At 44.2% G+C, this 144,179-nt stretch overlaps 1 protein-coding gene and 1 pseudogene across 5 annotated transcripts; one reads left to right on the top strand and one right to left on the bottom strand.

Annotated features, from left to right (window-relative positions):
* Positions 1-37,497: 37,497 nt before the first annotated feature.
* Positions 37,498-116,449, bottom strand: LOC147434619 (pentatricopeptide repeat-containing protein At3g03580-like). Of its 5 annotated transcripts, none has more exons than XM_086491073.1 (5): positions 116,340-116,449; positions 115,650-115,714; positions 115,017-115,286; positions 98,785-98,864; positions 37,498-41,108 (listed from the first exon to the last, which is right to left on the bottom strand). In XM_086491073.1, exons 1-5 carry the CDS (start codon positions 116,362-116,364, stop codon positions 38,060-38,062), a joined length of 3,489 nt encoding a protein of 1,162 aa, XP_086347199.1. In that variant the 5' UTR covers positions 116,365-116,449; the 3' UTR covers positions 37,498-38,059. The 5 variants fall into 5 exon arrangements, with proteins under 5 accessions (XP_086347199.1, XP_086347201.1, XP_086347204.1 ...); XM_086491075.1 differs by lacking the exon at positions 116,340-116,449 and adding an exon at positions 116,148-116,295; XM_086491078.1 differs by lacking the exons at positions 115,650-115,714; positions 116,340-116,449 and having other exon boundaries at positions 98,780-98,864; positions 115,017-115,071.
* Positions 116,450-116,655: 206 nt separating this feature from the next.
* On the top strand, positions 116,656-117,560 carry LOC147434618 (uncharacterized; annotated as a pseudogene).
* The last annotated feature ends 26,619 nt before the right edge of the window (positions 117,561-144,179 follow it).

Here is a 144,179-nt window from a genome sequence, read left to right as displayed (position 1 = left end):
CCAGAAAGTTGGGTCAATTTCGCACAGCTTTGAGTAATTATGCACCTCCAGATGGTTTGACCATAGCAGGTGTAGAAGGCAGTCTGCTTACTGAAGAAACCAACAGAAAGACAATGGACAAAGGCAAAGGAACAACCTTAGTTGTCAGCGGAAGGACCAAAGAAAAGTACAAAGGTGGAAAGAGGGATCAGTCTCGTAGCAAGTCCCGCAGTGCTAAAGGCAAGAGTGACATAGAATGCTACCATTGTGGCAAGAAGGGTCACATGAAAAGAGACTACAGAGAATGGAAAGCAGAAAAAGGCAAAGAGAAAGCAGAAGACCATGGTGAGAAGAACAAGTCCTCAGTGAAGATTCAAGAAATAAATGTGACAAACACTGTTGCAGAGGATGACAGTCTAGTGTTAGGAGATATCTACTTCTTGAAAAATACAATGGACTCAGCTCTTCTTACAGCATCTGATGGAAATGCACTGATTGACTGGATTATACACTCAGGGGCATCACTTCATGTGTCTCCAAACAAGGAGTGGTTTACCTCTTATGTGACCATTAAAGATCATGTTCGGGCAGACATGTGAGATCTTAGGTGTTGAAGATGTTCAATTGAAGTTTCAGAATGGCTCTTCTTTCACGCTAAAGTATGTGAGCCATGTTCCCGCAATTACAAAGAGCTTGATCAGCACAGGTTTACTTGATGATGCTGGCTACGTCCCCACTTTTGGACAGAACATGTGGAAGATATCCAAGGGTTCTATGACAGTAGCACATGGAGTAAAGTTTGGAGGACTTTACATGATTTATGTATCAAATGTCTCTAAAAATGTAATCAATGTAACCGAGCAGTCGAACGTTTCTTTGTGGCATACCCGGTTAGGACATATGTCCAAGAAGGGAATGGAAATCTTGTCTCGTTCTGGTTATTTGCCTCGCTTGTCATTTAATGATTTTGAATTCTGTGAACATTGTCTGTATGGTAAGCAAACACAGCAGCCACATAAGCATAGAAGCAGTAGAAGAGATACACAGTTGGCACTTGTTCATAGTGATTTGTGTGGACCTATGCCTAACCTATCTCTAGGGGGAGCTTCTTACTTTATGACATTTATAGATGATTACTCGAGGAAAGTATGGGTTTACTTTCTCAAGCACAAGGATGAAGCGTTTAGTGTTTTCAAAACGTTTGTGACACTTGTGGAGAATCAGAGTGGCAAGAAGCTTAAATGCTTACACACTGACAATGGTGGAGAGTATGTTTCAAAGGCCTTTCAGGACTTTTGTGAGTCAAAAGGTATAAAACGTGAACTTACTGCTCCTTACAATTCTCCTCAAAATGGTGTTGTTGAGAGGATGAATAGGACCATACAAGAGAAGGTCAGAAGTATGTTGTCTAATGCACAACTGCCAAATGGGTTTTGAACTGAAGCTGTATCAACAACTGTTCATCTTATAAATAGATCTCCTAGCAAGGTTTTGCAAAAGGATTCAGTGGCAGAGATGGTATGGTCAGGCAAAATGCCCTCATACAAGCATCTCAGAGTCTTTGGTTGTGAGGCATATACTCATGTTCCAAAGGAATTTAGGAACAAACTTGAGCCAAAGAGTAGAAAGTGCATCTTTCTAGGCTATGGTAATTCTGGTGAGATGGGGTACAAACTTTGGGATCCCAAATCCAGAAAGGTTATCCGCAGCAATGATGTTCACTTTAATGAATCCAAATATCATTCTAAACCAGAGAGGGTTGAGGAGATTAGAAGAGTTGTCTTCCAAGAAGATGGACGTGCATGTGCAAGACAAAATGTCAGGGCTCAAGAGGAGCAAGGACAGGATAGAGTGGAACCATAGGTTGTGGCTGAGCCTGAGCCACCTATTGTGCGTAGATCTGGACGTATCACGCGACCTCCTTATAGGTTTGTTCCATCTATGAACTATGTCATGTTGATTGATTGCAATGAGCCTTCATGTTACAAGGAAGCAGTGCAAATGAAGGACTCCGGGAATTGGCAATTGGCCATGCAGTCAGAGATGACAGCTCTGCATAAAAACCAGACATGGAAGCTAGTTAAATTACCACAGGGCAAAAAGGCTCTACCTTGTAAATGGGTTTATAGGTATAAGATCACCGCTCATGATAGTCAGCCAAAGTACAAAGCAAGGCTTGTTGCCAAGGGCTTTAAGCAAGAACAAGGCATTGACTTTGATGAAGTCTTCTCTCCGGTGGTCAAGATGACTACATTGAGATGCTTTCTTGCATTGGTTTCCATATTAGATTTGGTGTTGCACCAAATGGATGTCAAGACAGCGTTCTTGCATGGTGATTTACATGTGGAAATTTACATGCAGCAGCCAAAAGGGTTTGTTGTTAAAGGCAAGGAAGATTTGGTATGCCATTTGTTAAAGAGTCTTTATGGCTTAAAACAATCACCGAGGGCATGGTATCATAAATTCCACAAGTTTATGCTTTCTCAAGGCTACAAACATAGTGAGTTCGATCACTGTCTATATACAAAGAGGACTAAGGATGGCAATTGGCTGATCCTTATTTTGTATGTGGATGACATGTTGATTGCTGGCAAGCACTTGGAAGAAATTTCAGCTTTGAAGTCAAAGATGGCAAAATTGTTTGACATGAAAGACATGGGTGAGGCAAGTCATATACTTGGTATGTGCATTGAGAGAGACAGATCAAAGAAGTTGATTTGGTGATCTCAAACAGAGTATATTGACAAGGTTTTGCAATGTTTCAATATGGAGAAGGGAAAGGCATTGAGTGTTCCATTGCCACCATATGTGAAACTTAGCAAACAAGATTGTCCTGTGTCTGAGGAAGAACAGGCTGAATGGATAAGATTCCATATGCGTCTGCAGTGGGTAGTTTGGTGTATGCAATGATTGCTACTCGCCCATATATTGCATTTGCAGTGGGAGTAGTAAGTCGATACATGTCAAACCCAGGCAAGAAACATAGGGAGGCAGTGCAAGGAATATTGAGATACCTGAAAGCTACAAAGAGTATGCGCATATGATATGGGAGTCAGGAGCTAAGTGTAAAGGGTTTTACAGACTCAAATTATGCAAGTGACTTAGACAACCGAAGGTCTACGTTAGGGTATGTCTTTACATTGGCTGGTGGATTAGTATCATGGCGTTCTAGATTACAAGATTGTGTTACTCAGTCTACTACAGAGGCTGAATATGTTGCATCATCAGAGGCATGCAAAGAATCAATTTGGCTTAATCGACTAGTAACAGATTTGGGAATCAAAGAAGAGATGCGTGTGTTATATTGTGATAGTCAAAGTGCTATACAATTGGCTCGCAATCCAGTTTATCACTCAAAGACAAAGCATGTGGATGTGAAGTATCATTTCATCAGGGAAATGCTCGAGGATAAGCAACTTCAGCTTGTCAAAGTTCACACCACAGAAAATCCTGTTGATCTACTTACAAAAGGACTTCCCTCAGAGAGCTTTGCGCATTTTCGCAAGTAGTTAGGTGTAGGGTAGTACATCACTTCTCTACATCTTTTGTATATTAGCTTGTATAGTAGCTTCTCTCACACTTAAAGTACCACATTGGACTTTAAGTGGGAGGTTGTTGGGGTATAAAGCCCAATGTGGTCGCCCAGGTAAGTGGGCGGGCCGCCAGGTATGTACACATATTCTTTTGTAAAAACCTAATAAGAACTCACTATGCTCTACACATTACAGTAGAGCGAGTTCACCATATCGTCGTGCTCTTCTTCTCGCACTCTCTCTGGCGTCGCACTTCCACTCGTACTCGTTCAGCTGCATAGTTCTGTAAACAGAAAACTAAGTAAATGGACTATTTCCAAGTTTTCAAATGCTACACATATCCAATATACCTAAAAATTGTAGACATTTGATTTGACAGGTGAAGACAATTGATTCAAACACCAGATATACCTAAAAATTGCAGAATAACCTTTGTTGGATATTCCGGATTCATCCAGAATTGACTGAACATCACATGTTTGGAGTTGATTCTGTTTCAAAAGAGTGTCAAGTTGCTTAGCAACAATATTACAGTAGCACTGATCGTCCAAAAGTCCGGCGACGTCTTTGCGTTTTAGTATGAGACCATAAGGAATTGAAGAAGTTGGTGTGTTGCTGTCAATATTTGACTGAGGATGTAGCAATGATCTAAGCATAAATATGAAAAGTAAGATATAAAACTACAAATGTAAAGATGAATTAAAGCTGCTTGAATGATAATCTTACTTGATTGCTTTAACCCTCTTCTTCAAACCCCTAGAATCAACCTTTAGCTGTTCAATGTCTCGTAAGCGTCGTTCTCTTAACCGAGGACCCAAGACAATATTTTTTTCTCTAAGATCCTACGTGAGCTGCGTGATGCTTTCGTCCTTGCCTTTCAGTTGTTGAGCGCACTCTGTCATAGTTTGCTTCAAGCAAAAGTTTTCTTTGTGTGCAAGGTCTCTCTCAAGCTTAAGAATATCACTTCTGGCTGCCAAATTCTTGGTGTAGCCATATAAACCAGAATAACCGTCTCCTACGTAGTTCAACAATGACGTTATATTTCTGAACGGTGGAGTTGAGTTGGTGATAGGATGCTCAGGATATATCCTGCCATCCACCCAAAGATCGACGCTTTTTTTACCTTGAAATCTGAAGTTCTCTTTTGAAGCTTCGGAAAGGATGCCTCGCTTATTCTTCTTATGGAGGGGCTCGTATTCTCTGGACAGTTCGATATGCATATGATACACATCGTTTTGACTCCTCGTCTAAGTTCTATGTGAAGATGATAATGACATTGAGACGACTTGGTGAATTGGAAAGCTCAAAACAGAGGAGAGCGCAAGAGTGGAGAAAATGGAAGAGAGCTCAAGGGAAGAGACTGCGCGCGGGCGGAAAGCAAGAGAGACGCGAAACTGAGGAGAAGAATAACATTCAATGCACCTCGTTGAGCGCAAAATCTTAGTTTTGAAAAATCCAAAAGATTGAGATAATCAGCGTTCAATTCGGAGCCGTCGTATGTTATCATTGTCTGAACACTTTTTGAGAGTTTTAATAAACGTACCCCCCAAATTTGATATCCGAGTTTTTTTGAAAGTGAATATCAAAAATGAAATTAGGGACTTTTTATTATCTCTCTCTAAGCTGACCTGGCATTTCTTACAAGGCCCATTTTTGAGTCCAAACTTTTCCTAATGCAAGACTAAGAAAAAATTGATGCTAAAGAGATTAAAATGGAAGATTGAGTTCGTAATGAGAATTTGGTAGTAGGCAATGTAGATAGCTCAATGCATGCAACTAAAGTCGATGCACCAAGTAATGGGCCTTGTGAAGGATGCCTACTCATTGTGTTGGGAAGTGATTTGGTTTGGTGGGCCAAAATAATTGTGATAATGAGCTCAAAGTTTGTGCAATAAGTTTAGTTGCACCAAGCTTTGGTCTGAAAGGACCTACACAGACAAAACCATCATGCAGTGGTGATGGGTTATGGTTTTACAACATTGATGTGGAGCATACAAAGGCAATAAACAAGTAGGTGCAAGAGGTGCCTATTATTCCTATGTTATGGCTAGTTGCAAGGGGAAAAAATGTTTCTAGAGAAGATTTATTGAGTCTTACAATGGCAAGATTTTATATTGTCATTGTTGCAACACCAAATCGCATGGAAAATCCACTTCTGGCACAATGTGGAAAATTTGGTTCAAGGAGTAAGCAAAAAAGCGGAGGCATGGTATTTCAAAAGATCCACAAAAACTACTCAAGGCAATTGGTGAGGTGTCCACAAACTTCTTAGAGGAAGTGACTATGAATCCTAAAAAGCATGTTGGGTTTTGTATACTTACCAAAAGTTAAAATAAATTCTATATCAAAGAAGAGCCATATTGTTCATGTCCTGATTTCCAAAAAAGGGTGTCATCACATAAGTCCTTCATTTCTTGAAAACACATGTATTATGCGTATGTGTAAACTTTGGGATTGCAACCCAAGGAACACATGGTGATGATCCATCAACCTTTCTTGCCCCTTATGGATATTACCTTCTTGCTCAATAAAGATGCCCCTCTCTTAGGGATGCACCTCAAAAAATGTTAGTGCGCTATGTACGTTCAAAAGGAGCGGTAATTTAACGCAGAACTTTTGTTTTTCCTAAAACTTATAGAAGTGGTCTCTTAATTCAAACTTAGGGAAAACCCATCAATTTAACAAGAAAAAAGGGTCAATATATTTCCTCACAATCTGTAAGTAGAAGGGACTTTTCTGCTACCATTTGAATTCACATGTTATAGATGGTTTCTAATAAGTGTACCTCCAACGGCTCCTCTCATGACCACCAAAGAAGATGTTAGCCACCTTACTCAAGGACTAGACCTACTAACACATCTCTCAAAGTCAATGAGATGCTCAACTCTATATTATGCATTCTGTATAGATAAACCACTGGAAGAAAAACTAAGGGTTCAGTCAAATGCAAGAAGATGACCTCTTGATTTTCCAAAAAACAACCTCAAAGATCTTTAAGGGAGCCAATTACATGCCCACAATAGCAATAGCCAACTTTGCTGCCTACCCCAGCTAAGAAATATGAACCAAGGCTTGATGTAGTAGAGTAGATTCTGCTAGAACTATTTTCAAGAAAAAGTCAAGAAGAGTCTAGAACCAATGAGACAATCCTTTATAAAAAAATTTAAAAAAAGAAAAACTCACAATTGTGAGTGAATTATATTGATCATCCCAAAAAATCACAAGATCTTTCCATGCTCGTGTCAAGCCATGACATCATTGAGAGACCATACTTACATTGGCTATCTAGGGAGCCACCCCTAACAGCCCGTCCCCTTATCCTTGATACAAGGCATAATTCTAGACCAATCATCCGAGTTTTGCTTGTACCCGAGCGTCCATAATAGCACTTTGTTTTCTTTGTATAATTTCTGTGAAGCTTGCCACCTCAGGATCTCCTTCAAACACATGACGGTTCCTTGTTTGCCATACATTATGTAAGAAGAAGTACCTGACAACTTGAGTGTTAATGAGGAGGGCAGGACTTCCCAAATTCTTACCTCCAAGGACAATCCTATAATCTAGACATCGAGGACTTGGAGAGACCATCTCTCATCTTGTTCAAGGTCCTCTAAGAAGCAAGATTAGGCTTTAATAAAAGTTGTGTCCATAGCTTACTTAAACGCACATACGTGTTAATGTGGGAGGCCTTTTGAGTAAAGGGATACTTTGTTGAACGCAAACATTGCTAATTGCCCAAGCCTTGTAAACACACTTGATTGTATTATTTTGATGTCAATGAGACTTAAGGGAGCTAGAAAATTGCTACCACAATTAGCTCCATCTCCATCTCTCTACACTCTCCTTGATGCTACTCATGTGCACAGCTTTATACGAGCTCCATCATGGATTCCCAAAGTTAGAAAAAACAAATTTGATTTTGTTTTTCCTTCTCAAAATGAAGCTCTCCCATTGCCATTGGCTCGTTTGAAGATCATCTTTTGAGATGCCTTTTGCCTTAGGATTAATTGATGTCTTCAATTTGGGGGGAAAAAGAGTGAGTACTTCTAGCATCGACAAGCAATTTGAAATATATGCCCATGTAACTACTTAGAGCTTTGATCATAGGTCTACCACTTTCCTCTTTGGTGCTCAATTGTACATGCATCTCAGCTCTTTTCTCCTCTTCGTTTTTTATAATGGATTCCTTTTTATAAATCTCAGCCCACATTCTAGCCATTTGTGGCTCGCGCACAGTGTTCGACAAGTCCCCAGCCTCCGACACGTGCGGTAGAAGCGCACAAGGGTACTGCTGAGAAATGCAAAATTTGACTTTAAAAAAAGTTTTCTGACCATGTATTTGGTTAGGAGAGTTTTTGGGGAGTGAAAATTGAGATTTAGATATTTTCAAGGAAAATAAAAATTTTAGGGTTACTTTATGGACGCCCATGAAAATGGAGGAAAAGCCCGCCTACGCCCCCCCCCCCCCCCCCCCCCCCCCCCTTCCCTTTTCCCCCTTCTCTCTCTTTCTAGGGGACAAAGCTATAATGAGGGGAACAAATAGGTCCCCCTACTACCCTATCTTTTAGAGGGTATAGTTGTGGCCACCACCCTCTTCCTATTGGTTCATACTTGCTCAGCCCTTAAGCTAAAGGGCCCTTTTGGAGTTCATATTTTTCCTAATGAATGGGATAGTAGTGGCGTCCGTTTCTTCTTCAAGTTGTGAAAACTAGAGTGCTTGGTCTATGACTGCACTGACTCGGGAAAATCTTCTTCGGTTACCTATTGCTTGCCCTTTAATTGTGTCTGAGCTACTACTAGGGTTTCTTGCAATTTAACAATTTGCTTCTGATATGCTTCCTCCTTAGTCATGAAAGAGAGTGAAAGCTCCCTTCTTTGCATCTGCTCCAATTTAAGCTTTGTCTTTAAGCCCAGAGGCCGGTAGGGTCGGCCTTTAATTTCTCAAGCAGCTTAGTTTGATCTTTAAATTTGTCTTCAGCTTGTGCTTCCTGGAGATTTTCTACCTTCAGCTGAGTATGTAGCCACCATGCATGACCATTGGTATCCAGGAGAGTGGCATTGACTTATTTCAGCTTTCTTTCATGTCCTTCACTAGCAATGGTTAACTACTCCATCAAGGTGGTCATTTGTTGTAGTTTGGACAATTGCTTATTGCTAACTTCTTTCATACTAGCACTCTTTGCTTGGGACTACTTGTACAAGTTTCTATACTCTTCCTCAAATGCATCTATTATGTCTATTCGGGCAATCAAATGTACGTTTGCAACCTCAACTTGCTTGATCTTTTCTTCCTTGGCATTGACAATAGTCTTCATCTTTTCTACAATGTGGTGTGCAAACTATGTATACTCTTGTATTTCTTGTATGTTGGCAATTTTGGAGGTATTAGCTTCCTCCTGGTGATCCTCTTGTTGTGTATCATATTATGCTTCCTCCTGGTGATCCTCTTGTTGTGTATCATATTATGCTTCCTCTTGCTCTATATTACCCGGTGCGGTGTCTTTTGGGATTGACACCTTGTGTCTTCTTGAAGCTCCATTTTCTAGGTAAAATCATGCTAGTCTTCAATTTGTTCAACATCTTTACCTTGGTCGGCATCTTTACCTTGGTGAGCATATTTCCCACTCTCTTTTTGGTCTTCTTCTGGTGTTTCTTTAACAGTGTTTGGCTCTGTGGGCACTGGTCCTTCTGTCTTTTCTAGTTGCTGGATTTTTTCACGTTTTTCGACTCTATTTCCTTTGGAGATGGTACATTTTCAATAATAGAAGAATAGGGTGGGTCGATCGTCTGTGTTTCTGGCATTTCAAACGTACCCGCTTCCTTATCTTTCTTCCTTTCTTGCTCTTCTTCTTTGTAGATTTGTTCAAGCTCTGCCCGGCGGTCCATCCCATAAAGAGGAATCTTCATCCTGAGCTTTCAAGGGTTGGGTTTCCAGAACTCCTCACGATCTCCTTGTAGCCCCCTTTCTATTTGAAAGGGTTCCTTTTCCCTCTAGAGTCTCTTTCACTCCCACTCTCTCCCTTCGTGGGTTGGGTTGCTGAAACTCCTTGAAATCTCCTTGTAGCCCCCTTTCTATGTCAAAGTCTTCCTTTTCCCAAGGGTTGGGTTTCCAGAACTCCTCACAATCTCCTTGTAGCCCCCTTTCTATATGAAAGGGTTCCTTTTCCCTCTAGAGTCTCTTTCGCTCCCACTCTCTCCCTTCGTGGGTTGGGTTGCTGAAACTCCTTGAAATCTCCTTGTAGCCCCCTTTCTATGTCAAAGGCTTCCTTTTCCCTCTAGAGTCTCTCTCTCTCTCTCTCTCTCTCTCTCTCTCTCTCTCTCTCTCTCTCTCTCTCTCTCTCTCTCTCTCTCTCTCTCTCTCTCTCTCTCTCTAACTCTCCCTCTCTCTCTCTTGCTCTCTCTCCCTCCCATTCTCTACCCTCTCTCTCTCTCTCTCTCTCTCTCTCTCTCTCTCTCTCTCTCTCTCTCTCTCTTTGCCCCTTTCTCTCTCCCCCTCCCTATCTCCCACTAGTTCTATTGGGAGAGATAGATAGATTTTATTATCGCCCTCGGAGGTCAAATATGACTCACCGGACCAAAGTTACATGTGCTAGTATATCTTGGACTGATAAGTGATTTTGAATGCTTCGTTCTTCAAACCGGCTTCCAACCAAGCATTTTGACATGGGGCAGGTGGTAAATTATATGACATTCACACAGCATGGTAGACTGGTGGGTTCCTCTCTGGGCTTGTGGATCATGTCTTGGAAAGTGGCCGCAACGATGTTGCAGGTAAACACCCCCGTTCTTTTCTTTTCCGTTGATTTCATTGACTCTCCTTATTTGGATAGCTTGAGGGCTTCACAAACAATCTCAGAATAATCTTCTTTGATACATTTACTTCAGTTGGCTGGCTGGTAGAGTCAGAGATTTGGGTTGTCCCGTCTTCTTGAATAGTGTCAGCAACTCATAAGCTCTCCAAAGGTCAAGTCCAAATGGCTCCATCTAATAGACTGGTAGAAATTTGATCTTTCTATGGGACTCTGTGAGCTCTAAATTTTGTGCTACATTGTATATTTCTTTGGGTATCATTTGGAGCTCTATCGTGCCTAGTTGTTCATAGTTGTGAATCGTCATGAAAGATGGCCGATTGATTTCTTTCCAGTAGATCCCTTGCAAAATTCTCTTAGCTTCTTTGATAGAATCCTCTTCCAATTATTGTTACTATGGAAGCTCTAGAATCCTTTGCTTGTGGGTCTTCTTATGTGGGGTAGAGGGTTGGTTTTGCAATGATCCTAGAGTCATTTCACCATAAACTTGCATTAGGTGCATTTCAAAGTGGAAAATCTCTTACCAAGGCCCAATAGAGCTATAGCAGATCAAATTCAAGATTAAAGTTAAATTGTTACTACTTTGAACCATAAAAACGAAATGCAATCATCAAAAAGTTAAACTGGTAAAAAATTCACATCAGAGATAGTAGGCACTGATGAGCACAAAGCGTGACACGGACCCCGACGGCCTCAAAACGCCAGGAGCCGATGCACATTGAGTTGGCCACGGTGAAATGAACAAGGGGCACTAGCTAGCTTTGAGCGGCTAGGATGCGGACAACGGTGATTTGAAATAACACAAACTCTGCACACACACACACACAGAGAAGGAGGTGATGAAAACTCCTTGGGGTGTGAGGGGAAACTGATTCAATGCAATATTTACAACAACCTTATCTTCGGCCAGGTGGTAACCATGGTGACAGAGAGAGATAGAGAGAGATAGTGAGCCTAATAGTGAGTTCTCTAGAGGTGATTCATAGACACGGAGATTTCTACTACCATGAGTGTGTGGCTACCATTGGAGTCAAGGTGTAGACATGGCTTCTTCACATAGTGCTAATTCCCAAAATGCTACACTAAATCCCTCTCTCTTGATGCAAGTGTTGCCAATCCCTCCCACCAAAATGCTACCAAGTACTGACTCGATAGTGACCTTTCAGTGCCTTTTTATAGGTGTAAGCTGCTTTAGGTTATGGTAGTCTGACTAGGTTAGGGCCCTAATCATGGGAGACAAAGCAAGGGGTTGGGTCCCAGATGGTTGACCCTTGCTTTGTCTTTGGAGAAATTTAAAAATGAAAACTCCTAGGTGGGCCTTTGTGACCATCACCTAGAGAGAGGTGGAAATTTAAAAATCGCGTCTTTTACAAAATTTTGGTTTGAAACTCAAAAATAATGATAACCTATGGATATTACTGCATAGATGCATCGTGGTCGAGATGCCGGTGAACGACGGGTCTTGCGGGTGCATCGGTGTAGCGCGTTCGCCAGTTTTGGGGCCGGTCGGGGCATGCCTTTGACGTCTTTCCTTGATTGGGTGTCGCCATCGCGAGAGTTGGTCGTCTTTATTCTTTTGTCGATGCGTCGAACTTTGTTGTTTTTTATTTTGTTCCTTGTGTGCGTATGTGCGTGCGTGTACTGTGTGTATATGGAGTGCGTGTATGCGTGCTTGTGTATGTATCGACATGAATGGTGGTAGGGGTGTGGCGTGGGAACGAGAGTGAGAGAGAGATTATTGTAGTTTTTATTATAGTTTTTAATGTTTTTGTGCTGGCGGCTTATGTGCAGGGCGTGAGTGAGATGGAGAGAGCGTGAGAGTGAGAGAGAGAGAGAGAGAGAGAGAGAGAGAGAGAGAGAGAGAGAGAGAGAGAGAGAGAGAGAGCGATGGCGTGCATTGGACAGAGAGGGAGGGAAGGGGTGAGAGGGGTTGGGGAGTGTGTGTGTGTGTGTGTGTGTGTGTGTGTGTGTGTGTGTGTGTGTGTGTGTGTGTGTGTGTGTGTGTGTGTGTGTGTGTGTGTGTGTGTGTGTGTGTGTGTGTGAGTTGAATCCGGGCACGCCTGCAGGCTAACGAGGGAGAGAGAGTTCAAGGAGTACGAGCGGAAGTGCGACGCGAGAGAGAGTGCGAGAAGAAGAGCACGACGATATGGTGAACTCGCTCTACTGTAATGTGTAGAGCATAGTGAGTTCTTATTAGGTTTTTACAAACCTAATAAGAACTTATTAGGTTTGTACATACCTGGCGGCCCGCCCACTTACCTGGGCGACCACATTGGGCTTTATACCCCAACAACCTCCCACTTAAAGTCCAATGTGGTACTTTAAGTGTGAGAGAAGCTACTATACAAGCTAATATACAAGAGATGTAGAGAAGTGATGTACTACCCTACACCTAACTACTTGCGAAAATGTGCAAAGCTCTCTGAGGGAAGTCCTTTTGTAAGTAGATCAGCAGGATTTTCTGTGGTGTGAACTTTGACAAGCTGAAGTTGCTTATCCTCGAGCATTTACCTGATGAAATGATACTTCACATCCACATGCTTTGTCTTTGAGTGATAAACTGGATTGCGAGCCAATTGTATAGCACTTTGACTATCACAATATAACACAGGCATCTCTTCTTTGATTCACAAGTCTGTTACTAGTCGATTAAGCCAAATTGATTCTTTGCATGCCTCTGATGCTGCAACATATTCAGCCTTTGTAGTAGACTGAGTAACACAATCTTGTAATCTAGAACGCCATGATACTGCTCCACCAGCCAATGTAAAGACATACCCTGACGTAGACCTTCGGTTGTCTAAGTCACCTGCATAATTTGAGTCTGTAAAACCCTTTACACTTAGCTCCTGACTCCCATAGCATATACCCATACTCTTTGTAGCTTTCAGGTATCTCAATATTCCTTTCACTGCATCCCAATGTTTCTTGCCTGGGTTTGACATGTATCGACTTACTACTCCCACTGCAAATGCAATGTCTGGGCGAGTAGCAATCATTGCATACATCAAACTACCCACTGCAGACGCATATGGAATCTTATCCATTTCAGCCTGTTCTTCCTCAGACACAGGACAATCTTGTTTGCTAAGTTTCACATATGGTGGCAATGGAACACTCAGTGCCTTTCCCTTCTCCATATTGAAACGTTGCAAAACCTTGTCAATATACGCTGTTTGAGATAACCAAATCAACTTCTTCGATCTGTCTCTCTCAATGCGCATACCAAGTATATGACTTGCCTCACCCATGTCTTTCCTGTCAAACAATTTTGCCATCTTTGACTTCAAAGCTGAAATTTCTTCCAAGTGCTTGCCAACAATCAACATGTCATCCACATACAAAATAAGGATCAGCCAACTACCATCCTTAGCCTTCTTTGTATATAGACAGTGATCGAACTCACTACGTTTGTAGCCTTGAGAAAGCATAAACTTGTGGAATTTATGGTACCATGCCCTCGGTGATTGTTTTAAGCCATAAAGACTCTTTAACAAGTGGCATACCCAATCTTCCTTGCCTTTCTCAACAAACCCTTCTGGCTGCTGCATGTAAATTTCCACATCTAAATCACCATGCAAGAACGCTGTCTTGACATCCATTTGGTGCAACACCAAATCTAATATGGAAACCAATGCAAGAAAGCATCTCAATGTAGTCATCTTGACCACCGGAGAGAAGACTTCATCAAATTCAGTGCCTTGTTCTTGCTTAAAGCCCTTGGCAACAAGCCTTGCTTTGTACTTTGGCTGACTATCATGAGCGGTGATCTTATACCTGTAAACCCATTTACAAGGTAGAGCCTTTTTGTCCTGTGGTAATTTAACTAGCTTCGATGTCTTGTTTTTATACAGAGCTCTCATCTCTGACTGCATGGCCAATTGCCAATTCCCGGAGTCCTTCATTTGCACTGCTTCCTTGTAACATGAAGGCTCATTGCAATCAGTCAACATGACATAGTTCATACATGGAACAAACCTATCAGGAGGTCGCGTGACACGTCCAGATCTACGCACAATAGGTGGCTCAGGGTCAGCCACAACCTGTGGTTCCCCTCTATCCTGTCCTTGCTCTTCTTGAGCCCTGACATTTTGTCTTGCACGTGCAGGTCCATCTTCTTGGAAGACAACTCTTATAATCTCCTCAACCCTCTCTGGTTTAGAATGATATTTAGATTCATTAAAGTGAACATCATTGTTGCGGACAACCTTTCTGGATTCGGGATCCCAAAGTCTGTACCCCATCTCACCAGAATTACCATAGCCTAGAAAGATGCACTTTCTACTCTTTGGCTCAAGTTTGTTCCTAAATTTCTTGGGAACGTGAGTATATGCCTCACAGCCAAAGACTCTGAGATGATTGTATGAGGGAATTTTGCCTGACCATACCATCTCTGGCATTGAATCCTTCTGCAAAACCTTGCTAGGAGATCTATTTACAAGATGAACAGTTGTTGATACAGCTTCAGCCCAAAACCCATTTGGCAGCTGTGCATTAGACAACATACTTCTGACCTTCTCTTGTATGTTCCTATTCATCCTCTCAGCAACACCATTTTGAGGAGGATTGTAAGGAGCAGTAAGTTCACGTTTTATACCTTTTGACTCACAAAAGTCCTGAAAGGCCTTTGAAACATACTCTCCACCATTGTAAGTGCGTAAGCATTTAAGCTTCTTGCCACTCTGATTCTCCACAAGTGTCACAAACGTTTTGAAAACACTAAACGCTTCATCCTTGTGCTTGAGAAAGTAAACCCATACTTTCCTCGAGTAATCATCTATAAATTTCATAAAGTAAGAAGCTCCCCCTAGAGATAGGTTAGGCATAGGTCCACACAAATCACTATGAACAAGTGCCAACTGTGTATCTCTTCTACTACTTCTATGCTTATGTGGCAGCTGTGTTTGCTTACCATACAGAAAATGTTCACAGAATTCAAAATCATTAAATGAAATGCCAGGCAAATAACCAGAACGAGACAAGATTTCCATTCCCTTCTTGGACATATGTCCTAACCGGCTATGCCACAAAGAAACGTTCGGCTGCTCGGTTACATTGATTACATTTTTAGAGACATTTGATACATAAATCATGTAAAGTCTTCTAGACTTTACTCCATGTGCTACTATCATAGAACCCTTGGATATCTTCCACATGTTATGTCCAAAAGTGGTGACGTAGCCAGCATCATCAAGTAAACCTGTGCTGATCAAGCTCTTTGTAATTGTGGGAACATGTCTCACATTCTTTAGCGTGAAAGAAGAGCCATTCTGAAACTTCAATTGTACATCTCCAACACCTAAGATCTCACATGTCTGCCCATTGCCTAGCCGAACATGATCTTTAGTGGTCACATAAGAGGTAAACCACTCCTTGTTTGGAGACACATGAAGTGATGCCCCTGAGTCCATAATCCAGCCACTCAGTGCATTTCCATCAGATGTTGTAAGAAGAGTTGAGTCCATTGTATTCTCAAGAAGTAGATGTCTCCTGACACTAGACTGTCATCCTCTGCAACAGTGTTTGTCACATTTATTTCTTGAATCTTCACTGAGGACTTGTTCTTCTCACCATGGTCTTCAGCTTTCTCTTTGCCTTTTTCTGCTTTCCATTCTCTGCAGTCTCTTTTCATGTGACCCTTCTTGCCACAATGGTAGCATTCTATGTCACTCTTGCCTTTAGCACTGTGGGACTTGCTACGAGACTGATTCCTCTTTCCACCTTTGTACTTTTCTTTGGTCCTTCCCCTGACAACTAAGGTTGTTCCTTTGCCTTTGTCCATTGTCTTTCTATTGGTTAATCAGTAAGCAGACTTCCTTCTACACCTGCTATGTTCAAACCATCTGGAGGTGCAGAATTACTCAAAGCTGTGCGAAAAGTGTCCCAACTTTCCGGCAATGTGATCAACAAGAACATAGCTCTAACAGGTTCATCAAACTTGACACGTTGAGCTGACAACTGACTATAGATTGTGTTGAATTCATTCAGATGATTGGACATAGGTGTCCCTTCTTTCATCTTCAAGTCAACAAGCTTCTTAAGCCAGTATACCTGTGAAGCTGCACTCTGCTTCTCATAAAGATCACTTAGCTTTAACCATGCTTGATAAGCCGAAATCTTGTCTGCTACATTGAAGTAAACACTTTCTGTCAAAGTCAGCATAATGGTAGAAAGTGCCAATTCATCCATTTCGCTCCATTCATCTTCGTCCATATCTTCTGGTTTTATCCCCTTGAGCTTTATAGGTTTTATCTGCTTCTTTTGTACCAACACGTGCCAAATCTGCTTCTTCCACAATGGGAAATTGGTTCCATCCAGCTTCTTGATATTGTAAAGAGCAGTGTCCTGTGATCCATCCATAGCTACGCTTCACAGTAGTTTAATTTCCTGGGGAAAATTCGGCAGAGTTTCCACTGGTCTCTGAACCAATATCAACCTGTCAAATGAACCAAGAAAGCTTCAGATTCTGCAGAAATTTTGGCAGAGTCTCCTTTCTAAAATTGCTCTGGTGTACTAAAAACAGACCAAAAAACAGCTCAAAAAACCACTGTCTCTCTAACACTGTAAGCTATGGGTAAACCAGTCCTGCACCTGTACCGTCTCTGACTGTCCTGTCACTGTCCTGTAAGCATAGACTTTGACAATGCCTCAACGGCAGTAAAGCAAAGATCCAATCCCAACTGTCTAACTCACAGTCAATACATCCTAGCTGCCTATCTAAGGGTGCTCGAGGGATCGCTCCAAGACCTGTATCACCGAAAGGATCTCAACATTCGAGAATCCCCCAGCTCAATAAAACCTCACTCCACCCTCAACAAAGGCTGCAGTAAATCTGAAAGTACATAGACTTCCCACAAAGTTATACATCCACAAATTTCCCACTGTATGTTGTAACCGCTGCGGCGGTTGTTTGCTGCGTGACTCACAGCCAGCAAACCCTCAACAGACATACATCATCTCTGACAATACCTCCTATGTGGAAGTACCTGCAATGTCAGGATGAAATCTAGAATATCAAGCAGCAAATACAAGCTACCTGATGAATTAGTGGATGTCGCCTACAGTATGTGTGTAGATGCGCCCATGTCGTATGTGACATGCCTCCAAGAACTGTGAGCCGTCCTTCGATGTGTAGACAACCACAAATCAACACTCTGGGAGTGTCGATATCCTCAGCACCTGCAGTCGTAGGCCAAAAACCCCAAATTTGCAGAGTCGGATCTGCACCCGCTGAGACCACGTAGTCGAAAATGGCCTGCGCAGAACTTTGTCGAAGCCGAACGGTGGCTGAGATGACCACGAGATTTGGGGCCGTGTCTTTGCGTGTCGAATTTCACTCCAATCTGAGCTGGTGACTCTAGCCTCCTGCAGTGCTGCCCCGAGCCTCGATCTGAGCTCTGATACCAGTTGAAGGAGTACGAGCGGAAGTGCGACGCGAGAGAGAGTGCGAGAAGAAGAGCACAATGATATGGTGAACTCGCTCTACTGTAATGTGTAGAGCATAGTGAGTTCTTATTAGGTTTTTACAAAAGAATATGTGTACATACCTGGCGGCCCGCCCACTTACCTAGGCGACCACATTGGGCTTTATACCCCAACAAGAGCGCGGGAGAGAGAGAGAGAGAGAGAGAGAGAGAGAGAGAGAGAGAGAGAGAGAGAGAGGCCTTGGGCCTACTGACGACAGAAACGAGGGGGGGTGAGGTCAACGGGGTGGGGAGAGTAGTGGGCCAAGGGGGGGTGTGCTGCTTGGTGAGGGGTGGAGTAGTGGGCCAAGGGGGGGTGTGCTGTCTAGTGAGGGGTGGTGTGTGTGTGTGTGTCTGTTATGTGAGAGAGAGAGAGAGAGAGAGAGGAGATGTTGCGCCCGCATGGGCTGCCGGGATGGTGAGAACGAGAGATAGAAAGAGGGAGGGAGAGACAGAGTGAATAATGAGAGATGGGGAGAGCAAGGGGCTGAGGGAAGGGATGAGGGAGAGAGAGAGTGTGTGAGGGATAGGGTGAGTGGGTGAGGAATGAGTGAGAGAGTGAGAGGGGAGAGAGGGTGGCATGGCGGCCCGCCAGAGGTATATGGACGAGTGAGAGGGGTGAGAGAGAGAGAGAGAGAGAGAGAGAGAGAGAGAGTGGAGAATAATGAAAGAGAGAGAGGGAGACTTTTGTTCAAGCATGGTGGCCTGCCAGTGGAAGATAAAGGGTGGCAGCTTGTTTTATGCGGCCATTGGGCTAGGTGACACAGAAGCAAGGTAAGAGAGAGAGATAAGGGGTTGGCGGAGCCGAGCAAGAGAGAGAGAGGCTGTCCTCTGGTGATAATGGAGGGGTGTGGCCAAACTAAGGGGCGGCCCGCCATAGGCACGCATAGAAGGGGGGTGATGAATGTAAAAAAATAACGTTTTTTTAATAGTTTCTTGGTATTGTGCTCCTCCCCAATTGGGGTTTGTTCTTGTTGCCACTGCTCCAAAAGCCGGGGGCTAATGATGGACAGTGACGGGTCATGACCAGGGGTGCCGCCAAAGTTGGGTCGTGTGGGCCGTGGCAGGGGGGGAAAGAGAGAGAATTCGTGGCTCACCGATTGACCGGGGAATTGTTGAGCCCTCTGGTGGTGTTTGCGTGCTTTCGTAGAGGAAAGATAAACCTTCTTTTTTTTTTCTTAATTTCCGAAAATCGGCTATCAGCGCTTTTATTACCTAGGGCATGAGTTTGGCCCCAAAATTAAGTTTTGGCTATGCACATGGATTGTAGGCATTGAAATATTGAAAATATATAGGATCTACATTTTGGAGAAATTTGAATTCAAAAATGCCTAGTTGGATATTCCTTGGCTAGAAGGCTTCTGAAAATGACCGTGTTGGTGAAAATTTTTAGAGTGTCCAAATTATCCCAAAATGGATGTCCAGGCTTGTGATGGCATGATGAAACTCTTAGTAACAAGAATCCTCAAAATTGGCCTCATTTGGCATCAATCAATAATAAGCACGCTTAGTATCTACTATGCTATTTTTCTATCTTTTTTGCATTTTCTTGGCATTGGTTGGTTGTACATGATGTGCCACTGAATGTCATTTGTCAGAAAATTGGATTTTGAGTGGTTTTCTTGGGCTAAATTTCGGAAGCTGGAAGCTTTTGTGCAATTTTTTATGATGTGAGCATGATATGGATGATTTTTTATGTGTGAGGGGCTTTAGGGCCTCGAGACAACATGGGGACAAGATGCATGATGAAAAAATGCCAAGTGGGGTGGATTTTGGGCCTGGAGATAATAAGCACACTTATTATCTCCTCTTGCAAAAAATTTTCCAAGTCATCATTCAATGATTCACACTTGTCCTATAGGCCTAGTAAGTAGCTTTTAGCCCTAATTTGAATTGATTTTGGTCTCCTGAGGTTGTTCTGTATACTTGGTTCTCTGACATTGACGGTTTTCTCTTAACACTTGATGATGTCCACTTTACTTGCATCCAGGCTTGTGTTAGTGTCCCATATATATATGTCATGTTCAATTTGGTTCCCTTCTGGTTTTGATCTCCTGAGGTTTTTCTCTATACTTGGTCCTCTGACTTTGACAGTTTTTCTCTTGACACTTGATGATGGCCACTTTACTTGCATCCAAGCTTGTGGTAGTGTTCCCATATATCATGGAGAGGTGCCATGTCCAATTTGGTTCCCTTCTGATTAGTATTGAGGCCGTACCTCAGATATGATGCTTTGTAGTTGTTTGAGATGGTTTATTGTGTTTGGGACTCCAATCAAGCTTTTTCTTTGGTCCTACCCACGTACATTGCTTTTGACACCTTCGGAGAAGCCTCATGTGAAGTCAGAACTTGATTCCAACTCTGAGACAAATTTCAACTTACTATCTATAGACCCAGTCAAATGGTAATTTGGGTCTTTGGGAATGTTTTGTAGGTCGGACTAGGTCCTTGATATGCCCCCTATTAAGTTTGGTTGGGTCTGGTACACTAATCTAGTGGCTACAATCACTTTTCCTCGCGCGCTCTCTTGGAAGGTTTTGGTAGTCTAGGGTTTTTTTGAACTACCCCAACCCCAAAAGTACATTCAAACAAGCTTGTTGATCATTCAAAAGTACATTCAAAAGACTCCTGGATATCGATCAATAGCACTGTCTATAATTTTATCAATCAATAATGCTATTGATTGATACTTTCATCAATGGACATTGTTATTGATTTGTAAAAACATTATTTAATTATTTATCACATATTATTTGGAAATTCACATATTTTGTTGATCAAAAACGATTTGTTGTGTATTCAATCATATAAATATAGGCCAGGTAAGGAAACATTTGACTCTACTACATTTCTACTTAAAGCGGATTGGCCCATTACATGGATAGAGAGGTAACTTTCAATAGACATAAAACACATGGCATGCATACACAATAAAAGGTGATCTCCATAGACATGAGCAAACAAAAACACATTCCATAGCAATAGAGAATAGGTAGATTAAATAGAGTGTACACAATGGGATAGAAACTTGCTTGATTTATTAGAGAATTGAGACAGAGATACAAGCTTTGCATAGTGGCCTTATGTAGGTGGAAATAAAGGTCAGAGGGATACACACCACATATGGTAAGAGTGAGAGTAGCATGTGGGCTACAACAAGGAGCATGTGGGTTGCAATGAGTAGCATGTTTAAGGAGCTCTATCCAGGAGATTGTATCCATGCACATAGGGGTACATGCATGTATGCTTCGCTTTAGGGATTGGTCACATTTCAAGTGTAAGCTAAAGGCTTAATCAAACAAAGGCTATAATGTTGGCATGATGAAAAGGCTACCTTGTTGACAAGATGATAGGTCATGATTGCGTTTAGCTTCAATGTAAGCTCTCGTTATCCAAAATGCCCTATGGGGTAGGTCAACCATTTTGACGTGCAATACACTCTCTCTCTCTCTCTCTCTCTCTCTCTCTCTCCCCCCCCCCCCCCCCCCTTATGGTTATGTGATTGCTTCCATATTTGGGTTTCATTATATTTTAGACTTATTATTCAATTTATGTGAGTGATGACGATGGTTATTTCTTCCAAATTTTGTTACATATTCATGTAGTTCTGAGTGTCATTTTTTTATTGAAGTGAGAAGAGAGTGAACATGGCAAAGAAAGGCAAAATAACCTCTTTTGGATCATTTGAGATATTGATCTAATTGATATGATTTAATTTCACCCCTTGAAAATATACTATGTGTGGGGTGGACTCTTATGATTGGCTACATAGGGGGTTTTGATCTACTAGTTGGTGTATTTATAGGCTTGAAGGATAGTCGATATGTGAATTCTTAGTCCATATTGATTTTGCTATACTTGCATGTTCAATAAACCTCAAGTTAAAATAGTTTGAGTATAGTTGGGTTTTTTTACCACTTTAAGCATTTGAATTAGGAACTCCATGGAAAGTAGTATATTTAGTCCATAGAGTGGGAACAAACAAACAAGCGCCTCTTGAATTAGAGCGAAACTACATAAGGTAAGAAAAGACTCAAACAAAGAGAGAAGAGAATGCTTCCTTGCACACACATGATGGGGTGTTATTTTTTTAAAGTGTTGTCTGTTGGGGTAAAGGCGTTGTGCCTTTGCCTTGGGCCGACGTCCGGTGTTCGGCCACCTGCTCACTGTGTGTATGTATCCTTGTTTATTATATACATATGAATATGGAGCTCCTCACTCATAACACTTCCCAAAGGTTGCTCCACCCACACTTTTGTTCTTCTCCCCTTCTCTCCACGTATCACACCGCATCGTGCATGCACGCATCCGCGCACACGTGCACTCACAAGTGGTATTAGAGCTACGGCTTGGCACACACAATCGCTTCCCAACGACGAGTTCGAAAGCGATGGAGCTCGTCGGTTATGGCGGAGCTCGGAGCTCAAACGTGAGCTCAACGGTGTCAAATCTGGTGCAGATCAAAGCTGCATCGGAGCGGATTGCGGAACTCAACATCTCAGCTAAAAACAAGGCTTTTGAAGTCGCGCGTAGTGTTACCATATACATGTGGTAGTGATGTGTGTGAATACACTAGGACCATCGGGGCATTTTTCCTCTCTTTAGGATGTTTTTTCCCCCGTGCATTGTATATATGCCCATCACTCTAGGGCTATCTATCTTTCCATTGCACACTAAGTAAGATACTCTCAGTTGTGTGCCTTGATTTTCCTTTGTCTTCTCCAAGGTGTGTGTATTTCTCTGCAACCCTAATTCCAACAATTGGTATCAAAGCAGGTTGCATCCTCCTGGGCTTAGTCGCCAGCAGCTCCAGCATATGCCTGCTCACTTTCTCCGATTTCTATGAACTTTGGCGAGCGTTCGCAAGTCGACAAAAATTTCTGATTTGGACTCATTTCGACCTCCGTCTCCACCCAGGTCCGCGCAAACAATTTCGTCATTTTGTGCAGAATTTCTGTCATCGCAAATTACTGCATAAGAGGTCCTATATAGTCTATTACAGGTTGTGCTACATAGCACATGCTAGTCTCGCTCAGTTTCTCCTCATTTTGGGCAGTTTTCCCATCAGGTGCAGACAATTTCCATGGCTGACAACAACACAGATGTGTTCAAGATGTTTGTTGTTGAGGACAAGTTGGATGGGGATAATTACCCTATGTGGGCTTACATGATGCAACATGTTCTTGTGTCAAAGGACGTCTGGAATATTGTGCAAGGCATTGATGTACGTCCTGGTTTTGAGGATGTAGGGGATGTTGAGGATGTTGCAGGTCTTGCTGCAAGAATTGCTGCCATTAGAGCTGTTTTACCTACAATAGAACAAGCTCGTTGGGATGTAAAGGATGCGCAAGCTCATGCATTGATTGCGTTGTCTGTGAAGCGCACCATTACTCCTCACATTCGTTCAGCGAAATCTACAAAACAGGCTTGGGATATTCTAGAAGGTCTTTATGCAAGCTGCAATGAGACTAAAATTGCTTTGCTACGTAAAGTGCTAGAATCGAAGATTATGCATGAGGAAGATGATATGGACACTTTCCTTGCTGGTGTGAAGGATACGAATGAGCAGCTTATTTCTGCAGGTGAAGTCATTTTAGACAACTCCCTTGTGCAGACTGTTCTTGATGTCTTACCAGATTCTTACCAAACTTTCGCTAGTACTTGGAGACTTATGACCCAAGGAAATCCTGAAGTTGTGCACATTATTGTTGCAAGAGTCACTTTCCAGAAAAAACATGACTAGGCACTGTGCAGTTGAGCAGGCTTTTATTGCTTCTCAAAGAAAGGGTGGTAACAAAAATGCAGCCACTTCTTATGGTTCTTCTGTGAGTGGAAAAACTTATGTTCCTGATGCTTCTGTTGGCAAAAATTTGTCTGGAAATTCTGGTGAAAGAGAAAAAAGAAGATGCCTTGCCATTATTGTAAAGCTAATGATCACTTGATCAAGAAGTTTCCTAAGTTGAAGGCCAAAGAGGCTAAGAAGAAAGAGGGTGGTTCCACTACAAATGCAGCCATTGTTGAGTCTTCTGTGAAAGGAGACTATGATACTGATGTTGATGTAGAATGGGCTTTTAGTGCAGAGTGCACCTACAATCCTGTTGTCCATGATGCATGCATGTCAATTGCTGCATATTCACATGTGTGGTATCTCGATAGTGGTGCTACAAAGCACATTACCTCACATTGTGAATTGTTCACCTCTCTCGAGGTTGTCACTCATGGGAATTCAGTCACTTGTGCCAACAATGCCTCTTATCCGGTTCAGGGAGTTGGAAAGATTGTGCTTACTATTGCAAATGGCAGTTCTTTCACACTTGTTGATGCACTTTATGTACTTGGGATCAAGAAGAATCTTTTGTGTGTATTTGCACTTGCTAGACTTGGACTTGTAGTTAAATTTGTGGATGATAGATGTGCAGTTCACGATCTCAGTTTTGGTGATGAAATTGTTGCATCTAGCCTTTTGTGTCGTGGGCTGTATAAGCTCACTTTGTATGACTAGTGTGAACAAAATTTTTCAAATGTAGTTGCAGATTCAAGGGCTATCTCAAATGCAAAACTGTGGCATGCACGTTTTGGGCATCTGAATTTTTCCAGTTTGTTGCATTTGCAAAAATCTGATATGGTTGCTTCTTTGCCACCTCTTGAAGCACCTGTCAAGCATGTTTGTGAAGGCTGTATTTTGGGTAAAATGCGGTGTTCTAAGTTTTCAAAGTCCACATGCAGGTTGCAGCTTGTGCATATTGATGTTTGTGGACCCATGCAAACTCCTTCCTTGGGCAATTACTTGTACTTCATGACATTGATGATTACTCTAGGCATGCATGGGTATTTCCACTTAAAGAGAAGTCCGAAGTGCCTCAAACAATTTTTGGCTATGGATGCAGATGTATCGAAATGTACTATGGGCACCCTTCGTTCCGATCGGGGGGGGGGGGAGTATATGTCTCATGAATTTAATGCATTTATGGCTAGTCGTGGAATAAAACACCAATGTACATTGCCTTATACAACTCAGCAAAATGGTGTTTCTCAGAGGAAAAACAGGTCACTTACGGAAATGGCACGATGTATGGTCAAAAGTCAATCTTTGTCGCAATCTTTTTGCCTTGAGGCCATCATGTGTGCCACTTATGTACTTAACAGGTGTCCTACGACATCTTTGCAGTCTATTACTCCATATGAAGCATGGCATGATAGAAAGCCTTCTATTGAGCACATGCATGTTTTTGGTTGTTTGGCATATGCTTTGGTGCCACAAACACAACGCTGAAAATTGGATGATAAGGCTGTCAAATGTATTTTTGTTGGTTATAGTGCTGAAAGCAAAGGTTACATGTTGTATCATCCGCGGACAAAGTGTATTTTGGTTTCACAAGATAAAGTGTTTGTGGAAGATTCTGTTCAGCCCTTGTTGTCATGTACTAGAGATAGTAATGTAAGCTCACAGGACATTTATGACACTTTGTTGCCTCTTTTCAATGGTGGAAGTTCAAATGTAAATTCCAATGAGGCCCTAGCCTATGAGGGTTTCCAAAAATGTTACAGATCAGCCTATTACTGATGCAGATGTACATGATGTCCTTGATGAGGAAAGGGTTGAAAATGAGCAGGCTAGAGGTATGCCAAAATGGCTGGTGCATACATTGCGTAACAGTAAATTGGATGCACCTTTGTCTAGTCGTACTCGTTCAGCCTTTGGCCATGCATCAGATTGTTATGCTTTAGCTGTGTCTAGCTTACATGATGTTGAGGAACCTCTGTCTTTTGATGAAGCACAAAATTTAGAAAGTTGGATGGTTGCAATGCAATCAGAATATGATCCACTTATAGAAAATGACACATGGACTTTATGTGATTTGCCTCCTGGCAAAAAGGCCATTGGTACAAGTGGGTTTACAAGTTGAAACGTAAGCCGGATGGTGAGATCGATCGCCATAAGGCTCGACTTGTTGCAAAGGGTTATGAACAGAAAAAAGACATAGATTATGAAGAGACTTTTGCTCCCACTTGTCGTATGACTATTGTGCGTTTTCTATGTGCATTGGCAGTTCATTTTGGTTGGGATGTACATCAATGAGACATTTTTACTGCTTTCTTGAATGGTGACATATTTGAGGAAGTTTATGTAACGCAACCTCGCGGTTTTGTCAAGAAAGGACAAGAGGACAAAGTGTGCAGATGTAAAAGGCTTTGTATGGATTCAAGCAATCTCCTCGTGCTAGGTATGAGAAAGTTGACATTCATTTGGTCAAACGGGGCTTTCGTAACAGTCCAACAGAAAGCACATTGTATGTAAAGCATGAGGGTGATGTACTTCTCATTGTTGTTCTTTATGTGGATGATTTGTTGATGATATCACTAGTCCCAATGAGGCACATATTGCTAAATTTTAGGCTTATTAGAATGCTACTTTCAAGATGAAAGATTTGGGACTGTTGTATCGTTACTTGGGCATACAATATAAGCAGTGTGATGGTGGTATTGCCTTGTGTCAGAAAAGTTACATAGAGACATTGCTATATGTAAGTTTGGACTTGAGGATTGCAAACCTATTGCCACTCCCATGGAAACATGTTTGAAGTTGAGTTTACATGATGCTGGCGATGCTGCTAATGTCACTCTTTACCAAACTGTTGTTGACTGCCTCATTTATGTATGCAACACGAGGCCGGATATAAGTTTTTAGTCTCATAGGTCAGTAGATTTATGCATAGCCCAGGGTCTAAGCATTGGCAAGATGTCAAGAGGATTTTCCGCTACCTTAGTGGCACTTTACATCTTGGCTTGTTTTATCCCAAGGGGGGATCATTGCCACCAGACTTACATGCTTTTTCGGACTCAGATTGGGCGGGTTTTTTTGACACGTGAGTGTCCACAAGAGGTTTTTGTTTCATGCTTGGCAGTTCATGTATATCATGGTTGAGCAAGAAGCAACCTACTGTGGCCACTTCTAGTTGTGAGACTGAGTACAGAGCAATCTTCACAGCTACGATTGAGTGTGTATGGCTCAAACGCCTTATGGTTGATTTGGGTGTTGGATAGGACACTGCCAACATTATCTACGCTAACAGTCAGAGTGCATTGGCAGTTGCGAGGAACCCAATTTTTCATGCTCGCACAAAGCACATTGAGGTGCATTACCACTATGTCAGGGAGAGGCTCTCAGCAGGAGAGATCAGCTTGGCTTATGTGCCAACACAGGACAACCTTGCAGATATATTTACAAAGGCATTGTCTCGTGAGAAGCTCGAAGCTTTCCGCAAAGCTTTGGGCTTACTCCCCTTTGTGGACTGATCATGTCCGCAGAGCATGGCACTTCCCTTTACTCATGTGCCAGCTCTTGTTCACCACATCACTCCAGGGGAGGTTTTTTACCATATACATGTTGTAGTGATGTGTGTGAACACACTAAGACCGTCATGGCATTTTTTCCCTCTTTCGGAGGGTTTTTTCCCGTGCATTATATATACGCCCATCACTCTAGGGCTATCTATCTTTCCATTGCAGCACTAAGTAATATACTCCAAGTTGTGTGCCTTGAGCTTCCTTCGTCTTCTCCAGGCTGTGTGTGTTTCTCTCCAAACCTTATTCCAGCAGGTAGCACCGGGCATAGTCGGGCAGGAAGTCAGGAGAGCAAGCCTTGAAGGCTTGAATCAAAGCTCGTAGACGGTTGAGAACTCTCCAATCATTGGAAGCAAAGGCTTGAGGGCTTTGTAATCGGACAAGACAGAGTCGACAAGCCAAGGCAATTGAAAGCATACAGTTGAGCAGTAGAAGCATCTCACGGGCTATCGTAGTGCGAGCAGAGCAATAGAAGCAAGGCAAGCGAGGAGCAGGCAAATCGGGTGCAAATAGAAGGATAGCGAGAAAAGCGAGCGGGGCCAAGCATACCGCTCGTCAGTCAGACAGTTTTTGCATTTCGACAGTTTTATAGTGAGAGTTAATTTTTCTTAACTTGACTTACACACTTAATGTGTGTGCAAGCCTTTTGTTCCCACCAGCCCTCGACACATCCTCCACTCACACAAGCAATTGTAGCATCAATCAGTCAAGTTGCAAATTAACGAGCTTGACGGAGAGAGAGAGAGAGAGAGAGAGAGAGAGAGAGTATGCTCTCAAGTGCATATACACAGAAGGGGGAGTTTTTGCATTGGGTCTCATCCCTTGACATCAACGGCATCCTCTCTCGGGATTACAGTCGCGCCTTCTTTTTCGGCATCGGCTCCGCTTCGCAATGGCTCGATATCGGCTCTTTACACTAGCTCACCATCGGTTTCGACACCAATCACGCAGCTATTTGGCTGGCATGCTTTCGCCCGACAGCGAATGGTGATATCGAGCATTTTCTCGGTTCCGAGCACAAGTGCTCATAGCATCAGCGCTTCTGCCCAAGGCAGAAGACGGCATCGACAACATTTTCCTTGGCTTCTACATAGCGAGAGTGAGAGAGCATTTCGGCTCTCCTCCGATGTAGCTTCGGCATCGGCTTCCCTCCTACGCCCATTTCGGAGCGGATTTGGCTCAGACGGACATCCTTGGCTTCCCGACCTCGACACAGCAAGAGACGATAGAGCGAGAGCGGCATCGGCTCTCCTCTAGCCCCCATCCGGAGGGGCCCCACAGGGTTTCCGCTTCGACAATTCTCCAGTTTTTGGCTTCAATGGCACACATCGACACATACGACTCCGACGGCCCATTTGGAGCGGGTTTTTCCTTGAGCGTGCTCTCTTGGTAGGTGTTTCCGATCGACGAGTTTATCGACCAATGAGGTAGTGTGTGCCAATTTCCCAACAGTTTTGCTCACAAGTTGCACAGTCTTTGCAGCACAGCTAATGTGGCACATGTAGTGCTCATGTATGATTGTGTGGAGCATTGCAGAGAGCTTTTGGCACAGTCTTGTGCAGTTTCATGCTGATGTACGTGTTTGTGGATACAGCTTGAGCTCGGCAGAGCTTGCACGAAGGGCTCAGTGTGCTCAGAATTTCATTCTGAGGTCATCTCGATCACCGTTCGGCTTCGACAAAGGTCTGCGTAGGCCATTTTCGACTACGTGGTCTCGGCGGGTGCAGATCCGACTCTGCAAATTTGGGGTTTTCGGCCTACGACTGCAGGTGCTGAGGATATCGACACTCTCAGAGTGTTGATTTGTGGCTATCTACACATCGAAGGACGGCTCACAGTTTTTGGAGGCGTGTCACATACGACACTGGCGCATCTACACACAGACTGTAGGCGACATCCACTAGTTCATCAGGTAGCTTGTGTTTGCTGCTTGATATACCAGATTTCATCCTGACATTGCAGGTACTTCCACATGGGATGTATTGTCAGAGATGATGTATGTCTGTTGAGGGTTTGCTGGCTGTGAGTCACGCAGCAAACAACCGCCGCAGCGGTTACAACATACAGTGGGAAATTTGTGGATGTATGACTTTGTGGGAAGTCTATGTACTGTCAGATTTACTGCAGCCTTTGTTGAGGGTTGAGTGAGGTTTTATTGAGCTGGGGGATTCTCGAATGTTGAGATCCTTTCGGTGATACAGGTCTTGGAGCGATCCCTCGAGCACCCTTAGATAGGCAGCTAGGATGTATTGACTATGAGTTAGACAGTTGGGATTGCATCTTTGCTTTACTGCCGTTGAGGCATTGTCGCAGTCTATGCTTATAGGACAATGACAGGACAGTGAGATGTCCAGGTGCAGGACAGGTTTACCCGCATCATACATTGTCAGAGAGACAGTGTTTTTTAAGCTGTTTTTTGGTCTGTTTTTGAGTACACCAAAGCCATTTTACAAAGGAGACTCTGCCGAAATTTATGTTGAATCTGAAGCTTTCTTGGTTCATTTGACAGGTTGATATTGGTTCAGAGGTCAGTTTACAGGGGAAACTCTCCCGAATTTTTCCCAGGAAAGTGTAGCTATGGCTGGATCACAGGACACTGCTCTTTACAATATCAAGAAGCTGGATGGAACCAATTTCCCATTGTGGAAGAAGCAGATTTGGCACGTGTTGCTACAAAAGAAGCAGATAAAACCTATAAAGCTCAAGGGGATAAAACCAGAAGATATGGACGAAGATGAATGGAGCGAAATGGATGAATTGGCACTTTCTACCATTATGCTGACTTTGGCAGAAAGCGTTTACTTCAATGTAGCAGACGAGATGTCGGCTTATCAAGCATGGTTAGCGCTGAGTAATCTTTATGAGAAGCAGAGTGCAGCTTCACAGGTATACTGGCTTAAGAAGCTTGTTGACTTGAAGATGAAAGAAGGGACACCTATGTCCAATCATTTGAATGAATTCAACACAATCTATAGTCAGTTGTCAGCTCAAGGTGTCAAGTTGACTGATTGCAATGAGCCTTCATGTTACAAGGAAGCAATGCAAATAAAGGACTCCGGGAATTGGCAATTGGCCATGCAGTCAGAGATGACAGCTCTGCATAAAAACCAGACATGGAAGCTAGTTAAATTACCACAGGGCAAAAAGGCTCTACCCTGTAAATGGGTTTACAGGTATAAGATCACCGCTCATGATAGTCAGCCAAAGTACAAAGCAAGGCTTGTTGCCAAGGGCTTTAAGCAAGAACAAGGCATTGACTTTGATGGAGTCTTCTCTCCGGTGGTCAAGATGACTACATTGAGATGCTTTCTTGCATTGGTTTCCATATTAGATTTGGTGTTGCACCAAATGGATGTCAAGACAGCGTTCTTGCATGGTGATTTAGATGTGGAAATTTACATGCAGCAGCCAGAAGGGTTTGTTGAGAAAGGCAAGGAAGATTGGGTATGCCAGTTGTTAAAGAGTCTTTATGGCTTAAAACAATCACCGAGGGCATGGTACCATAAATTCCATAAGTTTATGCTTTCTCAAGGCTACAAATGTAGTGAGTTCGATCACTGTCTATATACAAAGAGGACTAAGGATGGCAGTTGGTTGATCCTTATTTTGTATGTGGATGACATGTTGATTGCTGGCAAGGACTTGGAAGAAATTTCAGCTTTGAAGTCAAAGATGGCAAAATCGTTTGACATGAAAGACATGGGTGAGGCAAGTCATATACTTGGTATGCGCATTGAGAGAGACAGATCAAAGAAGTTGATTTGGTTATCTCAAACAGAGTATATTGACAAGGTTTTGCAACGTTTCAATATGGAGAAGGGAAAGGCATTGAGTGTTCCATTGCCACCATATGTGAAACTTAGCAAACAAGATTGTCCTGTGTCTGAGGAAGAACAGGCTGAAATGGATAAGATTCCATATGCGTCTGCAGTGGGTAGTTTGATGTATGCAATGATTGCTAGTCGCCTAGACATTGCATTTGCAGTGGGAGTAGTAAGTCGATACATGTCAAACCCAGGCAAGAAACATTGGGAGGCAGTGAAAGGAATATTGAGATACCTGAAAGCTACAAAGAGTATGAGTATATGCTATGGGAGTCAGGAGCTAAGTGTAAAGGGTTTTACAGACTCAGATTATGCAGGTGACTTAGACAACCGAAGGTCTACGTCAGGGTATGTCTTTACATTGGCTGGTGGAGCAGTACATGGCGTTCTAGATTACAAGATTGTGTTACTCAGTCTACTACAGAGGCTGAATATGTTGCAGCATCAGAGGCATGCAAAGAATCAATTTGGCTTAATCGACTAGTAACAGATTTGGGAATCAAAGAAGAGATGCCTGTGTTATATTGTGATAGTCAAAGTGCTATACAATTGGCTCGCAATCCAGTTTATCACTCAAAGACAAAGCATGTGGATGTGAAGTATCATTTCATCAGGGAAATGCTCGAGGATAAGCAACTTCAGCTTGTCAAAGTTCACACCACAGAAAATCCTGTTGATCTACTTACAAAAGGACTTCCCTCAGAGAGCTTTGCGCATTTTTGCAAGCAGTTAGGTGTAGGGTAGTACATCACTTCTCTACATCTCTTGTATATTAGCTTGTATAGTAGCTTCTCTCACACTTAAAGTACCACATTGGACTTTAAGTGGGAGGTTGTTGGGGTATAAAGCCCAATGTGGTCGCCCAGGTAAGTGGGCGGGCCGCCAGGTATGTACACATATTCTTTTGTAAAAACCTAATAAGAACTCACTATGCTCTACACATTACAGTAGAGCGAGTTCACCATATCTTCGTGCTCTTCTTCTTGCACTCTCTCTCGCGTCGCACTTCCGCTCGTACTCCTTCATTTTTGGATAGGTATACGTCCATAGAGCCACTCGATCAAGAGTGAGCTGTTTTGCCAAGCTTTTGGCATTGCATCTAGACCATTTGTGGATTTGTTTACTAAGACATTGAGTGTATTTCTTTATTCAATTTGGTGAGATTTTTTGAGTTTTTGCTTAGTTTTCAGGGGGAAACTCTGTCGAATTTTTTCCATATTTAGCCATGGTTTATGTGTATCCATAGTTTGCTCTCTGATGGTTTAGTGGTCGAGTTTACTCCCACTCTGGCAGTTATCTGCAGTTTTATGGCTTGGCTCATTTTGCAAAGAAAACTCTGTTTGTTTTTCCCTCTCTTCTCGCCATAAAATTTTACAGTGTTATGCCATCTTATACAAGTCGATATATTTCCACTTTGACAGTGATCGAGTGTTTACTCTCACTTTGACGCTTGGACCCAATTGGGTGTTCTTGTACCCACTCTCGCAGGAGTGAGGCTAGTGTATGCTTGTGCGACTACAGATAGACAGTCACGTTTTAGAAGTTTTTGTAATTTTTGCAAGCAATTTCTTTTGTGGGATGCGTTTTAAGCTAGTTTGCTCTCTACTTGCGTATATGATTATGCGCTTTACGCTCAATTGAGCTGTTTGTCCCAGTTTATGCTTGCAGATAGCAAATTGTGGAGCTGTTTTATGCATATGCGAGCGTCAGTTTTCATGCTTTTGATCATTGTGTAGTGGTCGAGTTGTTGCCATTTTGACATGGTACATGGTAGAGATTGTACTTGAGGTTTTACTCAGTTCATAAGAGAGACTGTCGCATTTCTCCCAGGTTTTCTCGCCATAGTTTCTTGAAATTGACTTATCGTTGTAGATATGTGTGACAGTTTAGAGTCTACAGCGATGAACAATCTTGCATGCAACCATCTTCAAATGCCATTCAAAACTTGCATGGCTGAAGTGCTGTCTACATGAAAAAGTTTAGTAACAATGAGCTTTGTACATGACTACATAAAGCCCTTTCATAAGTAACGTGTTGATGTTCCAGGACTAAAATATGCAAAATACTCACAGTTACCTTAACATGAGATTGGATGTCTCATGTAGCTGAAGATGTCTCTGGTCAGGAGGAGAGAGAGTCTTCTAACAATGTCTCAACCAAGCCTCTCCAGCCCTCCGAGCAAGCAAGAAGCTAACATACCAACGACGAATGAAACAGGAAAGCCGACCTCCATACCGTAAACAGGGCTCTACTACCTTTTGACAATGTTCTACACATACTGTCACAAGCCTCTTGTAAAATCCCCTGTACAAATAAAAAATACAATTTGCAATGTTTTTGCTCTCAGGTTTCTTCACAGAGAGAGAGAGAGAGAAAGAGAGAGAGAGATATTTTATCATAATATCGCAAGCAAAGAGGAGTAAAGATTACCTTCCATTGGAAACATCCAATGGCACAACAGAGGCCAATGTTTGCGATGCAATGAGGAATGAAGCGGGCAGCAGCATAATAATAGGCACCACCTCAAGAGATACCAAGCAGAAAAACCTTGGGACCCAATTGCAGCTTGAGAGACGAAGGTCTTGTTCTTGCTGATACTTGCGCTGTTGGTATTGTGGTCACACATAGCACATTAGGCGCCATTGTTTCAGACGTATGAGACAGTAGCAAAGATGTATGTGTGATGCAGATACGGCTTTGACATGTTAGAGAAGCAGTTACAATGGCAGTTTATGTCAATGACCATGATGTCACGCTTACCTCCAGTATACCTCTTGCCAATATGTCTATGGATAACACACTTTCTTCACAGTGGTTACTAGATAGCGATACTACTTTCCACGTCACACCATGTCATGAGTGGTTTATCACATTTTCTAGTGGGAGACTTGATTGTGTGCACTTGGTCGATGGTTCGATATTTGTGACATTGTAGGTGCAGGAGATGTTTGTCTCTCATTGCCCAATGGTGCATTATACACACTACGAAATGTGCGCTACATTTCTCAGTTGAGATAGAGCTTGATCTCAGTGAGACAGTTAGCAAATTTTGGTTGAGCATACACTTTTTATAGAGTAGTCTTTCCAGATGCATTGCGGTTTATTAGTAATTGGTAGAGAAGCTTGTACTGGCTTGGTATATCTTATGCATATGTTTGAGGTTCAAGAAGACATAGTCTCGGTTTTATTGCTAGCATGCTTTGAGCGAAAGACGAGACGTATCTCCTTCACGAGTGAGCTCCACTCTGCTCACGAGAAATAGCATTTAGCTTTGCATGACGTACCAGTAGACTCTGTAGAGACAGAGGTAGAGCGGCACTGCTCTAGTAAGACATAACAAGTGTTGTCAGAGTTTGTGCAGGAAGAGGTAGAGCAGGTCTGCTCCCTAGAGACACAGACAAAGATGACATACATGGAGTTCCTTGATATGCTCATGTTAGAGGCTGATGAGTTGGTGCCAAAATACACAGTTCCGCATATGGGCGAAAGAGACGTATCCATCCCAATGTCGGCATTGACATATCCATAGGCGATGAGTAGTCCTGATGATGCAGTACATGCCAATAGCGCAGGGAAGGCAAGTACAATCATGTTTGCATAGATCTTGTTAGTGTTCAGGTGTCTCATGTACAACCTACTAGTGTCGAGGTTCGACCTAGTAGCAGTAGTAAGAGCATTTGCAGCAGAGATTGTCAGTCGTACGATGATTGACACTAGCATGACACTTCGTGGAGCTTTGCAGACCATACAAAGTTGTCTACAGGATCTATATGGAGGCTCTAGCGTGGATACGCACGATCGTCTACCACTAGAGCCGATACGGCTGCATGTAGATCGACAGAGTGAGCCAGTGCGCACACGTTGAGAGATTCTTTCACTTAGTTTCTTGTACATACTAGTAGTTTAGCGAGTAGCACTCACTTATCGGCGCATCGATTTTATGTGAGAGTTTGTCAAGGTAAAGACATTGCGCCTTTGTCCACGGCCGGACATCCGGTGTCCGATTGTCTGTCCACCGTGTGTACATACCCTTATTCATTATATACATATGAAGAACGAGCTCCTCACTCATAACACTTCCTAGAGGTTGTTCGCCCACTCTCGTGCTTCTCCCCTTCTCCGCACACACCGTGCAGACACGCATCCGCACACACGCGCACTCACATTGTCATGTGTATTCAGTAATCTAAATCGATGACCCAAAGAGCCCTTTGCATGCAAGCATGCCTTGACCCCTCTGTTTAGAGATTTTAGCGTGTGTAGACAATAATCTAAATCGATGATCCAAAGAGCCCTTTGCATGCAAGCATGCCTTGACCCCTCTGTTTAGCAGGGTTCTCACAAAAAAATGTGGCCCTAGAACTGTCTCTTAGCTAGGGTTCCCAACATGTATTGTGGAGGCACTAGGCCCTAGGTTGCGGATCCTATTACCCACCATGCAGGAGATTGCTAACCAGATGGGTTACAAAAAGGTGGGATGGGCTGGCATGCACCAGGGTAGCGGTGACTGATTCTTGACAGTATGATCTTTTCTAAACCATTGTAATAGACTTTGGTCACTAGAAGTGGTGTGGCATGATTCTCCATAGTGGCAAATGATTCTCCATAGTCTTAAGCTTTTCAAAACCATTGTGATAAAATTTGGTCACTAGATGTTTGATATTTTTGCAGTTGGATGAGGTCTCAGTGACAAGAAAAATATTGGTTTGAGTTGTGAAAATGTGACCATCGAGATGGCCTGTTGCTATTTATTGTGGATATATTGGATCAGCAACCAGGAGGACGCGTGATGAAGGTCCAAACGTATCTCCAACATCGAATCAGAAATGGAGAAAAGAGATGGAGACGCTGCACTCACCGAGAGTAGCACTATCATCCAGCACGTATGCGGGAAGGAGGACGCACATGCGGCAACCATGAGTGACGCCCTCCTTCTCTTCCTCTTCACATCCTCAATCGTCTCGGAGCTTTTAGGCGGAAGACGGCTGAATAGCAGGTTGCATTGGAGGCTACCACGCTGAATAGCAGAGTAGCATTGGAGGCTACCAGGCTCTCACTCGATTCGCCTCCTACTTTCTAGATTTTCTTTTAAAAATTCATTTCCCTACAACTCTCTCCATCTCCACACGTCCCATCTCCTCTGCTCCTATTGGCTCCAGCTATGGCAACGGTTAGTTATCACAAGCAACCAGAGAGAGAGAGAGAGAGAGAGAGAGAGAGAGAGAGAGAGAGAGAGAGTTCTATTATCGTCCTCGAAAGTCAAATATGACCTCTGGGACCAAATGAACATGTCACGTGGTGTGAGTGAACGAAGTAGGAGGTGGTGATGTATGTGGGAGGAGGCAGACCAAGGTGCAAGAGTGTGGGAGGAGGTGGACGAGGGGGGGAGCAAGCAGCGAGAAGTGTTTTGTTTAAAGCTTAAGTGCCTTGAGAGAGCAACTTATTCACGAGGCTCACTAACCTCTAAAGGGAGTGGGTTCCGATCTCAAGTAGGGCACCATATGGCGAACATAGGAGGGAGCTTTCATTGAGTTTGGAGGAATCCAAGAAGTAAATGAATAAATAAGCCACTATGTATGTAATCTTTATGGGCTGTATGCATGAGGCAGTAGGAGGTGGTGGTGACTCGAAGCATGTAACTATAACAAATAACTATGCTCGACTCATCGTCACACGAAGCATAGTAGCTGACATAGGAGAACTATGCAATCTTTTGCACATGCTCAATACACAAGCATCAAAGGGCATAGTTTCTATGCATTGCAAATTTCTCCTAAGTTATACATTACAGATAACTATAGCACATGTGGCCGCATCCTGAGTAAAGCATGGAATTGTTGGAGTCAATTTTGGACCATTCTATTTTTATTTTTATTTTGCTAAACTCACAATTGTGAGTGGATGTATTAAATTACTCCAAAAGAAATGTACAAAGCAACCTCAAGCTTGTGTCGAGCCTTGAGGGATCTCGTGATACACCGAAAAGTTACATGGCCCGAGACAGAGATGAACCACAACCCATGAACTCATTAACGCTTTTCGGTCATTACAATGCCAATTGCCCTATTCCTCTTGTTAGAGTTTTTCCTTTTACCAATGGCAACAATCACTTAGCCATTGGATAAAGCTCATCAAATAGTGCCATCTAACAAACAAGTTAATAATGGCAAACTTTCTTTCTTTCTATTTCTTGTAAAAGGGCTATTAATTATTATCTTATGTAGAATATTGGGCCATATACTTGACACTTGTTTCAATAAAGAAACGTGGCTGCATGCATCAATAATGCTCACTAAGAACAATTATTGTGCAGTTTTTTTTGTACTTGGGACAATTTGGCATACCCACCTTTGCTGGGAAAAAGTGCTCCTCAATGGACAATTGTGTCCCTTAGAAACTCAATATTGTCAGATCACAGCAAGGGAAGGAAGAGTTTTCCCTAAATTAAAGGTAAGGCTAAAAGTAGCTGGAGTATAACATCACCGCGTCATGGAGATTAGCAACCATCTTTACAAATAAATGCATGTACATGAATATCTTCATGTATGGGGTTCTTCCCTTAAAATGACATGCTGACCTTTATATTAAGTTACATTCCTGGGATGAGTTTAATGTAAAGTTACAATTTGTAAGAAGAATATCTTACACTGTTGACCTTGTCTTGAAGAGGTCTTGGAAGGAAGTGTAATGTTGTAATGAGGAGCTTGGAGATGGACAGCTCTTACATTTATGCCAATTGCCCCAATGTGTCTCTTTTGCTTGCTATTTGCTTCCACTTTGCCAGTCATGTACCTGCATATTTTGGGTTCGATTCCTGTAAGCTATATGCTTTCCCTCAAATGTCCTTCAGAAACGAGCAATTACATGTGTACTTTGATTTTCCAATTGCCCGAGACAATAACATTCATTTGTGAACCAGTCTGTGCTTCTATCTCATCATATGTAACTAACTGCCTTGATACACCAATGATGATAGCTACAGGAAGCCACATTAATTGTCATCTATCTTTTAGCTGTCTACTCTATAGACAGCTCTCCTGCAGGACAGCATACTGCAACAACACCTCTCGAGTGTAAAATGGAACATTAGGACAACCACCACAAAATCAGTCATACTCAAACTTGCAAGAGCACGCACCATCTTTAAAGACATGAACACAGAGCTCATCTACCACAATTATTTCTCGTCTTTCTATCTTACAAATTGTTAATGAAGCACTATGACAATCAGCACACATCCGCAAATTCTTGGAGACTCGAATAGTTGCACCCGGTGCGGTATTCAACAAACCAAAAGCTATTGCCTGTTTCTCACAATGCCCGCACAAGACTCTTTCTTTTTCCTCATTTGGTGTATTCTGCAACACAAGATCTACAAGTGGGGTGTGACCTTCTTGCTTCATTTCGGTAGCCAGTTCCTGAAGCTTTGCGTCTATTTCTGGAATGCGCTTACCTCCACAGGTAAATTCATGAACCTGGTTTCCAAGTTCAATATACGCCTTGCCCGGCTTTTTCCAAGCATTTGCATGGTGCCTGAGATTCTCTACAAGGGAAGCACTTTCTGTGAGGCCAGCAGCCACATATATATTTGCCATCAATACAAACCCGGCAGCTTTTTTGCAATCCATACCGGCGAGATAGTCAAAACATCTCTTTGCCATACTTGGACTATTCTTGCAATGAGGAAGCAAACTAAGCCACCCTGCAATGTCCATACGAAATGGGCAAGTCTCAAAGACATCCTCTGCTGCATCAAGATCTCGGCTGTGCGCAAGAACCTCAGCTATGCAAGTAAAATGCTCAAGCATTGGTGAAATGCCTAGACTGAGCATTGATTTAAAATGAGACAATCCCTCTTCTCTCAAGCCCACATGAGCACATGCAGACAATAGGGAAAGGAAAGTGACACTATTAGGTTTAATGCCTACTTGTCCCATATTTTGGAAGTACTCCTGAGCCAGTTGGTAATTGTTATGACGAGCACATCCTGCAATCATTGAAGTCCATGTCACAATGTCCCGGAATGGTGCTTCTTCAAACACCTGTTGTGCATCTATAAGACTTCCACAATTCATATACATGTCAATTAGTGAGTTGACAATAGCATTGTCCAAAGAAAAGCCTCTCTCAAAACTTTGTCTGTGAATTGCTTTGCCTTGAGTGAGGGCTGCTACAGACGAACATGCCTTGAATGCACAAAGGAAAGCAGCACGATCGGGCTCTATGCCTTCTTGCTGCATTTTCTTGAAGAGGAAAACTGCTTCAGGACCAGATTCATGCTGCACACATGCATCGATCATTGTTGTCCACGTCACTACATCTTTTATACAAGACTTGTCAAATACTTTGCGCCCATCTAGAAGAGCTCCACATTTGGCATACATGTCAATCAATGCATTGATGATAGAAACTTCGGAATCCAGCCCTCTGCCAACAATACATTCATGAAGAAGCTTACCCTGGTCTAATGCACTCAGACAGTGGCATGCTTTCAAAATACTCACTAGTGTCACATGGTTAGGCAGAACGCCTTCTTCCTGCATTTCCTGGAAAAGTTGTAAACCTTTCTCATACTGATAATGCTGGCAACATCCAGATATTAATGTTGTCCATGTAACTACATCGCGGTCTGTTAAAGAATCAAACACTTCAAATGCATCAATGAGGTTGCCACATTTTATGTACATGTCAATTAGATTGTTCATCACCATAATGTCACACTCCAAGCTGCTTTCAATAATAAAGCTGTGTATCAGATTTCCTTCTCCGATTGCCCCCACACTCGAGCATGCATTCAAGCTAGCACACAAAGTTGCCCAGTTGAGATCCCATCCTTGTGTTTGCAAATAATGGAAAAGTTGCAGAGCATTCATACCCTGCTCGTGCATGGCATGCGCCCCAATTATTGCATTCCATGTCACTAAATCAGGAGACAGAACACTATTAAAGACCCTACAAGCATCATGCAGACTTTCACATTTAGCGTACATGGTGATAAATGTGTTCATGACAGGTGACTCTTTGTCAAAACCCAACTCAACTACCATGCCATGCACTGACCTAACCTGATCTAAAGAAATCACTCGATTGTTACCCTTCAGAAGGCTCAAAGATGTGGAGAAGTTTGCTTCCAAGCCAGCCTGCTGCAAACCTTTGAGCAGAGTAAGTGTTTCGGCATTCTGCCCATGTTGTGCATAGATTGCAATCATGGCATTCCAGATTCTGAGATCTTGCTTGGGTGCCTCTTCAAAAACCATGCACGCTTCCAGCAAGTGTCCAGTGCTTCCATACATACCAATTAATCTGGCAACAATAAGTGAGTCCAACTCAAAACCCTTCTCAACCGCCTGGCGGTGTATAGATCTTCCCTGATCCAAATCTGATGCACCAGTGCATGTTTTAAGGATGCTAATAAAAGTAATTCTATCCAGCTCTACACCCTGCTGCTGCATTTGACAGTAAAGCTTGACAACGCTTGACACCAATCCATGTTTGATATAACCTTTGATCAATGTATTCCATGCAACCACATTCTGTATTGGTGCGCAATTAAAGACTCTTTGTGCATCTTCAATGCCGCTGCTATTGCTGTACATGTCAATCAGGGTGCTCACAATAAAATCATTAGACCCTAAGCCCCTTTCAACGATATAACAATGGATCAACCTACCCTGATCTAGGGATGCTAACCCGGAACAAGCTTTAACAGCTACCGCCAAAATGTGCTTATCTGCTGACACACCACATTCTTGCATTCGGTGATACAAATTCAGGGTCTGCTGATTATATCCTAGCCTAGCATGTGCCAAAATGACTGAATTCCATAAAAAAGCATCTGTTGTAGACAACTTACCAAATACTTGCAAGGCTTCTGGTAAACTTTCACACAGGAGATGCATATGAATCAGTTGGCTTGCCAAATGGCAGTCACTGTCATAGCCAAGTCTAATTAAGAGATGGTACAACTTTCTAGCTGCTCTAGAGTCTGCTTTGTCCATACCCAATTGTAATAGACAGGACAAGATGTGGGTTGATACATACAATCCTCTCTCATCCATGATATTCACAGCATTCAACACAGAGTTAAGCTGCCCATCTCTGCACAGCTTCTCAAGGTCATTTAGAAGAATCAGAGAGGTATCTAGTGCCATCACACTGCATAACAAGTAAATACAAACCAGAATCACTGAGTATCACAGTCAATTGGAAAAGCAGTGCATCACCTTACTTAGTGAAATGTGAAAAACCCACTACCGGTTTCCATAGAACAAGAGTCCAACACACAGTTTGTGGGTTTTGCAACGGAGCAACAAGCACACAGCAGCTGTAAAGATGCATGGAGAAGCAATGCTCACCTTACTTACGTGAGCTGTATCATATTAAAAGGAGACCAAAAACATATTGTTCACCAAGAGAGCCATGCACAGAAACCATGCTATGGGAACCCAAACACAAGTTAAAGTGGCTTTTACAGGGAGCCATATATTCATAAAGCTTACCTGCTCATCCCATGCATTCATTGTCACAAGTCACAGAAGATTGCCACTCCCCATCATGACTCCCTACCAAAACGCGGGCGTCTGTACAAGTGCCACGTCAACCGATCTTTACATAAAATATTGTGAGTGCATATCTTTGTATTGATTTGGGTACTTGGGCCCCATCGGACGGCTTCTCTTAGGGTTTTGGCCCCTCGGCCGGGATCTGCAAGTCGGCTCAGGTCTTCAGTGGCTTGACACGTTACAACCCCCCTTCTTGAAAGAAGAGTAATCGTCCGCGATTACCGTATATCTACAAAACAACTCAAGTTAGCTCAAAAAATTTCGAGGGACATTCCAAGGGACAATCAGTTTTCTCATTCCAGATTGGATGATATCTTGGGTCGTTGGCTTCCCAGAAAAATCTCATTTAATAAGGAGTATATTCTCATTCCAGATCGAAGCTCTTGATATTCCAACATAGCAAAATTAGTCATCACACCCAGACCGCACTCACATATGCTCTTCCCGGTGAAGAGCATGTCATTCAGAGACCCCTTCCCAATGGACGGGTCCTCTGAAAATAAGCCTTCACTAGGACGGGCAAGAAAATGCCCTTCAAAGACAAATTTTATAAAATGTCAAAATATAAGGTTGATTAGTTAAAACTTGAGCTAGGTGTAACTTGGATGTGCTGCATTCGAGATCGAATGCTTGTGTTCGAGCCTTGTGGTGGTAGGAAGTTTCTCTTGGTAGCTTATCATGGTGCGCCACTGTCATGCTTTGTTTTGTCTTCCTGTGCATTGGACATGTTAGGGTGGGGTGGCAAGCACCCCGATGCTTGAGATCTTTGGCCGATTTTTTTTTTTTTAAGAAGCATGGTCTTTATGGTGTTTATGCTCCCCGTGGCATGTGATGTGCATGGGGTTGTCATGGCCTATAATGGTGGGTTGTGGGTCCCTATAAAAGCCCAGACGTTTGTAGTGTTTTTCTTCTTTAATATAAATAGCGCCTATTGAGCATTGCTTATAAATTAGGAATAAACAACAAAAGGTGGTAAAATAAGTTTATATTCATTAAAATTTGAGTCCCACCTCCTAAATCAAAGAAAAGATAGCACTTTTAATGTGAAAACCTTCAAAAAATCAAAATGCGATAACACTCGAGAATCGCAACTCACTTGTTGTGCTTTTTCTACAACTGTGGATGCTTAGCAATGCAAAGTTTGCTGCAACCACTCTTATGATGCTTGCCACGTGCGTGCATCTAGTAGCCTCTAAGCTCCTCCTCTAGCGCATGTGTGACTACAAGCTATCGAGCGTGAGCCATCAACAAACAATCTCTTAAAGACAATGAGGAGATAGCGTTGAGCCGCAAGTCACAACAATGAATGAAGTTGGAGCAAGGATCAGACATGGCTTGAGGATTTAGGAGACAATACCCACCGATACTTAAAGGTTCTTTGAATTCAAGGATGCCCCATGTCTTATTGGCCGTGTACGAGTTGTGGATCGGGACGTTTATTTAAGAGAGAGAGAGAGAGAGAGAGAGAGTTGTCTCAGAGTTGCAAATATTACCAATATGTCGCCACAATCTTGGGAACTAAAGATTAGGAATCTATGGAGATGCACTTTGGCTGTTACAAAGTGTTGACGTGGCGGACAGCAGAAACCCTAATTTTTGCCAAAAACCCTAAAATTCTTGCAAACCCTAATTTCTGCCAAAAACCCTAATTTCCGAAAATCGCGGAGGCTGGAAAAAATTAATAATAATAATGACGAGCGACGCGAATCTTGCTTTTTCTCTACACCATGAGAAAGAGAGAACTTGCTTTTTTTTTTAATAAAAAAAGAGTCTCTAAGAGAGAGAGAGAGAGAGAGAGAGAGAGAGAGAGAGAGAACTGATGCTTTTTATTTTTAAAAGCTTTTGGGGCTCTGCTTTTGGGCATCCCTTGTAACCTTTAAATTAGTGGTGAGGGCCTCACTTCTTAGAGCATCTGGACGCAGAGTCTGAGAGTGAAACCCTAGCCACTCTCTTGTACTTTGAACTGATTAATATAAAAAGAAATACCGAAAGGGGCGCCAGTCTTTGGGGCCAATATCTCTAGGCACGGAACTCCGCCGAGCCAGTGCAAATCTATTGTGATCTATGAATTGTTTTGAAGTGGTTATTTGGTGTTGTCGCGATTGATTTTTGACTTGGAGTGTCCAAGTCTGTTACAGTGGTATCAGAGCACGGCCGATTTCTCTTCTACGAGAAATCCGATCCCCGAATTTATTTTCCGCGGCACCTATGGCTTCGGGCAATGATCAGTCGACTCCCTCTGCATCTGGAGATGCGGGCAGGGATCACAACGAAGATTCTGGCACGGAGTATGGCCCGCCTAGGCCTACTCAGGCGGAGCAGCAAGAGATGGAGCGTCGTCAATTGATTGTCAATGCAACATAGATGATGCTCAATTTTGCAAGGACCAGAAGATGGCAAAATATATGAACCAGACCTCTTTGGAAGAGGTACAGATGGAGTGGCAGAGAACCACAACACCACTCCCGAAACCCGCTCTCAAGAAACCTTCTGCCTCCAAGAAAATATACGGAGAAGGAACTGGAGAACATGGTTGATGCACGGATTGCTCAGCTTTTTGACGCGCAAAAGAAAGCCAAAAAAGCACGGCAAAAAGCAGAAGAAAAGCACTGACTTTCCACGTTATTTGGGTCGTCAGTCGACTTTTGGAAAGGCAAAGAAACAGAAGAAGCGTGTTCGATTTGAAGAAGTACCCAGTTCTTCTTCTTCTTCTTCTTCTAACAATTCTTTTAGCTCCTCGGATTCAAGCGAAAAAGATAGAAAAGGTAAAAAGCGAAGCAAGAAACAAAGCTTCGGAAAGGGCAAGAAAAAGGCAAAGAAGGCTACATCTCGCCCAGAGACTGACAGATCTACTGAGGACTCGTCGACAGACAGCTTAGATTCCGATGACAGAAACTTTTATGCGAACAAAAAGAATTTTTTTTTGCAAAGCTAACCAGTATGACTTTCTCGAAGATAAAAGCAAGAAAGTTCGAGAGTTTAAAGAAGGTGATCACTCGATCAAGTTTGATACTTTTTCAGGATACTCGGATGCTTTGAAGGTTGTCTTTTATACAACAGTTTGACATCGCTTTCGCGGGAGGACGCTATTCAAAGCACTCCAAGATTCGGAGAGCTACCTCTTACCTTAAGGGGAATGCTCGTACTTGGTGGTCCACGCTTCTTTTAACAAGAGTGCGCAAGTTAAATGGCTGAAATTTAAGAAGCTTTTTATTTCTTCTTGGTTGACGCAAGAATATGAACGAGATGTACGAGCTGCTTGGAACCATCTTCGGATGACCAAGAAAGATACAATCAATGCTTATTGTGAAAGATTCTAGAGCTCTTTTCTACCCGCCTCTTCATTCAAGAAGATCTCATTCAGAGAACAGATTGAGCGGTTTACCTTGGGTCTACCTACAGAGATCCGAGATCACTCCTTGGAACAGAAGTCAGCTTCTATTCAGGAGTTGATGAGTCATGCGAAGCGGGGCTTTGCCATTCACTCTGGTAGTCTGACCTACCCCACAGATGAGACCATGACACAACGAGCCGAACAGACTTCTCGGAATGAAAGTAGAAAGCAAAAGAGCAACCCAAAGAAAAAGGATGCACGACCCAAGCTTACTCCTGAGGAGAGAGCTCGCTTCATCAGAGAGGGGAAGTGCTTTGGATGCGGAGAACATGGACATATCTCCGCGAAGTGCCCTAAAAAGGCAAAGAAAGTACAGAATGATAAAGACGACCACAGGCCTGAGAGTTCGAGAGCAGCTGAGGAATGTGGCAGAAAAGGCAGATAGAAAAGCAGAACTGGTACCACATGGCGTGGGACCTGCACCGAATCTAATGAATGAAAGTACAAACTTTGCCGCTTTTGGGGCAAAGTGAAGGATCGGGAAGCTCTTTTGAAGGAGCCAAGGCCAACTTCTTTTCACTTGGAATTGGCGGCCCGATTTGGAATTACGCCCGACAGACTGACGCCACAGGAGTAGGTAGTTCGACTGGCACCCAGATGGGATGTTGCCATTACACCGAGCATTGGCAAACTTCATTTGCAATGACAGGGGTGTTCAGGGCACGCGAGTGACGTTCTACTCAGGATCCCTTGGTACCACAAGAACTACGCCGTGGTTGACTACCGGGCCGAGAAAGCGACTTTGATAAATGAAGGGCTTAGAGATTGTACTTGATGAACTTCAGTTTCTTACTCATTCTTTTGGGAGAGAACTGAACGCTAGATAAAGGTTGAATATGTTTTGACCTGATCAAAAGAACGCCAAGATTTTTCTCCACACTCATGCCGATTGCTTTTCAGAGAGCCTGAAGATCAAACCATTGATTTGATACCTGGAAGCACGCCACCGAATCGGCCACCTTATCGTGTGAGCCGAGTACAGAATGAAAAGATTATGAACCCAGTGAAAGACCTCTTGGAAAAGGGTCTTGTCCAGCCTAGTACTTCACCGTATTGCTCTCCAGTGTTGTTGGTTTTGAAGAAAGACGGATCTTGGAGAATGTGCATCGATTATAGCGCTCTCAACAAAATCACCATCAAGAACAGATTTCCGATTCCTAGGATCGATGATATACTTGACAGGTTACAGGGATCCTCGTGCTTTAGCAAGATTGACTTGAAGAGTGGATATCATCAGATCAGGATAGCGCCAGAAGATGTCTACAAGACAGCTTTTCGGACGACTTTTGGGTTATTTGAGTTTTTGGTGATGCCTTTTGGCTTAACCAATGCTCCTGCGACATTTAACCGGATGATGGACAGGATTTTTCAAGAGTACAGGCTATTTGTTGGCACTTTCTTTGACGATATCATTGTTTTCTCCAAGAATGAGGCACAAAACAAAGATCATCTGCTTCAAGTCTTTCAGGTATTACGAGTCACACGTTAGTGATTAATGCAAAGAAAAGTGAATTTTTCCTACCAGAGATACACTTTTTGGGACACATTGTGTCAGCGCAGTAGGAGTGCAAATGGACCCGGCCAAGATAGAGAGTATTCGTGATTGGCCCGATTTGAGGAATGTCCATGAAGTTAGAAGCTTCTTGGGACTGTGTTCGTACTACAGGCGGTTCATACGAAAGTTTGCAGAGGTTGCTTCCCCTTTGCATACCTTGACACAAAAAGGAGTACCTTTTTCGTGGGGACCCACAGAGGTGACTGCCTTTCAGACATTGAAAGAGAAATTGACTACAGGACCAGATTTGACTTTGCCAGACTTGCAGAAGTCATTTGAAGTATTTTGTGATGCTTGTGGTCGTAGTCTGGGTGCGGTCTTGATGCAAGAAGACCATGTCATAGCTTACGAGAGCCGTTTGTTCTCTAGGCCAGGAGATGACAGCACAGATTTATGAGAAAGAGCTTTTGGCGGTTATCCATGCTCTTACTCAGTGGCGGCATTACCTACTCAGAGCGGATTTTACTGTCTTTACAGACCATCAGAGTTTGCGCTACTTCTTGTCACAGAAGCAGCTTTCGGAAAAGCAGATGCGGTGGGCGAACATCTTGTCACAGTTCCACTTCCAGATTGTCCATGTGCAGGGACAGAAGAATGTGGTGGCAAATGCTTTGTCTCGAAAACCGTTGGTTCTGGCTGTTTCCGCGATACATCATAGGAGCTTCGAGGATATGGTCGATCAGTATGCCACAGATACAGATTTTGCAGATATTTTCACACGGATACGGGATGGGGAGACAATAGCTGGATACTCCCTTCGGGAAGGCTACTTGATGAAAAAGACTATGTTGTGCGTTACACAGCCGTTGAGGGATAAGGTTATGACTGAATGCCACTGTCCACCTTTTACGGGTCACCGCGGCATTGCTACCACGATGAAGGGGGTAGAGAGATACTTCTTTGGGCCGAGACTCAAAAAGGATGTGGAAGAGTTTGTGCGCAGTTGCTTGGTATGCTAAAAGGTCAAGTTTGACAGGCATAAGGCACAGGGATTGTTACAACCTTTACCCATACCCACCCACCCCTGGGAAAGTATTGCAATGGATTTCATTTTTGATCTCCCAAGAACACAGAATGATGACGATGATTTTCCGATTACATGGCGCGTCTGAGACGATTGTCTCCGACAGAGACCCCAGATTTATGAGTTTGTTTTGGAAGGCAATTTGGGAGAACATTGGCACGCATTTGCAGTTCTCGTCATCGTTCCACTTGCAGACTGACGGGCAATTTGAGATTGCCAATTCAGTGATTTTAGATTTATTGAAGTCTTGTATCTCGGATCAGAAGACTCAATAGGAAAAGAACTTACCTTTGGTGGAATTTGCCTACAATAACACGATACACTCTTCGACGGGGAAGACGCCATGTGAGATTGTTGAAAGTGCTGCGAAGGTCCATCCTTCCTGAGCACGAAAGATTAGATATTTGAAGCGGATGAATATTCGCGAGATTTGGATACGGCTTTTGCCAAGGTTCGCGAGACTTTACAGGAGTCTCAAGAACCACAGAAAAAGGCAACGGACCGCCATCGTCGCGACTTGAAACTGAAGGAGGATGATTGGGTGCTCTTACTTTTGAGAAGGCACGCCTACGAAAGAAAAAGGGAAAGGAGAGGCTTTTTCATACTACAGACCTTTCCAGATCACTGACAAGATAAATGATGTCTCCTTCCGATTGAAACTGCCAGATACTTGGAGGATTCATAATGCATTGCATGTGAGTCTCTTGAAACCTGTTAAGGGTGATGTGCCTAATGATGGGGAGCCTGATGAGCAACCCGAAGTGGAAGAAAAGGAGGAGATCCTTGTTCCTGAACAGATTTTGGCACATAACGGTACGAAGAAAGGTAAAGTCCGAAGGCGGTTCTTGGTTAAGTTCAAGAACTTTCCTGCATTTGATGCGAAGTGGATGAAGGAGGAGGACCTAGCAGATACTCCTCGGATTGTGAAACTTTACCTCGATGTTTTGGTTTAGTATAGTCTACTCCAAACGGAACCCAGAAACTCAGCTTGGCCGAAGATCTGGTGCAGTGGGATGCACAAGAGGGGAGTTACTCCGCTCCTTTGTCAACAGATGCCTCGATTTTGATACTAAAGTCACTGATGTCTCTTTGAGCTTCAGGGATACTGAGAGCTGACGGTATTCTGCTGGATGACTTTATGAAATGGAATTCCTGATAATGATACTGAATTGCTCTTGACTTCTTGTGAGTGCAAGAACTGATATACGAAATGACTGCAGCATTTTGGTCTGATTGATCTCGAATAGACATGGTTGCAATAGGGGTTAGTCAATCGGACATCGATGAGGTCCTGATTGGACCTAGATGTGATTGCTAGCTACATTGCTGATAAATCATGGTCTAAGATCCGAATGAATGTTGAATGTCATGTGATGTCTGGTGATGTGACTGTCGATTTCGTACATGTGCTAGACGTGTGTTCCTAGTACGTAGGTACTAACAGACAGTGTCTGCTAACACCGTTTATGGCTTTTGTCGGTTTTGCAGGCATAATCGCGGTCGATTACAATGCCTTCAAGAGGGGGGTATGTCACAAAGTGATGACGTGGCGGACAGCAGAAACCCTAATTTCCGAAAATCGCGGAGGCTGGAAAAAATAATAATAATAATGACGAGCGACGCGAATCTTGCTTTTTCTCTACGCCATGAGAAAGAGAGAGAAATTGCTTTTTTTTTATAAAAAAAGAGACTCTCTAAGAGAGAAATGAAATGAAATGAAATGTTATATTAACGTCTTCAAAAGGCCAAAATGACCTATGAGACCAATCAGTTACAAAATAGTGAATCTAATACCATGTCTGGGTACAAAAGAACTAGAAAAGAACTAGAAGTGGAACAAAATACTACTACTACTACAATCTAAAACTACGTGGGTGTAGCAGCTGATACAATAGGTACCCGGTAAACTGGATGTAACAGTTTAAGAGAGAGAGAGAGAGAGAGAGAGAGAGAGAGAGAGAGAGAACTGATGCTTTTTATTTTTAAAAGCTTTTGGGGCTCTGCTTTTGGGCATCCCTTGTAACCTTTAAATTAGTGGTGAGGGCCTCACTTCTCAGAGCATCTCGACGCAGAGTCTGAGAGTGAAACCCTAGCCACTCTCTTGTACTTTGAACTGATTAATATAAAAAGAAATACCGAAAGGGGCGCCAGTCTTTGGGGCCAATATCTTTAGGCACGGAACTCGGCCGGGCCAGTGCAAATCTATTGTGATCTGTGAATTGTTTTGAAGTGGTTATTTGGTGCTGTCGCGATTGATTTTTGACTTGGAGTGTCCAAGTCTGTTACATCAGCAATATCAATCTCTCTCTCTCTCTCTCTCTCTCTCTCTCTCTCTCTCTCTCTCTCTCTCTCTCTCTCTCTCTCTCTCTCTCTCTCTCAAATATCAATGCATTTGTGACCTCTACATGGCTTCACATGAGAGACGAACACTTTCTATGTACACTTCTCTCTTTGTGCCATCCACTGCTCATCTCTCCTACTTGCAGCTACAGCAAACGCGTTGAAGGGCCAATATATGCCAAGAAAATTTCAAACAGTCTTGGCCCCTCTACCCTTGCACAAACTCTTGGGTCTCCCTTTGTTGCGATACGCATTCACAAAGATACCTTCCCTCTTCCTTCCTCTCAGAGGACCTCACCTCGCTGAATTGCCTCTCTCCTATTTCTTTTCTCAGAGGCTCTCACCTCACAAAAATTCCTCCAACTTGCACACGCTTGCGCACGCTTCTTGTGGTACGTGTTGGCTAGAGTGAGTGCTCTCAAGATGTGAGAGAGAAGAAGAAGAAGAAGAGAGTTTTAACGTCGTAGGAAACTATCCCGAGAGAGAGAGAGAGAGAGGTGAACATTGATGGTGATGCTTTGGGGGGAGGGACGAGGATCGGACAGAGCTAAGGTATAATATACCAATATTCTAAGAATTTGCTAACGATCAAATATTATTATGTCACGTGACACATCCCAACCCTATGTGTCCGTGGACAAGCTACACCATAGCAGGGTTCTCGTCAGTTCAGTCAAGTCAAGTCAAGTCTAGATTAGCAGTGATCTGGCACTTTTGTGAGTCTATTCGTAGACCGTGCATGCCCAATCACTTAGCATAGATGCATATCCTCCGGTTGCACACAGCATGATCATCGGAATTCCCATCAGAATCCATTAGCATCAGTTAGGGGAATTTTCCAATGCATTTAGCCTATTTTCCTATTTGTTGGGATTTTCACTTATTATTTTTTAGTGACTTTCCTACAAAAGTAGGTAGGGCAATTTTGCTAAGTTAATATATAAGCAAACCAAAGTTCACACTTTCTGGCAGAAGAGGCAGCAGGAGCTTCCTGCTCAACACGCAACTTCTCAGCAGTACCCCCCCCCCCCCCCCCCCCCCCCCTCAACACCCCCAGCAGAAGCATTGCCATCATTCCCCCATTCCTGGCGTTTTCTTCCCACAGCTTCAGCCCTCACCTTGGAGTTCCTCCTTCTGGCGTTGGTACCCCAGCACATCAGCCTTGCTAGTGTTTTTGCCTCAACAAGCCCAGCGTTTTTGGCAAGGCAGATCCTCATCAACGATTTTAGCTTCAACATCAACACAGAGCCCTAGCGTTTTCATCCATGCATCATCGCCAGCACTCCCGACCTGCAGGAAATTACTAACGCTAGGAAAGGGCAGTAGCGTTTTCCATTTTCAGCCATCTCGAGCAGAAGATCATCAGCGTTTTCAACTTCAGCATAACCCTAGCGACATCAGCCCAAACACGCCAGCAGATCTCAGATTCTAGTAGCGTTTTTGCTGCAGCAAATCAGCCTTGAAGAAAAGCAGTTTTCAGCCTATTCACAGTAGCAGATTAGCCCCCATTCAGTTGCAGATGATCCCCCAAGTTTAGCCCAAGAAAACGCAGCCAAAACAGTCATTTTCAGCCACCGGAACAGTCCCCGAATTCAGCGATTAGAAGCCTACAGATTTCAGCCATCGAGTCGTCGTCATCACCACCGTTGTCGTCATCGGCATAGTCCAATAGCATCAGTCCATTGCATTCTCATTGTACACTTTCGTGCAATCAAGTAGACCACTCTCGCCGACGAGAGTGGGCCCTTCGGAGGAGGGTTTTACAACCCCTCGGTGTCATATCTCTTCTCTCTCCTTCTCTCAGTCTCATTCACTTGCACGCACAATATCCACTCACTTTGTTCGTGATCATAGCATTCTCCATAAGACGGAAAGCTCTCTCTTTCCCTAAGAACTAAAAGGAAGCTTGAGCAATAAAGATCACTAATCTTGAGAAAATACAACATTCATTCCGCTGCACCAAACATTGGTATCAGAGCTTTGGAAGTGTTCTGCATTACTCAAGGAAAGAACCACAAGAACCGCAAGAATTTTTTTGCTTGTTGCGATCGCACGAACCCAAGTTTACTTGGGCGTGGAGATTTCTAATCGTGTTTTGTTGAAGAGTGACAGGAATCCCAAGAAAGAAGGGCTTGTCCAACCTCCCCTTGTGTCTCTTTTCACTCATTGAGAGCAGAACGTGCACTTAGCGGCCGGCCAATCGACGTGAGGTGGGAAAAAGCAACCTTGGTGTGAGCGCAAGGCCGCCAAGGGGTGCGCCCGCAGAAAAGAGTAGAACTCGGGTGAAGAGAAGATCCTTCTCCAACGCGATTTGCAAGCGAAAGAAAACCTCAAGAACCCAAGACCCTCAAGACTCAAGAACCTCAAGAACCCTAGATTCTCACGAATCAAGGACCTCAAGAACCTCAAGACCCCCAAGAACCCAAGTTCCTCGTGAACTTAAGAACCCAAGAACCCACGATTGCAGAATGATCATCACTCGAAGCGGATTGGATACTTCGCTTGGAAGTGATGAGCATGAGAGAGGCGAAGAAGAATTTTCCCCACCAGGAGGTTGTTCCGACCCTTCCCCATCTACGACAAAGTTTGCACTAACTCCTATGGAGGAGTTGGACCAAGAAAGAGAAGTAGAAAGAAAAGCCTACAAAGAAGATATGGCAGCCATCGAGCGTAAGTACCAAGAACGAAGGGCAGCCATAGAAGCAGAATTTTATCGCGAGAACAAAGCTCAAATGCAAGAGTTATTGTGACTCTTTTCTCAAGCTCAGGCACAGATGCAACAGAATTAGGAAAAGGAGACTCTCTCAGTCTCTTCTTCTCCACATCATGACACACAGGATTTGCATGATTGTGTGAAGCATGATGAATTGAATGATAATGATTTGCATGATGATTTGAATGACAATGATAAGCATGATGATTTGGATGCCAATGATTTACATAATGATTTGGATGCCAATGACAAGCATGATGATTTGCATGATCAAGATGTGATTTCTCACGAGCATGATGAGTTGCATGAAGATGATGTGATTGTTCACAAGAATGATGTGTTAGTGGATTCTTTTCCTAGCGAAGCTAACCTCGTTGTAGATTCGATCAATCACGAAGAACCGATCTTGGCTTTCGAGTCAAGGTCCAAAGAACCCCCACAAGACGATTCGATCATTCAAGAAGAAGCGATCTTGGCTCTCGAGCCTTGGTCCAAAGAACCCTCACAGGAAGTATTATGTGTTCGCATGATTGATACGCACGCATTGTTCGAGTGTTTCGTTCGTGAAGGTTTCCTGTATTTTAGTCAGCATCGTTATGTGATCCTTTTTCTTAGGCATGACATACTGTATGTTGAGCACGTTTCCATCATGGATGAGCACGAATGTATGCGGATTGTTCATGAAAAGCTGAAATGTTTGTATGTAAGGAAGTCACATTCCATGTCTCTTCCTTGGCATGACACAGTTTTTGAAGGAGCACATGATTGTATGAGTACCAGGCATGGGCATTTCCATTGTGATTTTCCACAGTTGATTGATTTCGATCAAAAAGAAAAGATTCGAGCGCATTGTTTGCATGTGTTTGATGAACGGGTTGTCACTCCGTCTCTATGTTCATCTACATTGCATACACAGTCTGTAGCGAAGACAATATTTATTTTCTTCACTTTACATGAAATGGGTATGTTCATGGTTTTGTGTTGGAGATAGTTTCAGGAATTTTCAGCCATGGAGATTCTTGAAGATGGAAGAAGCACGACTCTAGACGAAGTTGAAGCAAGGAAGGAGATTCAGAAGACTTTGAGTTGCTTTCGGCGCGGCCCAAAGAAGCAAGCATTGCAGACCTTTATGAAGTTCAAGTACCGCTCGACCCACACAGCAGAGTGGGCCAACGAAGAGTCCCTTCCAAGATTCCGGATGCGGTTGGCGATCTCCATGGACGCCATACAAATCGGTACCAATACCTCACTTTGAAAAGGAGGGGATGTCACGTGACACATCCCAACCCTATGTGTCCGTGGACAAGCTACACCATAGCAGGGTTCCCGTCAGTTCAGTCTAGTCGAAGTCAAGTCTAGATTAGCAGTGATTTAGCACTTTTGTGAGTCTATTCGTAGACCGTGCATGCCCAGTCACTTAGCATAGATGCATATCCTCCGGTTGCACATAGCATGATCATCGGAATTCCCATCAGAATCCATTAGCATCAATTAGGGGAATTTTCCAGTGCATTTAGCCTATTTTCCTATTTATTCGGATTTTCACTTATTATTTTTAAGTGACTTTCCTACAAAAGTAGGTAGGGCAATTTTGCTAAGTTAATATATAAGCAAACCAAAGCTCACACTTTCTGGCAGAAGAGGTAGCAGGAGCTTCCCGCTCAACAGGCAACTTCTCAGCAGTACCCCCCCCCCCCTCAGCACCCCCAGCAGAAGCATCGCCATCATTCCCCCATTCCTAGCGTTTTCTTCCCACAGCATCAGCCCTCACCTTGGAGTTCCTCCTTCTCGCCTTAGTACCACAGCACATCAGCCCTGCTAGCGTTTTTGCCTCAACAGGCCCAGCGTTTTTGGCAAGGCAAATCCTCATCAACGATTTTAGCTTCAACATCAACACAGAGCCCTAGCGTTTTCATCCATGCATCATCGCCAGCACTCCCGACCTGCAGGAAATTACTAACGCTAGGAAAGGGCAGTAGCGTTTTCCATTTTCAGCCATCTCGAGCAGAAGATCATCAGCGTTTTCAACTTCAGCATAACCCTAGCGACATCAGCCCAAAAACGCCAGCAGATCTCAGATTCTGGTAGCGTTTTTTGCTGCAGTAAATCAGCCTTGAAGAAAAGCAGTTTTCAGCCTATGCACAGCAGCAGATTAGCCCCCATTCAGTTGCAGATGATCCCCCAAGTTTAGCCCAAGAAAACGCAGCCAAAACAGCCACTTTCAGTCATCGGAACAGTCCCCGAATTCAGCGATTAGAAGCCTACAGATTTCAGCCATCGAGTCGTCGTCGTCATCACCGTCGTCGTCATCGGCATAGTCCAATAGCATCAGTCCATTGCATTCGCATTGTACACTTTCGTGCAATCAAGTAGACCACTCTCGCCGACAAGAGTGGGGCCTTCGGAGGAGGGTTTTACAACCCCTCGGTGTCGTATCTCTTCTCTCTCCTTCTCTCAGTCTCATTCACTTGCACGCACAATATCCACTCACTTTGTTCGTGATCATAGCATTCTCCATAAGACGGAAAGCTCTCTCTTTCCCTAAGAACTAAAAGGAACCTTGAGCAATAAAGATCACTAATCTTGAGAAAATACAACATTCATTCCGCTTCACCTAACATATTAAAGAATATCTAGTATGTATGCTAACATGCTAGCTCCTCTTAAGTATGGAACAACGAAAGGTACACTAAAAGCAAGTGAATATTTCAAAGGAGCAAGAAAGCTAAGGGGTATTGAGTGACGGGTTGGTGCATTTTTGCCTTGCATGATGACGGGCGAATTGTATGATGGCCCTTCCTCTCCGAAGGCCAACTAAGGGAATGGAAGGACAAGGGCACCCTTCAAGTTCCAGGCCTGGGTCCGGCCCATGAGTAAACACCACAAACATTACTCCCCCCGTAAATAACCATCCAGGTCCGGGCCATGAGTAAAAACAACACTTTTCAAACATTCAATACCCTACACCCCCCCCCCCCCCCCCCCCCCCCCCCCCTCTTTCCGCAAATAACCCAAGGGTACGGACCATGAGTATGTGCAAGCATTCTCAAACATCATTCCTCACTACTCCACCCAGGAGTAAATCACTAATCATTACCTTGATTATCTAATAGCAATTTTGGAGACCCTGAAAGGAGAGGCAGTCCAGCTGGTTGATTTTCATTGGACAGAGAAGTTGAAAAACGATGGGCAGAAATAATAAGAAGTTGAAAAAGGATGGTGCAGAAATAATAAGAAGTTGAAAAGGTACATTTTAAAAAAGTTCCAAGAGACGGCAAAAGCAGAGGGCGAAGAGAGGATTGCAGGAGCATGGCCAAAAAGCTCCAGGCTTGCGGGATACACACAATAGGAGCAAGGCAGGGCCAGGAAGCTCTACACTGTTTTTAGCAGATGCAAAGTGAGGGTCTCTATCCAGATGGACGCGTGCATCTTGAAGGCGTGTGGCTCTATGCATGATGCTGATATGAGCTTAAAAATTCAATGTCATGCTTGCCAATCCCTTGGCCGATATGTATGCCAAATGAGGTGCACTTCAGAGAGCACAAAAGTGCTTGAGGAGTTTCTTGTCCGGATGTCGTCTCTTGGAGTGCATTGATTGCTGGATACGCAACAAGAGCAGGGCAAAAATCTCTAGGCTATTTCGAACAGATGCAAAGCCAAGGCCTCTCTCCTGATGCAATCACGTACGGGTGCAGCTTGGAGGCATGTGGCTTTACGCTACACTATTTTTAGCGGAAGCAAAGTGAGGGTCTCTATCCAGACGGAATCACCTACGAGTGCATCTTGAAGGCATGTGGCTCTATGCATGATGCTAACATGAGCTTAAAAATTCAATGTCATGCTTGGCAATCCCTTGGTGATATGTATGCCAAATGTGGTGCACTTCAGAGAGCACAAAAGTGCATGAGGAGTTTCTTGTCCGGATGTCGTCTCTTGGAGTGCATTGATTGCAAGATACGCAACAGGAGCAGGGCCAAAAATCTCTAGGCTATTTCGAACAGATGCAAAGCCAGGCCTGATACAATCACATATGCGTATAGCTCCAGATGCAATCACATACGGGCGCTGTTAGGTGCAGCGGAATGAATGTTTGCGCTTTGCTCAAGATGAGTGCTCCGAACTGTGCTCAAGGTTCCTTTTGTTCTTATGGAAGGGAGAGCCTTCCGTTCTTAATGAGAGAGTGCAATGATCACAAACAAGTGAATGGACATTGTGCGTGAAAGTGTATGAGACTGAGAGATAGAGAGAGAAGAGAGATACGACACTAGAGACGACGTAAAACCCTCCTCCGAATACCCCACTCTCGTCAGCAAGGGTGGGCTACTTATGATTGCACAAACTGGTACAAACTGAATGCATGTGACTGATGCAAGTCTAGGCTATGTCGGTGACGACGACGGTGATGGCGAGACCGACCTAAGGGCTAAAATCTGCAATCTTTTATCTGCTGTCCAAAAACGCTATGGCTAAGATCTAACCTTGCCGAAAACGCTAAGGAAAACGCTGATTTTGCTGGTCTTTAGGGCTGAAAATCTGCATCTACTTAAGGCTGAAAACTGATGTTCTTTGGGCTGAATCTGCTACTCTTTTAGGGCTGAAATTGATGGTCTTTCATTGCTGAAAATCGCCAGGGCTGAAAGCTGTAAAGGCTGAAATCTGCAAACGCCAGAATCTCAAAAACGCTAGGGGTGCAATCTGGAAACGCTAGGTGTGCAGGGACTTCTTGCGGTAAAGATCTGCTGCAAATGCTCTGTATCTGAGATGCTAGGCGATGATCCTCATGATGAAAACGCCAGGCTGATGCTGATGAGAAAAACGCTAGGGAAGGTGGTCTTTGGCAATGATGTCTTTGCTTGGAGGAAAGTCCACCAAGGGTCTTGCTTGAGAAGTTGCCTGTAGAGCTTGGCTCCTGCTGCCTCTTCTGCCATTTAGTGCTAGTTTAGGTTTGCTTATATACAAACTTACTCAATTTGCCCTACCTACTTTCCAACAAAAGTCACTTTAAAATAATAAGTGAAAAATGTCAAAAATAGGTAAAATAGGCTAACTGCACTGGAAAATTCCCCTGAAGGATTCTGATGGATTCTGATGGGAATGCTTATGATCATGCTGTGTGCAACCAGAGGATATGCATCTACACTAAGTGACTGGGCATGCACGGTCTACGGATAGACTCACAAAAGTGCCAGATCACTTCTAATCTAGACTGATTGGACTGACTGAACCCTGTTATGTTGTAGCTAGTCCACGGACACATAGGGTTGAATGTGTCACGTGACAGATGCAGCTTGGAGGCATGTGGCTTTACGCAAGATGCTAATATGGGCATAAAAATTCACACTGATATTGTTAGTCAGGGGTTGTTGAAAATGATGTCGTGCTTGGCAATGCCTTGGTTGACATTTTTGGTAAATTTAGTACAGTTCAAAGAGCACCATAACTTCTCAAAAAGCTTCCTACCCGGAGTGTGGACTCTTGGAATGCAGTGATTGTAGGATTTTTCCCACAAGGGCAGGGCTAAAAAACTCTAGTCTATTTTCAATTTTCAGCAGATGCGAAGTGATGGCCTCTCTCTTAATTGTAGGATTGTCTCCACGCAATCACCTATGCGTGCAAGTGAAACGCATGAGCATTGTGTACGCAAGATGCTGATATGGACACACAAATTCACGATGATATTCTTAGTCTGAGGCTACTAAAAAGAGATGTCGTGCTCGGCACTGCCTTGGTCACTGTGTATGCCAAATGTGGTGCACTTGAGAAAGCACAAATAGTGCTTGAGGAGTTTTTTGTTCGGAACAACGTCTCTTGGAATACACTGTTGTTTCAAAAAACTTTCGTGATTTGCTAGGCCTTGGTTGATATGTATGCCAAATGTGGTGCAATTCAGAAAGCACAAAAAGTGCTAGAGGAGCTTTTTATCCAGAATGTTTTCTCTTGGAGAGCATTGATTGCAGGATGCGTGTAACAGGAGTAGGCCAAAAAGCTCAAGGCTATTTTCAGTGATGTAAAGCAAAGGGCCTCTTTCTAGATGCAATCACATACGCATGCATCTTGACCTTCTGTACCAAGGCACTAGGATTCACGTTGATATTCGCGATAGTGGGTAACTTGAAACGAATGCATACTTGGAAAAATGGTTGTCAGTGTGTATGTCAAGTGTTGTCAGTGCACAACAAGTCTTTGACGAGCTTACTGTATGGGACATCCTCTTGTGGAACACATTGACTGCAGGATATGCTCAACAGAGATGCAATCACCTATGCATGCATCTTGAAGGCATGTGGCTCTACCCAAGATGTTGACATGGGCTTAAATATTTGCTATGATATTGTTAGCCAAGGGCTACTGCAGAAGTTATGTACCAAGGCAGTAGCATTCCTGCTGATATTTGCGATAGTGGGTTACTTGAAAAGAATGCATACTTGGGGAAAATGTTGGTCAGTATGTATGTCAAGTGCGGTGCACCTATCAAGTCTTTGACAAGGTTAGTGTGTGGGATGTCATCTTGTGGAACGCACTGATCTCAGGATATGCCCAGACAAGGCTAGGAAGCTGTGGGCTGTTTTCAGCTGGTGCGTAGCAAGGGCCTATCTCCAGACGCAATCACCTACGCGTGCATCTTAAAGGCATGCACATTGTGGCTCGCAAGATGCTGATATAGACACAAAAATCCGCGATGATATTGTTAGTCTAAGGCTGCTGAAAAGGGATGTTGTGCCAATCTATTTTCAGCAGAAGGCCTCTCTCCAGATGCAATCACCTATGTATGAATTCATGTGGCTCTACGCAAGATGCTGATGCGAAGCGAGGGCCTCTGTCCATATGCAATCACCTACGCATGCATCTTGAACGAATGTGACTCTACGCAAGATGTTGATATGGGCTTAAAAATTTACTCTCATATTATTAGTGAGGGGCTGTTGCAAAAGATCGTTGTGCTTCGCAATGCCTTGGTCGATATGTATGCCAAATGTGGTGCGCTTTGTAAAGCACAAAGAGTTCTTGAGGACCTTCTATCCACAATGTCGTCTCTTGGAGTGCATTGATTGCAGGATATGCACAACAAACGTAGGGCCAGAGAGCTCCAGGCTGATTTCAGCGGCGGATGCAAAGCGAATACTTCTCTCCAGGTGCATTCATATACGCGTGCATCTCGAAGGCATGTGGCTCTATGCAAGATACTGTTACGGGCATAACAATTATTGCTGATATTGTTACTCAGGGGCTGTTGGGTATCGTGCTTGACAATGCCTTGGTTGACATGTTTGCTAAATGTGGTACCCTTAAGAGAGCACAAAAAGTGCTTGAGGAGCTTTCTGTTTGGAGTGTGGACTCTTCGAATGCCTCTCTCCAAATTCAATCACTTACATATGCATCTTGAAAGCATGTGGCTCTACGCAAGATGCTGATGTGGGCACAAAAATTCACAATTGTATTGTTAGTTAGAGGCTAGTGAAAAAAGATGTCGTACTTCGCATTGCCTTGGTCGATATGTATGCCAAGCATTGATTGTGGGATATGCACAACAAGAGCAGGGCTAGAAATCTCTAGGCTGTTTTCAGCAGATGCAAAGTGAGGGCCTTAGTCCATATGAAATCACCTATGCGTGCATCTTGAAGGCATGTGGCTCTATGCAGGATGCCGATATGGGCTTCAAAATTCACTCTATATCATTAGTCTCGGGTTGTTGCAAAAAAATGTCATGCTTCACAATGCCTTGGTCGATATGTACGCCAAATCTGGTGTACTTTAGGGAGCACACAAAGTGCTCGAGGACATTCCTGTCTGGAATGTCGTCTCATGGAGTGCAATGATTACGGGATATGTGCAATGAAAGCATGTTGAAGGCATGTGGCTCTACGCAAGATGCTGATATGTGCATAAAAATTCACATTGATATTGTTAGTTAGGGAATGTTGAAAAAGATGTCGTGCTTGGGAATGCCTTGGTTGGCATGTTTGCTAAATGTGGTGCACTTTAAAAATTCATTCTGATATTGTTAGGCCGAGGGTTGTTGGAAAAAATGTCGTGCTTGGCATTGCCTTGGTTGATATGTATGCCAAATGTGGTGCACTTCAGAAAGCACAGAAAGTGCTTGAGGAGCTTTTTGTTTGGAGCATCCTCTCTTGGACTGTATGGATTGCGGGATATGCACAACAAGACCAGGTCAAAAATCTTTACGCTGTTTTCAGCCGATGCAAATCGAGGGCCTCCCTCCTGATGCAATCACGCACTTGTGCATCTTGAAAGCATGTGGCTCTATGCAATGTTGGTATGGGCATAAAAATTCACGCTGATATTGTTAGTCAAGAGTCGTTGAAAAAGATATCGTGCTTGGCAATGCCTTGATTGACATTTTTGCTAAATGTGATGCAATTTAGAGAGCACTTGAACTTCTTCCCATCCAGAGCTAGAATGCACGAATTGCAAGATTTGCCCCACAGGGACAGTTTTTGGCTGATGCGAAACGATGGCCTCTCTCCTGATTGCAGGATTTGTTCCACAAGGATGACGCCATAAACCTCTAGGCTGTTTTCAGCAGATGTGAATTGAGGGCCTTGGAGAAAGATGTCGTCTTGGCCGTGTTTTGATCGATATGTATGCCAGATGGGCTGCCCCCAAGACTGCGAGTTTGTGTATGTGTATGTGTGTGAGCTTATGGACGGACAATCCAGCAGATTCAACCTACCCTAAGACCACGGACATGAAAAGTAATGCAGGTAATGGTAGGCATGATAGAAAAAGTGAATGTGACAGTCGACATGTTGGCAGAAGTTGCGGAAGGAATGACGATGACACTACATATTGGTGGGAAGGTGATGCAACAATGCAAGGGAGGTCTAGCAACCGATCCATTCAACATTGTGCTTCAATGCAAACGACCAATAGCAAAGGTACACTTATATTTCGTGTTTTGATTTCCTCTATGTGATCTCAAAAGTTCTTAGATTACATCGTATGTACAATAAAGCAATGAATTTATATCATTTTTATTGAAAAGATTTCAGATGAAGGTGGCAAAGACTTGTTATGCCCAACAAAGGGACACACGGACAGTACACCAACACATGGCAACGTGGAATGATACATGTCTTTATAAAACATAGGTAATGAGTCCTTCCTTGTATAATTATAATATTTTTACAATAAAAAGTCACTCCGACACAGGAGGAGAAACATAAGTCCCCCTTCAACATTGGAGGGATAAAAGTGGCGGGAGAAGGGCACGTTCCCTACGGTATCTTTATAAATGTGGAGAACGGTGCCAACTCCACACCATACATACGTATGGGTTTTTTTTTCTTTTTACGCGCACAAACATCGCAAATGCACGAAATGCATCTCGTTTCGTTTTTATTATAGTATGGAAATGTTTACATCCATAATCTTTTCATGCAAAATCTCATTTGTGATGCGAGGTCATAGAGTTTTTGCCGAAAGCTTCGAGGAGAGATGCTATGGAGCCATCATCAATGCGGTAAAATCCACACCACTATCACTTTTTTACTTCTTATCATTTATCATATACATAGTGAAGCAATCAAGGCAAACTAGTTGAAACTAGTATTGAAACCAGAGTGTTTCACATCGGTACCAAGACAGGTTTAGAACAGCTACCATTCATTTCAAACAAAATCAAACAAGATTCCCAACCAAGTTCTCAAACAAAATTCAAGAACCTGCTAAATCAAAAGCATTCTCACCGCTAGTCGAGCTCGAAAGTCAAAAGGCCTTCCGTTCTGAACCTTGCACTAAAAATTAGGGTTAGATTCCATCCATAAGGTTGTAGCCGATTGCAACATGGTCCATAAGCTCTTGAATAGTCGAAACACGCCTCCACAGACAGTGTTGTGATGGTAGCCCCAAGATATAGCAATCACATTGGGTCTCAATGGTTATAAGTTCGAGAAGAGATAGCTTCTAAGAGATTTCACCTTGTAATCTACTAGGGTGTTAGGTGCATCGGAATTGAAATGGTGAAGATCTTGTTTTACAGTTCCACACATCCTTTCCTTTCTTTCCTTGCGTTAGTGATTCCTTATAGCTTGAATGACGGTTCCTTTTACCTTTCCCTGGAGAGAGGGAATGAGAGAATGCGATAGAGATGTGTAGAGGGAGAGAGAAAGAGAGAGAAGAGGAGAGTGACACCCGAGGGAGTTCCAACCAACCCTCTCAAGGGCCCCCCACACCGTTGCCAATGTGGTATTTGCTTTAGATTGCGTAAATGGAATGTACAGACAATGCAATACCTCAACTGCAGACTCTACTGACTTGAATGATGACTTTTGCCGCGGTAACTCCTCAAGAAGAGGCACCTCCGAGGCTAATTTGATGCACCTTTGGATCCTTCTCGATGTGGGATTGCGAATGGCCACCAACTGAATTGCGCTCTCGGAGTGAGAGGAACGAAGGGTTGCACGCTGGCTGCAAAAACGCAGATCTGGCACGCAAAACGCAATAGATCTCTCGCATAAAGCAGGGCTGAAAACATAGATCTCGATGATGGCAATGCTAGACAGCAATAGAGCACTCGATGCCGGTGAGAGAATGGCGGAGCTTCGATTGGCTGCCGAAATACCAGACCGCAACAGGAAGGGCTAGTGTTAGCAGATCTAGGCCGACCCGGCGAGGAAAGGGCTGAAAACTGAAAACCCTAGGGCTGATCTGCTGGGGAAGGAGGCGCTAGGCTGAAAACTGCATAAGACGCTGAGGTTGCTTTGCTCCTTGCTAGCACTGGCTCTGAGAGAAAACGTTGGACTCTTGCTCCCTTTATAGGTGAAAAATAGGCCTTAAGAATTTATTAAGGCCTGGGTAGGGCAAACTGTCCACCAGACCCAACAAATAAATGATTTATTAATAAATTAGGTACGGGTGTTCCAGTTTGGGTGAAATTGTCGCACATCCGCCCACCCGGGAATCCGATTGACGAGGGGAATGGCTTGTTGGATTCCTCTAATTTAGAACTACATGCTCGTCATATTGTATGCCCAATGTAATGTAATATCTGTCAAAACGCGTATACAAACCATTTATGCAAGAGGATCCAAAACTTGGAAACCTAATCTAATAAACTTGTCCGAACATGCAGGTCTTGCGAACCGGCTCACAAAATTGCAAGTACTAATCCCCCTAGGAATCTAGACACTCCTCTCTAGGAAGAAGAGGAAACTGGCTTTGGAAGACGATGAAGCATGTCCATGTGGCACACAGAGCCAGGTGCACGTAACATAGGGTTTTTACGGCAAGCATTTCAGGATACCCCACTCTGCCAGAAGCTGCACTCCATAGGAAGATGCCAGAAGGCATGTAACTTCGAGCAAACATTCTCTTGCAAGCTTGCCAAGTCCTTGGGAGTGCGCAGCTTGGTATCTATAGACATCCACCACTTCACGGCACTGCCTCTGAAAAAAAGAATGGCTTATGCCCCGTAAGAAAGCAATGAAGACGGGAGCGTGCCCGATATGCGATACACTAAGGGTGGAAGTGGTTAATACGTCCAGGGTCAGGGCTCGAAGATTCTTTAATAAAATATCCTGTAAAACTTGGAAGTGCCATCTTGCTCTGTCTACTCTTTGGTACGCGATGGGCACCACATGCCGACGGAAAAGAACAGACTGAACAATCTTAAGCACTTCAAATAACAAGTGAACAGAAAGAGATGCACGACACATGAGACCGGGGGTGGCGGAGTTCCACCCCAAGAGAGCATTGGCCCCAAACCTTGGCGCCCCTTTCGGTATTTCTCTATATTGCTTCAACATGGTACAACTCCCATGGCTCTGCTCTGCATCTCCCGCGGGTAGATTGCCAGAGTGAGTCGATGGGTCTTATTTAAAGGCCCTTGGCCTCTAAAAGCAGTTTACATGAAAAGCTTCAAGTTCTAAAAGCATCTGGTCCCAAAAGTTGAAGCCAAAAGCTGCCAGCACATTTCACGGAAATCCGTACAACTGCCACGTCATCAGCATCAAATGCGGGCATCCGTACAAGTGCTACGTCAGCGAATCTTTATGTAAAATACTATGTGTGTATGTGTGTGTCTTTGCTTTGATTTCGGTACTTGGGCCCCATCAGGCGGGGTCCCATAAGTTGGTGGGAACTTCTTCTTCTTCTACTATTTCTTCTTAGGGTTTAGTCCCCTCGACAGAGATCTGCAAGTCGGCTGAGGTCTTCAGTGGATTGACATGTGAGCACTTTGTGACATCGGGTGTTCTCCCTTCAAAGGGGCATGTGGAGCCAGCTTGGGAGTCAGTTTCCGGAACTAATTCCTCACAGTCTTAGTGGTTCCATGTGCAACGAACAGGATTAACAGTCTATTTGGTGGCTTTCTATAGCACCTTGTTCTTCTCTTGTGGAGCTTGGGTGCATGGTCTCTTCATCTTACTGTATTAGTTGCAGTCTTAGGATTGATGTGTGTCCCTTTCTGTTGGGGATATGTTCTCAATTCACTTTGAGACGGGTGATATTCTCTCAGGGGGTGTTCCATGCAAATGAAGATCGATAGCACTTTTCACCCCTCAGTTCCAATAAAGTTCCTTCAGACATAGTTTGCAATTCATCATTCTATATGGTGGTTGGTGCACTTCTTTGATTCTTCGCCACCAATCAACTGATTTCTCAATAGCTTTGGTTGTCCCATTCTTTGGACTTTCCGTAGCAGCTTGGAGGTTCTGGCATGTGGTATATGACTAGAGGTGCATGTTTTCAACTCTTTCCTTGAGGATGGAGCACTTGAGAGTTGGAAAATGATTCGGATACCAATAGGTTATGCCTTTATCCTCAGTTTTGATGCATTCTCTTGGTCAGCAACAGTACCTTTCGCAGATGTTGGTTGTGCGACTTGTGAGTCGGTTGAGTTGAGGAGATTCTCTTAGAGCTCGATTTACTTTCATGTGACAACATTTTACTTCACGGACGTTTTCGAGGATACTAGTTAAATGATACTATGGCAATTTGTATTGTTCGACCTCGGAGTTTTGTAGCAAATATCCTCATCCACAAAATCCTCTCTTTACAGATGCAAATTGCTCACCCCGAGTTCATGATCCATCTTCCTTTTCAGGAGCTGGGAGGGGGTGTTAAGAGTTCAGGCATCACTCTGGATTCGTAGTCGGTCTAGTTTCTCCCAGGGACAAGTGTTAGAGAGTGAGGGCTATTTTGTGGTTGTGTCAGGCCAGTGTGAGGTTGTTTTCTCATGTCGAGTTGTTCTTAGATGCAGTGCTTGGAGATCATCTCTAAAGAGCAGCAGCGGCAAAGTTTCTCATCCAAGATCCAGATCTAGATCTAGACCTGTCAGGATGCACCAAATCTATGCTCCTAGAGCATGTTGGAGGTGATACCCGTGTGGAGACCGTGTCAGTGGTCTCGTGTGCAGGAGCAATTGGCAGTGTCAATAGCAGTCGCAATTGTGTGTACCTCAAGGTCTATCCATTGGGCATGTGAATCCTGCCCGCAAAGTGGTAGACTTTGGCTTTCACCCGAAACTTTACTTTAGGCTTTAGGACACAAAGAAACTTTGCAAATAAAAACCTATAACGGGAATCGACACTTCAAACACACACGGCTTGGAAGCTAGAGCGCTACCAAGCAGACGCCGACACCTGTTGGCCCCAAAGACCGGCGCCCCTTTCAGTATTTCTTTATTCTTAATGCAAAGAAACGGTCCGATCACTTTCACCTAACTCCCACCTGTAATCGCAGGCTCTTGACCCGATTTCGCCAACGTAACGACGTAGAATCCCTGTAGGTCAAAAGTACATGCCTAGGACGCTTTTCCCCACATTCTGGAAGCTTTCCGGTGAGCTGCAGGTCAATTTCAGCGTGCTGTAATTTTCTGTTTTGCCACTATTAGGTGGCTACAGCCGTGTACACGCATCCCAAGACCTTTCCGAGGCCCCCCTGGCGATTCCCTGCAATTTAGGTGCGAAACCCTAAACCTGCAAAAAAACACAGCAGGCTGCAATTCTCTGTTTCGGACCGTTTCGAGCAGAGCGAGCACGCCTACGCGTGTCTCGGGTGCTCCCGCACGCAATGAGACAATTCCCCTTCAAATCAGACAAGTTTTCACACGAGAAAACTCTCCGATTTAGCAATCCTTCGCGATGGAACTGTGCATACCTGTGGGAGATTAGCAATTATCTAATCTGGTTCCTGTTCAGAAGGCTCTTGCCTTGGCAAGCACGCATAAAACCCCAGAATTGTACATGGTCATCTGAGAAACCCAACTGGTGGGCCATTACAATATGTGCAAAGGGGGGAGAGAGATGCACGAGAGCAAATCATCGCGCTACATAGAGCAACAAGATTTCCATTAGAGTTGTGATCACCTGCACCCACTACTCACACACACATTATAGCACTTAATGGGCAAAAATCAGCCCACTCTCTCAAAATGGGCGCCCCCTCTTGCTGATGCTTCTGGCAAATCGCTCTGGAGCCACCATGTGTCCAGTTTGCCTCTTTTGAGTTAATTCCTAGTACCCACCGACATAAGTGTAGCGAGGGGGCCTAAATCCCCTCTTGAAATCGCAAACGTCCTCGATTGCATGTCATGTATACATGCCATTGATGATCTTGTGTTGTTAGCACGCTTTTATCATCGCATATATCCGCAAGAAAGTCATAACACATAGACTTTGCATCCATAGGTGGATAGTTCTTGAACTTCACCGAATAGTGTCTTGCAACCTGTCCCTTAACTTTTCTTTCTTTATGCGCCAAAATCTGCTCCAGTACCAAGATCTCATCAAGTTCATCGACTTCTAGTTGATCCTCCTTTGGCATATCTTCGATTCTTCTGGCACATCACCCACAAAGGGTCTTAGAAGACTCATGTGAAACGCATTATGAATCTGCCAAGCGTCGGGCAATTTCAGCCTATAAGCAACATCGCCGATCTTATCAAGCACTTGAAAAGGCCCATAGTAACGCATGCTAAGCTTTGGAAACAACCTTTCCTTGCCCTTCATCTTCTTCAACCTTGCCTTTTCAAACCGTAAAAGTACCCAATCACCAAATGAAAACAGTAATTCACGACGATGACGATCAGCAACCTTTTCTGCTTTGCTCGAGTCTTCTCCAAGGCAACTTTGATTTTCTTATACATTTTATCCATGTTCTCAACATATCAATCTGCCTCAAAGATCTTGTCCTTTGTATGCAAAATGGGAGGAACCTTTTTGCCACCTTCAACAATCTCAAAAGGTGCCTTGCCTGTGGACGAATGCACCGTACTGTTGTACGCATACTCAAGCATAGGCAAATACTCTTCCCACTTGCCCTTATCATCTGACACATAACATTTCAGCAGATCCAAGACAGTAGAATTAGCCTCTTCTGATTGTCTATCAATTGTGGATGAAACGAAGACGAGAACTTGAGCGTAGTGCCCATGTTCTCAAACAATCCTCTCCAAAACAAACTTGTCATGCGAGGATCACGATCACTGACAATTGACTGTGGCATAACATTGTACATGAACAACCGTGCCATCTGGTCAAATTTTATCTTCTTCCTAACAGGAATAAAATGGGTATGCTTGCTGAACCTACAAATAAGGGTCCATATACCATCATTCCCTGTCGGTGTTCTTGGAAGATCAAAGATAAAATCGATAGCAATGCTTTCCCATGGCTTATTTGGAATAGGGAGTGGCAGTAATAACTTCGGTGCCTTTTGCCTGTCAAACTTGAACTTTTGACAAATCACGCTTACTCACACAAAGGCATCCACATCTCTCCTCAAAGTAGGCCAATAAAAAGAATGTCTCTACCGCTTTCACTGTCGCATCAATTCCACGATGCCCTGCATACGGTGGGACAAGACTTTATATCATGACCTTATGTCGCAATGGCCTAGTGACACATAGTCTGTCATTCATCATTATAAAACCGTCTCTAAGGAGGTAGTGCTCATGACGTAGCCCATCTTGCAACTGTTCAAAGATCCTTGCAAAGTCTTCATCAGTAGCATATTGGTCCTTCATGTCATCAAGCTCATGATGATAAGGAATTGACACAGCTGAAATTTGTGGCTTCCTTGATAACGCATCAGCCACAGCACTCTTCCTGCCTTCCACATGCACAATCTGGAAGTGGTACATAGAAAGAATGTTTGCCCATCGGATATGCTTTTCGGATACCTTTGACTGTGTCAAGAAGTATCGCAAGGTCTGATGATCTGTCTAGACAACGAAATCAGCACCTAACAGGTAGTGCTTCCAGCTAGAGAGCGCATGAATGACGGCAGTAGCTCTTTTTCATAAATTTGCATAGTCTTTTCTGGCCCTTACAAGATTCTGCTCTCGTAAGCTACTACCCGACCTTCTTGCATTAGCACTGCTCCAATGCTATTGCCACATGCGTCACAATGGACCACAAATGACTTCCTGAGATCTGGTAAAACAATCACGGGATCTGAAGTTAACTTTTCCTTTAAGAGATTGAAAGCTGAAATCTCTCTTTGGGTCCATACTCAAAGTGACCTCTTTCTTTTGCAAAGCGTGAAAAGGGGAAGCTATCTCTGCAAAATTCTTGCTAAACCTTCTATAGTATGAGCACAATCCCAAGAAGCTTCGGACATCATGCACAGTCTTCAAGTCTAGCCATGTCTTAATAGCTTCAACCTTTGCAGGATCCATTCGGACACCATCCTTTAACATTGTGGCCAAGAAAGTGGATCTCTTTCAAGAAGAATTCACTTTTCTTAGGATTGACAAGTAACTTGCGATTGCGAAAGGGCATTTTTGAGCCGACATTAAACAAGGAAGGCGCTCGATCGCGAACGCTCGCTACTGCTGTTCTCCCTCGCTGCGCCGCCCCCCCCCCCCCCAGCGCTGCCCGCTGCCGCCCCCCCCCCCCCCCCCCCCCCCCCCCCCCCCGCTGCCCTGCCTTCCCCGCTGCTTGCCTGCCTGCCCCGTGCTGCCTGCCCACCACTGCCGCCCCTGCCGCTACTGCCAACGCTCCCGCTTTAGCCGCCCCAGCCCGCTGCCCCCCGCCAGCCTGTGTTTTTTCTTCACCCCGGCAGCTCCCTGCAATTCGGCCCCTTCAACACGGAGTCAGTCCTTGGGGCAGTGCTCTGCGCGCCTAATTGCAGCGTCCTCCCGTCGCAACTCTTCTTACGCCACAGCAGTAGGCACAAATGGAGACTCCAGCTTCGCCATAGAGGGACTCGCCAGAAGCCCCCTCGCCCGACCCCACTGAGCCCACCATTCGACTTGCTCTCTCGCCGACAGAGCAAGCGAGCCTTGCCGCAGAGGTCGAGCGATTGCAGGCGACTTCGATCATCTCCAAGATTCTCGGCACCCGACCTAGCAGAGGAGAGCTGCGAGACCTTCTCCAAGCCCGCCTTCCCGCAGAGGTGGGCAAGATCTTGGATGTCCAGATTCTCGGACGGGGTTACTATCAGATCGAGTTTGAGACCTCCGAGATGGCGTCAAAGGTCATAGCTACGAGTCCAATGGCCATCCGAGCATCACGTGCCCACTTTCGAGAGTGGAGACATGGTTTTGACCCGGCTTCGGATGTTCTAGTAGAGGAGGCAGACATCCCCATCTCAGTCTGCTTTCCGGGTTTACGGAGGGAGTACTTACCACTGCTATCCAGGATCCGCTCCGCCATTGGGACTGTCTTGGAGACACCTCGTACGGCAGCATCAGTAGCTGCCAAGGCGGCTGGCATTCCCTCAGTTCGAGTTTTGGTCAGAGATACCCACACGCTCCCGAAGGTTATCCTTTTGCCTCGGGTGAGTGGGGGTTGGTTTAGACAGAGTGTGGGGTACTCGGGCCTCCCGAACCAGTGCTTCATTTGTCAACAAATGGGCCATCTAGCGAAGGCCTGTCCACGGAGGAGGCCGCGACCTGCACCACAGCCTCAACCCTAGCCTGCCAGGGCTGGCCCGTAGCCATAGTCAGCGGCACTGTGCACACATGCAGAGCCACCCTTCGAGCCTGGGGCTCCAGCGGAGGAGGGGTGGCAACAGACTCGTGGTGGACGACGACAAGGGCCACAGCGTCAACCAGGCACTCAGAGTGGCCCTCAGGCGCCTACTCAGCAGCAGTGGGTTCCCACGGGGAACCGCTTTGGTCCCCTTGAGCAAGAGGAGATCCCTACGCCTGCCCCCACCTCCGCTTCACCTCGACAACCTCTCCCCCCCCCCCAGAGTTCCCCCCCTCTTCCTCATCCTCCCCCTGCCTTTTGCTCCCGTCGCCTCTCCACCTCGCCCCTCTACCTCTGTTGCCCAATCCCGCCCCTCTTCTCCACCGCTCCTCCCAGCTCCTTCTCCCCTCCCTCCTACTCCAGTTCCACAGTCGACCAACGGGGCAGGGCCTTCTCCGACGGCTAGGAGATCTCTTGGCAGTGCCTTTGCCACGAGTCGCCTAGCGAGAAAGGGTCAGCCTTTGTTACAGCCCCCTCTGCAGATTCAGACATCTTCCCTTGCAACTATCCCTCGTGGTCTGACGAGCATTGACATCCAGCGCCGCTGGGACTTCTTCAACTACAGCTTCACTCGTTTTCTCGGCGATTCCGCAACAGACCATGAGGGAGACTACTTCAGGGTCCATGCTTTGTTCCTTGCCGCTGGGGAGACAGAGGCCTTGGACTCAGCAGTTGGTTTCTCCTTCCCCCTCTGTGGCAGGGCCGAGACAGAGTGGACCCTCGACTCAGTGTTGGGATGGTTGCATATACAGGTCCTAGATTTCTCTCATTTATTTCTTCTTGGTTGACTCGGGAGTACGAACGCGACATACGAACTGCTTGGAACCATCTCCGGATGACCAAGAAAGATACCTTGGACGCATATTGCGAGAGATTTTGGAGCTCTTTTCTACCCGCTTCTTCATTTAAGAAGATCTCGTTTAAAGAACAGATTGAGCAGTTTACCTTGGGACTTCCTACGGAGATCCGAGATCACTGCTTAGAGCAAAAGTCAGATTTTATTCAAGAACTTATCAGTCATGCAAAACGGGGCTTTGCCATACACTCAGGCAGTTTCACTTACCCCACATATGAGATCATGACCCAGAAAACAGAGCAGACTTCTAAAAATGAAAGTAGAAAGAAGAAGAGCCCCCAAGATCAGAAAGATAAGGATGCACGACCCCGGCTCACTCCTTGGGAGAGAACCAACTACATCTAAGAGGGGAAGTGTTTTGGATGCGGGGAACAAGGACACATCTCCGCGAAGTGCCCTAAAAAGGCACAGAAAGAACAAGATGAAGAAAGGCCAGAGAGTTCAAAAGCAGCTGAGGAACGTGGACGGAAAGGCAATATGAAAGCAGGACTAGTTCCAGATTGCATGGGTACCGACCCAAGCACGATTGATGAGACTACAAAACTTTGCCAAGCTTGGGGCAAAGTGAAACATCAAGAAGCCTTGATTTTCTTTGATGGAGGAGCCAAGGCCAACTTCATTTCATCCGAATTGGCGGCTCGGCTCCAGATTACACCCGATCGGATGGGACCACAAGCAGAGGCAGTTCTAGCGGCACCCGCCAGGGACGTAGCCATTACACCTGTCATCGGCAAACTTCGGTTTCATTGCCAAGGGTATTTGGGGCACGAGGACTTCTACATAATGCCCTTGGAAGGTTGTGATGTCCTCCTGGGAATTCCCTTGTACCATAAGAACAACGCCATAGTCGACTATCGGGCGAGAAAAGCGACTTTGACTACAGAAAAGGGCCGAACCATTGTACTTGATGTGAAACTTAAGGGCGAGTCTGTCCCTATTGCACGGCTTCGGCCGTCTCAAAATTAATGAAATCCAGGCTGTTGTCTCGATCTTTTTGAAAGAGTTGAATGATGATCATAGGACAAATATGTCTGATCTAGAAAAAGAACGTCAAGATTTTCTCCACACTTATGCCGATTGCTTTTCTGAGGGCTTGCCAGGCAAGTTGCCACCAACTCGTCCTGAGGGTCATACCATTGATCTGATACTTGGAAGCACACCACCAAACATACCATTGATCTGATACCTAGAAGCACACCACCAAACATACCATTGATCTGATACCTGGAAGCACACCACCAAACAGGCCACCTTACCGTGTGAGCCGGGCCCAGAATGAAGAGATTATGAACCAAGTGAAAGACATCTTGGAAAAGGGTCTTATCCAGCCGAGTACTTCTCCTTACTGCTCTCCGGTGTTGTTGATTTTGAAGAAAGACAGATCTTGGAGAATGTACATTGACTATAGAGCTCTCAACAAAATCACCATCAAGAACAGATTTCCGATTCCTAGGATCGATGATATTCTAGGCCGACTACAGGGATCCTCGTGTTTCAGCAAGATCAATTTGAAGAGAAGATATCATCAGATCCAAATCGCGTCGGGAGATGTCTACAAGACAGCTTTTCGGACGACCTTCGGTTTATTCGAGTTTTTGGTGATGCCTTTTGGGCTTACCAATGCTCCAGTGACCTTTAACCGAATGATGGACAGGATTTTCAGAGAATACAGATCTTTTGTGGGCACTTTCTTTGATGACATTATTGTCTTCTCCAAGGATGAGGCAGAACATCTGCTACAAGTCTTTCAAGCATTGCGGGATCACAAGTTAGTGATCAATGCAAAGAAGAGTGAATTTTTCCTACCACAGATACACTTTTTGGGACACATTGTTTCAGCAGCAAGAGTGCAGATGGACCCGGCCAAGATAGAGACTATCCGTGATTGGTCCGATTTGAAGAATGTCCATGAAGTTATAAGCTTCTTGGGCTTATGTTCGCACTACTGGCGGTTCATCAAAAAGTTTGCAGAGGTTGCTTCCCCTTTGAATATTTTGACACACAAAGGAGTCCCTTCCTCGTGGGGACCCACAGAGGTGACTGCCTTTCAAACGCTGAAAGAGAAATTGACTACAGGACCCGTTTTGACCTTGCCGGATTTGCAGAAGTCATTTGAAGTACATTGTGATGCTTGTGGTCGTAGTCTAGGTGCGGTCTTTGTCACCAGCGTGTGACTACTATCTATCCTTTTTGTTGATTTCTTTCTTATTATCTATTTACTTTCACTTTTTGGAAACACCCCTCGGGAAATCTAACTGCCCTGCATTGCATAGCTAGTGTGGAACTGTCCAGAGGGAGTCCAGGCCTGAGGGCAAGAGAGCACTAAGGTTGGACAAGGACTATGGTTAGCCAAGTGGGGTCATTGACTAGCCAAAGTGGAATCCTTTGCTACAGAGGCTACATTTCAGTTTTGGATGTGGCCGCAGTGTACAAAGAGGGTCGGATGACCTAGAAAGATACAATGGCAACATCTCCTAAAATTTAGGGAACTGCTATTTTGGGACCTGAAAATGTGTTGGCGTCATTACCTCCGGAATGACAAAGGGAACATTTTCTTACTCTGCCGTGAAGTCAACTGGGCAACCGGTTGGGATATTTTTAGGCGGCAACCCCGAAACGGGAAAATGCTTGTAAATGTGCCAAGTGGCACATTCTGGTGCACTTGCCTTATGCAACAAGAAGTGGCGCTGAATTTGAAGAGGGGAGAGCCTCATTTTCAGATTTTTGTCACAGGTTAAGAGCTATGGAGTGCTTGCTTTCCCTCCTATGTACAGTGCGGTGCCAGGAGTGATGCCCTGCACGCTACGCACTGCCCTCTCTCTCCCCTTTGGCAGTATGTTATGCCCCTCAAGTGGGCTCTTCATTTGACCAATGTACAGTTGTGTGGGTTCATGCGCGATTGCCGAGGCAAGAGCCTCTTGTACAGGTACTGGATTAGCTAGCGGCTAATCCCCCCCGCAGGTACAGGTGAATTCGGAGAGGTTTCACGCCAGAAATCTCGTCCGATTCAAAGGGCAAGTAGCCCTACAAGTGCGGGAGCTCGAGGACTTGCTACGGATGCGACCGGCACGCGAAACGGAGCCCGAAACAGTGAATTACAGCCTGCTGTGTATTTTTGCAGGTTTAGGGTTTTGGCCCTAAACGGACCCTAATACCCCCAGGAGGTTCGGGGACGCAAGGGGACCGCTGTACAGGTGATCTGGCGCAATTTCGGGGCTGAAAACAGAGAATTCAGCGTGCTGCAGATTCTCGCCAAGTTTGGCAAAGTGCCCGTATGCGTCGGGAAAGTCATTCAATGCGTGGGAATACTGACTGTGAAGGGTTCTAGTACAGTTATGCTGCCGAAATCGGGCTGGAACAGTGGAAATTCAGCCGAGTTTGTGCAGGGCAGCTTGTAGGGAACCACAGCGTTTATTCCCTCTTTTGAACAATAAAGAAATACCGAAAGGGGCGCCTAAGTTAGGGGCCAATCTGGTGTCCGTCTACTCATACAGGTGCAATCTAGCAGCCTGTATCCCTCTCCCCTTTGTTGTGTCTTGAAAGTACAGGTAAAATAGACGACTAATAATGGGTGAAAGCTAAATCAAGGTTTGAAGTAAAGTCTACCGCCCTTTTTGGAGCAAACAGGCCGGTTACATGGTTCCATCGACGGGATTAAATCACTTTTTCCCATAGAAATGAGCCTTGGTCAGTTTTGGGCTTGAAGACACAGGGGATCATAGACCAGACACAGGGAATTGCAATTATGGCTGACAGACCAGATGATGTGACTGAAGAGGTTTCCTCTTCACAGGGTCAACAGACACATGAAGTGGGTGAGTCCTCAAGACCACCACAGACTGATGATGATATATTCAGGACCCAGTTGGCTACTGTTGTGGCTATGTTCACACAAGTAATTCAGAATCCGAGGTTTTTAGCCTTTCTGCAACCTCCTATTCCGTCTCAGCAAGTTGGGTCACTGGATCATATTCAAAAGCCTGTTAAGGCTCGAGCACAGGTGATTCATACCGCACAGTCAATGGAAACACCTGTACACTTGACGGAGAACATGCAGTCTCCACAACCTATGCCTAAGGTGCAAGAACAGGTGGCTGAGATGCCAGTCTTTCAAGTTGTACCAGTTCAGCCCGCCACCTTTCAACAGCCTATAGCTGGTTCTAATGGGCAGGGAAGCAACTTACAGGCTATGCAACAGGTCTTCCCACCACCTTCAGTACACCCTGGCTATTTTGGAGGTGGATCCGTATTCCAGAGCATGGCTGGTCATGCACCTGGAAATCAGTTTTATACGCCAGGAACAGTGTTTGGGGGTGCTCAAACGATGATGCCTAACCCCATGTACAGTGTCATGGGTATGCAACCAGGGTTTCAAAGCACTCAGGGACAATTTGGGATGCCACAGGCAAATTTTGGTATGGCTGGAATTACAAATCAGCAGCCAAATATGGCATTTCCAGGTCAAGTTAATAGCCGCCAAGGAACACAGATGAACCCTAACAGTGTTCCCATGTTTCAATCACTTCCATATGACAATTTAACGCCGCTGGAGAGGCCAACTCCGTACAAAGAAGGTGGCAAAGGAGTGTCATTCACGACCTTTACAGGGTTTGATGACAGGAAGAAGGCTCTTTCATTCCTCCAGCAGTTTGACAAGGCCTATGCAGGGGGAAACTTTACAGAGGCTTCAAAGGTCCGCAAGGCAGCCACTTTCTTGACAGGGAATGCGGGACAATGGTGGACAACTTTATTGCTTCAAGGGCAAGCTGCGTCCACATGGATTTACTTCAAGCAGATTTTTGCAGCAACATGGTTATCTGATGATTTCGAAGCAGATGTCATGACAGAATGGCACCAGCTTAATGCTGCCACTTGCAGAAATCTAGATGATTACAATCGGAAGTTTTGGAAAGCTCTACTTCCAGTAACTTCCTATAGGTTTGTGCCATTGACAGAACAGATTGAAAAATATTGTTGTGGCCTACCTAAAGGATTGAGAAAGTACTGTACGAAGACAAAAGTCACTACTTTGACGCAGCTCATCGAGGTAGCAAACACTGGCAATGGTTTGCTCAAGGGAGAAGATTGTGAATTTAACACTGGCGTCAAGGCAGGATCAGGCAAGAAAAATTCAGCCAAGAAGCACGTTCCCAATGAGGCTCCAAAAGGGACTCAGGAGTCAGCCAACGCAGGGAAAGACAAAGCTACGGCTGAATCAGAAAAAGGACCAGCAAAGAAATGGAAAAGACGTTTTCCTCGCAAGTCAGAAGAGCAAAAGAAGGTCCTGAGGACAGAGAACAAATGCTTTATATGTGAGCAGCCTGGCCACATTGCTTACAACTGTCCTACAAAGAAAAGGTCAGCTGATTCTGAAGACAAGGAGGACAGGAAAGGAAAGAAGCCCACGGCTGGTCTAGTGCCAAATATGGTGGGCGACAAGCCAAATTCAGATGCAAGTGAGCTTTGCAGAGCATGGGGAAAGGTCAGGGATCAAACAGTGCTTATCTTCTTTGATCCAGGTGCCAAAGCCAACTTCATTTCCCCAGAATTGGCTTCAAAGTTGGGAATCAGACCTGAAGAGATGGGGTATACAGCAGAGGCAGGTTTGGCATGTCCTGGCCATACAGAGGCTGTGACACCCATCATCGAAAAGTTGCGTCTACATATCCAGTCCTATGTAGATGCTGAAGAATTTTACATCATGCCACTGGACGAATGTGATGTGTTGTTAGGTATTCCTTGGTTGTTTCGTGTACAGGGAATCATGGATGCCTACAACAAAAAGATCATTGTACAGAGCAGGGGAAAGACTCATATTCTGGATGTAAAGCTTAAAGGGGAGTCTATTCCTACTGTATCAGCTTCTGCTATTACTTCTGTAATGAAAAAGCATCTTTCTGCGTACTTGGTTTTTGCACGTGAAGTGTCAGATTGTGATGAATCAAATTTATCTGTGCTAGATAAAGAAAGGTCAATGTTTTTACAACAGCATAGTGACTGTTTTTCCGATTCATTACCGTCTCAATTACCGCCAGAGAGACCCGAGGACCATGCGATAGATTTGGTGCCAGGCAATAGCCCACCAAATAAGCCTCCGTACAGGGTTAGTGCGGCTCAGCAGAAAGAGATAATGGGCCAAGTACAGGAGCTGTTAGAAAAGGGGCTGATTCAGCCCAGTTCATCTCCATTCTGTTCTCCAGTGTTGTTGGTGCAGAAAAAGGATGGCTCATGGCGTATGTGCATCGACTACCGTGCACTGAACAAGAATACCATCAAGAATAGGTTCCCTATACCTAGAATTGATGATATTATGGACAAATTAGAAGGAGCAGCTATGTTTAGCAGGATAGATCTAAAGAGTGGGTACCATCAGATCCGCATTAGATCAGAGGATGTGCACAAGACTGCTTTTAGAACAACGTTTGGTCTTTACGAATTTTTAGTGATGCCCTTTGGTCTCACAAATGCTCCTGCTACGTTCAATAGAATGATGGACAGAATTTTCCGTCCACACCAGCAGTTTGTTGGTACGTTCTTTGATGACATGATAGTCTATTCAAAGAATGAAGAGGAGCATAGGCATCACTTGGCCATTGTGTTCAAAGAGCTACGCAGTCATAGGTTGCTCATCAATGCAAAGAAAAGTGAGTTTTTTCTGGAAGAGATTCACTTTCTGGGACACATTGTCTCAAAGGATGGTGTCAGAATGGATCCTGCAAAAGTTGAAGCGATCAAGTCATGGCCAAATTTGAAGACGGTGCATGAATCCGAAGCTTTTTGGGACTATGCTCCTATTACAGAAGGTTTATCCGAAATTTCGCTGAGATTGCTTCACCTTTACATGCTCTTCAAAAGAAGGCAGTCACCTTCAGATGGACACAGAAAGAGATTTCAGCTTTTAATCTCTTAAAGGAAAAGATGACTTCAGATCCAGTCATTGTGTTGCCAGATCTTAGGAAGTCATTTGTGGTCCAGTGCGACGCCTGCGGTAGTAGCATTGGTGCTGTGCTAATGCAAGATGGCAGGGTAGTAGCCTATGAGAGCAGAATTTTGCAAGGGCCAGAGATGACCATGCAGGTCTATGAGAAAGAGTTACTGGCTATGATTCATGCGCTCTTAAGTTGGAAACACTACCTGCTAGGTGCAGATTTCGTTGTCCAAACGGATCATCAGACCTTGCGATACTTCTTGACACAAACAAAGTTATCTGAAAAGCATATGCGATGGGCAAATATTTTGTCCATGTTCCATTTTCAGATTGTGCATGTGGAAGGCAAGAAGAACGTTGTGGTTGATGCCTTGTCAAGGAAGCCACAAATTTCAGCTGTGTCAATTCCTTATCATCATGAACTTGATGATATGAGAGAACAGTATGCAAATGATGAAGATTTTGCAAGGGTCTTCAAGCAGCTAATGGATGGACAACGTCATGAACACTATCTTCTCAAAGATGGGTTCATGATGATGCATGGCAGATTGTGTGTCACAAAGCCATTGCGACGCAAAGTTATGGAAGAGAGTCATGTCCCACCGTATGCAGGGCATCGTGGTATTGATGCTACAGTTAAAGCGGTAGAGACATTCTTCTATTGGCCTACATTGAGAAGGGATGTGGATGCCTTTGTGCGAGAATGCCTAATATGCCAAAAGGTCAAGTTTGACAGGCAAAAGGCACCAGGGTTATTGCAACCACTACCTATTCCAGATAAACATGGGAAAGTATTGCTATGGATTTTATCTTTGATCTTCCAAGAACGCAGACAGGAAATGATGGTATTTAGACCATTATTTGCAGATTCAGCAAACAGGCTCATTTTATTCCTGTCAGGAAGAAGATAAAGCCAGATCAGATGGCACGCTTGTTTATGAGCAATATTTTCAAGTATCATGGCATGCCACAGTCGATTATTAGCGACCGTGATCCACGCATGACAAGTTTGTTCTGGAGAGGCTTGTTTGAGAATATGGGTACCACGCTCAAATTCTCTTCGTCATTTCATCCTCAAACAGATGGGCAGTCAGAAGAGGCAAATTCTACTGTCCTAGATCTGTTGAAGTGCTATGTGTCAGAGCATAAAGGAAAGTGGGAGCAGTATTTGCCATTGGTGGAGTATGCATACAATAATACAGTGCATTCAGCAACTGGCAAGGCACCTTTTGAGATAGTTGAAGGTGGCAAGAAAGTTCCTCCCATACTGCATACAAAGGACAAGATATTTGAAGCAGATAAGTATGTTCAAGACATGGATGAAATGTACAAGAAGGTCAAAGTGGCCTTAGAAAGGACTCAGGCAAAGCAAAAGAAAGCAGCTGATCGTCACCGTCGTGAAGTGGTATATTCACTTGGTGATTGGGTGCTTTTACGCTTTGAAAAGGCAAGGTTAAAGAAGATGAAGGGCAAGGAAAGACTGTTTCCAAAGCTCAGCATGCGTTACTATGGACCTTTTCAAGTGTGCGACATAATCAGTGATGTTGCATATAGGCTGAAATTGCCTGACAGTTGGAAGATTCACAATGCGTTTCATGTGAGTCTTCTCAGACCCTATGTGGGTGATGTGCCAGAAGATATGCCAGCTGAAGATCAGCCGGAAGTCGAGGAACTTGACGAGATCTTGGTCCCTGAACAGATTTTGGCACACAAAGAAAGGAAAGTGAAAGGCAAGGTTGCTAGGCGTTACTTGGTAAAGTTCAGAAACTATCCACCAATGGATGCTAAGTGGATGGAAGAAGGTGAACTTGCAGAGTCACCAACTGTGTTATCACTTTACCTGGAAGCCTTCGATTTGCAACCTACCTTGACCCCTTGAGTTTCAAAGCTACATGGATTGTCAGTGTGACCATGGCTTCTGAAACAAATGATGTACATGGTATTTAAAGTGAGCTCAAATCAAATACCTGTTACATGAATGTTAGAGCTGTACAGATTGTCAGTTTGGCAATTGCTCTTATGGAATGTCCAAAAGTTTGGTTAGTGCTATAGAAGTGAGTATTTCTTGTCAGTTTGTCAAGGATACAGTGATTGCTTCTATTAAGGAGTACATGTGTAACTGCATTCTTAAACTGTCGGTTTGGGTATGCTCGAAAGTGTTACAGGATCCAACGTGTACTATAAGACAGTGGCAAAATGTGCAGCTACCATTTTGTCATTGGAAAGTTAGTGACTCAAAGCAATGGCAGAGTGCGAAGCTACCACTATGTCATTGGGACAGGGTTCACACGCAGGCAATACATGAGTCGACAAGGTGTTGAATACACCAGGGTTGACAATGAGCATGTATGTGTCGTATATGTGTCGACAGGTGTTGAATACATCAGTGTTGACAGTAGGCATGTACGACATAGATGCAAACGAGGACGTTTGAGATTTCAAGAGAGGGGTATGTCACCAGCGTGTGACTACTATCTATCCTTTTTGTTGATTTCTTTCTTATTATCTATTTACTTTCACTTTTTGGAAACACCCCTCGGAAATCTAACTGCCCTGCATTGCATAGCTAGTGTGGAACTGTCCAGAGGGAGTCCAGGCCTGAGGGCAAGAGAGCACTAAGGTTGGACAAGGACTATGGTTAGCCAAGTGGGGTCATTGACTAGCCAAAGTGGAATCCTTTGCTACAGAGGCTACATTTCAGTTTTGGATGTGGCCGCAGTGTACAAAGAGGGTCGGATGACCTAGAAAGATACAATGGCAGCATCTCCTAAAATTTAGGGAACTGCTATTTTGGGACCTGAAAATGTGTTGGCGTCATTACCTCCGGAATGACAAAGGGAACATTTTCTTACTCTGCCGTGAAGTCAACTGGGCAACCGGTTGGGATATTTTTAGGCGGCAACCCCGAAACGGGAAAATGCTTGTAAATGTGCCAAGTGGCACATTCTGGTGCACTTGCCTTATGCAACAAGAAGTGGCGCTGAATTTGAAGAGGGGAGAGCCTCATTTTCAGATTTTTGTCACAGGTTAAGAGCTATGGAGTGCTTGCTTTCCCTCCTATGTACAGTGCGGTGCCAGGAGTGATGCCCTGCACGCTACGCACTGCCCTCTCTCTCCCCTTTGGCAGTATGTTATGCCCCTCAAGTGGGCTCTTCATTTGACCAATGTACAGTTGTGTGGGTTCATGCACGATTGCCGAGGCAAGAGCCTCTTGTACAGGTACTGGATTAGCTAGCGGCTAATCCCCCCGCAGGTACAGGTGAATTCGGAGAGGTTTCACGCCAGAAATCTCGTCCGATTCAAAGGGCAAGTAGCCCTACAAGTGCGGGAGCTCGAGGACTTGCTACGGATGCGACCGGCACGCGAAACGGAGCCCGAAACAGTGAATTACAGCCTGCTGTGTATTTTTGCAGGTTTAGGGTTTTGGCCCTAAACGGACCCTAATACCCCCAGGAGGTTCGGGGACGCAAGGGGACCGATGTACAGGTGATCTGGCGCAATTTCGGGGCTGAAAACAGAGAATTCAGCGTGCTGCAGATTCTCGCCAAGTTTGGCAAAGTGCCCGTATGCGTCGGGAAAGTCATTCAATGCGTGGGAATACTGACTGTGAAGGGTTCTAGTACAGTTATGCTGCCGAAATCGGGCTGGAACAGTGGAAATTCAGCCGAGTTTGTGCAGGACAGCTTGTAGGGAACCACAGCGTTTATTCCCTCTTTTGAACAATAAAGAAATACCGAAAGGGGCGCCTAAGTTAGGGGCCAATCTGGTGTCCGTCTACTCATACAGGTGCAATCTAGCAGCCTGTATCCCTCTCCCCTTTGTTGTGTCTTGAAAGTACAGGTAAAATAGACGACTAATAATGGGTGAAAGCTAAATCAAGGTTTGAAGTAAAGTCTACCGCCCTTTTTGGAGCAAACAGGCCGGTTACAGTCTTAATGCAAGAAGGCCATGTCATTGCCTACGAGAACCGATTGTTCTCAAGGTCGAAATTGGCAGCACACATATATGAGGAAGAGCTTTTGGCGGTTAGCCATGCTCTTACTCAGTGGCAACATTACCTACTCGGAGCCGATTTTACGGTCTTCACAAATTACCAGAGTTTACGCTACTTCTTGTCACAGAATCAGCTATCAGAAAAGCATATGTGGTGGGCGAACATCTTGTCACAGTTTCACTTCCAGATTCTCCATGTGCAGGGATAGAAGAACTTGGTGGAGGATGCTTTGTCCCGAACGCCGTTGGTTCTGGCTATTTCCGCGATACATCATAGGAGCTTCAAGGATATGGTCGATCAGTATGCCACAGATACAAATTTTGCAGATATTTTCACTCGGATACGGAATGGGGAAGTAGTAGCGGAATATTCCATTCGGGATGGCTACTTGATGAAGAAAACGATGTTGTGCGTTACACAGCCATTAAGGGAAAAGGTTCTAACCGAATGCCACTATCCACCATTTACGGGTCACCGCGGCATTGCTACCACCTTGAAAGGTGTGGAGAGATACTTCTTTTGGCCAAGACTCAAGAAGGACGTGGATGATTTTGTACGCAATTGTTTGGTATGCCAGAAGGTCAAGTATGACAGGCATAAAGCACAAGGATTGTTACAACCTTTACCCATGCCCAACCTCCCCTAGGAAAGTATTGCAATGGATTTCATTTTTGATCTCCCGAGAACACAGAGTGGGCACGATGGTATCAGGACGTTATTGACAGATTTAGCAAGCAAGCTCATTTCATTCTAGTGAAGAAGACAATCAAGCCAGATCACTTAGCAAGACTGTTCATTGCCCAGATCTTCAGATTACACGGCATGCCTAAGACAATTTTCTCCGACAGAGACCCCAGATTCACGAGTTTGTTTTGGAAGGCTATTTGGGAGAACATTGGCACGCGGTTGCAGTTCTTGTCATCCTTCCACCTGCAGACAGATAGGCAATCGGAAATTGCAAATTCAATCGTACTTGATTCATTGAAGTCTTACATCTCGAATCAGAAGACTCATTGGGAAAAGTATTTGCCCTTGGTGGAATTTGCCTACAATAACATGATTCACTCTTCGACGGGGAAGGCACCATTTGAGATTATTAAAGGTGCTACAAAGGTTCCACCCTTTCTAAGCACGAAAGATAAGATTTTTGAAGCCGATCAGTACACACGAGACTTGGACACGGCTTTTGCCAAGGTCCGGGAGGCTTTGCAGAAATCTCAAGAAAGACACAAAAAGGCAACAGATGGACATCGTCGCAATTTGAAATTAAAGGAGAACGATTGGGTGCTCTTAAGTTTTGAGAAGGCGCGCCTAAGAAAGAAAAAGGGAAAGGAGCGGCTTTTTCCAAAGCTTAGCATGACGGACCTTTCCAGATTTCCGAAAAGATAAATGATGTCTCCTTTAGACTGAAGCTACCCGATACTTGGAGAATTCACAATGCTTTTCATGTGAGTCTGTTGAAGCCTTTTAAAGACGATGTGCCTGATGATGGGGAGCTTGATAAGCAACCCCAAGTGGAGGAAAACGAGGAGATACTCGTTCCAGAACAAATTTTGGCACATAAAGATAAAAAGGTAAAAGGTAAAATGATAAGGTGGTTCTTGGTTAAATTCAAGAACTATCCCGCATTGGATGCGAAGTGGATGGAGGAGGAGGACCTGGCAAATACTCCTCAGATTGTGAACCTTTACCTTGAAGCATTTGGTTTAGCATAGTCTATTCCAAATAGAACCCCGAACACAGCTTGGGCGGAATTTGGTGCAACTGGTATGCACAAGAGGGGAGTTGCTCCACTCCTTTGTCAACAGATTGCCTCGATATTTGATACTAAAGTCACTGATGTCTCTTTTGAGTTTCAGGGATATTGTCGGCTGATAGTATTCTGCTATATGACTTTACAAACTGGAATTCCCGATAATATGATACTAGTTTGTTCTAGACTTGTCTGAGTGCAAGAACTAATAGACGAATTGACTGCAGCATTTCCGTCTGAAAGATCTCGATAGACATGGTTGCAATAAGGATTAGTTAATCGGGCATCTATGAGGTTCCGAGTGGATCTAGATGCGATTGCTAAATACGTTGCCGATTAATCATAGTCTGAGATCCGAATGAATTTTGAATGTGATTTGTCATTTGATGTCCTGTGATGACTGTCGATTGGTACATGTGCTAGATCTGTGTTCCTAGTGCGTCAGTACTAACAATCAGTGTCTACTAAGACAGTTTATGGCCTCTGTCTGTCTTGTAGGCGTAATCGAGGGCGATTACAATGCTTTCAAGAGGGGGGTATGTCACAAACTAGTGACATGGCAACACACTCCCAGAGCAGCAAGCCCGGAAAACGCAGCAAAACTGTTGACATGGCATTTCCGGATTTCGCGCCGCAAATCCCGTTGACAGTGCTGACGTGGTTGAGCGTACGGATTTCCGTGATTCCAAGGAGGACATCACAACCTTCCAAGGGAATTATGTAAAAGTCCTCCTGCCCCAAATACCCCTGACAATGCAACCGAAGTTTGCCAATGACAGGTGTAATGGCTATGTCCCGTCCGGGTGCCGCTAGAACTGCCTCAGCTTGTGGTCCCATCCAATCAGGTGTAATCTCGAGCCGCGACGCCAATTCAAGTGAAATGACGTTTGCCTTGGCTCCTCCATCAAAGAAAATCAAGGCTTCTTGATTTCTCACTTTGCCCCAAGCTCGGCAAAGTTCTGTACTTTCATCAATCGTGCTTGGGTCAGTTGTCACAAACTGCTGACGTATCAAAGCCCTGAAGAATGGAGCCAACTTACAGATGCCGGCTGAGGGGCCTCAACCCTAAGAAGAACAAGTAACAGAAGAAGAAGTCCTACCAGCTTATGGGGACCCCGTCCGATGGGGCCCCAAGTGACATAAAAGATTAAAATAAAGCAGGACCCGCGTAGCAGCTGATGATGTGCCAGTTCTGAAGATTACGCTGATAGTGCTGACATGGCAAGCTATACGGATTTCCACGTTTTGCGCTAACTGCTGACGTGGCAGCTATACGGATTTTCGTAAATTTTTGGCATTGCTTTTGGACCAAAAGCTTTTGAGTTTGAAGGCTTTTCATGTAAAACTGCTTTTGGGGCCTAAGGCTTGTAAATATGAGGCTAGGGCTCATTCTCTGGCATGTTTCCTGAAGAAGGTGCAAAGTTTGGAGTACCAGCTTGTACTGTGTTGATGCAATATAAAGAAATACCGAAAGGGGTGCCAAGGTTTGGGGCCAATACTCTCTGGGGTGGAATTCCGCCACTCCGTGTCGCGTGTCGTCTCTCTCTCTCAGTTCAGTTATTATTGAAGTGCTAAAAGTCTGTTCAGACTATTCTTTTCTATTGGCACGTGGTGCCCGTCTTGTGACATCAGTACCCATGCAATTTGGAACCAGTCCTACTTTCATCTTGCCTTTTCTACCACGTTCCTGTGCTGCTCTTGAACTCTCTAGCCTGTCTTCATTCTGTTCTTGTTGTGCCTTTATAGGGCACTTCGTGGAGACATGCCCATATTCCCCGCATCCAAAGCACAAAGCCCAAAGCCGCTAGGCAGCCAGTGGCCTATCTCAAGATCTGCTAGGTCAAGATCTATGACACAAGTCCTCCCACACATGCCTACAACTCGTATCCGTTGAAAGCAACACTCTGCAACCTGTGGAGCCTCTACTGAGACTCTACGAAGGCGACTCTCTCCCTGAGCCTCAAAAAACATGTGGGGTACAGAAACATGTGGAGTACGAACTCCGAGCAAGCATGAGCAATGAGGACCTCCAATCGCGTGAAGGCCCCCATCCATCTAGGAGCTATTGCCTCTAGAGGGGTGAGCCAATCAATTGGTAAAGCCTCTGAAATATCCTGACACGTGCTCAACATCCCCCTCATCCCTCGTAGCTTCGATGCTCTGAACCTCCTCGGACAATCCTGAACACTAAAGCCAGTCGTCAAGAGTGCGGGCTGGACCCTCTGCCATGGGACCCCAAGAAACATGAGGCCTACTTCCAACCAGGTGGCCTCTTTGACTGCTCACCATGGGGTTCCAAATAAGGGACTGCCTCAAGCACTCCTCCGTGCAAGTGGGTTGATGTTGCTCCAGGACACTTCTCAATTGCTCCCAAGACCTACGCAAGCTCGCACCAAACCGATCCTCCAACCTCCTACTCAGACCAACTCTGCGCATCTCTGTAAAAGTCCACCTGATGGAAGGGCTTCAAGGGCCTCCTGCATGAAGGAGCTCGAATCTGGTGAAGCAACAACTCCTTCCAGGGCTCCTCCCTTGGAAGCAGTTCTCTGACCACAAACTTCCCAACGAGGGCTTCGCTCCGGTGTGCTAGGTCAATCATCCCCAGAACCCCCCGAGAACATGGTAAGGTGATGACCTGCCAGGCCACTAAGTCCCAGGCTAACTGAGTGTTGCGCCCTGACCACAGAAAGTTCCTGATTAGCCTCTCTAGCTGGCTGATACAGGAGCTCGAGAAGATATAGCAAGATGCGATGTACCACATAGTAGCCAACATCACCTGGTTGGCCACTACAACTCTGTCTGGCAAAGAGAGCCGTGACAAACTCCAATGAAGCAATTTCCTTCTAATGGACAGGAGTGTTGGGTTAAAGGCCCTAAATGACCTCTTATTGTACATTTTTAAAGTCACTTATAATAAAAGTGGGAACACCCACAAACTCATTAAGTGAGTTTTCCCCAAATCGTACGAGCTCTCTCTCTCTCTCTCTCTCTCTCTCTCTCTCTCTCTCTCTCTCTCTCTCTCTCTCTCTCTCTCTCTCCTTTCGATTGCCAACGCTAGCTCTCTGTGCACTCTTGCCTCCTGCTTCTTGCCCCAATCCTGCACTACATCGCGCGCACCTACCGGTACCTCTGCTTCGTGCTTTCAACTGGTATTAGAGCCCTAAGGTTTCAAAACAACCTTGCGCAGTCTGCTGGACAGCAAGTAAATCTTGCTTTCCCGCGACGATTTTTGCTTCCATCGCGAAGCTCCTTGCTTCCGAGTTAAGAGGGTCACCAAAACTGTCAACACACCCCAAAACAGACTTTTTTTAGGTCAAAACATGTCATTTACAGGTTATTACACGTAAAAACAGCAATACGCAAGTGTACCAAAGTTGTGGGATCACATGTATTGATGTTTGTTGCGACAAATTGAGTGAAAAGCTGAGTACAGGTGCTTGAAATTACAGTCAACTAAAATTTCAGATTTGGATTGTTTTATGTAAAGAAATTGTGGCTCTTTGTATGCAAAGTCTTGTGGTTGCTACTATTTGCTGAAATTTTCAGCCTATTGCATCTCTCTTGTATACACACTTGTGGTTGAGTTAAGATGGCTGCTGCTTCTTCCGCATCTGACACTAAAAAGTTTGATGGAAATCAAACGATTCGATGGAAATCAAACGGTTCAATGGTCAAGTCTTCGATCTTTGGCAACGCATGCAAGGTATCCTTTTCTTAAAGGATTGTGAAGATGCATTGCAAGAGAATAAGCCGCAAGGTTTGTCTGACGAAGAGTGGGCCAGGTTGAATAAGAAGGCTATGGCCTACATCAAAATGGCTATCAATGATGACATTTTGACGGACATCAAGCGTTTGGACTCTGCTTATGCAATATGGCAAAAGCTTAAGTCCAATTATCAAAACACCACGCCTGTGAACCAAGTGCATTTGATGCAAAAGTTGGTGAATATGCAGCTTGATGACTCGAAGTCAGCTTCTAAGCATTTGAGTGCTTTTACAGGTGTGTTGAGTTAGTTGCAGGACAATGGGCTTCAATAATTCGATGATAAGCTAAAAGCTATTTTCTTGCTTATGACATTGCCAGATACTTGGGAAACATTGTATCCTTGAGTAACAATCCCACCCTCACGTATGACGGTGTGAGAGGGTCTATTCTTAATGAAGAGATTAGACGCAAGTCTAGTGGGGAAGGTGGCAATTCTGCCTACACTGCAAGAGATAGAAATCAAAAGCGTGATGCGGGCAACAGGACTCAAAATAGAAGAGCGAGCAAGACAAAGGATAAGGATGCCACTTGTTATCAGTGTGGCAGAAAGGGTCACAAGAAACCCAATTGCAGTTATTTCAAAAAAGAGCAGGAAAGAAAGAAGGAAAGGGGAAAAATCAGCAGGTGATTCCTCAAAGGATGCTGAGAATGTAAATGTATCCTCTAGTGTGGTCATTAAGGAGTTGTCAGACGTTGAGGAAATTTGGTTGCGGCTTCATACCCCTCAGATTTGGTGATAGCTAATGCAGAAGACATGCTTATCTCAAAGAAAGATGTCATTGATGTATTGCTTAGTGCTAATGATGGCCTATCTCAGTCTTGGATAGTAGATTCCTGTGCCTCTTTCCATGTGACTCCATCTTTGGAGTGTTTTGCTACATACGCTGCAGGCAATTATGGTAAGGTGTACCTTGGTGATAATTTTGCTTGCAATATTGAGGGAATGGGTTGTCACCAGCCAGTGGCAATTCCATTTTTGTTTATTTTCTCTTTCTTTGGGGAATTTCGTTTGTTTTCTCTTTTGGAAACACCCCTCTGGAAATCTAACTACCCTGCATTGCATAGCCAGTGTGTAACTGTTCAAAGAGAGTCCAAGCCTGAGGGCTAAAGAGCACTAAGGTTGGACAAGGACTATGGTTAGCCAAAGTGGGGTCATTGGCCAGCCAAAGCGGAATCCTTTGCTACATAGGCTACATTTCAGTTCTGGGTGTGGCTGCAATGTACAAAGAGGGTCAGATGACCTAGAAGAATGTAATGGCAAAAACTCCTAAATTTTAGGGACTGCTATTTTTGGACGGCAAAATGTCTTCGCGTCATTACGTGCAATTTGACATGGGGATCATTTTGTTACTCTGTGGCTAAGTCAACAGAGGCTGCAGGTGAGATATTTTTAGACCCGAAGGTCTAAAGAGGGAAAATGCACAAATGAGTGACACTTGGCACTCTGAGGCCAGTTTACTACTTAAAGAGAAGGCAAAAACGTGATTTTCAGCTGTGAGCTCGTTTTTTAGTGCTGTCACAAGTGGGAGAGCTCCAATGGAGTGCTGGATTACCCTCTATGTACAGTGAGGTGCAAGATGTCATGACCTGCACACCTCTCGCTGCTCTCTCTCTTTATGGTTATGCCCCTCTAGTGGGCTCATCAGATTGACCATGTACAATCTTGTGGTTTGATGCTCTATTGCTGAGTCAAGAGCCTCCTTGAACAGGAACAAGAGTAGCTAACTGCTACTCCAAAGCAGGGAAACGAAAGGGTGATAACCTCTCAAGTAAACACACAAAAATCAGCATTGTTTTATTGCTGATTTTGGGCTGTTTTGGGACTGTTTTGTGCTCGGAATCATGCCATAATCAAGGGGCACGTAGTCCAAGGCATTGGGAACAATGTAGGGACAGTTGACAGCTGAAATTAGGTCAAAAACAGGTCCTAACCAGAAAATACAGCTGTCTGAAATTTACTGTTTTGCAGCCATATGGATGCCAAATGCATTGGGAACAGTGCCCAATTGTCAGAGAACACTTCTGGGAAGTGTTGGGGCTCAAAACAAGTGAAAAACCAGAAATTCCAGCGAGCTGTAATTGCTCTTTTTGAGTTGGAATCAGAGGGTTTATGCCAGTGGAAGTGAGTTCCAGCAGGGGAATTGGTTTCGCGCAAGTTTTGGGGCTGTTATGCTGCCGAAATTTGGCCAAATCAAGTGGTATCTAGTTGGATATAGACAAAGGATTCCCAAGACTCTACTTTGTAAATTTACCCTCTCAAAGTATAAATAATACCGAAAGGGGCGCCAATTTTGGGGCCTACAGGTTGTCGACGTCTACTCGGGGCATTCTAGCTTCAGAGCCGTGTGTGTATTCAAGTGTTAATTCCTGTCGCAGGTTTCCTTTGCAAAGTGCTCTGTGTGTGTCTCTAAAGTAAAGAATTTCAGGTCAATTTTGGAGCCGTTGTGCTGCCAAAATTTAGCCAAAACAAGTGTTGTATTGCTGAATACAGATTAGGATTCCCGGAACTCTGATTTTTGCAGGTTTGGGGCTGTTTCGATGCCCTAAATCCTTCCAGATTCAAGGGGCAACTAGCCCAAGGTGCAGGGAACATTGCAGGGGCTACAGGGAGCTGAAAACAGAGAAAACCCAGTCAATAACCAAAAATTACAGAGGCTGGTTATCCTCTGTTTTGGTCAATTAAAGGTGGAATGGGGACAAGGACAGTAGTCTCCTTAGGATTCCCTACTTGCAGACTGTTTTGGGCAGGGTTCTGCGTCTTTATGTTGCCCAAATTCCTCCAAACACGATAGAAACTGTGGGATACAGGTTAAGAACTGCAGGATACAGGTTTAGTGCTATAAGCACTCTTTGTACTTCCTCTTAACTGTAAAAGAATAAAAAAATACCGAAAGGGGCGCCTATTTAGGGGCCAATCTAGTGTCTGACTCGCATACAGATGCATTCTAGAATGCATCTGTATCCCATTCCCCTCTCTTGTCTCATTATAGCACAGGTAGAATAGACGACTAATAATGGGTGAAAGCTAAATCAAGGTTTGAAGTAAAGTCTACCGCCCTTTTTGAAGTTAACAGGCCGGTTACATGCGTGGGTACTATGCGTTTGGCTCTTAACAATGGTCAAGAGCTTGTGTTGAATGTTGTTAGGTTTGTATCAGACATTAAGAAAAGTTTGTTGTTTGTTGGCCAGTTTGATGCACATGGCTATACTACCATCTTTGCTGGGGGTTCATGGAAGTTGCTTAAGGGCTCTATGCTTGTTGCAAAGGGTCTAAAAGAGGTACTTTGTACTATCTTCGATGCAAAGCTTTGCCTTGCAAGTTTCTTGTTGTTGTTGAAGTTGCTTCACATACAGAATTATGGCATAAGAGACTTGGCCATATGAGCCAAAAGGGTATTGATGTGCTTTCTTCATTGAAGAGGGTTGATGTAAAAGGCAAAAACTTGGATTTTTGTAATGATTGTCTTTATGGAAAGCAAAAGAAATCTTCTTATTACTCTGGTGTCTCTCACAAAGCTAATCCTCTTGATCTTATTCACTACGATGTATGCACTATGCCTGTAAAGTCTTTTGGTGATGCATTGTATTTTGTTACATTCATTGATGACTGTACTAGGAAAGGATGGGTGCATTTGTTGAAAAGAAAGAGTGAGACTTTTAATGCTTTTAAGGAGTTTCATGCTTTTGTCACTACTCGAAAGAGTGTTAAGCTTAAATGTCTCAGATCTGATAATGGAGGAGAATATGTATATACTGAATTTCAGCATTTTTCTGATGAAAATGGGATTAAAAGGAAGTTGATAGCCCCTTATAATCCGTCTTCTAATGGTGAGGCTGAGAGGTATAATCGTACTTTATGTGAGAGAGTACGTTGCATGTTGTCCACTGCTAATCTTTTCCAAGAGTTTTGGGGGGAGACATTGAAAACTGCAATTCATATTTGCAATCGCTCTCCTAATAGTACGTTGAAAAATGACATTCGGGAGGAGGTTTGGTCTGGCAAACCTGCCTCTTATGATCATTTGAGAGTATTTGGCTGCGAAGCTTTCATTCATGTACGCAATGACTTGAGAACAAAGCTCGATATGAAGTCCATTAAAGAGACTTCCTAGGTTATGGGGAAGAAGGAGAAATGGGCTGTAGAGTGTGGTTACCACAGTTTAGAAAGGTAATTCGCAACCGAGATGTAGTGTTCAATGAAGCAAAATTGCTTAAGAATGCTATAAAATCTGATGCTGACAAGAAAACAGTCAGATTTCAGCCTTCCATGCCACCCATTGATGTTGAAAAAGAGCCTCATGATGCATTATCGCAAGCTGAAATTGAGAATCAGCCAGTTAACCTTAAGCCAGAAGAGGCAGGACATGATATTGATGCTCCTAATGAGAATGGACAGCCACCTGAGTTGGCTGAAAATGATTTTCAGCAGCATGATACAGCTGGAAATGAGTTGCCTTATGATGTAGAACCGTTGCCTGAGAATGTAGATCATTGGGTCAACTTGTTTGAGAAGGCAACCGCAGAGATTTAATCCCTCTTTGCATCATATAATGTTGACAGATGAGGGTGAACTTCTTACTCATAAAGAGGCCGAATCATGTAAGTCAAGCAGTAAGTGGGAGCTTGCAATGCAAAGAGGAAATGAAATCCTTGTATGCAAATGATACTTGGGATCTTGTGCCATTGCCTAAAGGGAGAAAGGCTCTTCCTAACAAATGGGTGTACAAGATTAAGATTGTGGATGAAAAACCGAAGTACAAAGCAAGATTGGTTGCAAAAAGATATGCACAGAAAGAAGGAATTGATTTTCAAGAAATCTTTTCCCCCGTTGTAAAGCTTACAACTTTACATGTCCTTTTTGCTCTCGTTGTGGTGCTTGATTTGGAATTGAATCAAATGCATGTAAAGATTAAGATTGTGGATGAAAAACCGAAGTACAAAGCAAGATTGGTTGCAAAAAGATATGCACAGAAAGAAGGAATTGATTTTCAAGAAATCTTTTCCCCCGTTGTAAAGCTTACAACTTTACATGTCCTTTTTGCTCTCGTTGTGGTGCTTGATTTGGAATTGAGTCAAATGGATGTAAAGACAGCGTTTTTGCATGGTGACATTGAAGAGGACATATACATGAAACAACCTGAAGGTTTTGTAGTTCCTACACATGAGGAACTAGTATGCAAACTGAAAAGGGCATTGTATGGTTTGAGACAATCATCACGACAGTGTTATAAGAAGTTTGACACTTTTATGCAGTCTCAAGGCTTTAAACGCAACCATGCAGATCATTGTTTGTATACGAAAAGGGATGAAGATAGTAGTCCCATTATACTTGTTCTCTATGTTGATGACATGCTACTTTCCGGAAAACATAAGACTGGTCTTGATGCTCTGAAATGTAAGCTAAATTCAGCATTTGCTATGAAGGCTTTGGGTGATGCAGATCACATTTTGGGCATGCGTATTAAAAGAGATAGAAAGTTGAAATTATTGTTTTTATCTCAAGAAAGGTACATTGCAAAAGTACTTGACAGATTTAATATGGCTGATGCTAAGCCTCTTGGAGTACCTTCAACTCCATACACTAAGCTTAGCAAAGCAGATTGCCCAAAGGATGATGTGGCATTGAAAGCAATAAAGGGAATCCCTTATGCATCAGCTTGTGGTTCTCTTATGTATGCTATGGTTGCCACTCGTCCTGACATTGCTTATGCAATGGGAGTTGTTAGTTGATACATGTCGAATCCTGGCAAAGCGCATTGGGAAGCTATCAAATGCATTCTGAGATATTTTGAAAGGTACACAATCAAAGTGTATTTGTTATGACAAAAGTGACTTAGAGTTGCAAGGATATTGCGATGCAGACATGGCAGGTAACATGGATACCAAGAAATCTACCAGTGGATATGTATTTGCTATTGTTGGTGGTGCAGTCTCTTGGTGTTCTAGGTTGCAGAAAATTATGGCATTGAGTACTACTGAGGCAAAATATATTTCAGCCACAGAGGCTCCAAAGGAAGCCATTTGGTTGGACAGACTTGCAAAAGAACTTGGCATGCCTGCTCATACACCCGTGTTGGGTTGTGATAGCTAGAGTGCTGTCTACTTAGCCAAAAATGCCATGTTTCATGCGCGTACCAAACACATAGATGTGCGGTACCACTTCATAAGTCAAGTATTGGAGGATGGTCTAGTCACCTTGACTAAGATCCATACATAGGATAACCTTGCAGATGTTCTCACCAAGAGTCTGGCTAAGGCTCAACATGAGCATTGCATACAGCTGGTCGGAGTTGGTTAAATTAAAGGTGTCATTTATGCCTTTAAGTGGGAGGTTGTTGGGTTGAAGGCCCTAAATGACCTCTTATTGTACATTTTTCTACTTTGCCCAGGTTCACATTGAACCTCGACACATTTTTTAAAGTCACTTAAAATAAAAGTGGGAAAACCCACACAGCTCATTAAGTGAGTTTTTCCCAAATCGTCCGAGCTCTCTCTCTCTCTCTCTCTCTCTCTCTCTCTCTCTCTCTCTCTCTCTCTCTCTCTCTCTCTCTCTCTCTCTCTCTCTCTCTCTCTGCTTTCGATTGCCAGCGCTAGCTCTCTATGCACTCTTGCCTCCTACTTCTTGCCCCAATCCTGCACTACATAGCGACGCGCACCTATCGGTACCCTCTGCTTCACGCTTTCAAGGAGGGAAGTCTGCTACTCAAAGGACAAGTCCAAGCCAACCAGACAACCCAGATATCGTATTGGAGTCCCTAGGGGAATTCACCTAAAGCCCTCACCTAGCGACCAATCAAGCGTAGGAGCATTGCCAACCCAAAAAGCCACCTTCTTCCTCCAATTGATTAGTGCTCTTGATGCACAACAAAACACCTCAAGAGCCTGCTCACACCTATGCAGATTGGCCTCCTAGCCCTCCAAGTACAAGGCTGAGTCGTCAGCAAACTCAGTGTCAAAGAGCTCGTCTCCCCTAGTAGGGAGCTCTAAACCCCGCAAGCCAACCTATTGTGAAGTCAAAAACCTGCTCATCGCCTCAGTGTAGAACAGAAAGAGGAAGGGGGTAAGAGGGCAACCCTATCTGATTGAATGCGTGAGCATGAAGCGTTTCCTTTCTCCCCCTGCCAAGAGCACCTGACTGTGCGCACACCTGTAGAGAGCTGACACACCTCTGATCCAAGCATCAGAAAACCCCATCCTACGTAGAGTGTCCTCCAGAAAGTCCCAATCAACTTTGTCGTAAGCCTTCTCAAAATCGAGCATGAGTATCACAAGATCCTCTCCTCACGAACGTGCGAGGGCAGACGCCTCCCAAAAGGTGAAAACATTGTCAAGGATACTGCGCTCCTGACAAAGCTTGTTTGAGTCCCATATATAGTGATCTCAGGTAGTGGTTGAATCCTCAAACTCGCAGCCTTTGCTAGAATTTTGGAGGCTGAGTTGAGAATGGTGATGGGTCACCACTGCCGAATCTCATCCAACTTCCAAGGAGCCTCCCTCCTTGGGAATAAGATAGATCAAGCCCTCACTTGACACTCATGCTGTCAAGCATCTCTCAGATGTATAAGATGTACTCATAGGCACTGCAAAGATCTGAACCAAGCAAGTCCCAGTACTCCAAAAAGAAGTTGGGAGTCAAACCATCCTCTCCTGGACAGCTACCTCAGGGGAGGGCTCTGAGGGCCTCATGGAGCTCCTCTAGCTGGAGAGAAAGCTCTAATCCTTGACGCATCTCCTCAATAACAAGGCTAGGGACCTGCGCCCAAACCTTCTATTTGAATGCAACCTGACCCTCTGACTCAGGCTCAGCTGACAACAAAACACGGTAGAAGTCAGTAGCAACTATGCGCATATCCTCGGGCTCTGTAGCAACTCACTCGTATGGTCTCCTCAACTGGCTGACAATGATGTGCGCATGGTGGAGCCCCACCGTCTCAAAGAACTCCCCAATAACTCTGACCCCCACCTAGGTCCACTCAGATGCCTGCCAATGGAAGGTGAACTCAGATGCATGCAGATGGAAGGCGAACTCATGCTCTTGCTCCTTAATGCTAGTCAGCTCCTTTCTAGCTTGTTGTATCCGCTCCTCCAACCAAGGACAGTCTGGGTGGGGTTCCTGCATCCTCTGTAAGGAAACAATGCCCCGTCGGAGACGCTTCTCCTCCCTAGCGGCAGTCAAGCGAGCTGCAGACTCCTGAAGGAAGAAACGACTAAGCTCACCGAGTCCAGAGGCCACTCTACCAGCAAGAGAGTCCAGAGTGTCCAAACTCTCTGTCCACAGAGCTGCAACCCGCTTTCTGAGCTCTGGATCCAACAAGACCCTCTCAGGGATGCGCAACATCGTACTCCCACTAGTCTATCTGTCTGTTACGATGAGAATCACAGGCGCATGGTCAGAAAAGGTGGTCCCTGCCAGAATGCAAACAGATCCACCCATGTCACAACAGTGGTCATTGGCGTAGAAGCCATCTATCCGAGATAGATTCGCTCCTCCTACTCTACGGTCAGAGCGAGAGAAAGACAAGTGTCTAGGGGCCGAACAAAGCGTGCATGGTGCCAAACATCAGAAACTCTCAAGGTCATACATAGACACTCCCAAGCTACCAACTCAGCCCCGTGCACAGTGGCATGGCTACCTCCAATCCTGTCTGAGGGGTCCTCCAACATGTTGAAGTCTCCCCCTACATACACCACTACTCTGCATGTGGCAAGGCCTCTACACTATGTGACCAAACTAAGCTCGTGCACTCGCCGCATTGAGCACATAGATGTTCAGCAAGCCCAAGAGGCAACCTTGAACCTGCATAGTAACCCATTGGGCCCTGCCTGGCACAACAATACCTCTGCCTACAATGGCCTGCTGCCATCAGTCCGCAATAGTCATACATATCCCTCCCTGAATGCCTCCACGCCCAAATGCAGTTGACCAAAATATCACGTAACGACCACGTAAAATCCGACCACATCGTCTAATGCGGCTCTCACAAAGATGATGCTCCTGACTCATAAGAATATTAATCATACCACCCACTAGGCATCTCTGAAGCTCCTGACACAAGCGACCCAGCTGCCGCTGAAACTGGGGTCCATCTAATCCCTGCACATTCCATGAGACGATCCTCACAGAGTCAATGAGAGAAAACCGATGTTGCAACAGCAGCCAACCTCGCTATCTTTGAGGCCGGCTTCGATGGGGAATAATCCGCATCCGAGAAATTCCGAGATAGTCGTGACTGAAAAGACTGTCCAACCCAAGCCCAAGAAGAACGTGTCGTCCAACGAGCTACCTCCTCTGTCCAAAATTCCTCACGTACATATACATAGCATGGTGGACTCTACGTGTCAGCAAAAAAGTGTACCACAATGTGCCTACATCCTGCTGTGTCAGGAGGTGTCAGCGAGAACTTGGCTAACGGCCACAAAGTCTCTACCAAATCTGTCACCCCCAAGTCTCCAATGTGATGAGAGAACTCAAGGACCTAAGCCTGAAGCCAGTTCATCACTAAGTCCAGATTCCACTCAGATTGTTTCCTACCACACATAGGGAAAGAGAACCAGTCGTTGTGTCCAGGGCCTCTAGCTGCACGAAACAATACATGCACTTTGAAGAAAGTTGCCTCAAAGCCTAGTGAAGAGTCACCAAGGAATCTGTGAAGTCGTAGGCGAAGAACTCCCACCGGTGACAGATGTCGAAGCTTGTCATTCCTCAAGCGACTGCGGCAAAAGGCGACGTCTGCACAAGAAGTGGGTTCCACAGGAAACGTTGCTCCTCTCGCCGAGCGGCTCGTGGCAAAAGCATTGCCAAGAGACCGCCTAGCAAACAATGAAGGTCATGTCCCCTAAGCCGGCTGAGGGGTAGGAGTGGGAGAGGATGATGAGCCAAGGGGACTAGAGGGTGAAATGGGAGGGGAAGAGACGGTAACGGGGAAAATGGCGGGAGGTAGAGAAGATGGAAGCGGGAGGAGGGGGGTGGAACAGAGGGAGGAGGGGCTGTCGGTGGCGAAGCTGAGGTGGGGGGACTATTAGTCGTCTAGTCCTGATGTAGGGAATTGAAACGGTTCCCTATGGGTACCTACTGTTGTTGCCTGGTGTAGAATGACCACCAGGGAGGCCGAACTGGCGTGGTGGTCCCTGGCGACGTCGACCACGGACCTGCTACCAGCCCTCCTCTGCCTGGGCACCAAGCTCGAAGGAGAAACCTGCCTGAGCTCCTTAGTCTCTCCCTGCTGTGTCTACCAGCCTTAGGAGGCTAAGTATGGTTTTCTGTCGAACGTCGAGGCCTCCTCTGTGAACAGGGCCTTTGCTAGATGGCCCATCTGTCAACAAATAAAGCACTGATTCAGGAGGCCCGAATACTCCACACTCTAGCGGAGCCAACCACCACTCACCCGAGGTAACAAAACAACCTTAGAGAGGGTGTGAGTGTCTCTGACTAGCCGCGCTCGAGAAGCTGAATGTTGATGATCTTGCCCATCTCTGCTAAAGGCGGGCCTAGAGGAGATCACCCCTCTGCTTGGTCTGGTGCCGAGCATCTTGCAGATAACACAGGTGGCCTGAAGGCGCGCCACCTCTGCCTCTAAGCTCGCTTGCTCGTCGGTGAAAGGACAAGTCGAATGGTAAGTTCCGCGGAGTCGGACGGGGGCTCCCGTCAAGTTGCTCTGTGGCGGAGCAGAATCCTCTATTTGGGTTTGTTGCTACGACGGCGAACGAGAAAGGAGCGAAGGCGAGACAAAACATTGAGGCAATGTCGGAAGGCGACGCCCCTGCCCTAAGAGACCAATAGCCAAGAGGTGAGGAGGCGGGAGAGCAACAGCGAGCTCGTCCTTGTGCTGCCTAGTTTACGCAGTTCAAGACAATTAGATTGGGTCTTCCCGTAAAAAAATACAAAAACGTTTGTCAGAATTTGAAATGGTGTTAAACAATAATCTATTGTCACCGACTAGCTAATTCCAAACTAGCTTTGCAATTACATAAAGATACAAACATATGGAGAACATTAAGAGCATACCTTACTTTGTGGTTGTTCTCTTTTCTAGCATGACAGTCAAGGATGTTCCCTTCTCAGAAGTCCGCGCTATCGTTATGCATGCATCCTCAATGATAAAACAAAACACACGAGTATTTAAGACTTAACAAGCATAAAAAATACAAAAAATATCAAAAGAAAATCCCACTAAGTATGAGAACAAATTTTGGACTAATTATTCCCTCAATTTGTAATTCTCTCTTCAAACATCAAACAAGACTAGAGGAGACTTTTATATACCCATGGTCAATTGTATCCCAAAAACATCATATGAAAAAAAGAAAAAGTTCAAAAAACTGATAAGTACACAAGAAGACTCCAAAGCTAAATGCTTGGGATACTAAATTGATTTCAAATGAGAGCAAAACCACATTCCAAATGTAAGCAAAACCATTGCACTTTGAGCATTATCAGTGTGTCTATATTCTTTCTCTCTCTCTCTCTCTCTCTCTCTCTCTCTCTCTCTCTCTCTCTCTCTCTCTCTCTCTCTCTCTCTCTCTATGCTCTTGTTCTTGGCATAACCTAACCCTAATCTCTGAAAGAAGTACTTCGACATGGGAGTTCCCGAAGGTGAATCTGATTTATGTGTGCTCACTCATGTGATTGTATTGAGTGCAGTTTTGAAAGACGAAATGAGTGCAGCATTTCATCTTGAGATTCTATGGACATGATCGCAATAAGAATTAGTTAATCAGATATCAGTGAGGTCCGGTGTGGATCTAGATATGATTGCTAAACACTTTGCCAAGAATCATGGTCCTAGATTTTGATGCATTCTATGTGATTTGATATGAATGTGATTTGATGTCCAAAAATTGTCGTCTTTGTGCTTGTGTTGTCTATTGCGTCAGTACTCAGTGTCTACTGAACTGGGTTATGGCCTATGTCTAATTTTGCAGGCGTAATCGAGGGCGATGAGAATTCTTTCAAGAGGGGGGTATGTCACAACATGATGACCTGGCATGACCATCTAGCAGAGAAATGGCCAAGTGGACAAGAAAAATTGAATGGACTAACTTGAAGAACTTATGAAGCACCGGCCGTGGTAGACCGAAACCCTAAAAGACAGAAGCTTGAACCCTGAAAGGGATATCCGTAAAATGCGTTGACATGCTGACGTGTCAGATTGTACGGATGCTGACGTGGCAGGGCCGTACAGAATTTCCGCAATTTGCGATGCACGTGCCACTTGGCAAGATGTACGAGTTTTCGCAAATTACGTTGGCTGCTTTTGGGGATCTCCAACGAGAGAGAGAGAGAGAGAGAGAGAGAGGGAGAGAAACACAAACGCTACAGATGGGGAAGAGGGGGCGATTAGCCCCCCATGAATACCAAAGCAGAAGACCCGTACAATGTCAAATGATGATATGAAATGGGACCCCCCTGGCCTCATATATATGAGTGCCCAAGGGAGTCTATACTGGGCGGGCGGCCGCCCCAAACGTGGGCGGCCGAACAAAAGTGCAGCCTATATGCATATGCTATGGGTGGCCAGCCCGGAGGCACACTAGCCGTATATGCATGCCCTAGACCTAGGTGAAGCAGCAGAGTGGTGTAAATCTAACAGCTTTTGGGTGAAAGTGCTTTTGAACTTATTGCTTTTGGGGCTCTGCTTTTGGGCATCCCATGTACTGTTTATAAGAGCCCTTGGGGCCTCACTCTACAGAGCATCTGGATGCAAAGGCTGAGAACAGAGGTCCCTCAGGGGTTGTACTTTGCAATGATTAATGATAAAGAGATACCGAAAGGGACGCCAGACTTTGGGGCCAATACCTCTAGGCACGCAACTATGCCGGGCCGTGTCCATCTCTCTCTCTCTGTATTGAAGTTCAATGATTTTGAAGTTTTTGTTCGTGTGTTGCTATTGATTTCTCGCTTGGAGTGTAGAAGCCTATTACAATCGCGATCAAACATTCCAACAAGCTAGAACCACATATCGTTGGTAGTCTTCAAAGTCTGAATAGATGGAGAAATCTCCTTTGTAAGAGATTCCACAATGGCCGACATTGCCTTCGCATTACAAGCATCCCAATGGACGTGATTTTTGATACTCGTCATCTTGAAGGCAAGTGTACTTGTTGTTGGGATCCCTCATAGGACGGGGCTCCAAGCCGTCAACTATGTCTCATAAGCCTTTCTACGAGAACCAGAGTTGCATAATCAAGTTCCAATGGACGTAGTTATCGCCGTTCAATTTGTCATTGGCACTCGAGCAAGGGGGTGCCATACTCCAAGACTTTTCATGTAATTGCTTTTGGATAGGCCAACGGCCTTTATAAGTGTTCCGAGGGCCTGACTCTTGGCAGATTGGCTTGGGAGCATCGCCAAAGAGAGGACCCTCGAGTTAAAGTTATGGCATCTCTCTCTCTCTCTCTCTCTCTCTCTCTCTCTCTCTCTCTCTCTCTCTCTCTCTCTCTCTTGCATACTCTCCTTGATCTCTACGCTTCCGCATCGTTGACTATGACATGGTATCAAAGCCTTGGGGTTGAGAAAAGCCGCCCTGAAGAGTTTTCTATCTCATCGTCGCTAGCGCCATCATCCCCCACTACCCTTTGCCGGCATCGCCCCTAGCCTCCTCCCCTCCCTACGGCTTGTGTTTTGTATGTGTTGTCCATTGGTTTTTCGGTTGCCCCCTCCCCTTGCGTGCTCGTAGAAGCCTCCATCGCCTAGCGTTTTAAAACGTTGTTGACTTGCTGCTCCGAGACCCTCCCATCGCTAGCATTTTACAACGCTTCATGTGGCGGCACCCCTCCTCCCGCATGTGTTTTGAGACTTGCTGGCGTCCAAGCCTTGGCAACAGCACCGGAAACCCCCCTCCCGTCCACGTTTTAAAAGGCCGCCTGGCGTCCAAGTTTTTGTAATGACATACACTCCTCAGCCTCCCCCCCCCCCAACCCTTGGTTGATCCAACATTTTAAAACGGTGGGGTCCACCTTTGGGTGGGTTGTTCAGGGCCGCAGAGAGGGAGGATAGTCGACCAAAAATTGACAGCCAAAATTTACGAAGGGGCCGTGCCGAGCTTTGAGCAGTGAATTCGAGGCAAGGAGATTAGAGCTTAAGAGGGGGACGGAAAAGTACTTTTTGAGGAGCAGTTTGGGAGAAGCAAAGCTTGGAGCCCATTTTGTGTGGAGCCCTGTGTGTAGAGTGTGTGGAGCGGCTTGGAGATTGTGCGGCTACCCCTTGCAAGTTCAAAAACATCAGACCCCAAAAGCAAGCACCCAGAAGGCTTGTCTATACATGCTACCATGTCAACCTGCTCCTCCAAATCGCGGGCAAGTCTGTATGGCATGCCACATCATCAGCTCTACGCAATTTTGAGCCTTGCTTTAATTTTTGGCCCCTCGGCGGGGTTTTGCAAGTTGGGAGGATTAGCTTTTCAGGCCTAACCCTCTTTCAGCCACTCGGCCGAAACCTATAAGTTGGATCAGCTTCTTCTGCTTCTTGCTCCTCAACCAGGATCTGTGCTTTAGGCCATGCCACATCATTTGATTACAGAGCTCTCAATAAAATCACCATCAAGAACAGATTTCCGATTCCAAGGATCGATGATATTCTTGACCGACTTCACGGATCCTTTTGTTTCAGAAGGATTAATTTGAAAAGAGGATATCATCATATCCGAATCGCATCGGGAGATGTCTACAAGACAGCCTTTCACATGAGCTTCGATATGTATGAATTTTTCGTGATGCCTTTTGGCCTTACCAATGCTCCGACGACTTTCAACCGAATGATGGATAGGATTTTCAGAGAGTATAGATCATTTGTTGCCAATTTCTTTGATGACATTATAGTCTTCTCCAAGGATGAAGCAGAACATAGACACCATCTGCTACAGGTCTTTCAGGCATTGCGAGATCATGAGTTAGTTATCAATGCCAAAACGAGTGAATTTTTCTTGCCGGAGATACACTTCTTGGGACACATCGTCTCAGTAGCAGGAGTACATATGGACCCGGCCAAGATTGAGTACGCCGATTTGAAGAATGTTCGTGAACTTAGAAGCTTCCTAGGTTTGTGTTCTTACTACCGGCGGTTCATACGAAAGTTTGCAGAGGTAGCTTCCCCTTTGCACATTCAGACACAGAAAGGAGTCCCTTTCTCATGGGGACCCACAGAGGTGATTGCCTTTCAGACATTGAAAGAGAAATTGACTACTGGACCAATATTGACTTTGCCGGATTATATTCTGATGCTTGTGGCCGTAGTCTAGGAGCGGTCTTAATGCAAGAAGGCCATGTGATTGCCTATGAAAGCCGATTGTTTTCAAGGCCAGAATTGACAGCACAGATTTATGAGAAAGAGTTTTTGGCAGTGATCCATGCTCTTACTCAGTGGCGACATTACCTACTCAGAGCCGATTTCATAGTCTTTACTGATCATCAGAGTTTACGCTACTTCTTGTCACAGAAGCAGCTTTCGGAAAAGCAGATGCGGTGGGCTTCACAGTTTCACTTCCACATTGTCCATGTTCAAGGACAGAAGAACTTGGTGGCAAATGCTTTGTCTCGGGAGCCGCTAGTCTTGGCTATTTCCACGATTCATCATAGGAGCTTTGAGGACATGGTTGATCAGTACGCCACAGATCCGGATTTTTCGGATGTATTCACTCGAATACAGAATAGGGAGGTAGTAGCGGGATATCCATACAGGGTGCCTACTTGATGAAGAAAACTATGTTGTGCGTTACACAGCCGCAAAGGGAAAAGATTTTGACAGAGTGCCATTGTCCACCTTTTACGGGTCACCGCGGCATCGACACCACCTTGAAAGATGTGGCCGACTTTGTACGCAGTTGCTTGGTATGCCAAAAGGTCAAGTTTGACAGGCATAAAGCATAGGGATTGTTACAACCTTTACCCATTCCCACCCGCCCCTGGGTAAGTATTGCTATGGATTTTATTTTTGATCTCTCGAAGACACAGAGTGGGCATGATGGCATTTGGACTGTCATCGACAGACTTAGCAAGCAAGCTCACTTCATTCCAATTAAGAAAACAGTCAGGCCGGATCATTTAGCGCGACTGTTCATTGCTCATATTTTCAGATTACATGGCATGCCTCAGACAATAGTCTTTGACAGAGATCCCCAATTCACGAGTTTGTTTTGGAAGGCTATTTGAGAGAACATTGGTACACGGTTGCAGTTCTCGTCATCATTCCACTCGCAGACCAATAGGCAATCTGAGATTGCAAATTCAGTTGTATTGGATTTATTGAAGTCTTACATTTCTGATCAGAAGACTCGATGGGAAATAAAATTATCCTTGGTGGAATTTGCCTACAATAACACGATCCATTCTTCGACGGGGAAGGCGCCATTTGAGATCATTGAAGGTGCTCCGAAGGTTCCACCCTTCCTTAGCACGAAAGATAAGATTTGTGAAGCCGACCAATACACGAGGGACTTGGACACTGCATTTGCCAAGGTTCGGGAGGCTTTAGCGAAATCTCAGGAACGACACAAGAAGGCAGCAGATCGACACAATCGTGATTTGAAATTAAAGGAAGACGATTTCGGATTGGGTGCTCTTACGTTTTGAGAAGGCACGCCTGAGAAAGAAAAAGGGAAAGGAGCGGCTTTTTCCAAGCTTAGCATGAGGTACTATGGCCCTTTCCGGATAAAAGAAAAGATAAATGATGTCTCCTTTAGACAAAAGTTGTCCCATACTTGGGAGATTCACAATGCTTTTCATGTGAGTCTATTGAAGCCTTTTAAAGGCGATGTGCCAGATGATGGGGAGCAAGATGAGCAACCCGAAGTGGAGGAAAGCGAGGAGATACTCGTTCCAGAACAGATTTTGGCACACAAGGACAGAAAGATAAAAGGTAAAGTGAGAACTATCCTGCATTCGATGCGAAGTTGATGGAGGAGGAGGACCTAGCAATACTCCTCAGATTTTGGAACTTTACCTTGAAGCATTCGGTTTAGCATAGTCTACTCCAATAGAACCCCAATTTCAGCATGGGTGAATCTAGTGCAGCGGGTTTGCACAAGAGGGGAGTCACTCCGCTCCTTTGTCAACGGATTACCCCGATTTTGAATAGTCACTGATGTTCCCTTTCGGTTTCAAGGATACTCATGGGCTGAGTAGTATTCTGTTGTATGACTTTATGAAAGGAAATGATTGATTTGTACTTGACTTTTGAGTGCAGCAACTGAAAGACGAAATGATTGCAGTATTTCAGTCTCATAAATCTCTATAGACATGATTGCAATAAGGATTAGTTAATCGGGCATCCGTGAGGTCCGGAATGAATCTAGATGCAATTAATCATGGTCTAAGATTTGGAATGAATTTGAATGTGATTTGTCATGTGATGTCCTCTGATGTCAAGTGATGTCCTGTGATGTCCGGTGATGTGACTGTCGATTTGTACAAGTGCTAGATGTGTTGTGTCTAGTGCGTCGGTACTAACAATCAGTGTCTACTAAGATAGTTTATCACTGTTTATGGCCTCTGTCTATTTTGCAGGCGTAATAAAGGGCGATTACCATTCTTTCAAGAGGGGAGTATGTCACAAACTGGTGACGTGACAGGCCCTCAGACACATGAAGTCGCAACAGCCCGTAAAAGGCGCCGACAGGCTGACACGTGGCAGACTGTACGGACCCCCGCAAATTGCGTTGACTGTTGACGTGGCAGTTTTCCGTAAAACACGCTGACTTGCTGATGTGGCAGTCCGTACGGATCTCCGCAAATTACGTTGGCCAGCTTTTGGGCATAATGCTTTTGAGTTCAAGCTTTTGAGTTTGAGATTTTGAGGCTCTGCTTTTGGGCATCCCTTGTAACAATAAATTAGTATGTGGGGGCCTCATTACTCAGAGCATCTGGACGCAAAGTCTGAGTGTGAGTTCCCGCAGACTCCCTTCTACTTTGCACACAGATTAATATAAAAAGAAATACCGAAAGGGGCGCGAGTCTTTGGGGCCAACACCTCTTGGCATGGAACCACGCCGGGCCATGTCGTCTTTTGTGAACTGTTTTAAAGTGAATCTTTGTTGTGTCGCGGTAGAATCTAGACTTGGGGTGTCCAAGTTTGTTACAAAAGCACAGCCACTTTGTCATCTTCTGGTACTTCGCATTGGATGTAAGTGAGTTGCGTGACAATGCTCTTAAGCCTATTTACTAGGCTAGCAATGTCTTCACCTTCAACCATATTGAGCTTGTAAAGTTGTCTTTGAGACTAACCTTACTTCTATTAGCTCTGGTTCCAAAATTACTTTCTAGGACATGCCAAGCTTCATGTGCATGCTTATATTCGTCTATGAAATGCACATAGTTGTCATGCAAGGAGGTAATGATAATTCCTAATGCTTGTTCGTCTTTGGCCAAATTCTATGCACTTGCTATGAGTGTAGATGCCCTAGTATGCACTCCATCAGTTTCGGCTTGCTGCTCTAAGGCTGTGCTGATATCAGACCATAAGTATTTTTTCATGAGGTATCCCCTTAACTTTGTTTGCCAGGTGTGAAACCCTTCCCCGTTGTACTTTTCTATTCTCCTCTCCCATTGTGCTAATAGAGGGGTCTTAGCTTAGGAGACTCTCCTAGCCATTGTCTGCCTCTTTACAGGTGCACAAAAAATTTGAAATTTATTTGAGGTGGTTGTGCTTGGTTGGATTCATTTCATTGCAAGTTGAGAGAGAGAGAGAGAGAGAGAGAGAGAGAGAGAGAGAGAGAATTTTCTTTTTTTGTGAAGCTCCTCTTCACCGGGGTGAAGCCCTTCTTCACAAAGAAGTAATGCTCCTCTGCTTTGCTTTGATGTTTAGCCCAGCCAACGTGGAGTCCAAAGCTTTGGATAGGTTTGATGATCTCCTTTTGAATGCTTGTTATGCTCCCATTTTTAAGCCTTGAAGGTAATCCCTCTGCTTGAAGCTTCTTCAAATGCCTTTGAGTGCTTTGGTTTGACAGATTTAATGTGCTTCTGGCTCTTCGATCTTGAAGTCCAAGCTCTGCTTTGAATAGTCTTTGAAGGAGTTCTTGATCAATCGGATAAAGGGCTTTTTTTGGGTCGGGGGGGGGGGGGGGGGGGGGGGGGGGAAGATCCGCGTGGGAAAACCAGCTTGCCAAGGTAGTGCGGACAAGGGGCCGGGCAGACGGACAGGTTCTCGGGCAAGGCGTCGAACGGTCGGAGAAGCCTTTCGATCTGTTGCGGTCGGTCGGACCCGACGGAGCTTTTGAGTCGATTTTTGGGCGCACTTTGAAATCAGTCCAGGGCGCCCACCTCCTTTATGACCAAAGTCAAAGAATTGCCCTTTTTAGGCAATGTTCCCACCGTAGTAGAACCACCCCTTGTCCCTTTTAGCATTGACTTGAGAATTTTAGCGCATGGCATTAAATGCTTTTAAGCGCGCACACACACATACACTTTTGAGTTTCAAAACTGCAGGGATTACACACACTGAGAATGCACTTAATGAAGCAAAAATTGATCAAATGATTTAGTGCATTAACGGAGCCGAATTTGAGCAAGGAGATAGTCGATAGAAAGCTCTTGAGACAGGCTCAATTGCAAATGCTAATTTTGCTAAAATAAGGAGCAGCTTTGAATGCAAAATGCAAGTTCCTAATGGCAAATTAATCAACTCTGACGCTAATTAAGCTTCCATTTAGCCAGTGAGTAGTGGCCAAGAGTTTTTTAACTCAAGAACATGCTCATGCTAGCCAATGGAATACCGATTAGGCATGCGGTATGCAATGGAAGAGCAAACCTAATGGATCTAGTTAATGATGATTAAGGAATGCTAATTGTACAAACACGCAAATGCATAATAGCAAACCTAGCTAGCATACCAGTGGCTCTGATACCACTTGATGGGAATGGGATCGTGCTAGCTAGGGTTGATGAAAAAGAAACATAGTGCAAGTGTGTGTGTGTGTGTGTAAGCAAGATTATCACTCAAGTGAATTAGGTTCCAAGATAGATTAGCTTGGACTCATAAACACAATCTTGAGTATTGACTTAGCTTAGCACAGGCTCACCATAGACAAGCATGTAGTGCAAACTTGAACTGTATTGTTTATTCATAAAAGTGAGCTTTAAGTAGCTCTACACCTTGACTCCATTACATGTGGAATAATTTCCCCTCTTCCCTCCTTCAGTTAGACTCTAGGACAAAACCCACACTTTACATTCTCATTGGTCAAAGTCGCTTTCTTGGCCCGATAGTCGACCATGGCGTTGTTCCTGTGGTACCAAGGGATTTCTAGGAGGACGTCACACCCTTCCAAAGGCATGATGTAAAAGTCCTCGTGACCTAAATACCCCTAACAATGCAAACACAGTTTGCCAATGACAAGTGTAATGGCTACATCCCGTCCGGGTGCCGCTAGAACTGCCTCCGTCGGTGGCCCCATCTTGTCGGGCGTAATCTCGAGTCGAGCCGCCAATTCAGGTGAAATGAAGTTGGCCTTGGCTCCTCCATCAAAGAAAATGAGGGCTTCCTAATCTTTTACTTTGCCCCATGCGCGGCAAAGTTCCGTACTTTCGTCCATCTGACTTGGGTCGGTTCCCATGCAATCCGGTACCAATCCTGCTTTCATCTTGCCTTTTCTACCAGGTTCTTTCGCTGCTCTAGAACTCTCGCACCTTTCTTCAGTTTTGTCGTCGTTGTGCCTTTTTGGGGCACGTTGCGGAGATGTGCCCTTGTTCCCTGCAACCAAAACACTTCCCCTCTTTAAAATAGTCGGCTCTCTGTTCCCAATCACTCGGGGCCGTGCATCCTTCTTTTTCTGGGAGTTCTTCTTTCTATTGTCGTTTGTCGAGTTCTGTCCCATGTGTCAAAACTTCATCAGTGGGGTAGGTCAAGTTACCCAAAAGTATCGGAAATCCCCGCTTAGCATGTTTCATAAGTTGTTGTATGGACTCCGACTTTCCCTCAAAGCAGTAATCTCGGATCTCTTTAGGGAGTCCGCAGCAAAACCGCTCAATCTATTCTTTGAAAGTGACCTTCTTAAACAAAGAGGTCGGTAGAAAAGAATCCCAAAATCTTTCACAATATGCGTCCAAAGTATCACCCTTGGTCATCCGAACATGGTTCCAAGCGGCTCTCACATCTCGTTCGTACTCCTAGGTCAACCAAGAAGAAATAAAGAGCCGTTTGAACTTCAACCACTTGGTCGGGGCTTCTCTCCTCAGAAGAAGAGTGGACCACCATGTTCGTGCATTTCCCTTCAAAAACGATGCTACCCTCCTGATCTTGGAGTGCTCTAAGTAGTGTCCTCAAGAGAAGGCTTTATCAAATTGCTGAATGAAAGCCAAAGCCTTCGGAGCATCTTGGAAAAGGATTCAAATTTCACTGACTGTCCACCCTCTTTAAATTCCTTTGTCTTTTTGTTCTTGTCTTCGAGGAAATCATACTAGTTGGCTCTGTAAAAGTGTTTCTTCTTTGCATAAAACATGTGATCGTCAGAGTCCAAACTGTCATAGGATTACTCCTTCGTAGAATTGTCAAAAACTGGTTGGAATCTGATCTTCTTTGGCTTTTTCTTGTTCTTTCCAAAACTTTGTTTCTTGCTTCGCTTCTTGCCCTTTCTGTCCTCCTCCCTCGAGTCGGAAGAGGAAGAGCTAGAAGAATTGTCGCAAGAAGAGGAAGAAGAACTGGGTAGTCCTTCAAAACGCACATGCTTCTTCTGTTTCGTGCAATTGCAAAAGAAGATTGACGGCCCAAGTAACCAAGGTAGTCAGTCCCCTTGTTGCGCTTCTTCAATTGCTTCTTCGATGGCTTCTTCGTGTTTAGAAGCTGATTGATTCAAATCTTGACAACATCATGGAGTTCTTCTTCAATGAACATCCTCGGAGTAGGAGGTTTCTTGATTTCCGGTTTGTTGGTGTCTCAATGGCTCTCTGCCAATGAGTATGCACTTAATCATCGGGTGCTGGGTCAAAAAATTTGCATGTTGGGGATCCTTGGCAAACTGAAGCATTTGTTTTGCGCACTCGTCAGCCTGTTGTTGAGTTGCGTCTCCATGAGATCATACTACGTGTACTCGTGGACAAGCTATAGCATGACCACAGTTCAGTTCAATCAAGTCAGTCTAGCATAGGAAGTGATCTGGCACTTTTGTGAGTCTGTTTGCAGACCGTGCATGTCCAGGCACTTGGAGTAGATGCATATCCTTTGGTTGCACACAGCATGATCATCAAATTCCCATCAGGAGCATTTTTACGGTGCATAGACCTATTTTCCCTATTCTAGCCAATTTTCACTTATTATTTTTAAGTGACTTTTGTTAGAAACTGGGTAGGGCAATTTGACTAGCCAAGTACATAAGAAAACCCTAGCGCTAGCAATTCTGGCAGAAGAGGTAGCACGAGCACCTTTGCTCAATAGGCACCTTCTCAACAAAACCCCCAAGATCAACCTAGCGTTTTTGCCAAGCAAAGACCTAGCATTTTCATCCACAGCAGAAGCCAGCGTTTTTGCATTTGCACGACAAACCGGCAGTAACAGAAGACAGATCAGCATAGCGTTAGCAGTTTGCATCAGTAGATCAGCCCTAGGTTAGCAGATTTCCTCAGTAGGATCCCAATTTCAGCCTAGCGTTTCTGCATCAGCCAGAGACCTAGTATTTTTGCAGATCTTTGCGACAGAACCACAAGAGGAACCAGCGTTTTCAGTTTGTAGCAATCAAACATCGCTGAACAACCCCCGAACCTCGCAGATCTCACCTTCCCGCAGCAAATCCTCGCCGCACGGTCAGATACAGCGAAGTTTGCAGATTCAGCCTGGAAAACGCAGATTTCAGCATCTGCGTTTTCAGCGCATCGTCGTCGCATCGTTGCCATCGACATCGTCACCGACATAGAGTTAGAATTCAGCACATAAAGATTTGTAGATTTCAGCCATTGACGTTTCAGATTTCAGCCCGTCTCCTCATCGTCGACATCGTCGGCAAGTCCATTGCATTGTAGAGATTTGTGCAATCAATAGTAGACCGCTCTCGCCATAGAGAGTGGGGCCTTCGGAGGAGGGTTTGACAACATTTTGGTGTCGTATTCTTCTCTCTCTATCTCTCAGTCTCAGCCATAGTTACCCGGAACGCGGAACGGGAACGGTGACGGGATCCCCGCGGAACGGGGGAACGGCTAGGGGTCCGGAACGGGAATGGCGCGGAACGGGAGGTATAAAAAACACCCAAATAGTGCATTTTTGAGCTCCTTGTGTTTAAATACAAGGAGTTTTAGAGTTCTTTGACTCTAATACTCACAAAAAACTCCTTTTGAAGACCATTCAACCTTGCTATGACTAGATGATGATGATGATGATGATGATGATGAGAGAGAGAGAGAGAGAGAGAGAGCTTGAAGGCTTGAAGCCTTGAGCCTTGAGAGAGTGAGTCTTGAGAGGGAGAGATCTTGAGAGTGTGAGAGGGAGAGAGCTTGAGCCTTGAGGATTAGCTTGTGGAGAGAAAGGGGGAGGGGGGTGCATTTTATGAGTCCTTTGAGGCCTTGCACACTTCAAAAAGAAGTCCAAACATTGATTTCAATTTTTTCAATTTTTGCCAAATTTGTTTGTAGCTGTTGGTTGTTCCAGGGGCATTTTGGAACGTTCCGGGGGCATTCCGGAACGTTCCGGAACGGCTGTTCCGGTTTGCATTGGCCACCCGGAATGTCAGACGTTCCGGGACGTTTCGGAACATTCGGGAAGGAAATTGCCCCCCGGAACGTCGGAACGGGGGCTAGGGGGCGTTCTCCGGTAACTCTGGTCTCAGCACCTTCATTCACAATGTTTATCCACTTTGTTTGTGATCACTTGCACTCTCTCACTAAAGGAATGGAAGGCTCTCCCTTCCATAAGTAAAAAAAACCTTGAGCACAGTTCGGAGCACCCATCTTGAGCAAAGTTCAACATTCACTTCTGCTGCACCTTACACTGCGAGGGCCGAGGTGGCCCGTACTCTTTCTCCGCTAATCCGCTTGAATTTCTCGTATTGCCTCCTGCTTCAGACGTGGTAGATGGGAATCGTCTAATTCTTTACAGAATCCATAAGTGCCGCGAGAAGAAGGATCGGAGCTCCCGGTAGAAGAGAATTGGGTCGTGCTCTGATACCACTGTAACAAACTGGGGCACCCCAAGTCTAAATGTTGTCGCAACACGAGAGATTCATTGAACACAATTCACAAGTTAATTGAGTCAACACGGCCCAGCGTACTTCTGTGCCAAGAGAGATTGGCCCCAAAGACTGGCACCCCTTTCAGTATTTCCTTTTGTATTAATCTTTGAGCAAAGTACAACTCCCGCGGGGTCCTCAGCTCTCAAACTCTGCGTCCACATGCTCCAAGAAGTGAGACCCTTTGGCTTCTTTTATTCTTACAAAGGGTTGCCAAAAGCAGAGCCCCCAAAAGCAATAAACTCAAAAACATTGAGTCCTAAAAACAGCTGGCGCTAGAATCTGCCAAAAGCAACCAGCGTGATTTTTGGGAATCCGTATGCCAGGCGATGTCAACATGTCAACGCAAAAAGCGAAAATCCGTACGATGTGCCACGTCAACTTGTCAGCATGATTTTCGAGAATCCGTACAACGTGCCATGTCAGCCTGTCCATACGTTGTGCCACGTGAGCAACTGTATTGTTCGAATGTTCGTACAGTTTGGGGGTGGTCATGCCACGTCATCAATTTATGACACCCCATTTCCTCGGGTGTAATTCCAAGTCAAGCCACCAATTCGGTTGAAATGAAGTTGGCCTTGGCTTCTCCATCAAAGAAGATAAGGGCTTCCTGGTCTGGCACTTTGCCCCATGCTTTGCAAAGTTCAGTACCTTCGTTCAACTAGTCAGGGTTGGCAGTCCCCAGAAAATCTGGTACCATTCTTGCTTTCGTCTTTCCTTTTCTTCCACGCTCGGGTGCTGCTCTGTAACTCTCTGGCTTATCTTCTAGTGGCCCTCTGGTTCATCTTCTTTTCAAGAGTTCTGTCCAGCTAACAGGTTCCGTCTTTTTTTTCTTGTTTCTTTGCACTCGTTTGTTCTTTCAACTGCCATCTCGAGTAAATCTCGTCGGTCAGGTAATTCTTCAGGTATTTCGCAAATCTCGGTCTTTGAAGTACTTGATCAATATTTTCACACGTGTATCAACTTGCAGTTGACGTTTGTACTCCGCTCTTACAAACTTTTTCGCCAAGAATTTGTCCACATCTTCATTCTTTTCTTCCGTTCCCACGCCGGATTTCTATTTTTCTTTGCTTGCCCACCGAGAGGTGTTATCTTTGTCAGATTCTCCACAAAAACCCATGTGTAATCTCGGGTTCTTTATGGCTTATGCCATGTAAGACAGAGTGATGAAGACGGGAGCGCGCCCGATGCGCGATGAAGTAAGGGTTGAAGTGGCTAATAAGTCCGGGGTTGGGACATGAAGATACTTCAAATAAAACTTGCGTGTGTTGCAAAAAGGATCGGATCCTCCATAGAAGAAGAATCTTTCTAAGCTTTGATACCATTGTAAGAGGCTTGGACACTCCAAGCGAGAAATCGATAGCAACACACGAACAGAAACTTCAAAATCACTGAACTTTAATAAAGAGAGAGAGAGAGAGAATCGACACGACCGGACGTAGTTAGTTCAAAAGCACTTTCACCCAAAGCTAGCGTTGGAGAGTCCTTGCCACATAACATGTCAGCGCATTTTACGAATATCCCTTTCAGCGTTCAAGCTTCTGTCTTTTAGGGTTTCGGGCCCCACGACTGATGCTTCATAAGTTCTTCAATATAGTCCGTTCAGTTTCTCTTGTCCACTTGGCCATTTCTCTGCCAGATGGTCATGCCATGTCGTCACTTTGTGACAACGATTCGACGGTGCGAGCAGTCACCCTTCTTGGACAATTATTTGCTATTCAGTTTCCACGCGGAAGTTCCATGCAATCATTTCTTATGAAAGCTAAAGTTATTCATGATCAACTATCAGCTATAGAAAGTGCACTGACCAGTACTCAGTTAGCTGCTTTGGTTCTCACGAGGTTGCCTAAGGCGTATGAAACGGTGTCTAGGACACGTCGACTACAAATCATGAAGGAAAAGCTGGAATTGATGATCTCGTCTCTTTTCTCATTGAGGAGAAAGTCATGTTGATAACTCAAGGCAAAATTCATATTTCTGACAAAGGTGTGGAAGCCCTTGCTACTTCAAATTCCAAAAAGAAGACCAAGAACCGTTATTACCACTCTAGAGAGCCTGGTCATTCATTTAAAGATTGCAGATCCAAAGGCAAAGACAGAGGTTCTACAAAGAACACAGGCAAATGAGAAAAAAAATGACAGTGATTCAGGGAAGGAAAGTAAGGAATCTGCTAGTGTAGGGGAGACTACACTGGCAAGGACTCTTGCCTTCTAGTCACATGAAGACCCTTGCCGCCACTAGCTTCAACAAGAGAGGCTTGTGAGTAGCAGAGAGGGGCAAGTAGAACTCCCTATAAATAATTTGAATCCTTGTGTTGGAGTTCAAGTTATCTATGCTTGAACCCGTGGGTCGGAGTTCAAGGCACATGCATCTGGCAGGAAACCAATCAGATGTATCTTAAACGCATGGATGAGTGCACCAATCCATTGTTGTTGGTCGGATTATGGACAAGATGTGTTCCAAAGTTCACTATCTTGGAGTATTTCAGAAGTGATGTGTTTATAGTTCACAAATGGGGATTCCTAGACGTAGTGTGGTGTGCAGTTCAATTTTCTAAAAGGCAACCGATGCTCAAGGTGGCATTCTTCTAAGGTACAAAGTTGAGGTAGCAAATCCAAAGTGTATCCAGCATGACCGCTGTTGTTGGGGTGTCCATGGTGGCTTCTTCATTGACTTGGTTATGTCCACTATGAGCAGCAGAGAGTGTGTTAAAGTTATGGCATCTCAAGTGAAGTGCCCAATGTGATCCCATTGTTTATTTTGGCTTTTAGGTAATTATTTTACTTATTTGTCAAAGTTTTGGGTGGATGGGTAAATATGTAACGCATTGCCTCCATTGTACATTGTATCAGTATTCATTGCCAAGGTTGATTGGTTCACGACACTGACTCTCTCTCTCTCTCTCTCTCTCTCTCTCTCTCTCTCTCTCTCTCTCTCTCTCTCTCTCTCTCTCTCTCACACACACACACACACACACAACCAACCTTCATAAGGTCAGAACAAGAATAAGAGGGGATAAAACACTAGCATTTGTCAAGTAAGAGCAAAAATACTAAAAGCACTAAAGATCTAAACACGTGCATGCACACCACGAATGCACACCTGAAATGTAGGTGTGACTCCAACGACAGCGGGAGCAGGAGCGGGAGCTGTAACTGTAACTGCAACTGCATTAGGAGGTAGCAAGGGCTGAGGTGGTCCTGGCGAAGGCCTTTGCTGTTGGCTGAAGTTTACTGATGGAGGCAAAGATTGACTCGGCCTTTGTGCAAACTGCAGATAGTGGTTACCCATTCCTGGCATCATTCCTGGAGGTGGCCCAACTCCAGGAAGAAATTGTTGACTGCTCGATTGAAGAAAGGGTTGCTGCCCAAACTGCATTGACCAAGAGACGACATAAGCATTTCTGAACGCAAAGTGCACAAAATTTGTAAAGACGCAAACCATTTTTTTTACAGAGGGCTATGAAAAGATTCACATGATTTGCAGGGGGTTTCACATTTTTCGTGATACAGTTGAGCTTAAAGGAGGGCCTTAATAGTTGTTTAAAGTGGTATCGAGGTTCACTTCTTAACTAGAAATTAAAAGGGTGTCGATTGAAGTTAGAGAAGGATGTACATCTGCTACTGACAAAAAAACCAATAAGCTTGTGGACGCTTGAATGGCACTGCCCACTGTTGACTACTCAGAAAAAATAATATTTCAATATACAATTCTGTCAAATTATCTACCACTCACCCCTGGAGCACTAGGAGGAGCATTATTTGTTGCCAAATGAACCCCATTGCTGGAAGCATTGGACCCTACACATCATAAAATCAACCCCAATTCTGGTTATCGTCATTAGACATTTTACACACATCATCTGAGCAGGGGATCTAGGTAAGCCAATAGTCATACAGTTGAGGTATGATGTTCCAAACAAAGAACACAAGAAGATTTAGAATTTTTCTCATGTAGGAAAACGGAGTCTTTCTCAATGTTTTTCATACAATGCATAACATCATGAGCTTCTGCTCAAGAGGCACCGCATACCGATTGGGGGCAGGGGACTACCGGCCCCCCCACCGGGCCGGCAGTCCCCTGCCCCCAATCGTACGTAGCTAGGTATGGGACGCCTGCCTCGCAGAAGCTCATGATGTTGAGGTAAGTCACAATGTGGGAAATATTGTGAGAATTTGTCCAAAACTTCTTGTGGAAATGGAATAGAACATAAGCATAGCAAAAAGCATTAACTTGTGCACATGTGCATAGCATTTTTTGCAGCTTAGAACCGGCATGCGCAAGTCAATCTGGGTGCTGTGAATGTTCCACGAGTCCTCTCTGTTGTTTTTGAAACTCTCGACACTCTCTTGGGACTTGTTCGCATTGACCACTGCACTCTCAGACACACAGCAAGGTAAAAACTAACACTTGTGTATGTCAAACCTGACATCCAGGAAGGAAGAGTCATTCCTCGGCCACGTCCGGCACCGGAGTCTGGAGGTCGTCGAAGAACTATCTAAGTTCGGAAGGTTTTATCAAGAGGAGTAATTTAATCTCCTGCCCCAAATGCCCGTTTTTGCTAATGAAAAACCTTTTATTTTTATTTAAATTATTGGCCTGCCCAAAGGGCAAAGGCTATAGAGATCACTTCTTTTTTTGCTAACTAAAATAGAAAAAAAAATCGGGTTGTATTTTTAAGAATTTTTTGATAGATCAAAAATGTTGATTGGTTGAAATAAGATAGTGGACACTCATTTAGATGACTAGTGTGTAAATCTAATGATGGATTTGTTTATTCACTCTCTAGTTTGGTAGTGGGGCACTTTTGAGGCACGTGCGCTCTAGCCTCTCTCTCTCTCTCTCTCTCTCTCTCTCTCTCTCTCTCTCTCTCTCTCTCTCTAACTTTTGCTTGTTCTCTTCCTAAGGCCCATGTCAGACAGGACATCTCTCTAGCTTAGCTGGACAAATCAGAGTAGTTGCCTTCGTTTTTTGTTGTCACCACACACATCTGCCCGCCTACGCACTTCTGCCTCTCTATGGCATGCTTGGTCATGACCATTTCGAGCTCTAGGATGGGAGGCCTGACCCCCTCGCCCAAATCTCATCCTGCGCTGCTGTTCAGCCACACAACCTGCGTAGAGGGCTTGGCCGTCCGCGCAATAGACGAGTAGTGCCTTGCGCAGCTCCTACAGCACCAGAATGGTTTTCGGCGTCCTCTCTCTCTCTCTCTCTCTCTCTCTCTCTGTGTGTGTGTGTGTGTGTGTGTGTGTGTGTGTGTGTGTGTGTGTGTTATTTTTTCGAGATGTTCTATGCAGTCTCTACCCGACACTACAGTGGTTGCCAAGGCTAGTTGGGCATCTCTATGCCTTTCTTGTAGAACACCTCACTCATTGGCTGCCTCCCTACCAGCATGCACAATAGCACCACACCATAGCTGTAAATGTCGCCCTTCACTGAATTGTGAGCCAGTTTTGCGCACTCTGCAAACAGGACATGATGTGCCATCACAACCATGTCATTCTGTGGCTTCCAATCCTCCTTGTTGAGGCCATGGATAGGAGGATGGACTTGCATGAAACAATCATTGATGTACTGAACAGAGAGGTTTCCCTAACATCTCTATGTTGTAGTTCATTCAGGTTCGGAGCTCTCAAGGCGTGTTGATGTTCAGAGGTGAGGCAGTGGGCTGTCTCGAGGTTAAGGAAGTGTCAAAATTGTTTTCAGAGCTCAACATGCAAAGGGATCAGAACTCGAGGGTCCACGGATAGGTCACCACTCACATGGACATGAAAGTTGTCGACCTTGAGAGGAAATTGGTGGCGTATGCACATTTTCCTGGCGCAAGTTTTTCTGTGTGAGTTTTTGTAGAGTCTCCTTATATTGAGCTTTTATGTGCTCTGCTCTACAGGTGGGGGAAATGAAGAAGCTAGTGGAGGAAGGAAAGGTGAAATATATAGGGCTATATGAGGCTTTGTCATCGACCATACAACGGGTCGATGCAATTCACCCCGTTAGTGCAGTCCAGCTAGAGTGTTCTTTGTGGTCACGTGATGTGGAGAACAACATCATACCCACGTGCAAGTGGTTTCATCTTCTCTCCACGCTTGTTGCTAATCTTTTTGCAAGATGATGATGTATTTGTCCAATAGGTAAATATACAAGACCAGATCTTCTTCATGTGGTGATGTAGCATTCTAATGGTTTTCTGTTGTGTCTATCGCAGGCTGCGGTGAATATGGTAGGGTTTTGGGCAGATCCAAGCAAGAAGGTGGGGTGGAAGAGCTGAAGCTAGCAAAGAAGGTGCTAAGGGGGATTGGAGACAATGTGGAGTCGGGGCAAGTGGGTTGGGCGGCGGTGAACAGCTTCAGTGGCATAGCGAGGAGGGATTCGAGAGTTCTGGCGGAGACGAGGATGAGCAGCGGTGTGCCATTGCTGGAAAGGCTAGCAGAGCATGTGGATGAGAAGAGCTCAGGGTCACTAATGTATGTGAGGATGGTAGTCCTACACCATCAGTATAGTCTGAAGAAAGGGGAGGAAATGCCACTGCTAAAGGACGGGGGGGAAGCTGGTGGGAAACCTGAGGCAGCTTGCAGGACGACGAGACTGGAGAGGGCATGCTTGTGTGCATGATACCTCTTGTATTTGTTGGGTCATTTGAATGAGTCTTGCTATGATGTCGTGGCTTCTATCTGGCCCAGCCTGGATGCATACCGGTTTCAAATGGCACTGGAGCTTTTCGTCTTCATTCAAAGGCAGTGCCAATATATTCATGAGCCACCCTCTTGCAAGCAGAGTAGCCCTTATTGATATCTACAGTCAAGCCTAAAGCCTATTTGCGTCTCTTTGGCAATGAAGATACACAAAATTGCATTTCACTTGGAGAGTCGGCCTCTCTTTGGGCACATGTAGCAAGTCATTTGGATGGCAGAATTGTTAATGTGTGTAGGAACACCCTCATATACAGATGGTTTTAGCCTTGCCTTGATGGTTTTCGGCATTTACAGAGTGGGCTCTTTGACGCAATCTCAGGTGGTCTATTTGGTTTTGGCCTTCTTGTGAGCGCATGGTGATGGCAGTGCCTTGTTAAGTTTTGTAAATTCTCTGCCTAGAACCATTGATGCTCATTATCAATTGTTAGGAGACATTTTATCCCTACAGGTATCCATTGGTATATGTGGAATTGGACTCTTGGATGTAAAACTTTCCCCTTCTCAAAGGAGAGTATGTAAAATATGAGGCATTACGGAAATAAATTTGTGCAGGTTAGAGTCCAAGGATGTTCTGGGTGCTTTTGATTTTAATTGCTGGGGTGGTCGAGGATGCCCTTTTGCTGTCGTGCGATTGTATGTAGCTTTCTGTACTGTGTCATGGTAATGAGCGATCTTCTTAACGATAGCAATTGGGTTACAATTGTGGTCTTGCTGCCCTTTTCAGATTTTGCATGTTTGTATTGAATGGCTTGTTCTCCACTAAGAGGGTTGTAGTAATGTTACCTGTTATGTGCATGCTAGCTGCATGAGCCGGCGGACTAAAGCAAAATCAACAGATTTTGGTATGTTATTTCTTTGTATATAGCTTATATGTACTCTTTGGTTCCATTTGTACATATATAGATGTGGTTACTCACGGTAGGAAATTGACTCTATGGCTACCAACAGGCTTGTCACCAGCTTATTTCTCATATGTGTCATGGTTTCATGTCCCATGTTTCTTCCTACTGGTGTTCTGCATTGTTTCTACGCAGAGTTCTGCCCAGAGTTTATTGTCATGTAAGTCCTAAGTAGTTCTATGCTGAGTTTTACATGGAAGCTTTCGTGTTTGATTTTTATGAGCACGAAGGGTTGGAACCACTTAAGATAGCCTTAGCACATGAAAAAAAAGGTCGGCAAGCAGAGGAAGCTTCTTTCTTACTGGTTGAACTGGATGAATGTAAAGAGCACATGAGGGCGTTGACCGTTGAATGAGCAAAGATGGTGAGAACAAGATCATTGTGAAATGTCAAGGAGGGAAGCTTCTGGATTGCGAAGATGGAGGGATCCAATGGCCGTTGGTGGAGGCAGGAGTTGGATTCTAACTATTGGACAGCAAGCTGCGGCCTTAGAAGGTGCATAATGTGATTGCACCATTGTGATTTTCCACCTTGTTACAAAGGTATGTAATTTGCATTGATATAGTCAACGTGTGATTTTTTTGTTTAATCTTGTGGGCCATGATGTGTTAAACCTAATTACTTTTTGGTAAACTCTATTCTCTATACAAATTTCTTAGCCACAGGCTCTACTTCACATACACTTCATGTACTTGCTCATGTTTTACCTCATGCACTTCTCATGTATTTTCTTAGTTTTTATCTTGTAGGCAAGCCTTGTGACTTTATCACTTGTTTTTTTATTATTCGTAGTTTCTAATAATTTTGATTGGGTGATAGTGATAGTGCTAATTAATTAACGGAGATAAAATGTCCCTGTTGGAAATAGGCTCCAACAAAGAGGATGATCGGCTGAGTTGCCGTCGCGACAGCTCAGCTGCTCAAGGTGTCCTCGCTGCGTCTTCTTGAAATCATTCGGCGACGGCTTCGAGGCACCGATCTTGTTATAAACCAGCTCAAGCAATTTTAAATGACATAGAGCCAAGGTTGGGACTCGTTAAGCCTCGTCACTATATGGCACGGCTCTGGCTCAGACGGGATCTAGGGCCCAAATTTGGGGGGGCGAGACAGCTTTAATCTCAGTCGTCGGATCATGCATTGAGCTGGGGGTGAACTAGGGGCCGGTGAACTAAGGGTGAACTAGGGGCGCGTAAACTAGGGTGTGATCATGTGCCATGCCAACGTGGACAGCGACGCGCGCTAGCGTGGTGGTAGGGCATTCGTGTGGCAACCGAGATGTCAAAGGTTCGACCCACACCCCATGAGGCGGGTGAACTAGGAGTGAACTCAGAGCGCCATTTTTGCCCTGCCTCGAGTTCACCTTTAGTTCACCTCCTAGTTCACCGAGTCGACGAACGGCTGAGATTGCATTGTGATTTTCGCTTCTCTTTCCCACCCTAGATTCCCCCTGGCTGGAGTCGTGCCATATAGTGACGAGGCTCGTCCAACCCTTTCGTAACTTAGTTGGCAGTCAATCTTTCCTTATTTCGTGCAAAAAAGTAGGGAGTACCAGCTGGAGAAAATCTGAAAATATGTATACTCTAAAAAAATGCTCTCCCCTGATTGGCAGGTGAGCGCACAGGTCCAAGGTGAGGTAGGGTGAGATGAGTGAACACGCTTGATTCAAGGCATGTGGGGATGAGGGATGAGGAAGAGCGAGGCTGAGTCTGTTGCATGCGGGGATGAGGGATGAGCAAAGAGCGAGGCCTAATCTGCTCAGAGAGTTGATGCGCCTGCCTGCAGGTTGACTGGGTTTTTTAATAAAAAATAAGAGCATGCAACGAGACGTCAAGAACTCTCAAACGTGCTAGTTTACGATAGACGTTTCGAGTCGCTGACCAAGGTTCGAAATACGCAAATTTTGTTGATCCAATATCCTATAAACCATGACATAGGCTAAATACAAGGGATTCGTGGGAATCTTGGTAATAATTGAATAAGTGAACCAGCTGCCAGTAGGAGGTACCCAATCTCAAGAAGTTTGGGAGTGTGATAAGTGTTAAAGTATCTCATTAGATTTTTTTTGGCACTAATGTCCGCTTTTTTCAATCATGTCATTGAAGTTTAGTGAGAGAGAGAGAGAGAGAGAGAGAGAAAGAGGGGGCCAATGGGTGGAAACACTGGTAGATACGAGTTGACGATGTGCAAGAGCTTCTTTTTAGGTGGGAATGTGTTGGCCATAGCGGCGAGATCCCCCACAAGTAGGTTTCCTTAGTTGATGCTATGATGGACTCTCTTCATTCTCGATCAGGCACCCCCATTGACAAGACATCGAGGTCAAGGAAAAATGAATCTTCTTGAAGGTGTGCATGTTAATTGAGACGATGATTGCAATGCTATGTGCCATGAGGATCAAGGATCCTAATCGCTTGCAATGGCATGGTGCATGAGAGAGATGTTGGAGAAAGAGAGAGACCCTATCATTAAAGGTGGTGAGACGTTTTACTATGGGGAGTCGTAAATAGTATCATTTCTCATAATTTAATGTAGAATAGCATTTGGAATTCTAGACGTGACTATGTAACAAGGTTTCCTTAGTCGATGCCGCGACGGGCTCTCTTCATTCTCGATCAAGCACCCCCATTGACAAGACATCGAGGTCAAGGAAAAATGAGTCTTCTTGAAGCTGTGCATGTTAATTGAGACGATGACTGCAACGTTATGTGCCATGAGGATCAAGGATCCTAATTGCTTGCAATGGCATGGTGCATGAGAGAGATGTTGGAGAAAGAGAGCGACCCTATCATTAAAGGTGGTAAGAAGTTTTACTATGGGGAGTTGTAAATAGTATCATTTCTCATAATCTAATATAGAATAATGTTCAAAATTCTAGATGTGACTATGTAACATGGGCCTCGTGATTTTATCGCTTGTTTTTTTTTTTGCAAGAGGACACTTTGTTCAAATCACACAATGTTATGGTGCACCCTGTTGACTTGTATCGTGCTAAACCAATCATGCTCAAACGTTTAACATTCTTTGAATTCCAGAAGAAGCATATTGTTCAAAAGCCCTCTCGATTGAAAAAACAAGGTCCACAATATTGTCGTGCATCAAAAAAGGCTCATCGGATTTATGGAATATCACCCGAAGATGTTCCAAGCCTTTATGAAACACACATAGGAAACAACATCAGAGGCAATATTCTTGAATGGAATCTACTTGAAACAATTCAATGCATCATAAGGAGAATCATGTTCTGCATATTGAACAATAAGTACATTCCATGTCACAACATCTTGAACTAACAACTTCATGAAAGCCATTAAAGAAATAAGCTTGTTATGCATGCACATTCATGAGTGCATTTTATGTGAGAACATTCTAGATTGAAAGGCGATGAAATGCAACAGTTGCATCAACTAAAGAGCCAGTTCTAAAATGTCTATCAATCGAATTGCTATTAACAAATATGTTACTTTCAAATCCATTTTGTATTGTTGTAGAGTGAAACATTTTGGCCTAGATGTAGAGCCTTCATAGACACGCAAGATTGCAACAAGCCAACATAATCATGGCTATACCATGCATGCTATCTTTCTACAATTTTTAGTAGATTACAAGAGTATTTCCTAGCTACTCGCTTCACAAGCCTTGATGTAAGAGAGTTACATGAAAAGATACTATGATGATCCATCCATGAACCACAACCCTACAAGGAAACATTCCCAAGGCATATGCATGCCATCAACAATGAGACATTATGAGCTCCAACATGTTTATGAATGCCAATGCAATTCCAACAGATTTGTAGATGGATCTCTTTTATCACCTTTAATTATGGGCCCTCACTAGATGTTTTTTCATAAAAACTAATATCTAATACTCCCAAATGATTTTCTCATGTTAAATTGGTCATTTAATATCGGGAAGTACCAGGAGAGTAAAATCTAGAATATTGGTAAGGCTGCAAACTGATCTCTATCAGTAAGGAGGGAAAATAGGGATCAAAAAAGAAGGAGTACGAGTGGAAGTGCGACGCGAGAGAGAGTGCGAGAAGAAGAGCACGACGATATGGTGAACTCGCTCTACTGTAATGTGTAGAGCATAGTGAGTTCTTATTAGGTTTTAACAAAAGAATATGTGTACATACCTGGCGGCCCGCCCACTTACCTGGGCGACCACATTGGGCTTTATACCCCAACAACCTCCCACTTAAAGTCCAATGTGGTACTTTAAGTGTGAGAGAAGCTACTATACAAGCTAATATACAAAAGATGTAGAGAAGTGATGTACTACCCTACACCTAACTGCTTGCGAAAATGTGCAAAGCTCTTTGAGGGAAGTCCTTTTGTAAGTAGATCAGCAAGATTTTCTGTGGTGTGAACTTTGACAAGCTGAAGTTGCTTATCCTCGAGCATTTCCTTGATGAAATGATACTTCACATCCACATGCTTTGTCTTTGAGTGATAAATTGGATTGCGAGCCAATTGTATAGCACTTTGACTATCACAATATAACACAGGCATCTCTTCTTTGATTCCCAAATATGTTACTAGTCGATTAAGCCAAATTGATTCTTTGCATGCCTCTGATGCTGCAACATATTCAGCCTCTGTAGTAGACTGAGTAACACAATCTTGTAATCTAGAACGCCATGATACTGCTCCACCAGCCAATGTAAAGACATACCCTGATGTAGACCTTCGGTTGTCTAAGTCACCTGCATAATCTGAGTCTGTAAAACCCTTTACACTTAGCTCCTGACTCCCATAGCATATACGCATACTCTTTGTAGCTTTCAGGTATCTCAATATTCCTTTCACTGCCTCCCAATGTTTCTTGCCTGGGTTTGACATGTATCGACTTACTACTCCCACTGCAAATGCAATGTCTAGGCGAGTAGCAATCATTGCATACATCAAACTACCCACTGCAGACGCATATGGAATCTTATCCATTTCAGCCTGTTCTTCCTCAGACACAGGACAATCTTGTTTGCTAAGTTTCACATATGGTGGCAATGGAACACTCAATGCCTTTCCCTTCTCCATATTGAAACGTTGCAAAACCTTGTCAATATACTCTGTTTGAGATAACCAAATCAACTTCTTTGATCTGTCTCTCTCAATGCGCATACCAAGTATATGACTTGCTTCACCCATGTCTTTCATGTCAAACGATTTTGCCATCTTTGACTTCAAAGATGAAATTTCTTCCAAGTGCTTGCCAACAATCAACATGTCATCCACATACAAAATAAGGATCAGCCAACTACCATCCTTAGCCTTCTTTGTATATAGACAGTGATCGAACTCACTACGTTTGTAGCCTTGAGAAAGCATAAACTTGTGGAATTTATGGTACCATGCCCTCGGTGATTGTTTTAAGCCATAAAGACTCTTTAACAACTGGCATACCCAATCTTCCTTGGCTTTCTCAACAAACCCTTCTGGCTGCTGCATGTAAATTTCCACATCTAAATCACCATGCAAGAACGCTGTCTTGACATCCATTTGGTGCAACACCAAATCTAATATGGCAACCAATGCAAGAAAGCATCTCAATGTAGTCATGTTGACCACTAGAGAGAAGACTTCATCAAAGTCAATGCCTTGTTCTTGCTTAAAGCCCTTGGCAACAAGCCTTGCTTTGTACTTTGGCTGACTATCATGAGCGGTGATCTTATACCTGTAAACCCATTTACAAGGTAGAGCCTTTTTGCTCTGTGGTAATTTAACTAGCTTCCATGTCTTGTTTTTATGCAGAGCTGTCATCTCTGACTGCATGGCCAATTGCCAATTCCCGGAGTCCTTCATTTGCACTGCTTCCTTGTAACATGAAGGCTCATTGCAATCAGTCAACATGACATAGTTCATAGATGGAACAAACCTATCAGGAGGTCACGTGACACGTCCAGATCTACGCACAATAGGTGGCTCAGGCTCAGCCACAACCTGTGGTTCCACTCTATCCTGTCCTTGCTCCTCTTGAGCCCTAACATTTTGTCTTGCACATGCATGTCCATCTTCTTGGAAGACAACTCTTCTAATCTCCTCAACCCTCTCTGGTTTAGAATGATATTTGGATTCATTAAAGTGAACATCATTGCTGCGCACAACCTTTTTGGATTCGGGATCCCAAAGTCTGTACCCCATCTCACCAGAATTACCATAGCCTAGAAAGATGCACTTTCTACTCTTTGGCTCAAGTTTGTTCCTAAATTCCTTGGGAACGTGAGTATATGCCTCATAGCCAAAGACTCTGAGATGCTTGTATGAGGGCATTTTGCCTGAACATACCATCTCTGGCACTGAATCCTTCTGCAAAACCTTGCTAGGAGATCTATTTACAAGATGAACAGCTGTTGATACAGCTTCAGCCCAAAACCCATTTGGCAGCTGTGCATTAGACAACATACTTCTGACCTTCTCTTGTATGGTCCTATTCATCCTCTCAGCAACACCATTTTGAGGAGGATTGTAAGGAGCAGTAAGTTCACGTTTTATACCTTTTGACTCACAAAAGTCCTGAAAGGCCTTTGAAACATACTCTCCACCATTGTAAGTGCGTAAGCATTTAAGCTTCTTGCCACTCTAATTCTCCACAAGTGTCACAAACGTTTTGAAAACACTAAACGCTTCATCCTTGTGCTTGAGAAAGTAAACCCATACTTTCCTCAAGTAATCATCTATAAATGTCATAAAGTAAGAAGCTCCCCCTAGAGATAGGTTAGGCATAGGTCCACACAAATCACTATGAACAAGTGCCAACTGTGTATCTCTTCTACTACTTCTATGCTTATGTGGCAGCTGTGTTTGCTTACCATACAAACAATGTTCACAGAATTCAAAATCATTACATGAAAAGCCAGGCAGATAACCAGAACGAGACAAGATTTCCATTCCCTTCTTGGACATATGTCCTAACCGGCTATGCCACAAAGAAACGTTCGGCTGCTCGGTTACATTGATTACATTTTTAGAGACATTTGATAAATAAATCATGTAAAGTCCTCCAGACTTTACTCCATGTGCTACTGTCATAGAACCCTTGGATATCTTCCACATGTTCTGTCCAAAAGTGGTGACGTAGCCAGCATCATCAAGTAAACCTGTGCTGATCAAGCTCTTTGTAATTGCGGGAACATGTCTCACATTCTTCAGCGTGAAAGAAGAGCCATTCTGAAACTTCAATTGTACATCTCCAACACCTAAGATCTCACATGTCTGCCCATTGCCTAGCCGAACATGATCTTTAGTGGTCACATAAGAAGTAAACCACTCCTTGTTTGGAGACACATGAAGTGATGCCCCTGAGTCTATAATCCAGTCACTGCATTTACATCAGACGCTGTAAGAAGAGCTGAGTCCATTGTATTCTTCAAGAAGTAGATGTCTCCTAACACTAGACTGTCATCCTCTGCAACAGTGTTTGTCACATTTATTTCTTGAATCTTCACTGAGGACTTGTTCTTCTCACCATGGTCTTCAGCTTTCTCTTTGCCTTTTTCTGCTTTCCATTCTCTGTAGTCTCTTTTCATGTGACCCTTCTTGCCACAATGGTAGCATTCTATGTCACTCTTGCCTTTAGCACTGCGGGACTTGCTACGAGACTGATTCCTCTTTCCACCTTTGTACTTTTCTTTGGTCCTTCCCCTGACAACTAAGGTTGTTCCTTTGCCTTTGCCTTTGTCCATTGTCTTTCTATTGGTTTCTTCAGTAAGCAGACTTCCTTCTACGCCTGCTATGTTAAACCATCTGGAGGTGCAGAATTACTCAAAGCTGTGCGAAAAGTGTCCCAACTTTCCGGCAATGTGATCAACAGGAACATAGCTCTAACAGGTTCATCAAACTTGACACCTTGAGCTGACAACTGACTATAGATTGTGTTGAATTCATTCAGATGATTGGACATAGGTGTCCCTTCTTTCATCTTCAAGTCAACAAGCTTCTTAAGCCAGTATACCTGTGAAGCTGCACTCTGCTTCTCATAAAGATCACTCAGCTTTAACCATGCTTGATAAGGCGACATCTCGTCTGCTACATTGAAGTAAACGCTTTCTGCCAAAGTCAGCATAATGGTAGAAAGTGCCAATTCATCCATTTTGCTCCATTCATCTTCGTCCATATCTTCTGGTTTTATCCCCTTGAGCTTTATAGGTTTTATCTGCTTCTTTTGTACCAACACGTGCCAAATCTGCTTCTTCCACAATGGGAAATTGGTTCCATCCAGCTTCTTGATATTGTAAAGAGCAGTGTACTGTGATCCAGCCATAGCTACGCTTCACAGTAGTTTACTTTCCTGGGAAAAATTCTCCAGAGTTTCCCCTGTAAACTGACCTCTGAACCAATATCAACCTGTCAAATGAACCAAGAAAGCTTCAGATTCTGCAGAAATTTTGGCAAAGTCTCCTTTGTAAAATGGCTCAGGTGTACTAAAAACAGACCAAAAAACAGCTCAAAAAACCACTATCTCTCTAACACTGTACGTTGTGGGTAAACCTGTCCTGCACCTGTACTGTCTCTGACTGTCCTGTAAGCATAGACTGCGACAATGCCTCAACGGCAGTAAAGCAAAGATGCAATCCCAACTGTCTAACTCACAGTCAATACATCCTAGCTGCCTATCTAAGGGTGCTCGAGGGATCGCTCCAAGACCTGTATCACCGAAAGGATCTCAACATTCAAGAATCCCCCAGCTCAATAAAACCTCACTCAACCCTCAACAAAGGCTGCAGTAAATCTGACAGTACATAGACTTCCCACAAAGTCATACATCCACAAATTTCCCACTGTATGTTGTAACCGCTGCGGCGGTTGTTTGCTGCGTGACTCACAGCCAGCAAACCCTCAACAGACATACATCATCTCTGACAATACATCCCATGTGGAAGTACCTGCAATGTCAGGATGAAATCTGGAATATCAAGCAGCAAACACAAGCTACCTTATGAACTAGTGGATGTCGTCTATAGTTTGTGTGTAGATGCGCTCGTGTCGTATGTGACACGCCTCCAAGAACTATGAGCCGTCCTTCGATGTGTAGACAGCCACAAATTAACACTCTGGGAGTGTCGATATCCTCAGCACCTGCATTTGTAGGCCGAAAACCCCAAATTTGCAGAGTCGGATCTGCACCTGTCAAGACCACGTAGTCGAAAATGGCCTGCGCAGACCTTTGTCGAAGCCGAACGGTGGCCGAGATGACCTCAGAATGAAATTCTGACAACACCCAGCCCTTTGGGTCTTCCCACGAGATTTGGGGCCATGTCTTCGCCTGTCGAATTTCACTCCAATCTGAGTTGGTGACTCTAGCCTCCTGCAGTGCTGCCCCGAGCCTCGATCTGAGCTCTGATACCAGTTGAAGGAGTACGAGCGGAAGTGCGACGCGAGAGAGAGTGCGAGAAGAAGAGCATGACGATATGGTGAACTCGCTCTACTGTAATGTGTAGAGCATAGTGAGTTATTATTAGGTTTTAACAATAGAATATGTGTACATACCTGGCGGCCCGCCCACTTACCTGGGCGACCACATTGGGCTTTATACCCCAACAAAAAGGGGGACAGCCTGCAAAAGAGCAATGTGCTTTTTAAATGGGGCTTAAAAGACCTAAGGTTCAACTCCATTAAGACTTCCATACGCTAAGATTCCAAAATCAAATCTTTTATCCAATGGCCAAAGCAAGGGGAAATTGGATGGTCATGGGAAGACTAAAAAGTCTTCCCACATCCCTAGGAGGAGGGGGCGGGCCCATATTGTAGGGGATGAGAGAGAAACACACACACACTCCAAGGCTCCCCCTTTACACAAAGGGAATATTGGACACATGTCAAGCTCCTAGGCCAGTTGCCCCCAACCTCCCTTAAATCCTATTGGATGGCCATAGAGGTGGACCAATGAGAATTAGGCTAGAGTAAATTTAGTCTAATCAATTTAAAAATGCTTGATAAAAGAACCAATAGAAATTAAGCTCCCTAGAAGACTATTGGACAGTCTATCAAGGGTCCAATGAGCATCCAGCAGCCCAATGGCTTGCCTGATTCCTAGACAAAAAGGTCCAATGAAAGTTTAGATGAATTATTTAAATACCTAGGGACACTTGTCAAAAGGTTGTCAATTATACTTCTAATTTGTGACTGGCTAAGCTTTACAGGAGCCAATGGGAGGCCAGCATGAGCATTTAGCAAGAGGGGTCGACCAAGATGAGAGAAGGGGCTGCATTTTACTCTAACACAATGCTACACACACACACACACACACACACACACACACACACACAACTCATGTGTGCAAGAAGAACTCCATCTCATTCTCCAAGCATTGAGAAATAGAGGCCTACACCAACAACTCTCGGCTATGGAATGCAAATCCAACCAAGAGCCAAGCTTCGATGGCATGCTCATCTCCTCTACCATGCTAATTACTAAGCTAAGATAGGCTATTAGAGTGATTATGTGAGGAGAATACTTCTTTCTCGTAAGATACCTCTTCTTCCTCTCAATCTATCCTCATTCCTTGCTAGCTCTCATAAGCTATAATACAAAGCCTTTATGGAGGGGGGACCGGCTCCAAGTAAATCCGGTCCTCAACTGTTGTCAATTGTTCTATTTCTCTCTCTTTTCAAGTATTGTCAATGCCAAATTAGCTAGGTGTAAATTGCTATGTTGCTTTCTCAACTGAGCACTCTCTCTATGCTCATTAGGAACTTGTTCTTAATGAAATGCTCATTATGTTATCAATTTCCTCTACACGCAAGCTATTAGCACATTAGATGTTACATTGGTATCAGAGCTATTGGGTTCTCTTTTCTTGCTCAAGAAGAGAGGTCCTCAAGCTTGCTACAAATGGTTGGTGTTATTAATTGCAAAAGAGTAAGTAAAATAGGGATTTTTCATCCTTGAAGCATGCTTGCTTTATGCAGTTAACGGGGACACTGTCGAGAGCTATGGTCTTAATAATGGAGTCCTACTGGGCTTGCTTATGGCTTAATCATTATTGAGCTATTAGAATCTTGACATGTACTAATGCTCACTTGGCTCTATTGAACCCTCTCTTCTATTCCTTGCAATTAATAATATTCGAGCCATGGGTATATATGATTGAGTGCTTTTCTTTGAAGGTAAAGAGGAGTAGCAACTAGGGCTTGAAGTGCCAAAGTACAAGTAAAAGTTTACATCTAAAATTTGCTAGTATAGCTGACAAAGGAAAAGAGATTGAAATGAATGTTGGTAGCTTTAATTTTGCTAATGAAAGAGCAACTAATGATGCCCCTATGCTTGTAAATTATCTTGTTTCTAGGCTACAACAAGTCATGGGCAACCCATCCCTCCAAGGTGAAGTGCTACATCAATTGCGCACCCATGGAATTCTCCAAAATCCCCACCAAGAAGAGAGAGTACCTAGGAAGCCTCCCAATGAGACTTCGAAAAGAGGACTCACTCCAATAAGGGAAGAAGAAGAGGATCCGTACGAAGGGTTCAAAAATTTTGCTACTCCATGACGCATCTCCTTCCCAAAGGAGAACTCAAGTTTCAACGATAGAGCCCCCACCGAAAGAACGAGAAATAAGTGAGTCTCCTAACACCTCGGCGAAGATGGCTCCACGAAGATGGCGGGAAAAATGCTCTCCAACACCCCCTAAACGGAGAAGACCATTGCATACTTCTCTATACCATGATTCAAAGAGGGACAAGAGAAAACAAGAGAAAAGAAAGGCAAGAAAGAGGTCACCCTCTTCTCCATCTTCTTCATCCTCTTCCTCTTTTGAAGACAGTGATTGTGCAGACAAGGAGGAACAAGGGAAGAAAAAGGCGAGAAAGAGGCCACCCTCTTCTCCAACCTCCTCATACTCTTCCTCTTCTGAAGAAAGTGATGGTGTAGCTCTTGAACCACCTAAAAGAAGAGGCCATAGGAAATCCTATGCCCCTTGGAAGAGGTCGTCCAAGCTCAAAAAGTTCAAAGAGGGAGGAAAGAACATCTCTTTCCTTACCTACAATGGCACTTTTGGTGCTACGGACAAAGTCTTGGCCTTTATCCAACAATTCGATGCGGCGTTTGGAGATGAGGCCTTCACAGAGTCCTCCAAGCTACGTCATGTAGCTATGCATTTTCAAAAGTCTGCCAGGCAATGGCGGTCTAGCCTACAAGCAAACGATGAAGCTCCACAAACATAGAAAGCTTTAAGAGCTTCCATCATGAAGCAATTTTTGGCTATCGATGCCAAAGACAAAGTACTCACCGAATGGTGAATCTTGAAGCTCTCTCCTACAAATCTATTCACAAATATGTAGACAAGTTTTGGGATTTACATCTCAAAGCCACTATCTTCAAAAAGATGGATTTTGGAGAGCAAAACAACAATTTTGTGCGAGTTTAACTGAGGATATGGCGGAGTATGTTAAGTCTCAAATGCCATGCACCATATTTGCGGTCATACACCATACCATGGTTCCTACCTACTGATGCTGCTTTCAAGGGGCAAGAAGCCTCAGTCACTCCCTTAATTGAGAAATTGAGGCTCCATGTCCAAAGCTATGTGGACAAGGAGGATTTCTTTATCTCTCCTCTCAAGCACAAGGATGCAATCCTAGGGGAAACATGGTTTGATCACATGGCTGCCAATGTTAAATTCCCTAAAACAAAAATCTACTTTAGGTTCAGGGAAAAAGATATGTACATAGGTGCTAAGGAGTTGGGTAGTACCATACCTCGTGTACATAAGCAAGCTTTCGATAAGTCAATAAAGAGCTCTATTTCCGTGTACATGATTTATGTTAAAGATTCTCAAAAGGAACCTAATGCTTTAGCAAAAGAACATAAAAATAATCAAAAGTAATTAGAGCTATCCAATTTCCTCAAGGGGCTTCAAGATGTTTTTATTGACGATATCCCTTGTGAACTACCTCCCAAACAAGGCAATGACGACTATACAATTGAACTTCTTCTAGGAAGTTCACCGCCTAATAAACCTCCTTATAGAGTTTCCCAAGCTCAACAAGAGGAGATTATGTGGCAAGTGCATGAGTGAGTTCAGAAAGGCATGGTTAGGCCTAGCTCATCTCCATTGTGTTCACCGGTGTTATTAGTGCAAAAGAAAGACGACACATATTGTATGTGTGTCAACTATAGAGCATTAAATAGGATCACTATCATGAATAGGTTTCACATTCCACGGGTAGAAGATCTATTTGATAAGATACAGGGTTGACCTACTTCAGTAGGATTGACCTAAAAAGTGGCTACCATCAAATAAGGATAGTTGATCAAGACATTGTAAAGACCACATTTCGCAGTACATTTGGTCTTTACGAGTACATTGTCATGCCATTGTCTTGACCAATGCACCAGCCACATTTAACCGCTTGATGGAGAAGCTATTCAGGCCTCATCAAACCTTTATTGGAGTGTTCTTTGATGATATAATTATCTACTCTAATTCATTAGACAAACACAAGCAACACCTCCAAGTAATATTTCAAGTTTTATGAGAGAATAAACTTTATATTAATCGAAAGAAAAGTGATTTTTTCGTACAAGAGGTTCATTATTTAGGTCACATTATCTCTCAAGAAGGCATCCAAATGGATCCATCAAAGTTAGAGGAGGTAATAAAAGGATGGCCTAATCCAAGGAATCTACATGAACTAAGAAGCTTTATAAGTATGTGTGCATACTATAGACGCTTCATAGAAAAGTTCTCACAATTCGTGAAACCATTATGTGACCTAACAAAGAAAAACGTTAGGTATATATGGTCCACCAAGGAGAACAATGCTTTCAGAAAGCTTAAAGAGAAGCTTATCTCTCAACTTGTGCTTACATTATCGAATCTCTCAAAGCCATTTGAGGTACAATGCAACACTTGTGGTGATTGCCTTGGAGCTATCTTGCTCCAAGAAGGGCATGCCATAGCCTATGAAAGTCGAAGGCTCAACCCTGTTGAGCAAGCTCTAGGAATACATGAGAAGGAACTCTTAGCAGTTATGCATGCTCTAGAATCATGGAAGCACTATTTATTGGGGACTCATTTCATTCTGCGGACGGATCACCAAAGCCTTAAGTACTTCATGATGTAGACCAAGCTCTCCGACAAACAAATGAGGTGGGCAAATTTCCTTTCGCAATTTCATTTTCATATTGCTCACAATGCTGGCAAGCATAATCAAGTAGCCAATGCACTCTCAAGACAACCGACAATGAATGCGTTTTTCATAGCAACTCACAATGATCTATCTTCTAGCATGCCATAGCCTATGAAAGTCGAAGGCTCAACCCTGTTGAGCAAGCTCTAGGAATACATGAGAAGGAACTCTTAGCAGTTATGCATGCTCTAGAATCATGGAAGCACTATTTATTGGGGACTCATTTCATTCTGCGGACGGATCACCAAAGCCTTAAGTACTTCATGATGTAGACCAAGCTCTCCGACAAACAAATGAGGTGGGCAAATTTCCTTTCGCAAATTCATTTTCATACTGCTCACAATGCTGGCAAGCATAATCAAGTAGCCAATGCACTCTCAAGACAACCGACAATGAATGCGTTTTTCATAGCAACTCACAATGATCTATCTTCTATGATAGATGAGTATGCTATTGATCCCAATTTTAGAGATGTGATTTCAACCCTTGCACTAGGGAAGAAAGAAGAACCACTGGTTATCTTCTCTATGGCAATAGACTATGTGAGAAAGTAATGTATGAATCTCATGCTCCTCCTTATGTGGGGCATAGAGGGATTCAATCTACCCTAAAAGGGATTGAAACATATTTCTATTGGCCTGCCATGAAAGCAAACATACGAGAGTATGTTTCAAAATGTGTGGTATGCCAAAAGACGAAGTTTGATAGAGGGAAGCAACCTGGATTGCTTCAACCTTTGCCAATCCCTAATTCATCGTGGGAGAGCATATCCATGGATTTTATCTTTGGATTGCCCAAGTCTATCCATGGGAATACAGGAATATGGACTATAGTAGACATGTTTAGCAAACAAGCACATTTCTTGCCTGTCAAAAAGACTATCAAAGCCCATCAAATGGCAACCCTCTTTATATCACAAATCTTCAAGTACCACGGCTTGCCAATGTCCATAGTGTTGGATAGAGATCCTAGAATGACCAGTAATTTTTGGAAGGGTCTCTTTGAGAATCTACGTACAAAGCTAAACTTCTCTTTGGCCTATGATCCCCAAACGGATGGCCAACGTGAAATAGCTAACCTAACCATTCTTGATCTACTAAAAGCTTATGTCACAGGAGTATATCAAAAGTCCCAATGGGAGAAGTACTTACCTTAGTGGAGTATGCTTATGATAACACTGTACATACTTCCACGAGAAAAGCACCTTTTGAGGTGATAGAGGGAAGATCAAAAAGTCCCTTGCTACTCAAGCTACATCGGAAGATCTTCACTGCAGATGAATATAGCCGAGACCTGCAAGAATCTTTCCAAAAGATTAAGGATGCTATATCCATCTCTTAGCAAATTCAAAAGGCTGCTGCTCATAAGCACAAAAGAGCCCTAGCCTTTAAACAAAATGATTGGTTCTTGCTTAAGTTTCCCAAGGCTCGATTAAGGCACACAGCAGGCAAGAATCCTATGGGACACCAAAAGTACTATGCTAAGTTAGCAAAAAGGTACTATGGTCCCTTCCAGATTTTTAGACCAATCAATGAGATGGCCTATCAACTCAAGTTGCCCAGCCATTGGCTCATACACAATGCTTTCCACATGAGCCTACTAAGCCTTACAAAGGAGATCCACCTCAAGAAGCAATTATTGAAGACCCGCCGGAGATCGAGGACCAAGAAGAGGTGCTGCAGTTTGAGTCCATTCTCCGACACGAAGACAGGATATTACGAGGTGGTAAGACTATCCAACGATATCTTATCAAGTTAAAAAATTATCCTTTTGAAGATGCTAGATGGATGCAAGGCATACAATAACCTAAACCTTGTCAAGGCTTACAATGATTCGCTAGAGTAAGCAAATGTAAATATGTAGAGATGAACAAAGTTTTTGTCTTATAAGACTCTCTTTTTCTTTAGTTCACAATTTTAATAAGTATGTATGCTTTGGATCATGTTTGTGGAGACGACGTCTCCCGCACACCAAGTAGAGCTTGTGACTTTACTATGGAAGATTGATACGTACTAATGTGCATACATGCTCGCGGCAGCTAACGCTCTTAAGCACCAAATGGACCAGTCACCCATTCTGGGACGATGTCGTAGGGTGAAATAGGGGTCCTCTACCCGCTAGCAAACGGATTAATGACTAGGCTCTACCTCATAGTCGAGGACGACTATGATTTCAAGAGAGAGGTAATGTCATAAAAACTAATATCTAATACTCCCAAATGATCTTCTCATGTTAAACTGATCATTTAATATAGGGAAGTACCAGGAGAGTAAAAGCTAGAATACTGGTAAGGCTGCAGACCAGTCTCTATCAAGGATCCAAAGGAGGGAAAATAGGGATCCAAAGGGGGACAACCTGCAAAAGAGAAATGTGCTTCAATGGGGCTTAAAAGACCTAAGGTTTAGCTCCATTAAGACTTCCATAGGCTAAGGCTCCAAAAATTAAATCTTTTATCAAATGGCCAAAGCATAGGGAAATTGGATGGTCATGGGAAGACTAAAAAGTCTTCCCACATCCCTAGGAAGGAGGGGGCGAGCCCATATTGTAAGGGATGAGAAAACACACACACACACACACACACTCCAAGGCTCCCCTTTACACAAAGGGAATATTGGACACATGTCAAGCTCCTAGGCCAGTTGCCCCCAACCTCCCCTTAAATCCTATGGATGGCCATAGAGGTGGACCAATGAGAATTACGCTAGCGTAAATTTAGTCTGATCAATTTAAAAATGCTTGATAAAAGAACCAATAGAAATGAATCTCCCTAGAAGACTATTGGACAGTCTACCAAGGGTCCAATGAGCATCCAACAGCCCAATGGCTTGCCTGATTTCTATTGGCCAGAAGACAAAAAGGTCCAATGAGAGTTTAAATGAATTATTTAAATACCTAAAGCTCTCACAAAAGGGGAAAGGGGGATACTTGTCAAAAGGCTATCAATGGTGCTTCTAATTTGTGATTGACTAAGCTTTATAGGAGCCAATGGGAGGCCAGCATGAGCATTTAGCAAGAGGGGTTGACCAAGATGAGAGATGGGGCTGCATTTTACTCTAACACAATGCTACACACACACACACACACACACACACACAACTCATGTATGCAAGAAGAACTCCATCTCCTTCTCCAAGCATTGAGAAGTAGAGGCCTACACCACCAACTCTTGGCTATGGAATGTAAATCCAACCAAGAGCCAAGCTTCAATGGCATGCTCATCTCCTCTACCATGCTAATTACTAAGCTAAGCTATGCTATTAGAGTGATTATGTGATGAGAATACTTCTTTCTCATAAGATACTCTTCTTCCTTTCAATCTATCCTCCCTGCTAGCTCTCACCATTTTTGAAGGTGTGTGAGGTCTTGGGACTAAGGCTAGGGACACGAGTTGTTATTTTCAAGCATAATTTGGTGCATGAAGCTTCCATCTTCATTGCACCAACGAGTTTTGTCAAGGAACACAAGAATTGTATTGTAGAAAAGTCTCCTTTGATGGGAGAAGCTATAATACAAAGCCTTTATGGAGGGGGGACCTGCTCCAAGTAAATCCGGTCCTCAACTGTTGTCAATTGTTTTATTTCTCTCTCTTTTCAAGTATTGTTAATGCCAAATTAGCTAGGTGTAAATTTCTATGTTGTTTTCTCATTTAAGTACTCTCTCTATGCTCATTAGGAACTGTTCTTAATGAAATGCTCACTATGTTATCAATTTCCGCTACACACAAGCTATTAGTGCATTAAATGTTACATGACAAACACGTGGCATTTGCTTTAAATATACATTCTCACCACATATTTGCACAACAAGAGTAATTGACGTCTAGAATCATAGGCAACATATACATTTTGTTGAATGATCAGAGTAATTGACATCACCCCCAATAGTAGCTGCCTTCTCAAATTTCTTGAGAGATAACCTTTGGTAGCCTAACACATCACATGTGTGCGCTCCTTGCCGCACTGTCGAAGCAAGGGACTTGCCGATACACCGTGTGCGAGCCACAAATGGCTCCAAGCACACAACAAGACTAATCTAGCAAGCTCAAGAGAGCAAAGGGTGTGTCACTCACCGCTCTACGCTCGCCTTCGTGGTGGATTCCTTGCCGCGATGAAGAAGAAGCTGCAGTCGTGCCGCGCTTAACCGCTTCGCCGCCGTCGTGTCTTTGTAATGCTCGATCGCACACACACTCTCCCTCTCTCTCTCTCTCTCTCACACATACACACACACACAAGGAGGTGAAGAAGAAGAAGATGGAGATGGAGATGGAGCAAGAGCACTCTTCTATTGCACAAATGAGAGAATGAATGAATTTTAGGTTTAGTTGGCTTTTATATGAGCTCACCCCATTCACACTTGGGCGCTCATGCTTAGCCAACTAATCCCTTGAATGTCCCAGTTAGAGTGCGCCTCTCATCGGCGATCACTCTTACCCTTTTCCTATTGGTCCGACAAACCCGGTACCTGACCCTACCAAATACATAATACACGTCCGTCGTAGGTGATGGGGTGTCCGTGAGCCGTGAGGGTTAACATGCCCCCCTTCCTGATGTAGATTCCGTCCTCGGAAGCTATTGAGCTGAAGCTCGTTCGTCGAGGTGGAAGAGCATTTGAGATGAATGTCCTTAGCCTTCTTCAGTCACTGCAAAATCAAACAACATTGGCACAGTAATTGCATTCTCATAAGTGATTAAAAAGCATATGCGGTTTTAGGTAGACAAATTGATTGGTAAAAGAATTTCAAACAATTTGTCAGCAATGGACATTAAATTGCAATGTAATCAAATGCATAAACAGATGTAAAGGTAAAAAATTAAACAAGTCTGGGGTCGCTAATTTGACGGTCGAAAGGCACTAGAGATCGAATATTAATACCATGGGTAAGCTTCTTAATTTTTTGTGGTCAATTAAGTTGTTTAATCGCAAGAGCCAAGTATTCATGTTCTAGGGCTGACTAGAGGCTATATCTAGAAGACCTTGTAGTTAAGCTACCATAAAAGGAATTTCTCATGAAATCATCGCCGGATTGATTACTTTTTCTTTGACCCCCCAAAGTCTTTTCACAGTGATTCAATTTGATGTGTGTGCTTATTTTGTATGCCTTGGGTTTTTTGCTTTTCAAGGAAAAGCGCCCACACTGGGAACCTCTAGGGCTCTAGTACCATAGGCAATACATGTGAGTGAAGTACCAAATCAAGATGAGATTTCTCTTCCAGCTTAAGATTTTACAGTGTGGCACTTTGATTTTTTGTTTGTTCATTTTCAGCATTTTAATTTTGTAACTTTGGGGGGTCATATAACACTGATACACCTCCCCAGGCTCATCACACTAGTAAACTCCCTTTATAATACTTAAGCTAAAGGTCAATAGGGTCAAGCCCACTATAAAGCCCTAGTACATTTCACACAATGCTGCCTAAATCGGATTAAGAACCTAAGTAACCATTGATTATTAGGAAGGCATTCCCCATGGTATTAAGAGAAGATCTCTAACACCTAACTTGGTCAAACTAGCTTAGTCGGACTGCTTGATTTTTAAACCTAGACAAGTGATTATGACAAAAAATTACATTGAATTAAATGTTTGATACTAAGCAAATGCGCTGAATATTAGGCTACCAATCACAATTAAAGCAGACAATCATAGATGCAAAAAAGATAAAGGGCAATGCTAATGGACAAGAAACACCTGTTTGTGTCGATGGTCGCGCTTGATTTGAAGTGTAAACGAGAGAAAGATTCCATGAAGGTCCAAATCCTAACCATAGCAACACGTTCCTGTACACACTATGAAACACAAACAATACCTCTAGGAGGCACATCACTGGGAAAAGAGAACTTTGCTAATCACTCAACTCTAAAACAGAAACACTCCTATCGTACTAATCTTACCTACCCTCCATCACTCAAGTGATGAGGATCAAAGGTGTTTCATGACATAGGTTTCTGTTTCAGTGTACCGGATGTAAATGTGTAGGTCTAGGTCAATGTTTTGACTTTCATTGTGCATACTCGTTTGCTAATTGCTCTTGCTCTTTATTTTTTTGTTTTTTGCGAGTATAAAGCTTTATATGTACATTCCCTAAGATTGGTGATTGAGAGGTCAGGGAAAAAGGTTGAGAGGGAAACAAATGAATGATGACTGTCAGCAAACACTCCCCCCTTCCTTGGGTAGATCATACCGTTTGAAATGAGCTTGTCACCCTTTGAAACCAATTGTTCCAGTTGGTAATAGGTGGAGATTTTTGTCAGTAGTTTTCTATTACCTTAGGCGCCTCGTCGAGTTGCAAGGGTGGTAAGGTACTCTCCCAAGATCGAACTTGAAGTAGTTCATCAGGTGATTCTTGAACACTGGGAGGTGTGGATTCCTTTGTAGCTTTATGGAGGTCCACTATTGTAGGTGGAGGCTGTGGAGAAGCTTTTACCTCTACGGATGCATTACATGAGGAGCTAGAAGCTTCATGGGACTCCCCCCTTCCTGAGCTAGGTGGAACAAATCGTTCTTTCTTTGGTACCCAAACTAGCTCTGGAGCGGGTGTGTAGCATTCTGTGATTTTTTTCTTTCCACGATCATTGATTCGTTTTGGAGCTACGGGATTGGGCTCACATGGGTTAGGTGATAGGTAAGAGCACAATCTACGTTTAGGTACCCAGATTTGATCATTTCCTTGGTAGTAGCCTTGGGCTTCCAATAGTCGTTTAGGGATCCATCGCAACATTTTCTTACTTTTCTTGGAGCGAGTGGTACGTTTCTTACAAGGCTTTTGTTTTTTAGCACTAGCTATGGTCACTAAAGAAGCTTTAGGGACCCACTTGTATGTTTTCTTCGTTACATTAGGATGAGTCTTGTCAGAAGCTATATGCATTGCTTGTAGCATATTTAAGGGTACATGCATTTCATCCCCCTCAGGTGTTACCCAGGTCGTCCCCCTATTTCCCCAAGTGTCTATGGTTGCTGCTAGGTGGACCCAATCCACATTGTCCGACTCAGTCATCCCAGGTAGGATATCCATATAAGGAGAGTTCTCCCCAATATCCGTGTCTTCGTTACACGTGTAACAATACTGTAATGGAGCTGAGTGAATTGTTGTGTCTGATCGATTATCAATGATGAATGTATTTCCTAGAGGATGCGTTCGACCACTTAAAAGATCAACTCGAATGACAGAGTCTTGGAACTGTAAGTAGACGTGGTTTTTGGACCAGTCATGCACCATTTTTGCTTCCCTCATGAATGGACGCCCTAAGATCATGTCAAATGACATAGGATGCTTGGAAAAATCCATAACAATGAAAGTTTGCCTTACCTTGTGTCCCAAGACCTTGATTCTGAGATCCTTTAGCATTCCAATAGGCGTAACAATAGATCCATTAGCCATTTTTACCACTACGCTTGTGGCTTCAAGGTGAGGTCGTCCCATAGACTCCCAACAACTCTTTGTCACCATGCCGACTCCCGCACCACCGTCAAGGACCCCCTTTACAGTTAATCCTTTAGTAGTGATTGGTAGAGTAGCATTAGATTCATCACCTTCAAAGTATTGCCCCAACTTGTTAACGGGTACTTCAATTACAGATTCATGTCCCGCTAGGTCAGATGGTGGTGCTAAATGTTCCTCATCATTCATTACCGAGTCAGGTTTGTTCATATGTGCAAACTGTGGTAATCCGGCCTGTAATTCTCCATTGAGGAAGGCTCGAAGAGCTGAGACTAGCTCGGGGTCTTTATATAGTTTGGACATGATGGTGGTTCTAACTTCTGAAGACATGAAATCCATCAATTTGGCAACATTTAATGGAATCTTGTGGGACGTAGGACCCTGACAAGAGAATGGTGAAGATGGAATCTCCACTTCCTCAAGGGGGTCGGGCATTCCCTCATTGAACATTCTCTCTAGTAGGAAAGGTATGTGTTCACTTTCAGATGTCCTACCCTCACTCTCTTCCCGAATGATACTGGGTATAGCTAACGGCCTGTAGTTCTTGTGAGGTTGAACTTGTGTGGGAAACACTGTGTTCGGCATCTAGATATGTTTGGGTTCAGGTTCTAATGTTCGTTGAGTTTCTTCTACCAAACCCCTCAGTTGTTGGACTCGTTCAATTTCCACTGTTGGGTTTGGATAGGTTCCAATCTTTCTCTTGCAATCCTCATTTTTTGCCTCTCGTGGCTTATCTTGGGGGTTCGCAACTGGGTGGTTTAACTTTGAATACTCTTTTGGTGTTCGTCGTAAGTCGGCTTTTTCCTTTGTAGTAATAGTTTTGGTCTCCGTGGTCTCTATCGAATCTGAGTCATCCTCAGGGTCATTCATATACACGGGATCCTCTCCTGTCCCTATGTTAGTCTTTGAACTAGGTTTTGAGCTAGAAGCATTAAGGGATTTCTTTCTTCGTGTTTTCTTCTTTCTTGCTCGGCCAATGGATGCAGCATCTCTCTCTTCAAGGATGTAATTTTGCTTTTGGAGCATCGACCGTGTGAGTGCATTCATTGGTGCTATGTTTATAGTTGGTGGTGTCCCATCAACAATCTCTATTATGTTCAATGGTGTGATTTTCGGTGCGTTTGGATTGTTAGGACACTGTGCGATCAAATGATCTATGCCACAACGATTACAAGTGAGTATTGGCATTGCCAATGCATTCCCTTGACTTGTTTGCATTAGTGCAGCATTCTTTTGCATTCTAATGGGGCACTCAGCTACTCGATGTGGTCCACCACATTCGTAGCACTGAAGAGGTGGTCTCCTGGCAAAACTATTAATGTTTTGGCCTCTTGCTGCTAGCGCAGTAGCTTAATATACCGGTTTGATTTGTCCCCAATGGTCTTCCATATAGTACATGGGACACTCCTCAAGCATGTCGACTCCATAGGTGATACTAGAGTCTATGTCTTCTTCGCAATCTACATAAGTACTAGATGACTCGCAACCTATTTGGTTCATAGGTGTAACTCTTGGATGAGGGGGTTGGGGTCCTAGCACTGGAGGTGGCAACGGTGTGGTTTGGACCACATTTTGGGTTCTAGGGACCATGTGTTGTAACTCTTGGATGAGGGGGTTGGGGTCCTAGCACTGGAGGTGGCAACGGTGTGGTTTGGACCACATTTTGGGTTCTAGGGACCATGTGTTGTAACTCTTGGATGAGGGGGTTGGGGTCCTAGCACTGGAGGTGGCAACGGTGTGGTTTGGACCACATTTTGGGTTCTAGGGACCATGTGTTGTAATGGCAACTGTTGCTCCATGGGTGGGGTAGGCATCAATGCAGGAACTCGAGGTGAGTCTGCCTAAGCTATAGGCGGTCTATTTTCCATGATGCGTTTAAGCATTAGGCAATCCTTCGCTTGATGGCCATACCTACCACACGCGTTACAAGTCCCGTTAAACTTTACTCTGAAAGTAGGGCATTCACTCGTAGTATGTGGGCCCAAGCAAATTGAGCACCATTGTTGCTCCCTTCTTGGATACATATGAGTGTTTTGTGGAGCACGATTACCCCTAAGGCTTTCTTGGATGGCCTTTGTGAGATCTGCCAAAGTCATCTCAGATATCGTTTGCTCTTTCAGGATTGGCTTTATCTTCATTGGCTCATGCCCTGATGCTTGCGAGCTACTAGACTTCGGCTCGGCAGACACTCTTTCTCCTGCAATCATTAAATTATCCTCCAATTGGATTGCATTCATGGTGACTGCTTCCCAAGTAGTGATATCTCTAATGACTAGGCCATTATAAATACTTTCATGTCGTAGTCCCCTAATGAATCTATCGAGCAATTGGTTGTTGTTGAATCGCTCGTTTGGATTGCATCGAGAATTCAAATTCTTTAGGCGACTAATGAAGTCTCTCACGGATTCACCTTCTTCTCGTTGGGCTTTCTGGAGCTGAGAGGCTACACCCCAAAGTACTCCCTCTCGTATGTATTCTTTTAAGAACAGTCTCCTAAGAGTAGAGTAGATCGTTTTCTCTTCTACTCTTAAGGTTCTATACCAATCTTCAGCCTTTCCGCTTAGGGTCAAACTCAAAGCCTTACACTTATGTAGCTCATTGTGCTCTTCCAAGGAATCGCACACATGTTCAAAGACTTCCATATGCTTTCTAGCATCTCCGTCTCCACTGAATTTCTGTGTGAGCTTAGCTACTTGAACTGCCTTGCTCCTAGGCTCTCTATTAGGTGCACTACGCATGTTTTCCGCAATAGAGCGACCGATAGTTTGAGCAAATGCTGCCAAATCTCCTATTTGAGCAGGTATAATGGGTGTATGTGCTCCTGGAACCACATGTGAGATGGGAGTTGGCCTTGGCCTTTGCATACGCGCGGCTCTTGGGTCCCATATTTCGTATGGTGGTGTACCAGACGGTGGTCCAAAGTTTACAGGCGTGGCCCTAGGCATAGGGGGTGCCTGATATGGCATGTTATTATTAAATGGCATGGCTCCACTTGTATAAGAGCTTGGATAATGCCATTGTGGATTGTAAGCTCTTGGAATAATCGGAGGTGTAGGAGCCACATGAGGCTGAGGTACGACAGGTGCACATGATTGATACATACATGTAGGTATAG

This window comes from Adiantum capillus-veneris, chromosome 19 (genome assembly GCF_014529385.1).
Source record: "Adiantum capillus-veneris isolate H3 chromosome 19, ASM1452938v2, whole genome shotgun sequence".
Taxonomy (NCBI): domain Eukaryota; kingdom Viridiplantae; phylum Streptophyta; class Polypodiopsida; order Polypodiales; family Pteridaceae; genus Adiantum; species Adiantum capillus-veneris.
Note: the sequence above shows the minus strand (reverse complement) of the source record. Positions and strands in the feature narration are given on the sequence as shown.

What these genes read in the sequence shown, in the direction of transcription:
- LOC147434619 (XM_086491073.1), bottom strand. Translation starts at nt 116,364, where the DNA reads ATGACTCTTCCTTCCTGGATGTCAG. An exon ending in TCTTCCTTCCTGGATGTCAG is followed by an intron (nt 115,715 to 116,339) that starts GTTTGACATACA and finishes TATGATGTGTAG; the next exon opens with GGTCCAATGCTTCCAGCAAT. An exon ending in GAAAAGAGAACAACCACAAA is followed by an intron (nt 41,109 to 98,784) that starts GTAAGGTATGCT and finishes CTTGTTATGCAG; the next exon opens with TGTGATGGCACTAGATACCT.